Here is a 140,372-nt window from a genome sequence, read left to right on the forward strand (position 1 = left end):
CGGTAAATGTTAGGTAAAACCCTCATCGCCACATTGAGAAACAAAACATTGAAGGACGTGTATGCTTTGTTTTACTCAGGTGTTTAACGTGACCTTATTAACAAGCCCTCAGCCACTGCATTTCGTTGTATATCTACAGCGCGCATTGATTGCCACCTCATTAACGCATTGACGTCATTGCGCGTTACCAGGAGCAACTAAGATTGTCTGACGCAGCAGCTGCCACGCTCTCACGGATAAATTTAATTCCCATGGATTTAACAAGTACACGCTCCCAAAACTAATCGATCGGGTGCAGGCCAAAATTAGTTTTTTCGCCATGCACATGACCACACTGGTTCACCGTGTTACGTAGATTTTGCCGCTGGTAATACTTAATTGCATAGCGTTATACCTAAGTACGTTTTGGAAAGAAAATAAAAGAAAAATAGTTTGTCATTGTTTCTACGGTAAATCACTTCATAATTAATATAGTATATTGTTATCCAACGCTTCAAGATAACCACCGAACTTTAAGATTAAGATGACTATATTTCAGTGAATATACAGTCTAGTAGGATTAATCAAAGCTGCATAGCAAAATCGTGATGTATCAGGTCATTTCCGTTCTAAAATATCAGCCATTTGCAAAAACATGTCAAGCCTCTTATTCTCAAAGTTGAATAAACTTAAAATAAATCGGAAGCCACAACTATGCACTCTATTTTAATAAACCCCCAAAATAAACACTTACCTTAAATGCCAGCAAGTTATTTTAAGATAAGCAACTTGTACACACAGCGTTTCGAGCGTCACAACCATTCAAACTTAAGAAAGCAAACGTAACTGTGTACCAACGCTACTGCATCCCAGTCGCTTTTTGCCCAAAAAAATTGGAGTGATATGCGTGCCCCAAACATCTTGAGTGACGTTATTTGGTTTGAAAGATGGCCACTATTATAAATTTTCAAAGAAAAACAGCCTTTTGGGAGTACATATGGAAAAAATGGCGAAGAATAAAACCAAACTTTTGCGAAAGTCTTTCGCGGTAACATACATCTATGGAAAGTAGAACTGTATAGTAACTTATATCATGCTGCCATATTTTAATCTTATAACGCGCAGGCTAGTTTACGTTATACGGTTGCGATCACAATGACGTGGGCCTAGCTTCGATAGCAAACAAGCACGATTTATGATTTTACCGATTCGAATCTTACACACTGTAATTTTTTCTATATCATGCAAATTAACAATAATCAATTTACGACATGCTGAAACGAGTGCGCGAGGAAGTAAATGATTTTAAACAGAGGCAACTAAATACACCAGGTAAATCAAGACAATCCATATTATTTAGTCATGGGGTAGCAACAACAATATTTTATTTTATTTTATAATTTTTTGTTGCAATAAGGTGTTTTTTATCTAACGAACATTTCTAAACCAAGGTCTAAACCAACGGTTTTCAATCTGCGGCCGTTAACACATATTTTAATAAGCATGTGTTGGTGGCCGTGCCCGTGCTGGCATGCGTTTATGGTTGATATGCTAAACGAAGATCATAAATTTTTACGACTGATGCAAAGAGAAATCAGTGGAGAAGATGTGTAGCAATCTGAATGGTGATGTCACGTAAAGATAAAATAAGAATCGATGATACATAATTACCAAAAATATGGCAAAACTGTGGGACAGGTTGAGCGATAGTTATAGAAAGCTTTGTTTAAACGAATAAGATTGTGTGAAGGTTTCTTAAACTGTTTTTGAGCAAATGGAGAGAAAATACATTAAGCATTAAATGTCCAGACACAATAAAATTCTGTGTGTTTGTTAATAGACCAAAACCAAAAAAGATTAAATCATAAACCACAGAGAGTAGGCCTGGGGTACCAGGTTAACGAATTGGTGCCACCCTGGAACTGCATGCGCGCGGTTTCGACGATCAGCCGCTCAGCTGCGTTACGTGTCACACTGTCATATTGAAAAACAAAACAACAAACGCATTTTTCGCGCTTCGCGCGATTTCAATATATTTCAGTTCTATATTTTTGCACGAGGTCATTAGGAAACAACAACTATATGTTTAAGAATAATTGTTCTATGACGTCACGTTATGACTTAACTTTCTGACGTCATATCCCCCAAATAAGAGTACTGGCGGCCGGGAGATCAATTAAGACGGTCAATGGGGCCGTCAACAGCTAAAAAGGTTGGACACCCCTGGCCTAAACCAATGTTTCCAATATTTTTTCTACTATAGCGCCCCCTTTAACTTGACATAATTTTCTAACGCCGCCACACCACCACTTGCTTACAACATTTGGGGATGGAGCTAGGATTTCTTAAAGGTAAAATAATGGGAGCCTATGAATAAAGAATAACACCAAAGCATTTTAAGTAAGTTCAAGAAATGTATTTTATTTCACTTTTATGTGTTTAATGAGATAAAGAAATGTCATACTAATCATACAGATATTAATTGCAACCAGTTTCCTAAATTAACTAAAGTTTGTTCTGGAAATAAACCAATAAATGTAATTGCATTTTAATGTTTACTTGCACCTCCCCTAGCAATTTTAATGCAAAATAGCAGTAATGTAATGGCTTAAGACTTAAGTTAATGACTTGATTTATACGTGCGCTTAATTTACTAAACCTCCTTCATTTTATTATTATGACAAGTAGTTAACTTGAAGTTAACCTGAAAAAATATTTTTTAATCTATTAAAAAAAACATTGATTTAAGCAACATCTTGTTGTTTGAAGTAACCTACTGTATTAGGTTCTTGTCACACAGACACCACATAGTGTCATCATAAAACACTATGCATTGTGCTTTATTTTTATAAGAGTTAACTTGAAAAATAAGTTTTTAATTTATTAAAAAAACATTGGTTTAAGTTAGGCAACATCTTGTTGCTTGAAGTACTGCATTAGTATATTGTCGTTGTCGACCACACGTTGTTGATGATTTACCGACTTGCAGTCACACATGTCAGTTATTTTTTCGGGTTTGTTCAAAACATAAAAAAATGCTTATATTTTTGTCTTCGCGACCCCCAGATAAAAGGCAAACAACCAACCCGCGAGTCGCAATCCCAAGGTTGAAAACCACTGTTCTAGTTGAACCTAATGAGATAAACTATACCAGGGGTGGGCAAACTGCGGCTCTCCGGCATGTTTTTGTGGCTTTTCTAGTTGAATCGTAAAATTTCAAAAAAATTGTAAAGGTCACTGTTACGTGCTTAACCACCAAGAGTACCGTTTATAAACGTTTCTCTCTTTTTTTTTCTTTATTTAGGCCAGCATTTCGTTTATGACGTAACACTAGACATAGAGCCCGAAGAGTTAGTTAACATAAGACTGATATTAATAAATATTGTGCATGTTTTTTTGCTATTACCGTTATTATTGTTTTAAATATTACCATTTTGTTATATTACAACTCTGTTGTTTTTGCGGCTGGCCTTGCATTATTTATCGTTTTTGTATTGAAATAATTTTGAGGCTCTTTGGTGCTTGTATTTTCTGCAAATGGCTCTTCCATTGAATACATTTGCCCACCCCTGAACTATACGCTTGCGTGGTTATAATTCTTCCGGCTTGCGTATACCGTATATTGCTCTTATATTTTACGAACAATGGCCCGATTTTGCGTGGTAAAATGTATGTAGCCATCGAGCTGTTGCCTGTTGATTACCATTGCATATAATGTTCTAACATTTCCGTTTTTTTTTTTTTATGTACTCTGATACGTCGTGTTTAGTCGATGATTTAAAACAACGTGTAATTTAACAGGTAACCGAAAGGTAAAGTTCCGTACTGCGTCTAAAATCGGTCCAGTTTATGCTTTCTCACAATTAAAATAGGATGCGGCCCTCACTTGTGGAAGCAGTAACGATACATGTTAGCAAAGGCGCTGTACGTCAAAAATATAATAGATGCTTATTCCCGGCGCTTAATCTTCTTCGGGTATAGGTTAAACCAGGGGTTCCTAAACTGGGTTCCATGGACCCCTTGGGGGTCCGTGGACTAGTTTTAGGGGGTCCATAAAAGTCTAATTGAAAAATCAGCGTATATTTAAGAAGTAATCAATTTTTTAAAGAAAACAGTTTAATCAATTTCACTTTTTTTTTATGAAGTCAATTTGTATTGTGACGTCAGTTTATGACGCGCTTTTTGAAATCTCTTGCCTACCGTGGTGCACGCGAAGCAACACAAAATTTTAGGGGTCCGCGGTAAAAAAAGTTTAAGAACATCTCAAAGTGTAACAAACCGTGGCCTATTATAAAGTACCCTACCCGCCTAAGTTTCGAAAGCCGTGGGTTAATTGCCGATGATTTAAAAGAGTGAATTGCGGCAATAACATGTTAACAAAAAGTAATGTTTCGAACAGCGTAATATTCTTGTTAGGGTGCTAAATATTGCGAAAATAGTGTGTAAAAGGGCGTAACTTTTTTATCTTTCCTAAATGTTGCACTATATACGTGGCGCTGTACACGTTCGGTAAAAAAAATATCCTTGGTATATAATGTATTTTTGGCATTTTGCGTTGGTAGGAAAGCATGATAGCTATAGTTATAAAACAGCCACGGCACTGGTAGCTTGCCGTCCCCATGCGGTTAGCCACTAATAGTGTGTGAAATGGGTCGCTTAACGACTTTCTCGCATTAACATCAAACTCTTGTAAGAATACGGCCCGTATGAAAGAGGCAATTTAGCGACTGGCCTAATATTTAAAAAAACATATGTCATCCCGGTGCGAAATCGGTCTCGTTTAGAAGTTGTTGCCTGGTAATCACCACAACAGCGTATCATGTTGAATATGCTTATATCTCCTCTTATAACCGATGATTTAAAAAATGACTTGTGGCAATTTGACATGTAATTTGACAACTAAAAGGATATTGTTCGACTTAATATTGGAGCAAACAGGTAAACCTGGCATCAAACGACGTCCAAGGTAAAAATCTTAACTTGTTCAAATTGCTTTGTGTTAAACCCGTTGCGAAAATCGCGGTTTGTTGCGAGGTCTGACTAAATTTTGCGTGGTTTAAACTTAGCCTACTGTAAAAAGCATTTGAGACTTTACACGTGACCATTTAATAAATAAAATTGATATATTTGATGAGAATTGCAAAAACCTCTCGCTTTAGACGCACGTACTCATTGCTCCGTCTATATTTCTCATAAAAGTGAGTGATTTTTTCTTGTTTGGGAAAAAAATGAGTATTTAAGTATCGCGAAGCCCCTTGGTTGAGACGGAGTAACGTGCGCGACAGAGCTTGTTTTTTTTTGCGATGACGCGCTGGGCCAGCGACCGGCTTACGTATAAGAGAAACAGATATTATGTATAAAAACTACATATTTTAACAAAATAAAAGATCCAACCATGATGCTAAAAAATATTTAAGGTCCTACGAAAAAAATAAACAAATATTAGCTTTCATAGCTCCTTTAGCTGAAAAGATTGCTTTAATGCATACGAACCGTTTTTCTTTCATAATAGTGGTTTTATCACATCTCACGTAAATGGCTTTTCGGTGTACTAATAATACGTAAGCCGTTATCGTTGGTCAAAAAGCAGCTTCAGAAGGGCTAGATCTCAGTTGTAAGCACACATATGTGTGTACATATGTTTCATCTCACGTTTCTTTCCCTTTTCTCGTATTTTCTGTTTTCCGGAAAGCTAGCCAGTGCCTATCGTCCTACTTTTTTTCATTTATAAAAATACACTCTTTTGTACACATAGTGTCATTATGAAACACTATGCATTGTGCTGAGATAAGGTATAGAGAAAATATTAACTTCCAAATAATAGTTTTTAAACTTATTGTTAAGGTATGGAGTTATTGTTAAGGTATGGAGTTACTGTTAAGGTATGGATTTTTGGAACTGCGCTCATTAAATTTCCATGCCATTCGTTCATAGATCACAGCCAAACATTTTTCTAATAAATAAGGGCAAAAACAAAGTAAACCTAAAAGCCAAACTTGATATTATAATAGTAAGTTTCCTAGTGCCATTCAAACCTAAAAGTTGCCCCAGGTTTCAAAAAGCATAACAGGATCAAAAAACATGTAAAAACTTGCATGCGAGATGTTATTTACTGATATTAGAATAATTGAAAATTCTGGTCATAAAGAACTAGCATTAATCGTCTTGTACGGAACGAAAATGCGAAACAAAAGTTTACTATTAATTCGGTTTGGACTAATTAGTAATTATATAGATGTAAAACCAAATATGAAACTGTGTACTTGAATTGTGATTTTAAATATATATGAAAGTAAAGAATTCGAGAGAGAGTAAAAAATAAAAGAAACAATAAAAAGGATGGTATTTCGAAACTAACAATGTGGCATTTCGTTACCAACAGTATACAACTGATGACACACTAAGAATGCGTCTAACAGAAAACAAAGCTTTTAATTGACTTTGTCTACATTGATTTTATCATTTCTAATGATATAGGAAGCACCAAATATACACCTTAGACCAGTGGTTCCCAATCTGGCGTATTAATTAAATACACATAAACCATATTACGACCATATAACAATTAGGCAAAATGTTCGCATTTCTATACCGATTGTTTCAAAATTTGGCAGACATTTACAAATCTACGTCATAGGCTTGTTTAAGTACCTTAAGCTACGATTTACGGTTTGTTTCCTTCATAACGACTTTTCTCAAAGGAGAAAAATGTAGTGTGTGCTTATGACGTGACAAGAAATAAGTTGACTGCGTAAAGTAATTTGAACAAAACAATAGGAATTTACTTTTTTATGAAAAGTGTTCTTGTTTTTTTTTGATTTGTTCAAGTGGCGGTGGTTCTTGCTTCTTCTTCTGCTATTATTTTTCTCGCCATTTTTCTGATTAACAAATAGTATACCTCTTGCGACCCCTAGGTTGATAACTATACTGCTGCTAGCAGGAATAATAATAACTATTATACACTTTAAATATATATGCTTTCTCTACGCCAGGGGTTCCCAACCTTTTTACGGTCTCGTACCCCTTGGACGCTCTGTAATGCCACGCGTACCATAACTGTTATTGAACATTTTATTCCGATCTATTTTTAGCTTAAAACTGGCATTATTTAATGCTATTTGTAGCTTAAGCTATAAAACAGTAGATGGTATCTATCAGGATCAATTATTTGACATAACGACCACTGTCCCACAGTGTGATACGGCTTGACAATGGACATGACCTGTATTCTGAAGATCGGAAATGCACGAAATAACAGGACTAATTACGTAACAATAAGAATAGGCTTGGGGCTTTTTTTGTAAACAAAACCAGATAAACAATTATAAAATTGTGAATTCAGGTTTTTGCGTAAAAAACGAAAGCTACTCGCGTACTACCTAAAGAAACCTTCGCGTACCACTAAGTGGTAAACGTACCACAGGTTGGAAACCCCTAAGGGGCTTGTGTGTAACCATCAATACATAAATAACTACCAAAAGTTAGGTTAATACTGATAAAAAAGTGGACCACCTCACGAGGCCACGGCAGCTAAAACTGTTATTTACAGAAAATATTCTCAATTTAAAGGCACCGGGTTATGTTTTAACCTATTCTACATAACGCTTGAATTTGTATCAATTAACACCTATCCGAATTTAATATTAATCGTATAAACGCGATATAAGTTCGCTTAAGAACAGCACGATTCTTTACTTGAATTCTGACGCAACTTTTTAACATTTTTTTAAACATAACTCTTTAACATTATCTTGAAATCCTGACCGTTGGCGAGTATTTGGTCAACAACCGAAGCTGTACATAATTTTTTGGTAAACAACGAGACCCGCCAATTTTTTGTACGTTGAATAAAAAGGATCAAGGATGCCAGACAATCACGCTTAGCACAGCTATATACACTCAATAAATCTAGAGTTGATGCAAAAATTCGCCACGTTATCAACCAACCACATTATACATCTTTTGTCCTCGGGTTAAATGTAATTGAAAAAAAAGTGATAAAAATATACAACAGCTACAATGACGCAACAAGACATAAAACACTGCACAAAATGCTAAAACTTGAATTCTTCTTATTTTGACAGATTTTGATTCGGTTCTTGAACTGATGCAAGTATTTCATTTCGACATAGATAGACATTTTCTTTGCAGTAATTGCACAAAATCTTCACTGCAACAAAACAACATAATTCTTTTAAATATTCATATGCCAATAAAATCACGATACCGGAGGCAGATTAAAACACGGTTATTTTATTTTTATGTAACACACTTCTGTAACTTTGACATATAGGCCTACAAAGTGATTGCTCAGGATATTGACTTTACTGAATTTTACTTGTCCAAGCAAAACAGTTTCCTGTATGTATAGTTAGTTGCCATGCGAAGAAGACAATTTGGTTAATAAACACTTTAAGATAGCATGACACAGCTTTGCACATTACTATTGAGAGTAAGTGTTGCGTTTTTAGCGATGAATTTTTTATTTAAAAAGTATGTGGATTGGACATTTTTAATTTAACGAACTCCAGTAACAATTGGCCTGAATTAGAAAAACATCAACGTCGGAATGACACAAAGTTCGGAATAAGACCAAAAAAGGCTAATAGCTATTAGTCGGAATACGACTTTAACCGCCAATTCCAGAATTATGGCGTTAATTGCTTTATGCCCTCTTCCTATACTGTTTGAAATGTTACTTAGGCGATTTAGATCGAATTCCTATAGATTTAGGTCCTATTTCTTCATAGTATTGCAGCGTATTTAGTTTTATTATGCCGTTGGTCTTATACTATGGTATTATAGATATTCCGTGTTGCTTAATAGGTTTTATTGTGTGTTCTCAAATTAACAAATATGACCCAACACCAAAATTAGACTATTATCCGCGGGCGGCCCGCCAATGTAACGCTTCCGGCCAACCGCCATATTTGACAAACTAGACACGAATTCATTTCACATACTTTTGACTATTTTAACTATGTAAGTGCGAAAAATGTTCGAGATTCGCGCGAATGATCATTTTCTACATCCGGTTTGTTTACGTTTTGATGCTGTCGTTTAAAATAGGTCAGCGCTTCTTTACCGTTGTCGCCTGAAAGGCTGCGACGCGGACAAACGGAAAAGTATTCAAAGATATTGGGCATACACTTTTTAACATTTGATTATTTTCGGTAAAGTAATAAAAAATTGCAAGAAATTTGAAAGAAATGCCGGTATTCAAAAAAAAAAATCGCGCCCGCTTCGCTCGCCAGGTGCGCCCGGACTTAAAAAGGTTATCATATACTGAACTAGATTAACCTGTAAAGTCATCGTGCTTAAAGTTTTATTAAATTTTCCCTTAGTAGTATGGATGACGACATGTGGACTCGAATATTATATTAGCCTAAACCAGGGGTGTCCAACAAGCGGCACGCGTGCCAAATGTGGCACGCGACCTAATAAAAAATGGCACGCAAGCCCTCCCCCAAAAATACTAAAATTGTTATTCAGCCAATTGTCAAAAAAGCTCAATTTGTTATTCAGCCAATTGTCAGAAAATACTAAGTTTGTTATACAGCCAATTGCCATTGTTTGTTCACAATATAAAACAATCGCGGCAATCACGACAACCAACAATTAATTTTGATATAGTAACAGTATACTGTGTGGAGGCGAGCATTCACGAAATATTATATAGCTTGGTGTGAACAAACTAAAAAAGCGCTTTTATGATTAAAAAGAATTGGTTCGGTTACGAAACTTTGGCACGGGAAGAAGGTATAAGATAAAAATTGGCACGCCGGCATGGTTGTGTTGGACACCCCTGGCCTAAACCAAATAAACGCTTTTTTTCGCGCTTTGCGCAAACACTTTACTGCCACCTTAAATGAATTAAAGACGGCTTTAAGTGCAAAAATAAATCCGAGGCCCTCCTGATTTACAGTTGTTCTAAAATTTTAATAACACAATTCTTGGTTAACATTTTGTGCGGCCCACAGAAACCTTTCTAAGTTTGGTTTTGGCCTGTCACCAGAAAAAGGTTGCCGACCTTTGATCTAATTTTTAAAGCCTATGCCAGGCAACAGCAGTAGACAACGCTTTCCCATGCTATCTGTATAGTATCATATTATTTTACTATATGTTTTTCGATTGCATCGGTAACATTTATAGGTATCTCATTGAACTAAAGCATACATATATAACCGCTGTATTAACATATATTCGTACTTACTCAAGGTGTTTTGGAGATAATCACATTCAGTCCAACAGAGCGCATAATCTTGACAGAAATTAGACTAAAAACAAACAAATGATTTAAAATACATTTATTGGTTTGAAGTAGATCAGTGGTTCCCTACAATTTTGGTGTGGCGACCTACTTTCCAGTTTTTGAAAACCTACTCAAACCCCTATTTTGATGTCTTAGACTAGACTACAATCACATGTAGTTTGGCAAAATATTTGCATTTCAAGACAGATAAAAAATGGATAAGAATGTCCTTGTTTACGCCATAAGCAGCATGCACAAGTTACTTAAGTTATACGGTTTAAGGTTTTTAAGTCATACCCTTTTATCCGAAAGAACAAAAATTGTGTGCCTATGATGCATCAAAACAATTTAACTGCCGTTAACTCATAAAAGTACCGCTAACTTTACCAAAACAATAAAAAATAATTTAGCTTAGTATTTTTAGGTCTAAAACTAAAGTGATCTTAATGTAGATAAAAAATCTGTAAATTGCATTATTTTTGCATGTACCATATGTCTTTATGCAATGTCATTTTTCTCTGGAATGTTGGGGCAAAAAGTTGTTACAGAGAACTCAATTGTATAAAGTGTCGCAGAACGGTTCTTCGGTTATTGAATGGCCGCCGAAACTGCACTCCTTCTATTGCTTAAGTTTTGGTTTATATATTGATTTATATTTCTTATTAATTTTTTTTTCTTGTTTTTCGTTTGACAAATAGTGCACGGCGACCCCCTACTAATCTTAAACTTAGTGATACCATTTTAAGATAACATAGGTTTTAAACCCGTTTTGAACATCAGAAAAGTAAGTTTAACAGAAATATTGCATACTATCAAAATGCCTATACCTGAGCTGTACGTTTTTAATAATTTTTGTACTGAATTTTAGACAGTGCCTTTGGAAAAATAGTTTTTACACCACGGCACACCTGGCATGGTCTCGCACACCGGTTGCGGAGGTCTATCTATTCTATTGGTCTATCTATTCTAGATTTTATACGGCAAAAAATACCTCCTGAAAGCTACAACAATTGACCTAGCTACTTTATTAGGTTGGTTTGGTGTGTTCCCAATAAATATCTTCTAAACGCCTACAATAGACGTTGACAACTAAAGTTGACGTATATTATATTATATAACTAAAGAAAAGCGTATGGTTTAATAATATCTGAAATTTGATTCTTACCGCACTTATTTCTGCAAAAAGACACATAAGAGTAACGATGATAACCAACTTCATTCTTCTGGACTTGTACACGATTTCACCTTTGGAATCACAAACTTTTTAATGATTGTATCTACTGAAACCATCGCTTAAATAGGCCATATCGTCAAGGCAATGCTTTAAAACGCCCTTCTTTGGTTAACACTTAACCATATGAGAAAAAGAAGAAATCGAAGGAAGCAACGTCATCTTGTATCCCCTTCTTGAAATGAATCACGGTCTAATTGAATGGGTCTTTGACCTCATGTTTACCAGCGATTTAGGCGGAGCACATTCTTTAGGTAGGTGCACACTTAAATCCGAACTTACTAGAAGTTGTGGGGTAAATAATGCACAGTCATGCTGCAAGAACTTGTTTTTTCATTCGGATATTTTAAAGCAATGTTTCTTAACCTTTACGCCCAAATTAAGTAAACATAAGAAATTAGCTAAAATAAGTTCGAATTTAATTAATATGAGCCATGCGTTCATATTTCATCCGCGGTTTACTTAAATTTGAGCAATCTTTCTCAGAGCCAATCTGACTAAATATCCATGTGAACTACTTCAGTCGGTGACGGAAACAATTTAAAGGGCGACCAAATGGGCTGATAAAAACTTTTTTTTTTAGTATTTTTTTTACTTTTTTGTTATTTTATTTCACTAATCTTAATTTAAAGAATAATTTGTAACACATTTTTTTAAAAAAATAGAGAAATATAGTGTTGATTATATATATATATATATATATATATAAATAATTAATTGTTACGACACATCATGTGGTTCTTTCATAAAGGGTACTTTTAAATTTTAAATGATATGAAAAAATTACACCTTGATATACTCATAACAACCGACGATTCTGACATCAACAACCTTCCCATCATTATAAACAATTATTCGAATCACCCTAGACTATTTTCAAACTTCGTGAGGAGAATATTGAAAAATGTCTTTGGCGATCGATTCGATGAGTAACAGAATATTATAAACGTTTACAGTTAGAAGAAACTCCCCGCAATGTCACTGACGTATGGCGGGAGTTACTATATACGCATTTGCGTCTGTGTTTACGACATTTTAGTTAAGTAATTCGAGTATCTATTTTTGATTTGAAAATTTACCCAATCAAAAATGGGATTTAGGTTACACTTTTTAACTGTTTTTAGACGCGCATCATTCATGCCTTCCAAAGTATACCCAATAATTTTTTTTAAGTAAAAGTTTTTACAAGTTTGTAAAACTTCGACCAGTAAAAATGGTAAATGGTATTGAATTCAATTTTCCTTATCTGCTTTATACAAAAATGAAATTACAAAAAATTAACATATAGCCCAGGTAATTCCAAGTGCAGAAAGCAGAACTTTGCACCTTTTTCCATGCAGCTAAATTATAAAGATATCATATTATTCATATATATTTTAATTTTATTACAAATCTTTAGATTCCATCCAATATTTAGGCTAATATCTGTGTGAGTAGTTACTGAGCAACAATTTGGGGCTCGATGTTAGCTTGCAGAATAACATATAGGGGTTCGACAGGGTAGCAAAAGATAATAACCACAGACTTAAAAGTCATTGCAATAATGCTTCAGTGCTTCTTACATTCTCTCAAGATGACTGTATACTTGTACGATATTTAAATCGGACGGTAAATTTGCCAAAACAGAAAATAGGAAAACTTCTTGCATAGATCATAGAGCCCAAAACAACGGGGTTGTTCAGTGTTATCAGTTTTACAACTTAATGTAAGACAAAAAAACTAATTTTTACTGAACACAGTAATAACTAGGGATGTTCAAAGTAGAATATCGGATCCTTGGGTTTGAATCCAACTGAAATTTGATCCAATTTTGCCGTTTATATCGGGTAATTGGAACCAATATAATTTTTTAGTTTTACCGCAGATGGTTCGCCCAATTATACACACGCGAGTGGCAAGTTTAAATTAAGGCCTGTCGTTGTAGCGACACATTTATAGTGCTTGCTTCAAATCTAGCTATGTAGTGCGGAGTCAGCATTTTCTGGGGCGACCAATTGCTGGCGTCTCCCGATAACCTGCGACTAATAATTAAGTGTCAATCAAGCCTTAGGCGAGCAACCAACGTGTGCAGAGTTCGCTCCCTAAAAAGGTGCAGGGTTCGCGATTCTCTTCAATGCGTTAAGTTACAAAACTATTATTCCCTCGTAAAACGTGCTGGCCTTGGACAAAATGTTCCTCAAGGTCAACTTTAGCCCAATATTCAGCGAGGTTATGCACAATGTAATTGTCAAGTACTGGTTATGGCAATAGTAACGTTGTATTCTTTGGAGTGCATTAATTGGTAGCATAACAATAACAGATCATGTTAGTCGAAAAAAGTAGAACTGTCACAAAGCAATGTTTTAGGAGTTCATTGTGTAGTGTTGCACTGTAGGCCTACTCACTATATCGACAAAATATTCCGTTTTGGCAACAACCTGAACATGTATTACAATTTACACAACTGCTTCAAATGACAGTTGTTAAGAATGTTAAACGGTTGGAAACAGGGGTGGCCAACCGATCAGATACTAACAGCTGCATTTGCTTCTTGGTTAACCGCAAATAGCCACCATTACACACATGGAACGAAAATAATAGAGTATCACTCCATTTCTTACTCACTTCCAAAAAGATATCACACGAAGCGCGAAAAAAGTGCCTTAATTTCGTAAATTAGACAAAATTTTAATTTATAAGGTGACGCGAAGCGTTGGATAAAGAAATACACATTTCTCGTAATAATGTCATTCATCAATGTTATTTGGGCATATTTTTGGCGTTTATCTTGTTTCAAAATTATTGCTCAAGAAATACATTGACCTTAAGGCAAATAATCTGAGTCGGAATCGGCAATAATCCATACCTTAACCCAGGGGTCGGCAACCTTTTTTGCAATGCGGACCGGTTTAAAACTGAAATTTTTGTGGCGGACCGGCCTTAAAAAAACAAATGTTTAGTAAAGAAAATTTCAATGCGAAGTTTAAGCTTGTTTTGCGCAAAGAGATGTTCCCGTCTGGAAATTATTAAACTTAATGAAACTGGCGGGCGTTTTCCTAATTACACTTTATAGTATACCATTAAATTACATTTGTATACAGTGGTGGGATTCAAATTTTGTCAGCCGGTTCTATTACAAATGTCAAATTTTTCAGCTGGTTCTGTTATAAAAAGTCATATTATTAGGCAAATGAACTGATTATTTTTTATATATACGGCAGAACTTCGTTTTATGAAGATAAATAGAAAGCATACAATAACAAAATAAAGCAGCAGTCGCCTCATGAGTTGTAATTATGACGCAACAATTCAAATTTCAGACAAACAATCCCAAAAGGAAAATTACTAAAACTGTAAAAATTAACATCATGTGTAATTGTTACGTGCGAACTTGACCATCGCACTTGTGCTATCTCTCGATGCGTTTTAATTGTGTGTTCGTGCAGCGTAACGATTTTCGTACGTTTCCTTGGTGTCATGTCCATCGCGGACGATGGTTGGAACTCAAATAATTCACAGTTGAAACAATAACCACGTTCTGAAATCTGACGCAATTACACCTAATGTAATGACTGCATCATCCTGATCAATGGCGCATGGGCAATGACGAATTTTTTTTATATGCGAATAAAATCTGATATAACAATTAAACAATCAATAAAAATGACAAGTATGCCATATGGATATTGTTTTCTGGCCTTTGAATGTGATTTAGCTTATGCGACTAGCGAGCCGCGTGTTGGCCACCCCCGATTGGGAGATTATTTCTTTATTACAATATAACTATGTTAGCAAACTGTTTTGCGCTTTATTGTTGTGACTGTGGAGGGTAGGCCATATTTTGAAACGCGAGCCATATTTTAAAACGCGAAATCGACAAATTTTCCTCGGTTGCATTGGCCAACTCCAGATCAGGGACCTTAAAAAAACTCAGCAAAGACGTCAAAAAGCTATGTCAAAACGTGACGTATTTTTCATATTAAAAGATGGAAAACAATGGCGTGCTGCTTGAAAAATACCTTTGTAGTTTAAGTCGCCCAAATTTTCATTTTCGATGGTGCGATGAGACGCACGGCGCATTCTGGCTCGTATGATTTCAACAAAGTACGAGCTAGACATGGATTTCGCGCTTATTCATTAATATATTTTTTACTAAGTTTATCAGAAATGATGCGAGTTTAAATCCGCGCTACCTTTGTATAAAACTGAGATATGTGTACCTGGGTTGCAAACTAAACATTCTGCTTCCTATTTAAATTCTACCATTTCTGAAGCATGGATATTCAACTTGTATTTCACCAGTCAATTTACACTTTCTCTCAAAAGTAAGTTTAAGATATTAACAAACTCTAATGTTTGAAAGAGAATGTATATTATAGCAATTCGGCTAATCAACAGCAGCTTGGCCAGATAAAACTTTGTGTGTAGCTGAATTATTATACTTTAAACAACCCAAAACCAGGGAGTCCGTTTGACTTTTCCGGTTCAGGTTCGGGTTCAAGGATTTTTTCGGAATCCGGTTCAGTTTCGGTTTTGAGCATTTTAAAAGTTCCTGTTCGACCATCGTTATTTTAAAACCGATTTATAAAGTTCCGGTTCGGCTACAATAGGTTGCGTTAAATCTAAAAATGTGGGTCAATAATTGAATTGTAAGTCATTTAATCTAAGTTACGTGACGTATTAAAAAAACAGCAACTCATTATTATCGAAATATCTAAAAACTAAAAAAATTCACGTTTAATTTAATCAATGTTCATAGTTTTCTCATACAATATCGAACATGGCGTAACTCGACTGTGAAATACAAGTTGAGACCTCATGCTGCAGTGAACCGCTTTCGTTTACAGGTTCGAGTTTGGTTAAGGTTCAGGCTCTTTAAATTATTCTTTAAAATTAGGCTCGTTAAAATCGTACAAAAACGGTCCAGGTTCGGAAAAAATTGACCTAAAACCGGTTCATAAAGTTTCGGTTCGGTTCCGATTCGACTCCCAGCCCAAAACAAGTTTGTTTCCACAGTAGGTTTAATGATTGGCAAATGACGTTTACGTGCAACTCCATGTTTGTTGAAGAAAAATATATAATCTTGCTTGTTTAAGGTTGGCGAGCATTTACCTTACCAAAAATGCATTCCAAAATGAAAAAACATGCTGGGTAAAACTTTTTCACTGAGCTTAGTGATATATAACGCAATACGCGAAAACTCTTTAAAAGCGAAAACAAACTGGGTAAAAAGCCATAACCTTGGTAGTGTGTGACGTAACAATGAAGAGTATTTAGACTCGCGAGTTATTCTCTGTGAATATTTGAGCTATTTATTAAACATTACAATTTTAGTATAAGCAAATATCGTTTTTGATATTGTGAATGTATTGGCGATATGTTTTATTATACAGTGGTACTCAGTGTTGTAATGACTTAAGTCACTGTTTTCAAATGACTTGACTTGACTTAAGCCCTTTGACCAAAATGACTTGACTTGACTTAAGTCTTTTGGTCAAATGACTTGACTTGAACTTAAGTCATTTTGGAAAATAACTTAAGAGTAAATTAAGTGTTTTTCATTCAAATTTATCTCAAGTTTTGCATATTAAACACTTTAATTGCAGTGTATTGCGTATGTGTTTTTTTAGTTATAATTGTTGCTTATAATCGGACGAGTTTACCAATTTTAATAGTTTAATAATTTACTTTTATGTCAATGACATGACTTGCTCTCATAATGACTTGACTTGGGCAACCGATGACTTGGACTGGGACTTGACTGTAAGTTATTTTTCAAATGACTTGATTTGGACTTAAGTCAGTTCAAAATGACTTGTTTACAACACTGGTGGTACTATAAAATCCCGGACATATCAGCAGATTTTGCCATTTCTCCCGGATGCATATTTTAATACTAAATTCCCGGACATGTCAGGGAAAATCTTAACGTATGGCAACCCTACTGTAGGGTATATTAAGAATAATTAAAATCGAGCTTAATATAATTTAATAAAAATATACTGGACTTGTATCTTAGATCAGGGGCTCTTAAACTGGGGTACATGAAAGCCTAATTGAAATATTAGTGTATATCTAAGAAGTAAAATATTTATCGAAGAAAAATAAATAAAACAGTTTTGCATTGAATGCGATAAAACTTCATTTAACTTACTGGACCGAAATCAGCCGATTTATGAAGTGTATCTGTATTGCGACGTAAATTTATGACGTCATTTTACCTACCGTGGTTAACGCGGGACAAAAAAATTTTTTAGGGGTCCGCGGTAAAAGAGTTAACCTAAAATTCTAGAATCACTTGGGATTCTACTTTCAACATCCCTAGTAATAAAACCCAAAACAAAATCCAGACTTAACGAAATGTTTTTTGTTTTGTTTATTTTAGCGCGCCACCAGAGTTATTACCACAGCAGCAACATATGACAAGAGCGATTACTTCAGCTTCTTTTTGGGTCGCAAGTGATTGGTGTGTCCGCACTTCTTCTTACGACAGTTGGTGGCCCTCTGGTGGAGGCGTGCGTAGCACCTAAGTACGTTAACATCAGGTAAACACAGCAAACACAACCCAACCAGGATTAATTTAAACAGGGTCACCTAAGTTTGTTATCTTGCGGCCCGATGTTTTTAAATAGCGATTCTAGGCTTACTGCTGGCAAATTATACATAGCCCATGGCAGTGGTACTTAACCTTTTTTCAGCCGCGCCCCACTTTGGTAATTTTCATATGCCTTTCGCCACCCTACGAAAAGCAATTCGACATTTTCTATTTAAATATCACTAAGACATCTTGAAAAAAGGCGAAGCGCGAAAAAAATTGAGTTGAATTGGTTGAATTGGCGCTAAACTATAAATTTAGGAGGCTTTTCGCATTGGGCACACAACAAATTGCTCGTGCTTCACACATTGATTTAAACAGCACGTTATCTTGTTTCAAAAGATATGACAACACACAATACAACGGCCATATTGCAAAAATAGTATAGATTCGCGCAAAAAAGTTTGAGTCCTCCTGTTACAAGCCTGTTGTCATATAAAAAATTTAAATATTAACTTGGAGCACGCCCAACCCCCCTAGGAATTGCTTGGCCCCCCCAGTGGGGCGCGCCCACCAGGTAAGAACCTATGGCATATATACTAACTTTGAAATCTACACCTTTGTTCAGCTACGGTAGTTATGAAATCACAAGGATCATTTACGAAGTTTTTTGACCATTATAATAACAAAGCAACAAAAATTGAAGTGATATTGCTAGATTGCAGTGAAGCTGACCACCAGTTCGCGGGCCTGCAGTTGGATCACACTGCCCTACCATAATGAACAGCACATTTTCAAAATCAGTTGTTTTAAGAATTATGGTATGACTTAACCAAGGGCCTGGCCACAGCCAAGTTAACATACTGGGAGGTGAAATTTATTTTTACCTCATTTTTTTTGGCATAATTATTCGTCTGTAAAGTATCTTAACACAATTCTCATGTGCTATAGATGCTGATTTTTATAATTACATTGCCCCCCAAAAAAGTTTTGTTCAGAAAACCAAAGGTATAAAAAAATGTTTATAATTCAAGTTTAACATTTTAACCACCTTTCTGCAATTGTTGTTTATATTGATAGAAAAAATATTGAGATTTTTGGCCACGCGCCTACAATACATATTATTCTGAGAGTTTCAATAAATTGTGTAAAGAGGGGGGCACCTGAAAAAGTTTCAAGAACTCCTGTTTTGGAAGATAGTAAACTAACAATCAATTGTAACCAAGGCTGTTCTTAATGCTTATAACCGGAAATTGATCTTTGCAGGTTAGATTTTTTCCTATTAATTTTACTTAGTTGACAAGATTCTGACATACTAACAGATCGAATTTCACAGTCAAAAATGGAATACTGGTATCGAAAAGAATGTGCATTTGTGCAAGGCTAGAGTATACAGCAAGTTTATGTTGCCTGTTTACAAAATTTATAAAGGTTTATTCATTAAAACACCTAAAATTAAGATAACAAAAGTGAAACTGGCATCATTGTTGATTACATATATTTCAAAAAAGAGTTAAACTCTATAGAAAATTTGTTTAATAAGCATACTTGCGGCAAATCATCTTGTCACAATTGTACTTCTGAGCAAGAATTTTTAAACTGGGCTCAATGACACCACCACGGAGACGTAGCACCAAGTGAAGTGTAGATTCTAGAGCAAAAATAAAAACAGTTTTTATACATGAAATAGAAAAAAAAGGGTTCAATCTTATTTTTACCTTCAGAGTAATTAATGCAGGCATGAATTGCAAAGCTGTTCTGACCAAGTTTATATTAAGAGTTAATCTCAATAAGATCCATAACTATTGGTGTAACATACCTTTTTGAATGTTGTAATCACTTAAAGTTCTTCCATCCTCTAATTGCTTGCCAGCAAAAATCAAACGCTGCTGATCAGGAGGAATTCCTGCCAAAATATAAAGTCTTTACACCATATAAAATCAAAGTATTTTTTTTATGGTAACCTTTAGTTTAATCAGACCATTTTCATCTAAACACAGTAAATGTCGTGGCATGATTTATTTAGGCCCTATCTTTATTTTTCTGCACTTAATGCCAGTTAAAAAATCATTTTAACGGACAGTGTAAGTGAAGGCAATTGGCTGACATTGTTTTCTTGCAAGTACAGTCTAAATAAATTAATTTTGTTTTATTTATATACAGTTGATGGCTCAAAAAAGGCTTACACAAATCAGTTGGCATAGTCAGGATTTTTGTGCAAGTTAAGCCTAAGCTAGAAAAACAACCACCCAGTATGGCAGAAAGCTGGCAACTATGTCGACCGAAGAATCAGACAGAAAACCAAAGAAATTAGTCCAAAAAACAAAATTTTAATTTTAATTTTTTTTGGAAAGATCGATTTTCCAAACAAACGTGTGCTTGTTCTACACATATTCAATACAAAATTTTTTTTAAATGCTGAATATGTAGGAACATTTTGCACTAAAATCCGCAGAAAATACTTTTGTGCCATTCTGAAAAAAGTACGAAGCATGTTGTTTAGCAGGGAAAAGCCAATGTTTGGCATATAGATTGTTTATTAGTAGGGATGTTCAAAGTAGAATCCCAAGGTATTCTAGAATAATAGGTTTCGAACCTAGAATAACGAATCCAGAATAGCGAATCCTGGTATATTTTTATTAAATTATTTAGCCTCGATTTTGTTTGGGGATCGGATTAATCTTAATCTACCCTACAGGGCCCACAATCACAGCAATAAATCGCCCAAACAATTTGCTAACATGTGTACATTATAATTTTTTTTTAAATCTCCCATATGTTTAACATTCTTAACAACTGTCATTTGAAGCAGTTATGTAAACTGTGATATGTCAACTGTCCAGGTTGTTGCCAAAACTTCTATTTTTACAATGCAACACTGCACACATAAGTCTTAAGAAATTCGGCCCTGTTTTTGAAAGCATTGTTGGGTCTTAGTGCTTCTTTTTTGACTAGCACGATCTGTTATGCAGTCAAATAATGTACTGCAAAGAAATAAGTTACTATTGACATAACGAATTCTTGACAATTACGTTGTGCATAACTCCATAACTTCGCTGAATATTGGCCTAAATTTGACCTTAAGGAACCCTATAGCGCATTTTGTGGAGGGCCAGCACGTTTTGCAATGTAATGTTACTTTTTCAACTTAATGCATTTAGGGAAATTGCAAATTCCACACCAGACATTACACGTTGCCGCTCGCCCAATAACGCTTGATTGACACTTAATTATTAGACGAACTTTATCGCGAGACGCGGTAATTGGTCGCCCGAAAAAACGCTGACACTGCACTATGAGGCTACGTTTAAAGAAAGCACTATAAATTGGTCACCGCAGCGACAGGCTAACTTACCACACGCGTTTGTACAATTAGGCGCAACAATCGGCGATAAAACATTAAATTATATCGATTCCAATTACCCGAAATAAGAAATAAACGGCAGAATTGGATTCGATATTCTACTTTGAACATCCCTATTTATTAGTTTAAAAAGTACTAAATTTCGATAGAACTGTTATGTATTTGCAGTTTTACTTGATTTGGCAAATACTTATGGAGTTAAAAAAGCAATCATGATAGTCACCATTCCTGTTAAATAGACAGGTATGACATAGGCATGGGCATAACAAGGATGTACTAGGCCATGCTGTTCCATCTAAGGCTTAAAAAAAATTTTCACGCTTCATGTGGCTACATGGCAAGGTTGATACATTCCTTTGACGAACACATCATTTAAGTTTTGGGGCACAACCAAAAAACCGGAAGAATTTACGCCCAAAATGCTTGTCACCAGAAAGCTGGGAAGATTCTGCCATAATCTCTGGACTTGAAAGTGTTAGGGCACCCCAACCCAAATAATGTATTGATTTTAAAAATAAATGTGTTAGGATTCTAGACCAGCACCCAACATACACTTTTACAATGACAATTTTGAAGGAACAGGAACAAACCTAAAAAATTTATTGTAGAGAAAATATAAAACTAGATTTTCTAAACAAATCCATTAAATCACGGTTCCTCTCAGGGAATGTTTCAATGGGAAATTCTAGGGATTTAAGATTTGTTTTATGATCCCGGTTATTTGTGAACATAGCAAAACTTTGAATAACTTGTCGTTTTGACTGATAAAAAATAAACATTACCAAACCTATTAAAGTCGTTGCCTGAGTTGCTTTATTTGCAGTATATCGGAATATTCATTGACGTCATAATCTCTTACGCCTTGGATCTCTCAAAAAAAAAGTCAAAAAATTTTGTTGGGAAAAAATCCAAGAAAAAGAGGAACCCTAGTTAGAATGCAATAAAACAAACAATGCACATATCAGACTTTAAAACAAGAATATTTCGGGCAATCCAAACCTCCAAAATAACCGCAGAAAAAGCTTATATTTATATGGCACTGCTCTAGAATCCTACCACAACAAACATTATTTGGGTTAGGGTACGGGTCAGCATTAGGGTTGGTCAAGCAATAATAATACCGGATGCAACCTGACCAAAACACTAACGACTCCCTTAACCCAAATATTGTGCGTTGCTTTAATAATTGTTTTAATGCTGTGATAGGATTCTAGATCGGCGTAAAAAAAAATATCTATTTGACCAGTATTTAGCAGGTAACACTAATTTACGAAATGATGAATGGTCAGAACGCTCACAGTATTATTATTAAATATAATAACACTTGACCCACCTTTACCCAAACGCTAACCCCACCCTAACCCAAATATTGGGCGCTGGTCTAGAATCCTACCACAGTTCTAAAATCAACGCAAAAAATTTGAGTTAGGATGCGGGTTAGCGTTTGGGTGTGGGTGGGTCAAGTATTATTATATTCCAAATTTATTAATAATACTTGACCCACCTTAACCCAAACGCTAACCTGTACCCTAACCCAAATGGTGTTTCGTTGTGGTAGGATTCTAGACCAGCGCCAAATATTGTGCCGTGCGTTGGTTTAATAATTGTTTCAACGGGGTAACACTTAAATTAGTGAGCGTTCCGACCATTCATCATTCCATAAATTAGTATTACCCCTATTTAGCCGTAGCAGCAGATTTACTAACCTTCCTTGTCTTGAATTTTGGATTTTACATTCTCGATGCTATCAGACGACTCAACCTCCAAGGTTATGGTCTTGCCAGTCAATGTTTTCACAAAGATCTGCATGGCGCTCTGGAATAATTTTGAACGTGAAAACTTGAATTATTTTCATTTTGCAGTTTACCGCGCTGAAACGACTATTTATAGCAAATACATATTTTTTAAATAGTTTATAAATACTGAGTACAAAACAGTTTAAATTATATATGTTGAATACTAATTAAACAATTAATGAATAAATATACTAAATCTTACTGACTTTTTGCGAAACACACAGGAAAAAGAAAGAAAGCGTTTCGCGTGCACGCAGGCGTAAGTTATTTTCACACAAGTTAAAGCAGGCAAGCCCGTGTTGCTTGACGCTTTAAGCTAAAAATCATATATGGTTATGGGTCAAAGTTTTTATAAATTTAACTATACAACATAAAGGTTAAAATTGTTTACTCTATTTTTAAGCTGAATTCCTATTTAAGCGACAAGTTTTTCATACGATACGGATTCAAAAACAGCAAAAAATTGATTTTTTTTTCGGACATCTCTAACTTTACACTAGAGAAAACACCTCCTTGTACTTCAACGCGACTTTTGGGAACATAATATACTACAGTCGCTTTGCAATATATTTCGGGGTTCCTGGACCTGAAAATGCCTTCAGGTTTTATAATTTGGCTCTTTTTTTGTAAATTTTCCACCTTGAAATTAATTTTGATATTAACTCAAAGGCTTTTTATTCCGTTCGACATAATTATGCTATTGTGATACGAGGTTCTGCGCAGCATAAATTTGAGTTAACCAACCGCACAGAGTGTAATAAAAGGTTTAAAGTTTAAACAATACAACTTTTAATTAACTACTCATAATGTTACCCCCAAAGAAGAAAGAAGCGCAATTCCCAAATAAATTGGGAAAACCATTTCCCAAATAAATTGGGGCTAAAAAAGCGCAATTCCCAAATAAATTGGGACCGGTAGGTGGCCGGTAATGTTTCCTAGGCAAAATCAATCAATCATCACATAAGATTCCCAAACTTAAACAGGGACATTAGATACCAAATGTAGGCCTATGCAGCTTATGGTTGAAAATATTGTGAAAATTGTGGCACTTTGATTCTAAGGTTTTGCGATACCTTTTTTAAGTAATTTACTTTTAAGCTAACGTACGGATTAAAAACACAAATTAAAAACAAAAATAATTACACCGAGTGTATGACAACGAAGCAGCGTTTTTATATGTGGATTTTAACAGCGTTTTCCAAGCTTACTCTAGCACAGTGGTTCTCAAACTTTTTGTAAAAAATGACGCAACGGCCCCCCAGAATTTTTTTTAATTGCTCACGGTCCCTTAAAAATATACACAAATACTGTAAACACAAAATAAAACGTTGATCTTAATGGTATCAATGAGACAGGTGCACTTGCTTCTTTGCTATCAGCTCGGCAATGTTAACCTCTAATGAATCATTTTATTTGAGTGAAGCAATCACGAACAGTTTTAAACCGTGACCGTACACTGTACCGCCTACAGCAGTGTTTCCCAACCTTTTTTACACTAGTGCCCCCTTGCGCTCACTATTATTTCATATCGCCCCCCTCATCTTGCTTTACAGTAAAGTATTATATTAACGTTGTCTAACATTATATTGTCTTCACTTTCGTTTCGAAAAGTGAAAGACATTTCAAACAAGTTATGTCATTACCTGGAAAAATTCAACTTTCTGGACCAAGACTTTAAATCAGGGGTCGGCAACCTTCTCTAGTCGCGGGCACCAACCAAACTCAAAAAGGTCTCTGTGGGCCGTGAAAAATGTTGACTAAGAATTGTGTAATTAAAATGTTAGAACAACGAATCTGGCGGTCCTCGGATTTTTTTCATTCATACTACTAATGAAAAGTGTAATAAAGCTACTTTGAGGACACGCGATATCCTCAATAGATAGTGTAATTCAGTGTTTGTTTATGTTTGTAAGTCCGGGCGCACCTGGCGAGCTAAGGGAGCACGATTTTTTGTGGGTATACCGGTATTTTTTTTTCAAATTTCCTGCTAGTTTTTATTATATTGCCGAAAAAAAATCAAAAACTGTTAAAAATATAAATGTCTAATATTTTTTAATACGTTTTCCGTTTGTCCGCGACGCACTTGGCAGCCTTCCACGGCGCAACTGTAAAGAAACGCTGATCTAGTCCAAAGACAGCATCAAACGTAAGCAAATCGGACGTTGAATGATCGTTCGCGAAAGTTTTTTGCCGGTAATAAGTTAAAAAGTCAAAAAGCATTTGAAAAGGACTCGTGTCTAGTTGTCAAAAAAGCCACGGGCCGAATCAGGCCCGTTTGCCGTAGGTTGGCGACACCTGCTTTAAATACACAACCATTTGGCCGCGTATAAAATGGTGAAACGCAACAACAACCAACAGATTTACATACAAAAGTCAATTATTACGTAACAATGGTCGGGAAACTACTACAAGTTCGCAATACGTAAGTTGCCATTTAAGATTAAAAGTTACCTACAGTGCTGTTTGTTACTATTTTTATGTGAACTTTTCATAAAATTTTGCCATAAGTACTTTCATATATCGCCCCCTTATGTGCGTTCAGAGCCCCCGAAATGAGAAAAAGACCCAAAACGCTCCCTTGAAACTCCAACGCCCACGTTGGGAACCTCTGGCCTACAGTGTCAGCGCAGCAAGCTATAAAAACGTAATTTCTGACAACGCATCACTATGACGTCATATTGGACAATTCAACTCAAAGTGTGCAATAACGTGAATGAACAACTAATGAGCTTGGTTTGGAAAAGTAAGTTGCCTGAAAATTTTATTGCACTAAAAATTATCTTCTTTAGGAGCGCTGTGCTGATTTTTTGTTAGGTGCTTCGCGGTCCCAGAAAATTGTCTCGCGGACCCCAGTTTGAGAACCACTGCTCTAGCATGATATATGCTGGGATATCAAGACAATTTCTGGGTTACTCATACAGTGTGTAAATTCTACACTTAAACCATTGGTATTGGATGAGCAATAAAGTTTAAAGTGTGGCGAAAACCTTAAATTGTGTGGAAAAAAAAAACGAAACCATGCGAGTATTACTACCTCTGCATGGTAAACATGTCCGCAAGGAATTCAAATAACAATTGTTCATGGTAGGCTATATTGTCTTGATTTAAAGCAGGGGTGGGCAACATACTGCCCGCGGGCCGGGTCAGGCCCGCGTAGGGATTTTGAGCGGCCCGCAGACAGTTTCCGGTCTTCGATGATAATGTGGCCAGCGGCAACAGTCCGCGATTTCCCACTACTTGCTTACTTCGTGAAATAATAGTGACTGTTAGTTATTCTTTAGTTCTTTGTTTGGGTTAAAATTAGACAACCCTGTCATAAGATCGAAACAAGAACAAAATCAACATCGGAATAACACACAGTTCGAAATAAGACCAAAATACGACTAATATATAATAGTCGTAATACCGTCTAAATCGGAATAAGTCATAAACCCGTCGGAATAAGACCTTAATGACCAGAATCAGGCCTATAAAACATTGCACCTAACCCCAATCACTAACTCCCCTAATATTTTCAACCCTAACCCATTTTCTAACCCAAGCATAACCCCAAACAGGGCCAGAAAATCAGATGCCAAAGCAGGGGCGCGGCGCCCAAAATTCGACACCGAAACGGCCGATGCCATACCCATGGCCCCCTATCGTCCCTTACCCTCTCCCTACAGTTTCAGCCATTACTTTGGCCATTTAGGCCTTATTCCGAAGAATTTAGAACTTATTTCGACATATTTACGTCTTATTTCAGACGATTAAGTTCTTATTCTGTCGTGGGAAATACTACGTAGGCTGTATTTGGCTTTATTATGTCGTTAGTGTTAATGCTATGGTATTACTGTTTTTTCTGCTTTAGGTAGTGTTGCTTTTTAAGTCGATTGTGTGTTCCCAAATTCGATTTAGAATTTAGAATTAATATTTTTACTTGGATTTTCTTGAGAAAAAAAGTTGCAAATTTAGGGATTGGATGCCGAAGTACTTTTTCACTCAGGTCGGCAAAAAAACAACAATATGTTTCCTGTGCAATGAAAGTGTTGCCGTGTTTAAAGAGTCACAACATTATTCGCCATTATGTGACAAAACATGTAGGCTATGGCAGTACTTTTAATATATCGATCAGGAATCCGGCCCGCCAAGTACTTTTTTTCCCATATCAGGCCCGCCTACTGGAGAAGTTGCCCGCCCCTGATTTAGAGCCAAGTTGCACAGAAGTTCGTACTCAATTTTTTTACCATATCTTGCCTGAAGTGACGATTTTCCGCAGGAATAAATACGACAGACACGACAGAGAGTAACCCGAGTAATCATAATAGTGAAGATCTTATGTTTGCGGCAACTGCAAATTTTCAGCCCAAAGTTAATTAGGCTTTTAAATCGAAGCTAACTCAACCTGCTCAACCACTTTGTAAGACATTTAGCTTTAACAAAACACACAAAATATTGGCTTTTCTGATATACCAATCTAATTAGTGGTGCATATATTCATCTATAGAATTTGAAGGTGACTTTGCTACATTATGGTAACGTGACCAAGAACGTACTTTGGCAAGAACTTGTATTTCAATCTAGCAGGGTGGGGAATTCATCACATCTCGTTATAAATTCAAAATGTACAGTTTCAACAAAATAAAAGACAATTGTTGTATTCTCTTGCATACTTACGCGCGAATTCGCTGTTTGTTTTTTAAATTCGCTGTTTTTTTTTTTTGTTTTTTTTTTTTTTTTTAGTGGGGTGTTTTTTAAGATTGTCACGTTATCACGTAAATGACTTACGCGTAGGCTAGGCGTGTTTTGTGCCAGGAGAGGTCACCAGCTATTATAAGATCAACAAAATGAGTTTCCTACAAACAGATAAAATTTCCATGGATATCCGGTCAAGATATATTTCGTTGTGTTTATACGCCTATGCCTATAAACAAAATCCTTTTTTCATTTAATATAGTATTTCGTTGGACGTTGGTATTAATCAAACATTTTAGGCAAACCATCTGTGAGGTTCTGTGACCAGCACAGAAACCAAGCCAGAAGTTAGCGCGAAGTACAAAAAGCGCATTTAAATCTATTAGATGAGCAAATCTGTTATTTTAGAAAGTGTCCGTTGGGGGCACGGTGTGTGGGATAAACGATCGTTGCATAACAATTTCAAAAGCAAAGTGAAAATCGAGCGAACAAAAAAGTGCTATTTTTGGAATTGGCTGCAAAAATAGGCTGATATATTCTTTGGAGACAATATCTCGTAATAATCTATCTTTTACTATATAGTACGGCGTATCGAAAAAAAAACAGCTTATTCAACAACGCTCAAACGTGACATGATTTGGCTTTGTATACCTTGCCGTAGTGCCCAGTAAGAACATATTACTACTTACCTTGGGTACTAAGGTAAAATCCTAACGTTTAACAAGATTCTTGCGTAATTGTGGAAAGTTTGGGTCAAGGTTTCAACCAGTAAAATACTTTTCAACCAAGTAAAAAATACGACCGTAATAAAAAATGTAAAATATGCAGTTCTACTGATAAATGGCATTATCAGTTTTACTCGACCAACAAGGAGTAAAATATTAATAAATAAAATACATTCAAAACAAACGGCGACCGAAACGTATCGTAATGTCGCAGGAATTTAGGAATTTGAATAAACGCCCAAGTAGCCTATTGCTAAAGGTTTAACGGTTAATTTTGCTAAGGAGTAGACAGCAGAAGCTCAACGAATGTGAGGTTAAATGGCTCAAACTTACCTAAGGCTCAATTAACATTGAAAAATGATATAACAATAAATTCGATTGTTCTTTTTCAATTTTTCCATTTGGGTTGTACCGCCCTTTTTTCTGTGTTTTTTTTGTGTCTCTTTTTTGCTGATCTCTGTATCCCTTTCACCGTCTGTTGATTTTTCATCATTTGCCTCTTTTCTCGTTACGTAACTGATTTACATATCGCTTTTCTCTGCTGGGCTTTGTTTTTATCAGTGACGCTCGGTTGCACGATAACATGGACCTTACTTTATTTTGGTGATTGACGCTTCACGCAGCTTATCATAGTTCGTGTTTGTATTTTATTTATTTATTTACGTTACTTTTTACTATTTATTTATATAGAAAAGCTGATGATGCCATTAAACCGGCGAAATGCATATTTTAGCCGATATGGCAAATTGCACTTTCTTAGTGAGTTTTGTTCAAAGAGATGCACTTCTCAAGCCTATGCAGCTTATAGGTAGATTTGTTTTTATATTTCATTTCTAAATAATTTTAAAACAACATAAAAACTGGCAATTTTGTTCTTACAAATTTTGTTTTTGTACATTTATTTATTCAACAATAATGTTTGATGCTTTTATATTACAAATTCAAATCCTTCAAATGAACGACACGAAAAAATATATCACTGGAATAAGGAGAGTTACATTGAAATAGCAGCTACTTTGAAGCCTATTTTATATACAGAAGGTAAAATTACACATATCACCATCTACGCCTGTAAAGCACATAGGAGTCGTTAACAAATCAAATGCCACACAAAAATACGACGAAAGCATACATATTATATGTCAAACGCCCCCCAAGTTTTGCGTTGGTTTATGGCATGGGTAGATTTTGCGGAATGTTTTAACAGAAAACCCTATTAGTTGTTCAAATAAAAAAGGTGAACTGATATGTTGACATGTAGGCAGCACCAAGTAACCACAGTGGCATTAGTTCGAGAAAGGATCAACTGCAGCTTGGATTAGTTTTAGCGTTGCGTACCTAAAGCTATAGCCTATTTCTTTGAAGCCACATTTGCCTTTAGTTCGTTTGTGAGTGTTTTCGTCTACTTTTCTTCGGTCGTTCCTTCAACTACTTTTTCAAGAGTGTCGCCTTTTCCAGAATCTTTATCTGCTTGTTCAGGGGCCTTTTCTTCGGATTTATCCTGTGGGGTATGTCCGTTTGCATCATTGCCTTCTTCTTCGTCGCTATAATTAAAAGATTGTTATTAACTTGTTGGACCAAAATTGCATGGGCAGCTTAAACAACCAAATACATTATCTAGCATAGATAAAAGTGTACGTTGGTTAATATCATAAACATTTATTACTTTTCCTCTTTCAGTTCTTGTTTGTTTCCTTTACAGCAATTCGACGGAAACGAAACACTGATTTTACGCTTGTTCTTTTTTTCTGTAGCAACCTCTGGTTTTTCATCCATTGACTCTGTAGTTTCTAAAAAATACACAATAATTTGTCTAAAGTTAAAAAAAGTGTGTAGTTAGCAAAGTGGTAGAATTTGTTTTATTTTAATAACAAAATTAACCTTCTTTCTTCTCATCACCGGAGTCTTCGGCCGGTTTTTCTTCTGCTGAAGTTAACTTCTGCTTTTCGTCAGAAGTTCCTTCCTCTTTGACTTCCTTCACTTGGTCACCAGACACTTCTTCCCTAAACGAGAAAGAAACGTTAATTAAATCCATTCGATTTTTTGGGCTTCGTCGGGTAACGGCACATCCTATCACTCCTGCAAATCTGACGTTCACGAAGCTTGTAAAATCAACTCACTGCAATTCCTCCTTGGGCGGTGAAGCTCCACACGGCGACGTTGCAAGGCATCCAGGTACGCATGGCATGCAACCCCCTTCCGCTTCGCTGGGCGAAGACACGTCAGCGGACTTCTTCTGTCGGCGCGTGAGCGTGAAGAAGACAACGAGAAAGATGAGAACCAGCACGATGATGACCGCCATCACAACCCCGATAACAAGACCCGTGCTCGCTTCGACAGTCTCTATAAAGCACAAACAAAAATTCAAACTCACTATATTTTTACAACAGGAATATAGTGCTATGTATTAGTTTTCTATAAAAAGTTGATGAAATAAATCAAAAGTGGAAGAATAATTAGTTATAACATAAGAGATAGGACTTTGCGGAAATAACAGCCTTATAGCACCACCAATAATATACAAAATTTGGTGAGCATAGTTATATATGCCGATATAGTAATTTCTACTGTAAGCATTTTATAGCTGATGAAGTGTTAATTCACCGGCCAATAAGTCGAGATGAAGGTGTACAAAGTGACCTATCTAAGAGGTCCACAGACTTTGCTGGGTTTGCACGTATATGTTGGGTCCGCATCCTTATAAGCTAGGTGGTTCACGGCATTTTGGTAATGATATGATATGATAACTTTGGCAGTGGTTATGGTGCATTTGTTGATTTATGGAAAACATGTATCTGTTGAATTTGTAATGAGTAAAGTATAAAGCTCAAACGTAATGTTTGCATAACTCCTAAAAGCTTACTGAAAACAACGTTAAATTTCTTGCTCTTTTGTCCGTGGTTGTTGATCGCTGTGCATTCCACTATGGTGGGTTTGTTGTTGAACTTGTAGGAGCTGATATTGAGCACGCTGTTGAGCACACTGCTATCGACATCTCCCATGCCATCTACCTCTTCGTAAACCAGAAAATCAGTATCGTTCAATCCTTCAACCGTCCACAGGATTCCTGAAACCACAAGCCATTATTGAACAAAGGAGTCGCAGTGCATTATTACGGAACTATTTGTTGCCAACGCGTAATCAGCTTATCACAGGTGGACTTTCACCATTTGTGAGACCTTTTCACAAAATTTGAACTTACTCTAGCATAGTTAACACCAAACAAACGTCCTTACGTGGCGAAGGGTTCGCTGTGACTTGACACAAGAGCTCGATGCTTTCCAAATCGGTATCTATAGTAATTTCTTCTGTCACGTTATTAGACTCGTACTCGTCGATGATCAAAGGCGGCCCTGAAATCAGACATTTAGTTAGTTCGGGCTTCATAAAAAAACAGTAAAAAAGAAATAGAAAGTTCGGATTTAAACTTGAACAACTACAGGCAGTGGCTCAATCGATATTGGCGAGCTCAGCTCTTGAACATGTTTTCTACCCGCAAAAGCGTAACGCTTTTCACTGAGCTTCAGCCGACCGCCACCGAGAGGTTCAAGTGTGTGCTTGTTTAAAGGGCTTCTTAGCCAGTCTCTTTAAAAAGTCTACTGAACAGTTTTAAAAAGAGAATGGGGTCATTCTTGTATATGAACATTGAATTTAAGAATATGATTTTAAAGGCTCAAGTTGTTTTAAAATACCTCGTCATGCTTTTATTAAAAAGTGACCAAAAGTTTGCTTAAAACGCATGAACTATTTGAAATACTTGTCAAATAAGAGAATCTCATGTTTAAAACAGTAATAGATCTACATAATAAATTGAAATATTTGTGATATTGTTTTATGTGCGTTTCTTCGCTATTGTATCTAGGACGTAGCACACTTATTTTGACTTTCAATATTTATGTTTACCTTGAACATTAAGATGAAACGACCTGGAGTCTTCACCTTCGCTGTTGTGTCCCTTACAGCTGTAAGTTTCTGAGTCTTTTAAAGATTCGGGCACAAGTTTGAGATTTACTGCGCCAATTCCAGACTCAACCTAAAAAACAAAGTTATTAAAAAGACAAACAACTTTTGTTTTCTTATTTTCGCTATTAATATTTTACATAATGCTTTATCGCTCAGTCTGTGAAAAACAAATGTTTTATATTTAAGGTAATATTTTTCTGTAAATAGGTTATAGTGAGGCAATTTAGTCATACAAACTGTAAACACACACATACACACACCTAGCTTATTTCATACACACACCTCTTGGTCTTTTTTAAACCAAGACACGACAGGACTTGGTACTCCCGTAATTTCGCATCTCAGTTCTTGTTTTTCACCGACCACCATTGTAATTGATCCTCCGTCACGGGTTGGAAAATCAACAATCTTTGGTTCGGCTGGAAAGTAATCATGGCGTTGATTCGACTCAGAAAAGTATGCATGTTCTTAGATGCATATTTAATATAATTAGTACCCAAGTGGACATAAGATATATGTTAAAAGCTGTAGTAGATCTAATATGGAATTTAAGTTAGGTAGTGACGTGACATAAATAGCATTACAAACAAATTTTTCATGTTAAACATTTCTTTCTATCTTAATTGTGAATGCATAACCTTACGGAGGGGATTTATAATAACCTAAATTCAAGTTAATTTTGCTATTAGTTGTTGCATTAATAATTTTGCTACCCAACAAACGGAGTACGATAGCAGAAATTAGTGCAACTATCTGCCGATTGATTAGCGGTCAAGCGTAGTGCATCGTTAAAACAATCTTAGTCGCGTGAATTGCAACGAGGGCAGCCCCGTCAGGGGTCCTTTGCCGCTCTACATCGGCGTCCAAAGATTAAAAAGATATCGGCGTTGTCGACCCACTTTCTTGGACGTTATCTTTTGTGCCTTGCTCCCGTCGTGTTGTTCACGACCAATTAGGCACGTACAGTCGAACGCCATTGGGGTTAAACGCATATTGTGCCCGTTTCGGCGAGGGATTACAGCGTGCTGTTCTGCATGTGTCGTGAATACCTTAGTCTAACGGGCCTTCGATTGACTTCCATTCGCAGCTGACTACACACTTATTTAAGCAAATTATCCGGACCTAAGCTTTGAAGATCAATATTCTTCTGAGATAGACGATAATAAAAATCAATATGGATTCGCCTTCTAATCCTTCTATCCCTTGCCGTTTGAACCATTCCAAAATGTAATTGACATACTTCTTTTGGGATTTAACAAATGTTCTTAAATTAATTTTTCGTTAGAAAACGGGTGTGTACTGAAGGTGACAATAAAAACCTCAAGATTACAGAAGCGATTAGGCAATAAATTACCACAAGGTTGTTGTTTGTATTTAACAACAAACAAATTAAAGCCTTTCAATTATTTTTATTTAAATTTATCATAAGGTAGCAATAAACTTAATTCGATTTGAGACGACACACCAAGTCATGCATCATGCAACAATCATCTCGGTGACAAACTTACCCTGAATGGTCGTGGTTTGGGGTGTGGTAGTCGTGGCTGTGTGTAATTGATGAACAACTTATGTTAGCAATATATTGACAGAGGTTGTAACATGGCAAGAATTTTTAATAAACATTGAATAACATTAAATCCAGCTATCATAGCCAATATAAAATAAATTTATGTATTAGGGCTTACAATTGTTTTAACACGATGTCGTACTTTTACAACAGTAGCCCAGTGTTTCGTATAATATCAGTTCATGTTTCTAAACATATTCGTCCATAATGAAAGGTAAAGTGACATAATTTCAAGCAATTATGTTATAGGTTGTATTTCAACAATTTTTGCAGGCAAACAGTAAATTAGGTTTTATAAGGAAACAAATTCTGATTGGTAGAAATTCTAACGCTTGCTGTTGACTTTACGCCCAGCATTTTAGAATCACTAGTCTACCATATTGTAAAAACTGCTATACATTAAAAAAACATAGGTACACCAGCTCTGACAAACGTGTGAAAACGTGTGTTCATAATATTGCATAATGAACGACAAGCAGCATTCAACGAGCAATACTTTTATAAAGTAATAGATGCAATCGATATGTGTAAACCATTTCATATGGTTCTTACCTGTAACGCTAAGTACAGCTTTGGCGGTCTTAATTTTGCCGAGTGCATCTGTAACCTCGCAAGTGAAAGTTCTACCGTTGTTTCGCTCAGGATCAGGAAAGATCCTTAGAGGAAGAACAGCGTCAAACAAGGAGCTCTCTGACGGGTTTTGCGACTCGATCTTGAAACTGTCCTGCACTACTGGATCATCTGTGTTTACGATCCTACATAAAAGCAAGAAGTCGTAAGCAATCCAAACAACAGGAATTTAGTCGATCAAACAAAATTTAAACAATTAAAAAGTGAACCTAATAATACAGGTTCTTAAAAGTTTTAAAAAGATAATAAATAAGTTTACCATTGCATGGTGTAAGGCTTGCTAGCGCCAGTAGCGGTACATTCGGCCAAAGTTACAGGTTCGTTGTTGCCCTCGTCAAGGAAATTAAACACTTTGGTTGCCAAAGAAGGTGAAGCTTAAATATTAAAAAATACAAAAAATGTGAGTATATTGCAATTCTAACATTATGTATCAATTTAAAACATTGAAATGTTTCGCAAATAGAGCAATTTAATAATCAAATAAAGGCCTAGACCGCAAACATAGACCCAAGTCACGATGTAATAAATAATATTTTATGTAATTGCTTAAGCAGTTGTTGCACTTTAGAAAACATCTATAGGTTTACATGTAATCAATCCAGACTTTAGAAAGGTTTATTTAATAAAGTACACAAGGAAGGCAAAATGTAAAGAATGTAAATTATACATGAAGCACGCGAGCTTCAAGACGTGGTAATTTTACTTCAAAAACAACACGAGCAAAAGTCTTGTATTGTATTTTGTTACCAAGAACACGAAGACTGGAAGAAGTGGCTGGTGTTGAGACTGAGGAAGTGATGCTGCATTCATAGCTTCCGTCATCGGTTAGCATAAGATTGTCCAGGGTCAACGTAAAATTGGATTCATCAAATGAAGCCCTAGTGCTTTAAAAAAAACGACACTAGATTAAATGCGGTAAGTTGATTACATTAGGAATCGTCGAAAATAAAAGAAGATTGCCTGTGTCAAATGGAACACACCCAGATTATACTCACTTATAGTCTCCCTGATAAAAGGCTCCTCCGGTTCCTCCGTAAGTGACCACAGCCTCTCCGTCGTGTTTCCAACTCACAGCAAACACTTGTTCGCCCTTCGCACAAAAGCACACAGACTTAAAACTTAATATTTTAAACGTCCACTTTTGTGAATTAAAAATAGTTTTTTAGTAAGTCTAAATATAGATGGGCGATACAATCAAATTGTTGGAATATATCTTTTTACTCGTACCGGTTGTGCGGTGTAGTTACAAGGCAAAGAGGCGGAGGTGCCGAGTTCCGCCACCACATCTTCGCTGCTCACGAGCTGACAACCTGCCAAAACACAGCACTTCAGACACAAAGGAAATCGTTTTGCACAAGTCTATACGCAAAACGCTATCTAAGAAGCGACAGTTCAAGTCGCGGCCACTCACAGATTTTGCTCGCGCATTCCCACGACAACAACAATACTGCGCCGATTGCCGTAGCTAGGTCGCGCAACGGGAGGCATCGTGCACTCTGTGCCTCTTCCCATACACATGCCAGCCCCGCATATGCGACGTTGGGCTAGCCGTTATAAATATTTCATGCCTCACAAACTCGTCCGTCATCCACGGGGTCCCATAGACACGACAGTCCCGGACCACGTGATCACACACTTTAATTTACTACAAACGGTAGGGCGATGTCTTCCGAAGCAGGACGCTGACCAAAAATCAATCCTATTAGAACTAACGCGGTTCATCAAAGTCTTTTATACCACATAAGTATTTAAGTAATAAATCGCCTTAGCGGTGAGAAAACTTCTGAATGAAACTTCTGTCTTAGTCGGATTAATCCAAAGCCGGTCAATTGTATAAGTAGATTGCTCTGAAGTTTTAATTGCAAAATTAAAACGTAGTTTGTTTAAACCCTAGTATTCAAAAGTAAACAAAACAACAGCAAAAAATGTAAATTGACCAACTTTATTTACAATAAAAAATGTTACGCCACAGTTGCGTAGTTTTAATTGGTTTTTAATATGAGATTTAAAAACCCTAGATGGCGAATTAAAAACATTTTGGATACAACTGAAAATACCCACCATGCCACCTACGATTGTTTAAAATTGTTGGTAAGTAGTCTATAAAAATATTGTTTAAACATTTGGAGATATATTTAAGAAATGTGCAACATATGCGACACGTTTTTTAACAGTTTTTGCTGCGCATAGTGAATACTTCTTATCATGTAACGAAGGAAAATTAAAAACTTTTAGCGTAGTTTGATATTACACAATTCAAAAAACCTACGTGGCGCAAATTGTATTGCAATTGGAAACTTAAAGCACTTACCTGTTGAAAGAAACAAAAGCGTTGTAAAGGCGATGAGAAGCATCATGAGACTTCAACTTCTTTCTGGCTCCCGAGATGACTTTACTTTAAACACTTTTCGAACTAGATTTTTGCAGAACAACACAGTATAATACACACAGTAATTACCTACTCTGGTAAAACAATTTGAAACATTGGTTAAACCTCACGTAACATTTTGGTTGCCCTCTCGTTTTTTACTCGGGTTTTGACTTTTCCTCCAGTCTAGTTATCACCGAAACTTACTGTAACGCGCAATGTTACGTGTGCACGACCACTGGCCAGTTAAACCTTAATCGACACTGATCCTCACCATCTGCAATCCACAATATAATCTTTGAATTCCCACGCAAGGTGCTGCCTTCTTCTCCTGCTTTCCCCTTGGCCCAGTATTCAGCACACCACCACTGCCGCTGCTGCCGCCATTAAAAGAGCGAGCTGGTTATAATGGGTATTGTGCGCGACCCAATTGCCGTGACGTGATCCGACCACAAAACGCGCCCTTTTAGCCGCGCGTCACGTGACCGACTCCAACCGAAAGCGCGGCGGGCGATCCTTGTTTCGCCCCTCTTCCGTATGTTCGGCGGTCATTGAGCGCACGAGAGCCCATCGCCGTGCTTTGAACGCTTATAAAGGGTGAAGTGGGGACGCGGCGGCGAACTAACAAAGAATGGAACAAATGTTTTTTTCGGTGCTAATGAGCGCCGCGCTTTTATGAAGCCAGGTCGGCGTGTATCGTTTTTTCGGCCGGGCGCGCTAAATTAGTTCATTTGTTCATTGTGGGGAACGCCGTTGTTTGACAAACGGAATTAACCTTGTCGCTTGGCGCGCTAATCCTGACTGTAAACGAATTGCTCGACGCCACACAAAACAATTTGTATCTTTTGTTTTGCAAAGCCCTGGTTTTCCCTATACATTCTTCACTACAACACTATACATTTTTTAAGACATTGCTGCGTTCATCAACTAAATTAGTAACTGCTGCTACTTTAGTTAGTAACATATTATTTTGGTGATAATCGTGTTATTGCTATTAGGAAACAACTGCTAAATTAGAACACTATAATCAAGGACTGTTTAAGCTTGCTTTGGACATGAATGTCTATCGTCAGAATTCACGATCCCGGAGTTGTTCGAATTTACAGATTGTTTTGTCTGTGCGCTTTTTGGCACTTGACTAGTCATTTGTTCTTTACCAGGCGAAGCTAGTACGATTAATCAGGTAATCAGATTTCTGTTTACCCTCACAACATGTTTTTCTATCGACCTAGAAGGATTTGCGGTTTGATAAACAAAGCTAGGTACCACACGCAACCGAGGCCAGCAAAACAGTCCATGGCGTCTACGGTTTGTGTCGGTGCTTGAACTGCACCGGCAAAACCCACCAGGGTGGTATTTCCAAAGCCGAAGTGCCAGGTGCAGCACGAACCAAAAAGCAGACGTGTTGATTAGGGTTTTCGGCCGGATGCCTATTAGCAAGAGAGAACGGTGCAACGACGTCTACTTTCCATGTTTTCTTTCCTGCTTAGTGGCGACCGCGACATGTTCGCGACGCCCAATTAACTGACTGGAGCACGCGTAAAAGCTGACCGTTCGACCTGATAGTGGCGCCTGCAAATCTAACTTCACCGAATCAAACAACACTTACCGGATTAGCATCGTTATCTAATTAGCGTCTTACAATTTCGGCAGCACTTTTCTAATTGCGATTTTATCAATGTTTAGATTGAAAGATGTGCTTCTTGACACATATTTTCACATTATCATCGATAAAGAAAATATATTTGCCACGTGAAGATTTTCGATTATGTCTATCAAAGTTTGTATAGTTATTTTTACACAATGTTTTCTGCACCGTGCTTTACTCAGTATACCAACAAGTCTAATCAACAAATAATTGCCAGAAGCATGTTTACCTTTTGTCCACAGTAGCTATTTAATTACATTGAACTTCAAGCCACGCAACTGTGGCGTAATTGATCCGTCAATATCAACGTGAAGTGAGCTAAATAGTTAGACGGGCTCTAGCCCAATAAACTTGCCCTGGCATGTCCTCCGTTACGAAATAAAAACACAGTTTGCAGATAATTGAGGAAGAGAAATTGCTTTATCGGTCGCGGTGTACACACGTCGCCCGAGTCCGTTACCGGGGCAACCGATTCGTTCGAAAAGCGAGAGCTCTTAGCATCGAGGGGGCTTGATCTGCTCAAGTGCCGCCGGGCTGCCTACTTGCTGAAAAGCCAGCCGATGACGAAAGGCCCTTGCGCCTCGCGCATCCGACTGGTTATTAACAACACATCGACAGGTTGCGCGGCATCGAGTCGAAACCGAAGCATCGCCTTTGTTTAAAAATCATCGCAATGTGCGCCGTCGTACCTTGAGTAAACTGCCTGTCCGCCCCTTAACTTTTCCTCGCCGAGAAGTTGGTATTGCGGATAACCCCTGTTGTGTCTGTTGGGGGAGTCGGTACAGCACTTGCGTTGACATGCCCCACCTCGCACTCGTTTAAATGGAACAATTGTTTTTATTTATTTTGCAGTACAACTTTCACACACTATGTGATATGAAATAAGATTCACCAAATCTTTAATCTGTATCACGACGCTCACACTTGGAGTTGCATATCATTCCTAAGATACATGGCATACATCGGCACCGGATAATCTGCTTAAACAATATTGTCTAAGAGTATTAGAAAAATTCAGTAATAAAAAGTTAGAACCTGAAATGAGTAGTCACAAGCAGGAGAAGTCGAATTGGTCAAGCGATTCATACATCGCATATATAGCGCGTTAGTATTAGTAATATTGCGAGGCAATGCGAAGAGTTCATGACAAATTGACTGATGATTTCATGACAAATTGACCGATAAGCACGGTTAAAGTTAGTTCTGAATAGCAGTCATACAAATAAACACATTTTTTAAATAGATAAATGCAAACCTGTACAGTCATACAGTTTTGCATTTTTGGCAGGGTACTTATTATTAAGTTTGTGTCATTAATTAATTATCTGATCAGTTGCAAATCGATTTTAAGCCGGTTGTATGGAGGTCTGCAATCGCTACGATGTTCTGTTGTTGGGCACAGGCCTTACTGAATGTTTGCTGGCAGCAATCCTTGCCAAAGAGGGAAAGCGAGTTCTTTTCATCGACAGGGAACGGTTTTGTGGAGGAGCTAATGGATCGATTACGTCGCTAAGCTGTCTGTACAACCAATTTGGCTGGAAGGAACTGAAGTTTGGCGGCAGAGAGGAATGGTCGATAGATTTGGTGCCAAAAATGTTTATGTTGGGAGATGAAATGTGTGAAATGCTAAAGTTTGTCGGTGTCGACATTAATCGTCTTACCAAGTCTATCCACGGTGAATTTTATTTTCAAGATGGCACATTAACAAAGTTACCCTGTAAACTACTGGACATAGCTTACAACAAATTATTTGAGGGAGACGCGAAAGCTTTTCAGGATTTAGTTGTTTTCGCAAAGAAACGAGCGACAAGCAACAAAACAAAATGCTCAAGAGGAATAAGCGGCCTTGATTTGGCCTCCAACATCTTCGACAGATTTGCAATAGGTCAGAAAACCAAAACAGTTTTGCAACACATATTCGCTAACGATTCATGCAGTGACGAGCAAACCTGCGACGGGATGTTGAACCGCATCGCACGAAACTTCACGATCCCCAATTCACAAACGTCTGCACATCTCTATCCGTTGTTTGGCACCGGTGAGGTTATACAGGAATTACTACGACTGGCGCAAACGCTTGGTGCCCGATGCATGTTGAACAGGGCGGTGATCGACGTTCAACAAAAACGAGACGGTTACGTGTACGTCAAGGCGCCCGGATTATACGCCAAGGCGCCCTGGCTTATAGGCAGCCCCAGCTACTTGCCTGGTTCCGTAAATAGTTGTGGCGGAGTTATTAGATGTATTGCGCTGTTTAATCAACCCTTTCCACCAGCTTTACAGTCCAGCAAAGCGTCGCTCGTCACAATTCCAAGCAACAGCGGCTGCAGCGCAATCAAGATGTGTCTGCTTGGAAATCACCACAGCGTGGCGCCCAAGGGAAAATATGTTGCTTACGTGAGTGCACGGGCGACCAGCAATCAGCTGACAACGGCGGAAGTCGAAAACGTGCTACTTTCCACTTGTGGCGAGAGCCTAGCGCAGTTCGTATGGGAGGATAAACTTTACGAACCAAAGTCGAACGACAAACCTGGTTGCCGCGTGTTTGCATCTTGCACTTACGATCACACGTTCGACTGCGATCAAGTATGCAACGACGTTGCCCGTCTGTACGGCAAAATTGAGCACTCGCCATTGCGATTATAAAAACTTACACTTTACAAGTTTTTGTCTGTTGGCGTATTGACAATTTTCTTGGTCCGCACATAATCTCCTTTTTAAATAAGTGGATTGAAAACATTAATACACTTTGTGTTTGTAAACTCCATGAATTATTCAGAATTGTCGACAAAGTTGACGTATATTTATTTTCACGTGAGTGACGTAGCATTCGTACATCGCAATTACGGCTTGCGGTTCTTATTGGAAAGAACCTGATAAATAAGGTTCGGATCTCGTTTCGGCCACTGGAACTGGTGAGCAGCTTCCGTCTGACCGCCGAAACCAAAGCAATGTTGTTGCTAAAAAAACACGAAAGTATAAAACGTAGACGTCTACGATTTCACCCCTTACCAATATAAAAACATATGTTTGATAAATAGCTCTATATATTTCTGTAATATTTAACTACAATCTTCGAAAACGTTTGCACAGCAATTAAATAAAATTACAACTCTTACAAATATAAAAAAAATTGTGTTTTTAGACTTATGAAAACAATATCACATAGAAACTCATCAGATACGACTTTGTGTCTAGAGTAGTGGTTTTGAAATTTTTGAGCCAGGTCCCACTATGTTTTTAAAAACTATCAGGCCCCACCAGAACTACTACACATAATAAAAATATGTTTTAAATCACTAGAAACATACCCTGTCGCGCCAGCGCCCTTAGATATGGGCAGTTTTATTAATATCTAATTTGGTTCATATACATACTTACCCTAAACGCATAACTGTTATGATAAACTCTTTTTTGGAACCATAATATTGTGGTTGGTAAAAAATCAATCCGGCACCTGGTTAATGCGAATTCATCTTTTTTAACATAGCACATTTAGTCTAACATGCTAGAAGCAGAGTTCTGGTACTAGTAAGTATAATTTTCAAGCAAGGTATCTAACCAACCTGACTTGCTGTAATCGGTGGCAGCTTAAGAAGTGCAGATGTCTGCACATCCGCCCAGCGATGTAGAATATGATGTCTGTCCGAATAATCGGTCTTCATCAAAGACGTATCTGTTTTGCAGTCACGTTTATAGTGCCTAGGCTGCGGACCGATGGGCACCCCATTTAGCAGATGTATATCCTGAAATAAGCATGTTAGCCCAACGTCAGTACCAAAAAACACCTCATGTATGAATTTGAGTTTTTTATAAGAAAAATTCTGCAAGATTAATAACATGCTGTAAATACCACTTCGGTCATCAATAGAGAGTCTGCTCGATATATTTACTTAAAAAATGTGACCAATTGAAGACCTTTTTTTGTTATTAAATCAGAGCATTCTTCAGCTATTTCGTGTCCTTTTTTTAAATTACCATGCAAAAAAACTTGTTTTCGACAGCATTGAATTATGACACGTTCAGCACTCTAACCCTTGTTATCTTTTCAAATTAAATAAATGCTTAAAACTAACCGGGTGCTAAAAAGATGCCACCTTTGTGCACCACATGTTCATACTTTATTTACGGGGGGGGGGGGGGGGGGGGTGGGCTACAACTAGTATATCTGAATTCCTACTTTTTATATCGGGATCACGTAATATTATAGGGTGTCCGTAAGTCATTATTCATTTTCTGGTTCCACCCATGTCGGTAAATGTCGGCAGAAATATACCTACTGTACTTTTGTGACGAGGGCAGCCGAGTACGATGACCGAACAATTGGTCACGGACCACACATGAGTGGAGTTTTTAACAAAAGGCGTCCAAAAGTTTTCAACAAACTTTGATATTATAAACATATAAGGCAAAAAACAGCATGTGTCCAAAAGAAAAAACAACAACATTTTTTAGGCCACATAATTAGCCAACTCTTTAATGGGTCTCCAACTAAACACCCAATACAAGTTATTACATTTAAGTGAAGTGGGAAAATTTGGACAATTTACATTAAGACCTTGGCATAAATATGCACCATACTTAAATCACCGAACATGCAGTCTCTTTTATTTGAGACATTAAGTTTATTACGTTTACGTAAAGGTTACTCAAAATTTGGATTTACCATGACAGTTTTGAGATCTTTTTTTCGATGAAAGTACACCGTCGAAGTCGTTTCGGGTGAAAGCTTGCCAAATGACTCTTGTGCAATGCTCTTGGGATAACCTCGTTGAGTACGGTGAAAAATCTAGGTAAATTTTTTAAGTAAGACATATGGAAACAGATGGCTATCTCTTCGACTTGACATATAGAGCAATCAATACCGATCACTAGCGCTTGACGATTGGCTATGTAAAAAACCTGAAGTTTCATTTTTGTTGAACACTTCTCAACCAAAGGCTATAGGATACGTTAATTTATTTGCGCGCTAGCATAATAACCGGACATCAGAGTGATTTTAATATCGCAAGCCGCACTTTTGTTATGCGGAAAATAATATATCTAGTAAAAAGACATATATATATAATAGGACTAACTACGCAGTTAAAATGGTAAAAAATAATAACATAATTAACGGCAGAAAATATACCTCCGCCGGTTCCAATTCGAACCGCTTGTGTTTGCTGGCCAGTGATGGCCTTCCAAGTTCAAAGCATTCGTGATATGTGGTAGTTTTCGGCTCCTATCGAAAAAAATTAAACTTTTACTTGACGCAATCAAGTCAAAAGTGTATTACATGATAGTTAGTTGAGTTCAGTAAAACATAAAAATACTCTATTTATAACTTACAATTATGAGGATTTTTATTGTGTTTTATCACGTTCGTGCTACGTTTTGTTTCGTCAAACGAAATAAACACACCTTTGTATTATTTTGCTTGTTTGCTGTGTGACCGTAAAAATCTGTAAGGACAATGGGTCCTTGTAAATCAAGGTTTTGTCGTCATTAACTAGATAAACCCGGCCTTGTAAGATATACTTGTAATGAAGTTTTGACGCTATTTAAATACACTGTAACACTAATAAAACAGGCCTAACGCCGCATCATTGTAGGATTAACTCGCGGGCCGGATGTAAATTAAAAAAAAACGGACTAAAATTGTCGTTCAGTTAAAATTGCTCAATTTTATCACAATATTTACCTTGTATAGTTTACTCAACACTCTCTTAGTATAACCAGCGTCTTGTTTTGTTAAAAAGACATTTAGGATGGCTTTTCAATTCCGCATTTCTAAGAAAGTTACGTATCCTTTAAAGTTTAAAGCTGCGAGAGCGGCTTAGCGTTCGAAGACCTTGAATATCTCGGGTAACCGTTAGCAAAGTATACAATATGTTCAAAACTTGGCCTTAAATCGAATAAAATACCACATATTACTATACATTTAATTAACTAATTTGCCTTTACGATAAATAATATAGACTTTTCAAAGAAACAACCGATCTCAAATAATCCAGGCTTATCATATGTTACTTTATGATATGCAGGTCACAAACTTCAATGCATTATAAAACGAATACAGGTTTTATTACAGCTAGCAGTATACCTGGTAATGTCCGAGAACAACGCTGGTTCTTGCTACATTAGTAGTATCAACTCTTGGCCTATTTATAGCCATCTTCTCCGATGTTTTGGGTTTATTTCATTTTATTGAGATTAGGTTAGATATTTTATTAACGTGGCTCATTTAGGTTAATTTAAGGGTATTATGACATCATTAAAGAGCTTGTGTTGAACAAATACCACAATAACGTAAAAGTAATCAAATGTAAAGTGCAAAGTTTTGTGCATTAAGGAAACTAAGTTGAACCTCCCACAGGCGGGACGTGTAGTAGTTAACATTATTATAATTTGGTGGATTTTTTTAGTTTGACATATAAAAATTAAAATGTCGGGTGAAGGTGGAAATCTTCAAAATGGAACCACTGTTGGAGTTCAGGCAGGCCTGGAAAGTAGTCGAAGAAGGCGTAGAAGACGACGTTCTAGGGCCGTGTAAGTATAAGGACAAATAAAATAAGATGTTTATTTTGTAGTAACAAAGATTGTGTTGCTGTATAAAATAAGACAAAGTTGTTTTAGAAGGTAAAACTGTCAAAAAAAGTTTTGTTAGGCAATGTACCAGCCTCAAATCAATTAGACACTTTAAACCCAGTTTGCGTTTACTTGGAAAGTGTGCTATCAAAACTTGTAAAATATTGTAGTTTTATGTCCTACTGTAGGACAATATGCATTTCAACAGAAATGCACCAACATACACACATAATTACATAAATGGTATGCTGGTTTAGGAAGTGTGTGGGAACAAAAAACAACTGACTTAATAAAGCATTTTCTTGTCTCTCAAAGATAGCCATAATTATTCGTTTTAGAAAGTATGGTTACTTTTACTTGGTTGAATAGTTGCGCTATTTTAAAATTTTGGCAGTCAACGCTGAGTACTAAGGTGGTGAACAGTTACAAACAGATTGGATTACCAAATAGCTAAACTAAGTCAGTGAAGGGAATATCCAGTAGTTTTTTAGGGGAAGGAGGGGTTAATGAAAAAATAGATAAGTGACATTACTTAGTTGCGTTATAAAACAAATATGCTTAAAGAAGCATGCTGCTCTCGTGTCAAACTCGCAAGCCAATCTGCAATCTTTATTCAAGAAAAAAAAAAAAAAAAAAAATTGAGCACCAAAAAAGATTAGGCACGTACGTGGTGCTATTGCATACGTTCACATAAATATGTTAAAAAAATATTTATTAAAAGTGAGATAACTGATAACTTGATAAGTTATATTGTTTATTTATCTGAAGTTGGCTAAAATTGTAAGATGAATTAGGACGTTATATACTCTACATGTTATGTTCATATTTAAAAGACGAAAAACTTGTTAAAGTGGCAAAACTTTTATTCTGAGTGTGCCATCTGGCGCATGGCCACTAGAACATGCTACAAGTATGATAATTTGTAGATATGTAAACAAACTTAAAGAACAGTTTTTCCTAAAGAAAGTTCAACAAGTAAGTTGTAAAAAACAATAAAGTATTTATTTAAAAAAATATTTCTAAGTATTATTTGTTATTTCATCTTATGAAGATTGCGTCTCATTCATAGAATGGGCTAATCAAACGCAAAAATTGACTTGTTTTTTTTGTTGATACTAAAAATGCTGTTGCATTTATTGGATTTTAATATCCAGGTGTAGCCAAATTATGTTTGATTGCAATCTAATGAAATATTTTTAGAGACTCGCGTTCGACTGGTTCAGTAAAAAAGTCACAAGAACACTATTAAACATTTTGAGCGTTTATCGCATTCCAAGCCAGTAATGGATGTTATAATCTGTTATTTCAAACAACGCTTTATCAGGCTTGTCCAGACACTGTAATGACGTAACACATATTCGACGCGATCGACCAGGGGAAATGTAGCGATTAACCTGGCTACCCCATATACCATAGAGTGTTTATATTCAACAAAACTATTAGATTTATTTCGTTAGGTGGTCGGAAAGGTCATTACTAGTGGAGCTCACGCTAAATGTTTTTAATTTATGATTCCCAACAATAAATAACTAGCCATCCGCGCGTAACACAATAAGTTTGTTTCTAACTTTGGTACAACTATTTCTTGCATGTTTGACTAACGTTGGACAAATAGCGACAAGTGCGTGTCGCCCGTACTCGACGCGCCGACTGACGGCACCGCTAACGTAAGTATATAGTACGCCTGGATCTGATTTCACGCCCAACAAAAACTCAGCGGTCTAACAATACAACGGGCGTGCTTTTGTGCTAGACGCTGTAGCGCATCCCTGAATCAACAGCAGGGAACGTAAAAGAACGTTGGCAGATGGCAGCAGTTTAACATAACTTTATAGAACAACTATTAAAAGAGTTATATATATACCATTTATGCAGAGACAATCTTACTACATAATATGATATACCCTAGGCTAGGCCAGTCAGGTAGCCCATGGTACAACATGGCTGTTTAGTTGTACCGGTTGCTACTGGCAACGATTGGTTCGTTGGTTCGCACTGTTCGTCCATAAGCTGTAGACGTTTGCGGATTGAGAAACGCTTGAAGTGCGTATTAAACTGACAAAGAATTGATTTACTGGCGGCCTCGTTAGCGCAGTTAGCGTGAAAGTAAACTAGCCCTTGGTGACGGCGTGTTGTTTATTTGTCTATGTGTTCGAGCGCTCTTTGGCTATGTAGGCGGCGTCGGGCAGAAAAAGCAGTTTCGATTTACCGCATTGAATTTAAAATTGTGAGGCCAGGCATTGTGAAAACGCGCATAACATCCTGCCCTTTTTGTTGCAGTGACTTTCAATAATTGATGTAAACTCTGTCAGACTCTCAATTGTTTTCGCAAATAGTGTTGACTACGAAGAAATGTCTGTTCGATACGGCGCAGTGAAACTCCAGGTGCCCCCGGGCTTCAAGCAACTGCTGGAAAACTTATCCAGAGAAGTTCTGCGTGAGCAACCCAAGAACATACCGCAATTTGCGGCAGCTTACTTCAATCGCTTGTTAGAAAGAAGAGAGCGTAAGTTTGTTTTGTGTTATTCTTTGTCTTCCTTAGTTAACAAAATATTTAGCCATATGTAGTTTACTATTTCAGTGAAGCATTGACTGTGTAATTTGTAAACGAAACATATGCCATAGCATGGCGCCTTTTGGGCTAAAACGAGATTTCCTTTGAACGAAAAAGCGTACCAAAAAGTAAGTTTTCACACATTACTTCAATTGACATAACTATTCTGGACATGCGACTTTTTTATTTACCAATAGTCACATTTATGAATATTGACATTGTCACCACTCAGTACACCCATTTGCGATTATATATCATTTTGAACAGCACTGGTCTACCAGGTTGGAAAGTAAGGCAGCGCAGGGGATAAATCCCCCGCGCAGTTTCCACAGAAAAACTTATATTTCCCGTGTTTCTTATAATTTTATCGAAAATTATATTTTTCCCGTGTTTCTATAATTAATTTTATCTCAATTTCAAATCCTGGCACAACTAAACAATTATCTCTATCCTACCAAGTATCAAGTTTAGTAAGTTTGTTTACCTTGGTTCTTTCTTTTATAATTTAGCTCTGTGATGCTAAATATAGTGTTTTGTTTCAAAAGTTTTTTTGAAAGTATCTTATCTTGGCCAAAACAAGAACCTTCTTAGTTATCGACTTGTACTGTTAACAGTGTTCATATTTACAAGTGGCATCTGCTTTATGCTTCACATTTAAGAATATTGACAATCAGGCCAAGTGCCCAGTCCGTTTTCGCAAAAGCGGTTTACCAGGCTGCCTGAACAACCCATATTATCGATAAAATTTCGGCTACAGTAATTTTTGTCACCATCGGGTGTAAAAAGAGTTAGTTATAAAAACAATTCGAGTTTAAATAATATCGCTTTCGTAAAAAGTAAATGCGTCATTTTTGTGATTTGCAGAAGGTTACGCCGACGGTTTTCCGGTGTCGGAACGAATTGTTGAATCGGATCATGCTGTTCCTGTGGCGGAGGAAGCTGCCAAAGTTGCAGTTGCAGTCGAAGAAGAAGCAGCGCCGGCACCACCGGCTCCTCAAGCAGCAGAAGAAGAAGAAGAGGAAATGCCGGATCTTGGTAAGTCTTTTGCGCATAGTAGCACATTTTTATCCTTGAAGTATTTTTGCGTACATTAGCCCAAAGAACGAAATGTCATGATTCTCCGTCTGCTCGATCGTCAGATTATAATTTACTGTTTAAATAAATGTAAGAATCGCTTCAAACTTGTTTAATCTCTATGACCGTTTGACAAACCGTCGTAATATTGCCAACCAAACAGAATAGTCAACATACTTTTCAAATATATATATACACTGCTTTCGAAATAAATCGACTATTTTGAATTGCCAGAGGATCCTGATGTGGCAAAGGCCGCAACCCTAATACAAGCAAGCTTCCGCGGCTTCAAGGTCCGACAATCGGTCACGCCAGATAAAGCCCCGGTAAGCGTTCTTAAAAATCCCGGCATTGTTTTTTGCGTGCTGAAATGTGTAACTAACCCGACTGCCGTTGCGTTCGTCTAACCTGCGTGCCTGAGACCGTGCCTTAAATTCCGCCTGTAGACCAACAAGGACATCACGGGCTTGCAGAAGATACAGAACGAAAGCGGGGCAGGCGGCACGTCGGACAAGCTGCTGGCCCAGGCCTCCCTCGTAAACGCTTTGATCGAGGAAAGCAGTTTGAACGAAGACCCGCTTGGGGAGCAAGCCTCGGGGAGCCAGTCGACCGCCGTCCCACTGCCGGATGAAGCTGTGGAGCAGTCATTTGATGCTGTACAAGAATCTGCACCTGTCGAGCAGTGGCGGGATAGCGCAGTAACGGCGGAAGAAACGGACACCGCGCCGACTGCCACTGTCATTGAAACTCCGTTAAATGAAGAAACGGTAGGCAAAATTCTGTATAAGCGTTTTCTATAGCAAAGCGACTTCCCGGGCTCGTTTTACGTCACGAAAAAAATCAGTCCTGTTACCTAAACATATTTTCGATAATAAAAACAAAAGCACTGGAGTTTTCTGTGAAAATAAAAATATGACTTCACAAAGGTTACACTAACTGTAACCTTTTAAATAAAAAATAGTTTCAACTAAGAACGTTACCTAATCAAGATATTTTGATAGCTGTTCTTGATTGTCGCACGTAAAATGATTTATTATTGTAATATGTTTGTTTTGCGGTCAATTATACGCGCAACTTTAACAATAGCAGAATACACCTATCTTTCATAAAGCATTAAAGCTAAAACCGTTTTGCGCCTAGTCACCTGACGTCGCTAAAATTAGCCTATTTTTGAGTTAAAATAGTGACCAATGGATACTTATATTCGCCAGTTTATTTGGCATTTTTAAATTAACCTTAAATTTACTAGTGTTTATTAACGTTTTTTGCAGCGACCTAAACATAAGTATCCCAGCGAACGTTTGGCGATTTAATTATTGGGTTCGTAATTTCCCTAAATTTTTGAATAAATCTTACTCAGGCTACCCAACAAAATTTTGGGTCGCGACCCTTAGGATGAGTAAACAATGGTTTCATCCCAGCATTTAGGAATATTCTTTTGACTTGCTGCTTGCCTTGAACAATTTCCCCAACCAGTCGACGTAGAAACTTACCTAAAGCGAAACCATTTTGGATAATTTAGCGTGGGTTTGACTAATTAATTAACATATTTTGGCAGTTGCTACATTATTGAAAAAACTAGTGTTAATTGGCTGTATGAAACAACCTGAACTCGGCGTTTATATTGTTTGTAACGTTAATTACCATTGAAAAATTATGTTATATATCTATTAATACTGGCTTGACAATAATTTGAAATGCTTTTTGAAACAGATCGATGCCAGTGAACGCACTCAATCCCCAGAAGTTGTTCCCATGGAAGGGGTCAAGGTATGAACTAATTGATTTAAACTTTTAAAAGTAATTTGACCACTATATTTTAGGTCACCCGCATTCAGTAATGATCTGGTAAGATAAATATTTTTAAGTTTCAGATTTTTGCTATTTGGTTTGCTTTTAGACTGTGTGGGTTGACAAAGTGTGTTGGTTGGTATTTAAATTGATTGTGGGGTTTTAATTCTTTCACAGCACGACTCAGATAAGACCAATGATCCGGTGTCAGTGCTGGCCTCAGAGGTGGTTTCGCGAGCTCAGACTTCAGTGAACTATGGATCGAGTTCAAGTTTTGGGAGCTCGTCTTCCTCAGATTCAGTTGATTCAACAGGTGGAACTCAAGCTGTTGAAAAAAGTCAAGCACAGGTTGCGCCAGTTTGCGACAGTCTTGGCCTGAATATCATAAATATTAACCTAATTGAACCTTCAGCGACAAACTTAGAACTCAACACTGAGCAAAAGCAAACAAATGCTGAAAACAGACAGTTCGAAGAGGTCGAAATAACAAACAGTGAAACGGTAGACGCAGTTAATGAGACTGTCCCAGTTGAGGAGGTTGCTCCAGTTGAGGAGGTTGCTCCAGTTGAGGAGGTAGCTCCAGTTGAGGAGGTAGCTCCAGTTGAGGAGACTGTCCCAGTTGAGGAGGTTGCTTCAGCTGAGAAGACTGTCCAAGTTGAGAAGGTAGCTCCAGTTGAGGAGACTGTCCCAGTTGAGGAGGTTGCTCCAGTTGAGGAAGTTGCTCAAGTTGAGGAGGCTGCTCCAGTTGAGGAAGTCGCTCAAGTTGAGGAGGTTGCTCCAGTTGTGGAAACGGTTTCAGTTGAGGAAGCTGCTGCAGTTGAGAAGGCTGCTCAAGTTGAGGAGGCTGCTCAAGTTAGGGAGACTGTCCCAGTTGAGGAGTCTGCTCCAGTTGAGAAGGATGCTCCAGTTGAGGAGGTTGCTCCTGTTGAGGAGGTTTCTCCAGTTGAGGAAACACTTCCAGTTGAGGAAGCTGCTCCAGTTGAGGAGGTTGCTCTAGTTGAGGAAACAGTCCCAGTTGAGGAAGCTGCTCCAGTTGAGGAAGTCGCTTCAGTTGAGAAGGTTGCTCAAGTTGAGAAGACTGTCCAAGTTGAGGAGGTTGCTCAAGTTGAGGAAGTTGATCAAGTTGATGAGGCTGCTCCAGTTAAGGAAGTCGCTCCAGTTGAGGAGACTGTCCAAGTTGAGGAGGTTGCCCCAGTTGAGGAGGTTGTTCCAGTTGAGGAGGCTGCTCCAGTTGAGGAAGTTGCTCCAGTTGAGGAGGCTGTCCAAGTTGAGGAGGTTGGTCCACTTAAGGAGGTTGCTTCAGTTGAGGAGGTTGCTCCAGGTGAGGAAGTTGCTCAAGTTGAGGAGACTGTCCCAGTTGATGAGGTTACTCAAGTTGAGGAGACTGTCCCAGTTGAGGAGGCTGCTCCAGTTGAGGAGGTTGCTCCAGTTGAGGAGGCTGCTCCAGTCGAGGAAGTTGCTCAAGTTGAGGAGACTGTCCAAGTTGAGGAAACTGCTCTAGTTGAGGTATAATCAGATAGCATTTTGTTTTTGTACAAGTTTTGTGTACAAACCTTCGATTTCTAGATTAAACTGTGCAAAATTTATTTGTTTTGCATCTGAATTGCAACATTTGTTTTTACAGTCACCATCAGATAAATCACAAGAACCATTAAGCCAGGAAGATGCAAACCAAGGTATTTAAGTTATATATATATTTAATTATTGTGTAAAGTGCTGATGTCTTGACCCTATTTTTCATAATTATATCTTAAACTTCCCCTAATCCGTTGGGGCAGTATGTCTTTTCTTTTATGCAAAAATACAAGTCAGTTATACCCCTGGAGATAATTCAAGTGAGTAAAAATAATGTCAAGACCAGTAGGTTTATATTTTTATTTTATTTATAATAAATTGAAGTAACAATCAATTTCAATTTTAAGTTAATAGGTCTTTCATTTTTCATACAAAACAGCCTGACAAATGTTGTTGAAATGTGACATTTCTACCATGACTACTCACTTTTTTACTGCAAAACAGGTTTATTTATGGCTATTCAATTGCAACGCAATGCAAAAAAAGGAGAAAAAAATTTTTTTAGGGGAGGACAATTAATTTTTTTCAAAAATTTTAGCCCAAATCTGAATTTTCAAATTGACGCAGCACGGTCAATACTGAACTAAATGTGCTCAGATTTGGTTTGTCGGGTTTTTAGACGCAATCTAACAATTCCAGGGGGTCCCCACTAAAATTTGACAAAAAAGTGTTTTTTTGAAAAAACAACCATAATAAACACTCAATAGCAAGGTATAGTCACTTCAGGTAAAAAAAATTTGCTGATGTTAGGGTAAAAAACACAATGCCATCACATATAAATAAATTTATTTTAATCTCTTTGGGGTAAAAAAAAACATTCTTAGCTTATGGCAATCGTCTTTATTCTGTGTTGTGTCATAACATTGATCTATTAAACAAAAAATACCTTACTTTGCTGTTTATAAGTTTTTTTTACCCCATAATTTAATTTTGTAACCTTTGATTTATAAAGTAAACTAAATAGACCTAGCAAATATGCACCCACACCAAAGCTATATATTGAGGCGGTATGTAGACCATGAGCCAAAAAAACACTAAGGCAGTCAACTAACAGGCATGTACTTGAGGTAAAATAACCAAACTTATTAGTCTTATTTAGCAAATTCAAAGCTATGCACAAAAAGAAATGAAATACCAGGTCACATTAGTGCCAGAGAAACGTGAAACATTTAAAGAAATTATTCGGTCATGAATTGGGACTCAACATTTTATTTTGATACCAATACTAAATATTTTGAATACCGATACTAAATATTTTGAACAAAATGTACTGCTATCCAATACAATACCACATGAAGGTATTACTATGCTCAAATAAGCAAAATAGATTAAATTGAAACTTATAGGGTTTTTTCAGGTTAATTGATCAAAATTTGCCCTAAAATGAAGAGTAATTACCTTGAGATGTTAAACTTCTATAAATTTACCTTTGTAGAAAAACTATTTTTAGAATATATAATAAGTGTCCTAGAACCTAAACAATGCAGATTAGAGATGACTTGGGCAAGTATTTTAGACTTGTCTCATAACATAGGGTAAAGTGTTGAAGATGTTTTGTGATGTTGAGGATGAAATAAAGGCAACTTAACAATTTTCTTTAAAAAAAAAGTAAAATACATAAAAAGGATGAGAAAGCAGATAATTCCAGGTTGTCGTGGGACTGGCCCACAAGTCTTAAAACTCATTTTTTGATGTAATTTACTGCTTCTGGGGACTAGAAACTGTGGAAACGCACAGTTTTAATTTACCAAGTAGAAATTAGTTGCTAAAAAGTTCTTTCCAGTTGCCAAAAACTGGAGCAAATAAGGGGTAGCATAATGTAATCATAAAAATGTTTTTTACTCAAATACTCTTTACAATAAAGGTTTTCATAAAAATAAAGGTATTTTATAAAAAAAAAACATGTTCTTGTGGCTTTGAAAGGGTATCTTTGGTCTATGTACTTCAAATAAAGTCAAACCTGCTCCTATAAATTATTATAAATCCTAATATACACTTTTTTTGCCCCTTCATCAGGGTAAAAAAAACAGATTTTGTAAAATATGATTTTTTTTAGATCCTTTATGTTATTTGAAAGGTAGACCAAAATCGGCTTACTTTAAGACTAATTTTAACAGTGTCAACTATATTGTTTTTTATGGTTACAGAAAAAGTGGAGCCTACTGAGGAAACAAAAGATGAACCTTCTGTGCCTGAAGAGGTTTGCAAAATTATACTTAAAATAATTTACATACTACTATTTATTCATCCTCTATTAAATTAGGCATCAGAGATTGCGAAGGATGAGAAGGCTGGTGAAGAAACCTCAATTACCCAACCTGCTGCAACGGAAGAGGAAATCTCTCAAGAACAACCAGCAAATAGCCAACCCGAGCAAGTAGAAGCTGTGGCACCTGAAGTAAATGGTTTAGAAGCTGACACCCCTACAGATGCACCGGCAGCGGCTGATAATGCCCCTGAACCAGCAGTGGAAATTACCGAAGAAGCTATTGGAGAGACCAGCCCTGAAGTGGTTGCTGTTGAAGAAAGCACCAATGAGGTTGCTGCTGAAAAGACCAACCAGGGGGAAGTTGCTACTGAAGAGAGCAACACCCAAGAACCATCTGCAACTGAAAGTGCACCAGCAACCAACGAAGATGTTGCACAGCCCACTCATTCAGCTACTGAAGATAAGGAGGAAGTAGCCCCTGAGGTTACAGATGGAAGTGAAGTCTTACAGGTCGAACATGAAGAAAATAAACCAGAGCAGACCGAGGAACTTGATACAGAAGCTAAGGCTGCGGCGAGCACCGAAAAGCCAGAATCTTCTGAAGCAAATGTGACTGAAAACACCGAGCCCATAGTAGAGGATAGTACGGGCGAAACCAAAGCCCCCGAGGCATCCAGTGAGGTGAAAGCGGACGACCCTCCAGAATCAAACGAGAATAAACCAGCCACTGAGTAACTCAACATACCCAATACCTGTTTTTCTTTTTAAAAAACAATAAAATATATTTTTTCATGTGTCTTATTTTTGTTTTTTTGTAAAATAACCTACCATATAAATATGCAACTTGTGTGGTTTATTAGCAGCCTTATATAACGACTATCAATTCACAATTAGTTTGAATTGTAAGCATAATTGCACAAAACAAATGTTTAATCACAAAAGAAACTTATAGAAAAGTTAAGTAATAATTTTCATTTTTGTAAAATAACATATTATAAATATTAAAATCAATTAAAAAACAGCAAAAGATTCAAATGTCTGACAAAAATTAATGTTAGAATCCATTTTTATCCACAATAGATTTATAAACTTTGGAAGACTGTCTTGGTACTCTCTTCCTTTCAGGGTCGTTAAAATCAACGTAGTGCAAACCAAATCTTTCTGTATAACCAGTTTTCCATTCAAAGTTGTCCATAAGACTCCAAACAAAGTATCCCCTAAGGTCTACTTTGTCCAGTAGTGTAGCTGGAAATATAACATAAACTTGTGGAAAACAATTCTAATAAAAGTTGGTTGGACTGAGTTGTAGTATAGGTGGTAGTACTTATCCCACTTACTTTATGTTGTAGGCTACATAATTGCACACATATATACAGCAAGTGTTAAAGGCATACCAATATTTAATATTATTTGGACGTTCTTCATTGAAGATGCCTTATGGTAAAATAAATTTGTCTTAAAATCCAATAAAATGATTGACTTTGATTTTGACAGAAAATCTAACGAGTATTTGCTTTAATTTAAAGCCATTTACTTGTAAAGGCATGAACACTAACTTGGTATGTAACTATTTATAAAATCACCAATAGTGCCAAAGTTAACTTCTGTTCGTAAACATTTATTGTTTTTTATGCTATGTTGAACACTTTAAACAAAGTTTTGATGCAGACACAAGCCATCAAGCTCTAATCAATTGACAGGCATGTGAAGTTCTTTTAAATTATAATTTGTATTCATGCTATGAAGTTGATAAATTGCCCAATATTTGTTGTATGTCAAGTGGTAAGAAAACAATGTCAAAATATATTTTTAAAATTCCGATAATGGATTTAAGCAAACAACTGTGTTGAGCAAAGGTCATTTTTGCATGAACAAGAGAACTGCTGTCAGATCATGTGGGTCTTTGCACCAATTAAAGCTTCACCAAATATTTAAAAAAATAATATATATAATTGTAAACCTTTGGCATTTTTTACATAGAATATTATTTTGTATTTTAATCTCTTGATATAATTGTCCACTAGGCCTGAATTGAATATAAAATCATGGGATATTTCACTATTGACTAGATAGACAAAATAGCATATTTGTTTGTTGTAAAAGGTAATTTTTAAATTAAAAACAATAATACATCAAGAATTCAGGATAACTTTTTCAGCCAAATTTCCAATATTATAGGAAGAATATATCGTACAGTTGGGTGGAAGTTTTGTCGGGCTGAACACAAGTGGTGTATTAATCCGACTCAGTGGTGAGAAACTTAGTAAAATTTCTTACTATAGATATTTAAAATACCAAAGCAGCTCATACTGAATTTTTTTCATCCACAAAATTTTGTACCTGCTTGTGAAATATCAGCAAATCATTCACCTTCATAGTTAAAACCTGCCTATGTATGCAAACTGGCACAGCAATTTATTCATGCTAAACTTTTACGAGAAAAACAGCAATGGCATCTCGCTTTGCTAACATGTGGGTTACCTTAGTTTTACATTTACCAATCTTAAATATATGAATCCATTTTGTTTATTAAAGGTCCTTGTATGTTCTCACTATATCAGAAAAAACAATCATAATGATTGGTAAACATTTTGTTCTGTGTACGATAAAACTGCCCTGGTATGTTTTTTAGGAATTTCTGCTAAAAGTTTTACCAATGTGAATATGGACTGTGTAATTATTAAGTTGAGTGAAAAACATATCAGGTAAAACCAAGATTATAAAAGGTGATTTAGTCTATTGATTCAGTTAAAAGTTGTACTATAATTACCTTTAAGTGCTTCGTTTATGTAGGATTTAAGATATCTACACCTTTGAGTGTCTTCCAAGACTTCACAACCTGATGATAAATTTGGCTTGTGCTTGGTTGAACAACCGTTTTCAGTAATGTAAATGGGTTGCTCGCCATAAGTTTCTTTAATATGTTTTAACAACCGACGAAGACCACATGGGAAAATAAACAACCATTCTGAACCTATAAATTATATAATAATTAATAAATTTTACACTTGTTTTACAAACCATCTACACAATTTCATAAAAAAAACATTTGGTTATCTGTAAAATAAAATTTGGTTATCTGTAAAATAAAATTTGGTTATCTGTAAAAAAAGGAGTTATACAATTGCATACTTCAGTGATTCTTAAACCTTGTTTGTAGCGACACCTTTAGGAAATTTGCTGGACTTGAGACATACCCAGATAGTTGTTATTTATTTCAGAAACAAACATCGGAAAACAAGTAAAACGAATCTGTATGTTCTAGCACAGTACAAACCAATAATTTTAAGCAAAAAACTCTTATTGAATATTTGATTACCAATTGCAAAAGTGTGAGATAATGTCTAAGCTTGTATAGCGTGTTGCTAAGAGGTGTTTTTGTCATATTTTTAGATGACTGTAAAATCTAAATCCTGTTTGACAGTCATTGTACTCGCGAGTTGTTTATTTTGCCCGATCAACTTCACTTGTGGATTTGTGATTTGACAGTGACATTAGTCCCTAGATCTCTTCTATCCCCATACCTGACTTCTCTAGCAATTATTTGTCTTGAACCAAAGTGATTCAGAATTTAAAAAAATATATATGAAATTAAAATTTCGATCCACTGTTTCAGTTATGTTGCATCCCACAGTTCAAGACACTCTAGCATATATAAATATTTGCTGACTGCCAGTACAATTTATGCATCTATTGATAATTAATTTATTTACCAGCCCGCTCCCATTCAGGGTTGGGGAAAACACGAAGATCCAAATCAGGATGCAATTGCATGTCCTTTGTGCTCTCTGTAATTGTCTCACACAATCGCGTTGTGTAGTGATTAAGTCCAAAAAAATCATGGGTTCCTTTGAAATAAAAAAAGCATTTTACACTAAATTTATGTCCATCATCAGCTTTTATAGTTTATTTAAATAGTTGTCTTGCCTTTAATTAATGCCTTTTCTTCTTCAGTAAATTTTGGAAGTCGTGACATTTTAAGACCCTCCAGGTTGCTTTTATTTTGTACAGCTTGTATCATAAATGGGGGGTAGTCACCATCAACATATATAGGGTGGGCAAACCACCCAAGGGTGCACTACAAAATATAACAGCCAATTTAGCTTTACATATCACTGGTACTGGTGCAATGCTTCAGATTACAAAATTAAATCTCATATTTTTTTTATTTTAATCAAGTTACCTCAAGGTACTGTGTGGCTGCAAGTTTGTCTTCTGTTTTTTTGGCATCTTTGGCTTCTGCCCAATCACTGTTAAGGGTAATAGAAATGATGCCGTTTTGCTTTGACCGGTAGATGGTATCATATTTACGCCAAGCCTTTGCATGTGATAATATTAATGTTCTGGACACTTTGTAACAAGCAGATGTTGGATCTTAAAATGTTTATATTGTGATTGGGTTAGGTACTACATGAGAAGGTAATCCATGTATATAGGTTACATACCTACAATTCCAGGGGCATGATGCCCATAAGCATATCCTAAAGTAGCAAAGATGTGGGGCTCATTTATTGTTATCCACATCTTCACACGATCCCCAAATGTGTTGAAACAGAAGTCTGCATACTCTTCAAACTTGCAAACAATGTCTTCATTTTGAAACCCACCATTGTCTTGTAAACTGAAAAAAATATTACATGAACTGATCACTGAACAATATTTAGTCATAGACAAATAACTTGAAGCAATATTGATATTTATTTTTCATTCATTGCCTTTTAAAATATTTTTAAAATCATTGATCCCCAAATTTCGCAGCATTGTTAGCAGACAGTTTTAAAATTGATATGGTATAAGTGTTAGGGAGACTTGGTTGTTAAATCATTTTTTCAAATTAACATTTAATACTTTAATAACTTGGTGAACATCACATCCTATATATTTATTGCTTAGTTTAAAAGCCTACTTAAAAATAGCAAGGTCTGTCCAAAGAAATCTTCCATGAAAAAACATTACAATTAGTTTTGCATGTATTGTACAGTATATGCCGAACTTGAACCCACTAATTCCTGGTACACGGATGTAGGTAAGACCTTAATGTGGCTCTTTAGCAGTGTTTCCCAACCTTTTGTACTAGTCCACTTTGGCTTCATAATATTTCATACCCCCCATCTTGCTTTACAGTACAGTATTATATATGGGCCTGTAGTGCCCAAATAGATAGTTGGCTTTAATCGCTGTCTAACATTATACTGTCTGCACCTTTGTTTCTACGGGCCGTCGGTCATGTTTCGAGTTGTCTAACATATATTCACTACAGGAATTTATGTGAGCATGTGTAGAAATCGAACTAAATTAATGACATAGGTGCATAACTTAAAAACATAAGGAATATAGGTTTAATCAAATTTTACGGAGAATTTTATATAAAATTTAAACACACAGAAGTAACTTTTATGCACTTCTTTCCTAAAATTGACAGGAAATAAAACCAATTATATATATGTTATGCCTATATTTCAGTTATACAATGACTGGTTAAATTTTTTTAATTGACTACTGTTTAAGAAAAAAATGTACCAGACAATCCCATAAGCCTCACTTACCATTGCGGTAAATCCCAGTGAAACAATGTCACACATGGTTTGATGTTTTTAGCCAACAAACCATCAATTAGCTTATTGTAGTAGGCAATGCCAGACGGATTTGGGGATAAACTGTCAGCAGTTGGAAGTAGTCGAGACCAAGACAACGAGAAGCGATAGGAATTCACATTCATGTCCTTTATAAAATTGTTTAAAGAGAGATATTGATATAACAACAACAATACTTTGGAATAATTTGTCAAACAAAATTGAACCTTCATTATCTTTATGTCATCTTCATATTTGTGGTAAGAATCACATGCAACATCTCCAGTTTGACCATCTTCAATGATTCCTTTTTTATGAGAGTGAGTATCCCATGTACTTGGGCCTTTTCCATCCTCATTCCAAGCTCCTGTGACATTATTAACCTTTGCTTCCAGTAACTTTGCATTACACTATTATCACACCTTTAACTAATGTACCCACATAAAAAGTAAATTCATACCTTCAATTTGATATGAGGCAGTTGCAGTACCCCATAGAAAATCTTTTCTAAAATTGCCACTAATAATTTCATCAGAATCCATTATAAATTTAGGTATTACCAAAGAGAGATTATATCCGTAATCAACTACCAAAATATGTCTACAAAATCAAAGAGTGTAATAAAATGTTACCAGTGTTAATTATTAGCTACTCAATGGGTAAACAAATGTCAGAAGCGTTTCCAGAATTGAAGTTACGCCTTAAGCTTGAAAACATTTGTGTGTTAAAAATATAATGCTGATAGTTTTTCATTAAAAAAAAACGTTCTCATACATAAAAGTGTAACAATAATTGTTAACAATTACGTTTATAGCTGCAGTGAACTTCCAAACAACCAAGTATTTGCTTTGTTCAGTAGTGAAGTGCAAAACAAATTTACATGCACTCAACAAAACTATTTTTACAAAATGATGACTTTTTTTAAGCATACTGTGTAAGCATGTCGTTGATGGTACATTTTATACAAACTAAATACATCAAGTAAAACAAGTGGCCTTGCAATAAATAACAATATCCAATTATAAACATTTATAATTAGGCAAAAGCAACTGTTGATATAGTTAGGGATGGAACATCAATTTATATCAAGAACTTTTATAGTCTTTGGTTAAATATGCTTGAGTTAGGACTACAGCTATATGTTATATACTGACTGACAGTTTTAAAAATAAACTGTATACACAAACATTATACATAGCAAACATATTTATATTTCTTTGTCATTAACTGATAAAAAAAAGTGTATATTTTTATGTTACACCTAATTTTTTTCTGAACAGTCAAATATGATAAACAGATATATTGTTACTGTTTTATTCAGTTACTAACAAAATACACTTTTAACTAAAGTATTATTTTAAACATTTTAGTGAATTATAGTTCACTGTTTTATAAAATAATTTATTAGGTTAATAACTCAACTTAAGTGTCAAGAAAGTCTGTACTACAGTAATACACTTATGGTGAATTAGCACATATAAATTGATAAATATTAAAACAACTGGTAACACTTTTCTACAGTAATTGTTGACAATAAAATAAAAAATAAAGAAACATAGCTAAAAATAGCTTGCATTACACTCAATAGGCAAAGATGCTAAAAAATATTCGATTTTTCCCAAATAATTTAACATCAAAGAGTATCTCCAATAAAAAGAATAGCGTCAATTAAGTTTCCATCACAGTGCCTTAGACCTCTTATTGCCTTGTTTCGATTCACATTTAATTGTCGTACTATAGTGTCAATATCGACTTGATTTAGTCCAGTTTCATCTTCACTTTCTTTCCCTACGGCCTATAATAACAAAATAATATTGATAAATTTTGCATAACACTTTGGGCATAGTCAATTAAATAAATGTTTGTATTTTTCTTAAGTAAAGCTATTCAGTATTGTCAAGTTTTGAAATGACAACATAAACACACAAGACATTTAGGCATATAACTTGGTTTAATTTTGATTGACAAAATATTTTTTGCTAGTAAATAATAAATAATCATTGCTGTAAAGCTAGCAAAACAGCAATCTAACATGAATAGAAATTAGGACAAATGCTATAACAACAATGGTAAACAAAGTGCTACTTAAAATACTAAGAAAATACAAATGTCTATTAATAATACCATATAACTTGTCAAGTTCTTGTTAAAAATGAAGTCAATTACATTATCTTCATTCACCACTTTTCCTTTGGTTATTAGTTTTAATTTGTCCATTGGAATGTGAAGTTTCTTGCAAATCAGTTCAAATGCAAGTTTTGGGTCGTCAGAACAATTAGGAATGACCAAAGTAAATTTATTTTGTTTGAATTTTATAAAAATTTTACGTAAGTTATTAGAATTTAAAGTTTCTCTGTTTTTCCATGATTTATTGAGATCGGTATCACCTATTGAAAGTGGGAAATTCGTTGTATTGCATAATGCTCTATGCACCGGCCAATCTTGTATTTGACACTTTTTAGAACTGAAATGTATAAAAAAATGACAAAATAATTTTAGCTATTTTTTAAATTTAAAATGACAAAACAATTACTATGAATACCTACCAGTATAACACACTTTTGCAGCGAACACATCTTTTCATAGTATGGTCCTTTACATTGCAAACAACACAAGACATCTAATAATTTAGTAGCGTTTACTAGAAAGAAAAAATGTTACAAAAACTACAAAACAAAAAGTATTAAGTCAAATAAACACAATGCCAACAATTTAAAATGTAAGTAAGTGTTAAAGCATATTAAATTCAGTAGTTTTACAAAATATTTTGTGAAACAAGAAAATCTAAAAAAATTAGAGAAACATAAGCTGTTTATTTAAAAACAAATGATAATCACCCTGTCATTTTTTAATAACCTGAATTGCTCGTATTATGATGTTAATTTTAAATAGCCAATACATACACCTAATGGAACTCTGTAAATTTCAAAAAAGTAAAAAAATGTTTTCTATGTGTAGGCCTTTAAAATGAAAGAGGCGTCTCATGAGCATAGAACCTGAATAAGAGGACCAAGCCACTTAATTCTAACGTCCATATGGTGTTTTAAGAAGGGTCTCTGGTTCAACCATGTTAAATGTTTACTAAGTTTAAAAGCAACTGTTTTAGTAAAATAAGACCAAATATAGCATATTAATGTAAACTATTATTCTGGATGTTTGTTTTCACTGATAATGTAAAATATGGTTTTGCCTTTATAAATGATTGCACTTGCAACAAAAAAATCAAAATGTTGTAATAAAAGTGATTTTCTTACATAATGTATTTAACAAAATTTCAAATTCCAATTTGGTTATACGAGTGTATTTTCTATAGCTGCTGCTGCTGCTGCTGCTGCCAAATGCTTTTTTGAATTTAGCAAACAATTACATCAAAACTGAAATTTGTTATTTCCACATTTCTACATAAAAAAAAAACGGAAAAATGAATGATAAAACTTCTAAAATCAATGATAAAAAACCTAAACTTCAATGATAAAAAACTTAAATTAATAATAAAAAACCTAAACTTCTGCTGTTAATGAAAGCTATATAATTTTTTTAAATGCAAGCTATATAAAAAAAATTTAAGCAATACTACAAAAAATGTTTGCTTCTGGTATTAAAGATCAACCCTAATTTGGTTCCAGAAACTGACTTCTTAGAAAGGCGATTAAATTAAAGCTTGACTAAAGTGGGCAGCAACAAACAAAGTTTAGAAGCACTATTGTAATAAGGAAAACTACAGACAGTCAAGAAGATTAAGATTAGGGCAAATGTTTTTGTTATATGCCAAACAAATAGCAGACATGAAATAAAAAAATATATATATAATTATAATATGTAACCTTGGATGTACTTTTTTATCATAAAGTGTTAATTGTCAAGTTCAAGACACTTAAAAGGGCAAGAAATAACACTGGTTACATTTTATGAAAAAACACCAAATTTACATAAAATAGTGGATTTAAAGTGCTTCTTAAACTATGATACACATTTCAAAAAAGCACTGCATTTTTTTATCTTTTCGGTAACTGTATGCATTGTAACAATGCATTAAAAATTACACCACAACTGTTAACCTTCATGGTATAGCCACGGAGCTTGGAATGTGGGGTTAAAGAGTTATTTAAAAAAAAAGTAAAATGGATTTTTTTAAACTTTTAGGTTATCTATCTTGCCATTGTATAATTGTTTCGAAAATGGTCCAATGGCAGAAAGTGTACTGCTAATTATAAAACCAAAAAAGATTGCAGTGACTAAGAGATAAATACATTTACAAGTAATGTTGAAGTACAGCTGAATCTATTACTTGTATTTAAACAGCTGTTAGTTAGAGATATATGGATTTATTAAATGAATATGTTTATGTAGAAGGAATTTATTTATCTTGCGCCCATATTAAACTTGTGTATCACTCAAAAAGAGATTTTCAAAGAAAAATTCACCAAGTGCACATTCTGCTCACGTTTTTTTACCACCAAGCTTGATAAATATTGCATGTATGATGAAAGAATTGTTAGAGCGCAGTATGTTGTGGATCTTTACTGGAAGTAGGTTGGTACTGCTAATTAGCATACATAAAAAAATCAATATATTAACAAAAATAATTGGCGTTATATCTACTATGTTATACTTTGATTTATGCAGTTTTGTATTTGTTTATTTTGAAGAAGTATAATCTACATTTTATTGGTTGTAGCAGAACTACCTAAAAGCTGGAGATAATTCAACGTTTTAAATTGTACAATATTGTTCCTATGTTGAATATGGTAGTAACCAACCGCAATACAAATTTATTTAATAGATTCAACAAAAAGACCACTTTGGGGGTTCCCCCTTAAATGCCACAACCGAAGAAAAAGCAAATATTTCTAAGAATATTTGGTGTTAAGAAATTGCCACATTAAGTTCTCCATTCTTGTCCATTTATCAGTGTTGAAATTAGTGCATTTCTAAGCAAAAAGGTCTACGACAATTAGTGCATCCAAAGGATAAAAAAATCCGACTTTTAGACTTTAAGGTCTCGGATAATGAACTAATTTGGCTTAACAATGTGCTTCAAAAGATTAAGTTTAATAATACCTACCTAAACCCAAACGCTAACCAGCAGCACCCCAACCCAAATAATGTGCATTGAATTAATAATTACATAAAGGCTTTAGGCTCCAATACCTCAATTTGTGACGTAACAATCCTATGGTACCATAGACGAGAAACTATCTTATGCCCACCCGAGTTTGGGCTTTTTCACCAGCATTCAAATAATTATTACATTAACGCACAATATTTGGGTTCGGGTTCGGGTTAGCGTTTGGGTTAGGGTGGGTCAAGTGTTATTAATGCTATCTCATACTTTTTGTAATCTTTTGTGAATGTTCAGCGAATATTTTCAATTTATCTACGCCGGGAGTTTACCTAAAGGTCCAAATTAGTGCATTGCCAGGACCTCAAGGTCTAAAAGTCTAGACTTTTCTGCCATTGGATGCACTAATTGTCGTAGACCTTTTTGCTTAGAAATGATTTCTAACGGATCGGGTGAATATCTCGTGCATAAGTAAAGTTATTTTTTTACCAATAACAGGTTATGTTCAGGCAAAGAGATTATAATCTCTTTGGTTCAAGGCTTAATGATAATTAGTTAAATTTTATCCCGAGTCTTACAATTTAAAGTCACACTAGGCTATGATACCAAATACTAATGTTTTCAAGTAATAAAAATGAGGCGCTTACTCCGGTCTCAAGTATTTCAAGGATCGATAGATGATAGAATCAATCGCATGAATCGCTAGTAGAATATGTATAGCAGCAACGGCCAACGCGCATGCCCGATTGTCTGCATATAATTATAGCGTGTTGGCTTGGTAAAGTGTTAAATATGTCCTTCGAATTCATTTTCCTTCCTGGGACGGTATGACTAACTCAGGCGGCAACTAATCAGCTTATCCTTAACTCAGTGGCTTTTGAGCTTTTTCTTCTACAGCGATGCTGATACAACTCAGACTCCACTATAGATCTAACTGTTCGAACGCTATACTCGTGAGACGTGATGTTCTGCGCTGTGAACTGTATTCATTAAAAGCATAGTTATGCTGATTTTTTAATGTAAATTAAAATCCGCAGTCTTACAATATTCACTTCGAAATGCCGTGACAGTTTGTTCAGTCTCGATTTAATGAAGTCAGTCAGAACAGTGGTCAGTGACACCCCGCTAGAATATCCAGATAGGCTATAGCCTATACCTCAACCGCCAATGAAGGAAGACTAGCATCAGGTATTTTAGAGTTGTGGGCGGAATCAGGGGGCTAGGTGCCATGCACCCCCCAAAAATGTTTTAAGCTAGGCATACTACATACATGCAAAGTTTTTGCACTCCGCGAGAAATGAATTAGGCTACAATAATGCTTCTAGTAAATGTCTTAATTAACCCATTTTAAGAAAATCGTTTGATCAAAGGCGTTGGGCTTCTTGAGCACCCTCAAAAATTAAAGTTTTGGCAACTTAAACGAAATTAAAGCGACTTTCAGTTTGCGTGAATCGTTAACATAATTTTTTGGTATTCAAAGTATTAGCTGTTCACTCAAAAACAAAATAAACGAAACTGCGTGTTTTAGGGTAACTTATTTATGACGTCGCGTTTAGTTGTAACTTTATGGCGTCACGCTATGACGTAAATTTGTAACATCTTTCGTGGTCCCCTTAACAACCATCCTATACCGTACCTGTTCGGAGTAATGTTTTACTACAAGCAAGTAACCATAGAGAAGCACTCCCTATTTGTCCATCAGGAGTCAAAACATTTGGGGGAAGTTCTTTGGAATATATATAAAACAGCGGCCAAATTCCCCTTTAACATCTGTTGAGTCGTTAAGATATTCACAGTTAGAACGTAAACTAAGTAACGCTTATAATGATTTTTGACGTTTGCTGGTCTTTCTGTTTGCAAATTTATTACAGTAACGGTAATTGCCATAAGTAAAGTAAATATTCGGACAAGTTTATTGTATATTCCGTTTCGTCACCGAGCGTCCATAGAGTTACTCAATAAACACATTTTTCACTATCCGGGATATTGAGTACAGCTATACCTTTTTTGTCGCGGTCCAATTTACTGTTTTCAGAGCTATTGAAGGCTTACTACGAAAACAGGGGAAAATACAGCATATTTGTTTGTGTTTGGAGCATGCAAACTTTTTAAATTAATCTTAAATACACATGTTGTCCTCGAGCGAACTTGTGCACAAATATATAGCTAAAAGCCAGTCTAATCGCGCGGAAAAAATGCGCGCTAAAAAATACACGTTACTATGTTTTAGATTGGTGAAACGGCCTCTTGGATGCTCTGTGATGGACTAATGAGCCAAAATAACAACTTTTAGCCATACCAACTTTTAAAATCCAATGAAATATAATAGGCTATCACGCGGCGCACAACTTCGTGATAAAACTAAACTATTAAAAAACAGCTCGCGGCCCAACTAAAAATGGCAAAAGGTTTGGCCGCGGCCGACAGTTTGCCGACCACTGGTATAAAGGAAAGCCGAGTCGTAATTGCCATGTTTATTGTTTATGATTGCAAACAATCGCCATGGACGTTTCACCAAACCGAAATAGTATTTTTTTAACTAAGTATGTCAACCCATACTTGCTTTCTAAAATATCACATATCGGGCATGTTTAACTAATTAGGCAATGTTACGTTAACATGTTAGGATTGGTATCTACTAGATCAGTGGCACAGTTCTTTATATGGAATATTGCGCCGTTTTGATTTCATTTCTGAAAAAATTTCACCGTCGCTCCTTGAACAAATATCATCAATCCGACCCTGGAAAAATTGCTTTCACGAAAAACATAAACTTTTATCTTGAAGGTGTTATGAACTTTGGCATTTTTTGCGGTCTGCCGTTAAATCGTTATTCAAGGCACTTCTTAAACACGCGGCTAACAGTCAAAATGTAAGTCCCTCGCAAAAAAATATTTTGAAACGAACTAAACTATAGGTGATTTTTATGCATATATTTTTTCTATCTTTTTGGTAGCTGATAACACTCGACTAAAATTTTATGTTTGATTGGCTGAGTTTTATAAACCTGTTTGTATTTTTTAAAATAAAAGTGTATTCCTCTTATTTTGATACTATGCCCTCAGTTTAAAGCAACTATAATCACAAACAGCAGTTAATTATTTTAAACAATAATGCTGCGTGAAATTACAATAGTAGAAATATATTTTCATGTTGCAAATAATGGTCAAATATAGGCTACAAAACGCTCATTTGCATAGCTTAATGATATGTGAAACCATTGGCAGCAGATGCCCGCTTAACGATATAATCGCTTCGCTGACACGTAAACGCTAAATGTATTTTAATTCTTTTTGAAGAAATGTCTGATCCTGTAACTTATTTTTTAATTTAAGTTTTACTTCAGTTTTCTCTATTGCAAAGTACAAACTAGCGAGGTAAAACATTGCTTACGAAATATAACCTCCATAAATTGATTCATGCTATAGCAGTGGTTCTTAACCTTTTTTCAGCCGCGCCTCTTTAATTTTCTCATGCCTTGCGCCCCCCTATAAAAATATTTCGACATTTTGCAATTAAATATCACTAAGAAAACAGGAAAATAGTGAAGGGTGTTGTTGGTCGCGCGAAGCGCGAAAATTTTTGAGTTTTATTTGGTCGAATTGGCTAAACTGCAACCGAAGAGGAGTTTCGCATTGGGCACACAACAAATCGCGCGAGCTCGACACATTGATTTTATCGAGCTGATTTTGACGAACGTGTTGCGAGGGCATTTACTCCACAGTTGTAAGAGTTGTATGATGTCGAGCGCAAAAATGTCAAGCGCAAATATTAAACATTGCGTTATCGTGTTTCAAAAGATGTAACGACACACAATACAACGGCAATATTGCAAAAACAATATAGTTTCGCGCAAAAAAAGTTCGCCTCCCCCTGTTGTTATAGCCTGTTATCATCGGTATAAAATATGGATGAAAAATAGTCCGAAAGGTCGATAGCTTTTATCGTTTATCTATAAGTTAATTTAATAGGGCAGTGATACCGTGGATTTTCTAAAAAGGAAATAGAAGATTCGCGTGCAGCGCGAAAAAAAATTGCAGTTTTAATGTTTAAGTTGGCAAAAACAGAGTTTGTAGGAATTATGCCTAACCCAAACGAAACCATTAAAATCACTACAAAAAGTTAAAATATTGAAGTCGAGCTCGCGCCCCCCTTAGAATTGCTTGGCGCCCAATAGCCTAATTATAATTAATATGTTGGGTTTTTTTTTCACGCAAAGCTTTATAAATCAAACATTGAATGATTAAAACTGCAAATGCCCTACTAACCTAGTCGACGCCTCGTTGTTCGTCTGTTATGCGATAACGGTTCTCAAACTTTTGGGGCTTGCGGCACAAAAAAACATAATCGCGGCACGCTTCCTAAAAAACAGTAAAAAAATAACACCAATACACTGCAACACAATAGGTAAAATATTAAAAACTTACTGTGAATGTATTGGACATATATTTTACACAGTACGGTTAAATCCCGGAGATATATGCAGACTTTGTCATTTTCCTGATTTTCAACACTAAAGTTCCCTGACACGTCAGGGAAAATCCTGACGTATCGCAACCTTAAAGGATTAAAAGGAAAATTGGATCACAACTAGTAGCATTTATATTGTTTTAAACTTCACTCACCTAAAATATGTTCTGGTTTTACACACGGTTCTTGTTTTTGACGTCTGCTGTTTACTCTTTCCATTGGATTTACAGTAAGTGTCATAATGAATCTCATACCCAAAAAATATAACATTCTGATGATGATACAAAGTACGTATCAAAACGTCTGTATCAAGAAGATGTCGATTTACTCGACCTTTTATTACTACATTTATAGTACAAACATTACAGCTGGACAAAATCAAATATTACCAAATATTATAGTTTGTTATTCCAAATAAAATGCTGCAATATGTCTGTAATTTGCCAAACTCAGTTTAATATGTTCGCATTTAGTAGTATTTTGTTGTTGGGCGCAGTATACGGCGCAGCAAACACAAGAAGTTTATAAAACTCACTCCTTTCTAAATCTTCTGATTAGTTACTATTTTTTTCCAACTTGTTCTGCTCTCCAATAAAAAATAACTACAATTTCAAGTTTTAAAATCGAAGTTCATAAAACATTGCATTTTAAGTAGACTAAATATTCATCTAAACGTTGGTTGTGGTTGTACTGCTGGAAACTTTAATCTGCCGTACATGATTTTAATGCGCTACGTTCAACCAACTGCCTCGGGTGATATTCTAATCGCGTCTAATTAATTTGTAACAATTTGGCTATAAACTTTGTTCATATAACAATTGGTTATTATTTTTTTAGCGCGCTATTTGAACACAGTATTGCAAAAAAAGATGTGCGTATTTCACACTAAACTGAACTGTTAACTTGCCAAGTTGCAACTATATACTGTTTGTTAAATAACGGTTTCAATGCGCGCCATAAACTACCACTGAGCGTACAAAATTCAACATAACAAAAAATAATGATATTACCGTATTATTTTGTTTATATTCGTATCTTAGCCTGTCCCAACATTGCCAGTTAATGTTTTATCGGTTGTTATAACTTAGTGGCTCTTTTGGGAGCCTTTGGCAAGTTTTGCAATTTTAGAATTTGACAAATTTATATTATTAGATTTTACTATATGACGCCGTTGTGGCCATGACACTAATATACACTTTTATAGGTTTTCAGACATTTTCCACTGCTTTTTCAAAAAAGTAAGTTTTTTCATGCCTAAAATCACTAATCCCGAATAAAGCAATCCCGTTGTTCAGGTTTCATATTAATATTAAAACGTCTATTAGCAAACCAAGACAGTGCCTATAATAAACTTGTGGCGCCAAAAGGCATGTGAATTCGTGATCATGTGGAGGTGTATGCGCCGTCTTTCGTTCGTGCGTGTGTACGCTTAGTCTATAGGTTTGTATATCTAAGACCGGATCTCAAAATCTATAGCTTCCTTAATATATCAGAGCAGGGATGGCGAACCTTTTTTTGTAGAAGTGCAGTTAATGTTGGCCTAATCATCACCCCCAAGACAGTTTTGCACGACCTAGAGATAGGGCAGCCCTAATTTAAACAATAGCCAATAATGCAGGGGTCGGGAACCTTTTTAGCTAAGGGAATCATATAAGCCGAATATTCGTGGTTGTATTTCTAGAGAGCCATATAATACTTTTTTAACATCTAGTTATAGTTAGGCAAAAAATAGTAAATTGGGCATTAGTTCGGTAGCCTACTTGTATTGCAACGAATCAAGATATAACAATGCAATAGAAAGAGGCGACATCGGGCTCACATAACAAGACCTAAAAAGCAAATCAATCTATGCCTACCATAGTGTTAAAGACCAACAACTTCATGGCTGGAGTCCAAATAACAACTGCCAAAAGAACAACGCGAACGGCCACAAATGAGAAAGTAAACAAATAAAAACCAAAATAAAGAACTCGAACAAACTTCAGGAAAAGAATAAATTCTTCCGTTTAAATGGTATTATCATCACTATACCTGTTTTATATTATACGCCCGATCCTTAAGTTAAATATTTAGTTAGAGTTTTACCATATATACGCGTCAACGATCAGTGATCGACAAATACACCCCTGTTGTCAATGGTTTCGAATTTCGTAAAGACACACATTTTCATTCAATCTAAAAAGTATACAATACTGCTGTTAAATGGTATTAACACGAAAAAGAAAACCGCGTATGGGAAGACGGCAAAAAATAAAGTTAAAGGTGATCAGAGCAAAACTTTTAGTATATGTAAAAGATACTGCCCTGAAAAATTCTAACGAATTTGATTTGTATGAAACATTGGCAGACAAAACCACAAAGGAAGGTTTACACAGTCATAAACGACATAGAATGGTAAGCTCAACAAGCAGTTTTACCTTCAAATATTGCGCTGTTATTTCACGCAATTGATTTAGGTTGGGAAGTGTGCTGCTTAACATTTTTTGGTAACAGCTTTTCCTCAACTTCGATATTCTTTTGCTTAATTTGATCTTCTATTTTTACCATAGATTGCTTCTCTTTGTTGAACTTCCAGTCGGAAATGTATAGTGTTATGACACATACAGCCAAGATCCCGATGTGGATGTATAACTTAGTGGAAACGCATAGTGCGGTACTCCACCCAGTGGTTGTGGTAATGCCAAGATTCGTCACGAGATTTTTAAAGCTGAACGCAATGCCTAATCGGTTTTTGAAGTACACCGCAGTTAAACCTACAAAACAAAATTTGATGTGTCTTAATCCCATAAGGTGCAAATAAAATTATTTACTTTATTGTGTACAGTTTAAAAAACATTTGTAAATCCAAAAGCACAGTCTGCTTTTTCTATCGTTTCCCTTTTCACTATTACATATATTTAGTAAATGAAACATTTTTCAAGCGAAATATATCAGCTTTCGTCTAGCAACTGAACTTTTCATTAAAAACTTATCGTTGTCTTCTAAAACAGTCCTACGGAGTCGGTCGAAAACATCCCTAGTCCGACTCCCGAGTCCCAAGTCCGACTTTGGCCAAATTAGCTCATTATGTCGAGTCCGCACTCCAAGTCCTACTCTACAGGCTGTATTCCACAAATTTACGTAAATAGAATGGATATACAGCAATGCGCTTATAGCAATATCATATAACTCACCCAATCAGTATCACAATAAGTGGTTTAAAAAACTACTCAACTATATCCTAATCTACCTTTATGATTTACAGTTATTAGTTTCTAATTCGGTTCTGCGCTATTTCACGTCGGACTCGGTACTCGGGTAGCCTTACACAGTCTTACTCGAGTCCGGAGTTCGACTTAAGCGAAATTCAGAGACTCCGTCGAGTCCCGAATGTCGAGTTCAACTACGACTCCGCAGCCATGTTCTAAAGCAGCGGTTCCCAAACTGGGGTCTGCGGAGCAAATGGGGTCCGTACAGCAGTTTCAGAGGGTCCGCAAGGAGAATTAGTCTTTTAAGTTTTTCATTATCTGTCATCTTTATTGTCTTTAGTTATGCTTTATTATTCGATCATATAACGTGTTTTATGATGTCTATTGTGACATCATAAAGCATCTAATATGCTGCACTACCTGCTATCAGCGAATCGTTCGCATTAGTTAGAACAGGGTGGTCCAAACCCAGTTGCAATTTCAGCCAAATATATCTGGTTAATTAAACCTTTTTGCGCGAAATGATAACGTCTTTGTAATTTAGCAATTGGGGAATATGCAACATCTCTTTACGCGAACATTCTATGCTTATAAAATGCAGTCTTCTAATTAAAATTTTTGTCATACGCAAATTTTTCGCGCTTCGTGCACACCAGTTTTCTCGGTCTCATAACATTCCATTTTATTTGCGCACATGTTCGACGACAGAAGCAAGTTTCTGGAGCGTATCTGTCTTTCGATGCTACTTTGTGACGTTATCTTTAAACATTTCATGCCTCGACCAAACGAAAAACGTTGATCCGCTCCTGGTACGCATTTAGCCTACTTTATGTGGCCCGCAAAGAATATGCAAGAAATATTGTGGCCCGCGATGCAGTCAACCGTGGACCACCCTGAGTTAGAAGGTTGTTACATTAGAAAGAATCGTGACTGCACTAGTGCATTAAAAGAAAAATGGGTCAACTGACCCTTGAAATTTTATAGGGCCGCGAAATATCAAAATAATTGCAAGGGGTCCGCCAGGCAAAATTTTTAGAAAAGTTTGGGAACCGCTGTTCTAAAGTCAGGGCGACCAAGTTCGATAACGACAGAAAAGCTCACACACACACATGTATATATATATATACATATATATATATAACGTATATATCTTTAGATCGATTCAATTATTGTTTTAACTAATTTATAGAACTTTAAAGTTATACCTGCACTAGTTGTTTTGGTAAAAATAATCTTTTGAAATTTTATATATATAAACAAGCAAACCTTCGCTAAGACACAAGATAGAGCTTTCGTTGATTCCATACATAACGGCCAGTAAATAGACAACCCATATGGTGTTATGACTGGGTTGCCAAAGCAAGGATACAAGGTAAGTTGCCATATGAAGGCCACCCATTAAAGTAGCAAAGCTACGGGTTCCGATCCGAGGTTGAATGTAGCCGAATAAGGCGCACGACACACCACAACTAATGCCCATAACCGTCATAACTATTCCAACCTATACAAAAAATAACAATTACTGCATGCCTGAAGTATGGTCAATCTATAAGACAAGGCAAGAAGGTAACACCTCATTCACAAATCTTGTTTAACTTGTCCTTTCCTTTTCCTTAATTGGTATCAAACGGAGTTTGTCTTTTCGCAAAGTTTTTAGCCTGTGTTGCATTATCATTAAAATATCTTAATATTTGTGCAGCGCATCTTGCCCAACTAGGGTGGTAGACGGATGGTGACATTTTTATACCAAACAAATAGCGCAGTTAGGTTATAGTTTGCAATTTCACGCTATGGGAATATTTCGTCGTAAATGGAAAATTACGATTAAAAACTTAGAGCCAGGCTTGATAAACTGAAAACATAACCCTAACACTTAGGTCATTTAGGTAACGGATTGGACGGCCGTAATTTTATTTTGCAATTTTACTTATAGCGCTACTGTAGTAAATAATATTTATGTAGCATATGTGCTAATGTGATTCATAAAGAAAAGCTAAGACCCTTTACCCTTTACCTGCTCAACACCAACCGTACACGACACATAAGCGCGCGTGTATTCTGCGATGTTGTAACCGTAAACAAGGCCGTAATAGAAGTAGGTCGTAATCATCAACAGATTTAATGGAGAAAGAGCGTGAGTAGCGATGTCAAAAAAATAATGCTTAATATTTAAACGAAGCGAGAACGTTTCGTCGTCGTTTGCTTCGGCTGCTAAAGAAAATAAAAAAATAAGGATCTTTATTTTAAATTGTTCTAATTTTTAAGCAAAAAAGTTTTAAATCAGGGGTCGGCAACCTACGGTCCGAAAAACTAAGTAGGCTATATCTGAATGCATTTTAATGCACTGCATAAAAATTTAGTACGTCTTCACAAGAATTTAGTACGGCTCAATTTAAATGGCGTTTTCCCTGAGTATTGTATTTCGCCCTTCCTTGTGATGATGTCATGAAATATTTCAGAACTACACACTTAAACAACAAAGTTGAAACTTATTACGGCCGCCGAGACCTCTAAGTTTGGCTTTCGACTTTAGAAAAAGGATGCCGACCCCTGTCTAATTGTTAAGCAAGATTGTTAGGCTGTTACGAATATCCATTTTGGGGCACATTGAATCTTGACAATTTTGATTACCAGCGATTCTTTAGTTTAGTTTTATTAAGGTAGAATTTACCTTTTTCCTTTTTTTTCTCTTCGTGCTTCGAAGGCGGGGAAGGTAGCCAAATGCCTTGCACAGCCACCCCACTAATAACCATGACAAGAAATAATGCTATCAACAAATATGTCCCAGTAAGGCTGGCTTGATATTTGCTAAGTTCTGCTGCACTTCCATTGAAAACATAATCTGCCTGGATATATGCGTTTTAATTCATTAAGATAATACAAAAAGTAACTTTTGAAAATTGATTAGCCGACGGATATGTTGGTTGACGGGGTTAACATTTATATAGATGAAAATAATGTCGCTGAAAACCTACAAATTACAAAAATAATATTAAAAAATTGAAAGCAAATGATTGTTTTCAGTTTCCAAGTTTTCTAAAAAAACATAGAAATAGATCATAGGGTAAATGAAGTTCTACCTGGCAATCGTTTGCTCCACAGATATTTAGATCGGGTTCTTTCTTATTCGTTATATTTGGAAGTGGCGTCAACTCTTCTGTAGAGTTAAGGTAAGTAAAATTTGCAATTCCTTCATCCTTGTCATTAAAAATCAAAAACACTGCTGAGGAGAAAGTGTTTCCGATGACCTTGTTACGAAAACATCCTATTTGGTAACGCCCTTTTTCTTATTTTGTTACTGACCAACATAAAAAATCCACCTGTCCAAAATACGTAGTGGCGTAGAAATATCCGAACGCACGTTGAGTGTAGGAAGCTAAGAGTTGTTTATTTGAAAGGTTAGGCGATTCTTGTACAACTTTTAACCAATACTGTTGAGCAAGGTAGGAAACAAAAACAGATACTGCTGCAAATGAAGCGCTTTCCAGGATGCCATGAACAACCGAGCAAACAATGAGAACTGCCCATGCTAAAATAATATTTATCGTTTATACAATCAATCCACGAAAACATGGTCGTGAAAAAAAACACGTAAATTTTGCAGGTTAATATTACTTCAGGTAATTTTTATCCTAGTAACCCTTGTGATTTGTTTGTTTGATTCTCTATCGTAGCTTCCAGAATATCTGATTTATTTTGAGCAATTTTTCTAGTTGTGTCATCTACATAATTCAGGTTGTTTTTTAGATTATAAGTATGCTTATCACTTTGTTGTATGTTTACAGATAAAAATGAGTTAAACACAAACATTTTAAGTTGGTAGGCGTTTCTAAAAGGAAAAGGTAAACCGTCTTACTTGGATAAAAGTTGCCGGCTATGTATACCGCACATCCGATTTCCCCAAAGATCAGCGCCAGTTTTGGTCCTAGATAATCAACTAGGAATGGAATAAAACAAATGCAGGACACAGCTGAAGTAACGAAAATAATAAGCACACTTGTTGTGCCAAGGCCCTCCTCAATATTTATACTGCTTTGCAAGTTCAGAACACCTGTCAATAGTTATATAGACAAATATATCAAAGTAAACAAACAGGTAAATGGTTATAAGTGTTCCGTATAGAAGCGACAATCAACCAGACTAAAACAAACGAACTATAAGGCAAATGTCAAGCAGGGCTGCCACTCTTAGTGGTTTTCCACTAGATCTAGTGGTTTTTTAAATAATCTAGTGCAGGGTGGTCTAAACCCAGGCCCGCGGGCCACATGTGGCCCGCGACATCATTTTTCGTGGCCCGCGAGCACTGTTGAATTGTTGTAATACGGAATTATTGTTATGAATTATTTGTAATATCTTTGAGGGTTTAAAGAAATATGAGTGATCAACGAACAGTAAGCATACTGCAACTGTTTGGGTAGATTACATTTTACCATTGAATAAACCAATTTCCTATCGATCATCAAATTTGGATCCAGGGGGTGGCAAGAACACCTAATTTTTGGTATGTGTTAGACCGGTTAGAATAAAAAGCCGCACCGGTTAAAAAAAGTCGTATATGGAACTTTCTAAAATGGATGCTTTGCAAACTTATAAGTTATATTTGCGTTTTGTTTTTCGTCTTTTTGATATGAACATTACATAAATGTATGACCCTATATAAATTACAATTAAATGAAATAAAATAAATAAACGATAAAATATATCACGCTGCTGGAAAGTATTGTTTAAGCGGTTTTCATTGTGACTTTAGGCTAACGCTCTGACCCTTTCTAAGAAGCAATTTTACCCAAATTTATCTGGTTAATACATTTTTGCGCGAAACCATAACGTCTTTGTAATTTAGCGATAGTGTTGTATGCAACATCGCTCTTAAAACTTATACGAAGATACGTACGGTTTCCGCAAACATTTCAAGCTTATGAAAAGCAGTTTTAAATTAAAAGTTTTGTCAAATACGCAATTTTTTCGCGCTTCGCGCGCACGATTTTTCCCAGTCTCAACAACACTCCATTTCATTTGCGCACAGGTCCGACTATAGTAGCAAGTTTCTGGAGCTTAAAAGTCTTTGACGATGCTTGGTGACGTCATTTTGTAACATTTCATGCTCCGATCAAACAAAAATCGTTGATCCGCTCCTGTAACCTTATGTTTGTGGCCCGCAAAGAATATGTATGAAAAATTGTGGCCCGCGATGCTGTCAACCTTGGACCACCCTGATCTAGTGGTTTAGTGGTTTTCTTGGAGAATCTAGTGGTTTTTATAACCTTGAAATGGAGTAATAAACCTTAAGTTATTTCCCGGCTTCCATTGTTAAAAATGGTAAAGTGAATGAAAAATCCCATTTTTTAAATGAAATGTAAAAGCCTGATTATGTTTGGTGATCGTCGATGGCTCGATGCATGTTAATAACAAGTTTCTATACTGATTACTGTTATTGTCGGGCAGCAGACTATATTTAGAAGTTTGTACAGCTGTAGTGCTGCACTGTAGGGTGTTGGCCTATCACCGCTTGCCAACCAAAGGTGCTAAAGGGAGAAGAGGGGAGTGAGAGGAAGGAGCAGGTCTAGGTATAGGGTATATAGGTAAAGCTGATAAATTAGCCGGCAAAATAAAAATTCCTTTTTCAAAAGGTCGACCTCTTGGGAGGAATTTTTGGCAATCTCTGGCTAGGACCCCCAGGGTCAGTTATACTCATTTATAGTGAATAGAACTGCCCCCAGGGCCCAAACCCAATCTTTGCGATTGGCCCTTTTATTGTACTTTACAGTACAATTGATATCATAGTCGTAGTGTGACGTAACTCCGCCACGAAAAAAACAAGTTTTTATCGCCTGTTTTACCGTGAATTAGTTGAATAATGACAATTTAAAGCCAGACTGAAACCTGACAAGACTGATAGATATACAGCAACATGCCAAGCTTGCTATATAAAGTTAAAACAACCAAAAACAAGTGGCGTTTAACGTACAAAGACAGTGTTAAGCATAAAAGAATAATACTGCCAAACTCAAAACCACTGTTGCTACATTTTTTTAAGTAGGTGCCTTAGTATTCAACAAAAAACGGTAATAAAAGCAGAGCTTTTGTTGGGTATATTTAGCAAATAGTAACTTTAATAACGCAATTATGGCACACAGACTTAAAAAATAGTCTCAAACATGCCGGCGTGCCAATTTTTATCTTATAACTTCTTCCCGTGCCAAAGTTTCGTAACCGAACCAGTTCTTTTTAATCATAAAAGCGCTTATTTTACCAAAAATAAGAACGTTTATTTAAACTTGAAAAAAACTGTCTAGTAGAAATCCGCATCACTACATCAAAGTGTCTTTCGGTGAGCTGACTTTTGTTTCTTCACACCAAGCTATATAATATTATGTAAATGTTAGCCTCCACACAGTAATGTTACTATATCAAAAGTAATTGTTGGTTGTCGTGATTGCCGCGATTGTTTTATATTGTGAACAAACAATGGTATATTATGAAAAACAATGGTATATTGTGAACAAACAAATTTGCTGTATAACAAACTTAGTATTTTCTGACAATTGGCTGAATAACAAATTGAGCTTTTTTGGCAATTGGCTAAATAACAATTTTAGTATTTTTTGGGGAGAGCTTGCGTGCCATTTTTTTATTAGGTTGCGTGCCACATTTGGCACGCGTGCCGCTTGTTGGACACCCCTGGTTTAGGACAATTGACTTGACGGGGGTCAAACAAATAACCAAAAATAAACGTTAAAAGTTAATTAGGTTAAATTGGAATCAGTCCTAGATTTTGGATAGTTAATTATCTAATTTTGTTGTTTGATGGCAATGCCTTGAAATAGCCTTTTAATGACAAGACTTCGAATCAGGCATGTCTCGTGTAGCTGGTGAACTGAAATTTGCCTATTGGGTAAAAAACACTTATTTTTGTTTAGCTAACTTTGGATTTCGTATAATCATTTCTAAAGAATTATATCTACCTTAAAGAACACTAATCTTTAAAGTCCTTCTCGATCGCCGTTGAATATAATCAAAATCGTTGCATTTATCATAGCTTCGTAAATACAACGTATTTGTGAAATATACTATAAAACATAAATAAATTTGCACCTAGGTACACGTTTATTTTTAACATACAGTATTTATATAAGATTTCAGTAACAAAATCGCAATCGAATTCTACCAGCGATAGTACGTTGTTTTGTACGCTACTTATAAGATGCAATAATTGATTATATATAAAGGTTATTGGTAGAGCGATTATTTTTACTTGGAAAAATAAGTCGACATGTTGTCATTTTTGAATTATCGTTAACGTTAAAATTCATCCAATTTTTTGCAAAGGTATTTTACGGCTTGAACCAGCCAAAATGGGTGAATAGGGGTGAACTGTCAGAAATGGATGATAGCTTGCGAACAGGGCGGATTTTCTGTGTTTTTTTGTGCTTTCGTAGCTTGGGGTGGCCAACACGCGGCTCGCGAGCCGCATGCGGCTCTTCACCCAGTTATGTGAGGCTCTTACGTTCCTGTTGCACTTATGATTTTTTAGAATGTTTCGTTTTTATGGATTATTGCCGGTTCCAACTCAGACTGTTTGCCTTAAGGCTATTGTATTTTGGTAACACTTTTTATACGCAAAAACTATACCCAAATAGTATTGATAAATAACACTATATCGAGAAATGTGTATTTTGTTATCCAATGCGTTGCGTCTGCTTTTAAATCAAAATTATTTGTCTATTTAACGAAACAAATGCACTTTTTTCCCGTTTCGTGCGATCGCTTTGTGGGAGTGAATAAGAAACGGAGTTGTAGGCTATTCTTTACGTTTCATGTGTGTAAAGTGTGGCTCTTTGTGGTTAATCAAGTAACAAATGCGGCTCTTGGTATATGCCACCCCTGATATATGAGATAGTTTTCTCATATCATGAGACAAGGGTGAATGAAAACTGGAGATAGACGCTAGGGGTGAACAAAACTAAAAAAGTTTAAGTAGCACTGCTTTAGACCCAAAAAATATTATTTTTATAATAAAATATTTATATAATATGTATCGGAAATAAATCTATTTCCAAAAAAGTCCATAAGGTGGACTCTTTTTAAACGTTTTAATTTATTCTTCATATGATAGAACATAATTAAACTTACTTCCATATGCAGCCATGATTATTAAAAACGTCAGAGTAAGCACCAACATATCTTTTACCACACTCCATTTTGAATCCGGTCGATTCTCTGTAAAAGTTTTATTTATATAGCAGGGATTTTTGTCGCGCTAATAAGCAGAGCGGTGTCCAAGTAACGTATTAAGTAACTATAATTGCAACTTTTACTTAATTACCTGAATCCATCGTTGCTTTAAAACGGTCAATGCTGTGCCCAAGACTAAATTCGATATATATCAGTGAAAAAACAGTAAACCACCAACTACATTTCCTATTAATTGTATCTATTCTGGTGTGAAAAATACATGACGTTACGAGAATGCCACAAAATCTAATTAAAACTCCGATGTCTTAACCAACGGCCTGTAACTACCAAGCAAGTTTTTAGACTGGTTCAAGCCACATAACGCGATGCATCACTAGACGCGTGATTAAGTAATCAAACTTAACCCGGTTAGTTGGTTTAATGCAAACATAGGGGTGACCTTAAACTGTGTAAGCTGCATGACGCCTGATAAATTGCCTGGGGCAAAAAATCAGACTTTGTGTATAAAGTCCCAAACAACCCTGGCGGTATTGTAATCGACTTCGTTATTTTGTGTTGGAAAACAATTTGTTGGTTTCGACTTATGGCCTGTTTAAAGTGCGACCCACTGAAGTACACTGGACGGCTCGCGAAAGTAAGAAAAAAGCTGAGAATTAACTGACCGCTAGTTTTGAAAAAAAAATACACATACTTATAATTCACACTGGTGCGCAAAGAATTTAATTAATGATTTGGCGAACCTTATAGGACAGCATATCAATTTGGAAAAGGGCAAAATGACGTTTCCTGTTCCTTGTCTACTTACGCAGTTTTACGGTCTTTTTGGTGAGGCCCGGCTCATCGAAGACTATTGCGGAATTTCTCGGTTCACCCTTACCGTGGCGGAGCGCTAAATTGTGGTCTTTTGAAGAAATTAAATTAAAAATAAATCCAAAGCAAGTAATATAGATCATACGCCTAACTCAGCAAGGTCATTTTGTAGCTATAAGCATGATTTTAAGCGATGTTATATAATTACTCTCAATCGGAGACTAATTTAGCATTTCTATGTATAATTATATATTAAAGAAAACAAGGGCAAAGGGTTTTAAAAAATTGAGGTTAATTGGCCCAAAGATTTATTGCTCTGCAGAAATCCAGTAAAAAGTTCTTGTAATGCATTGAAATTAAGCGTTTATCCTGTTAAATTCTTGGTTGGACTTGAAGAGGTGTTACTTACGTTACAACGGTCATGTTTTACACCCGATTTTATTCGTTTTTAACGCTTGTAACGCTCAAGTTAGGATAATTCGACGCTTTGTAGCGTCTGTGTTAGAACACGTGTTAGCAATTATACGCTTGAAGCGAACTGTGTTACAACTGGATAAAGGTGAACACCGAATTCGCAGACTAATCATACATAACGAAACGTTGCCAAGCGATGCGGACTACAGCTTTTTCATCGTACAGTTTTGGTTGTTATAAATGCGGGTGTAATGTTTATCTTTGCCCAGTCAATAGCAGGTTAACGACTTTTATTGTTGCTAAAGCATTGTTAATTCAACATAAGTAAAATTACGTTGGGAATAGCTTCATTTCTCCGTTTAGTAAATGTATTTTATTATACATAATGCTGTTGAGATAATATAGTGATAATATATATTATTATAATAATATAGGTCCCTGCTAGGGCAGTTAATTGGCAATATCGAATCATTTTGACCAGGTGTTACCAGAATGCAAAATCACTATTAATTGCGCCTATGTAGTTATGAATATGATTTTGTTTAACTTCAATATTTTTTTAATTTCTTTCTTTAACAAAATAGAGTAGACCATTGATTCTCAAAGGGAGCCACTTGACAAATATTGCCGTTCACCGGGCTTTCGTACAATAATTTTAATGGTTCCATGCTACGCTTATAGTTTTAATTTTATGCTGTGATATGCTTTACCTCATGATTCCACATGTGTGGTTGAGTAGCTAAAAAAATTTGTTCATGTTTTTGCGATTTGCAAGTTTTTATCTACTAATTAGTAATTAGTCGTCATCATCTAAATTAAAATTTAGTCAGTTATAACCAAATCAACGCATTTTATCCGCGCTTTGCGATACTGAGAATCGACCTAACTATATTTATGTTGTTTCGCTAATTTGTACTCGACAAATACCAAATTTCGTTTGGTATATATAACATCTGAGGGGCGGGCACAAGGAAAAGGGACAATTACAAAAGAGGCGAATTAGAGAAAAACGTAATAACCCTTTCTTTAAAGTGAACAGTATCGATTTTAAGCGGCATCCTCACCCAAGTACTAATCTGTTTTAATTTATCATTGCTTCATTTATTGACCTTGACATTGAAGAAACCAATTTGCAGGGCGTGATATAGACATTGGTGTGGGCTTGGCTATAACTGCGAATGCCTTTTCCTAAAACTTGATAAAAAGACTAATTGCTTTGTAAGTGTTGTTAGATTCAAAACCGAATGTTTTGTCTGATCTGATGTTCCAATTACTGTAATTGCATACAATCTCGTACTGCTGGGCGCCAACAAATATTTCCTAGAATCCATTAACATTGGAGTGTTTGCTCGTTGCTTTATTTCGCAGAAAGTAGCTAAGTTGTTGAAGCACCAGACATGCGCTTTGGAAAAAAAGAAAAAGGGGGACACTTTCAACATTATTTATAATTGTCATTCATACCTTCTGGATTCCGTACTGAAACGTGTCTGTTAATAAATATGGTGTACAGTGACTTTCCGAACAACAGGTATTATTCTTTCGTAAGAAAAACATTTTTACAAATTTATACCTTATTTGTCTAAATATTATGCACAAAATCCCATAAACTGTTCTGCGCCACACAATACTGACTTTTCTGTCAAAGCTTATATTGTTCCATTCTTCAAAAACCCGATCTCTCATCTTCAACCCAAGAGGTTCGGCAATGACATATTAAAGTGTTTAGTTAAATGAAGCTAAACTAATACTGGGCGCATAAAAGGCACGTCCCATTGCAAGTCCTATTTGATCTTAGTCTACAAACATTTTTAGACAGAAATATATTGTCTTTAGTCTGAGCGGTTTTATCCTAATATTCTATTTAGGTTTAAGCAATATATTATGTTCAGGTATATCCTCATCACGAAAAATAGACATCTTTGGTCATACAACTGCCACCTTGTGTTCAGTAAAACATTGATTGACGTACTTTTGGCCCAAGATTATTGGGCATAAAGAAATAAATAATATAAAACCAATTGGCACCACAAGTTGTTAGATTTATATCCGAATGTTTTGTCTGATGAACTTTGTACAATCTCATACTGCTGGGCGCCAACAAATATTTCCTGGAATCCATTAACTTTGGCTTGTTGCTTTATTTTGCAGAAAGTAGCCAAGTGTTATTTAGCAGAAAGTAGCCAATTCAGCAGACATGCAATTTGGAACAAAACGCGTACTTTTAGAAAAACGTCGCTGGGTAACGAGGATATAGGACAATAAAAATGTGTGAAAATGCATGTTAATAAATTGATGATTTGTGATTGAAATGTTGACCCTTATGCAATTTAAATATAACCCATTGTTTTTTTACTGAAAACTTGATTTGTTATTAACACTTATAATTAAAATATTAGCCATTTTCCTGTAAGACAACCTTAAAGATATGAACGATAGACAAGCGTGCTTTTACCAAGATTGTAAAGCCAGACTGCGAAGTCGACTAAAATCAATCGACTCACGAGTCCAACTCCGGCCGAACTTGCCGATTATTTCCAGACCCGACTCCCGGCTCCGACTCTACGCTTATCATTTCAAAAATTTTTTTATATTTTCATAGCCCCGTAGTCCGTGTGTTTACCCAGCACTTTAAATAACCCAACCACAACACTGATCGGCTGCTAAAATGGTTTACCAAACCCACGCGGGCCGCACAAAAAGTTTATGATGTCCTGTTCTGCAGGCCTGGTATATTGCGTTTTAAAAGTTCAACTTTACATAAATCGGTAAATAATTTTATTTGCATATTGCACATACTATTTAAACAGAAATTTGTAAAAAAAAACTGAGAGAAAACAGTTAGAGTTGAACACGCTGATCAGTGTACATAAATACATAGTAGAAAGCCACTTGCGAAACTTAGGCAGAACTTGCTGTCCTGAATTCTAAGTCGTGCAAAGGTTCTATTTCGACCGTTGTACGTATCGAGAGATTCCGGCGATGTGTTCTATCGGCGCCTATGTATGTTATTGCGCTGAACACCAACAGAGCAAAAAGAATGTATATTTTTTGGTCGACACACAAGTAAGTGCTCCAGCCTGTTCCGGCAACGATGCCAAGATTGGTGGCAAAGTTTTTTATGCTGAACGCAATCGCCAGGCGGCCCTCGAAGTAGGTAGCAAACATACCTGTTGAAACAATTGGCATGTGTATAACAAATTAATGACCGTTTACGTGTTCATTTTTATTTTAGTGATTAGTGCTGTTCATTTTTAAGTTTAGTGATTGGCTCCAAATGTCCACGATTTAAAAATAACGTCCACGATTTAAAAAAAAATAATGTCCACGATTTGAAAAAAAAAAATTTAAAAATAACAACAGATTTTGTTAAATGTGAAGTAGTATTGGGTGGTTAACGTGTATCACTGTATCGTGCCTTGTGGTAAAAAAATTACGTTTTACATTTACCTCGGATATAATGTAAAATTTAAAATACGATAACAAACATCGCATATAATTGTAAGGTTGGCCTCTCAATTTATGGTACACCACAACTGCTAACATTTGGTATACATAGTATTAAAAAACAATGGTTTGCTTGCGATAGGCATTTAAAGTAATTAATCAGTATATCTTCACAACATTTACTGTATATTTAGAACTAAACAAAACAATATTTAGCCATTGGGATACCAAGGGCAGCTGATGAATTTAGCTCACGCAAAATCGACAAACCTTGTGTGGTGTTTGTCATCATCCCGTCGCAAATACCGAGGCAGGCGGCGCACACGAAAATAAGCCACGTTGTGGCGACGGTTGGCGCCCAAAAGCAGCACAGGAAGAAAACCAGACTGTGTGCCAAGAACATGAGTCCGATGAAGACGTTCCGACCAAGAAGTGGAATAAGCTTGGTTGAGATGGCCGAGGTCACCATACTAGACGATCCGTACACCACCGCGGCAAAACCGACCTTGATAAATTTCGGGCGATTAATGAAAAACATGTCGCAACACCTGTAGCTCTAAACCAGCCTTTCTTAACCTGGGATTAAATTTACCCAAATGGGTTAATTTCCTCGTTTTACGGGGTAAAAGAGCTTTCAATCAAAATATACACATCAGTTGAGGAGACAGAAAAATATTGCATTCATAGCCTACTTTCCTAATTCAGATTAACTGGTAATTCGAAGCTGTCCAAGCCTATTGATTCTTTGTCGTCTAGTGTCGGTAACGTTATGCTTCGCGAATTGATACTTTTTTAGCTTATTGGCAACATCCTTATCTCTTAGTTACTTCATTGTTAAGTCATGTTTGAATTTATCAGCTTTGTCGGCAGTCACGACATAGATTTCGTTTCTGCGAGCAGACAGTGTGTTTTAAGTTTAATTTTTGAGCTGTTTAGGCCTAGAAAGTTCACTGATAGCGGGCTTTAACTGCTTTATTAATTAGTAGTCTCGTTGCCAAAAAGCAAGGGCAGCCGTCGCATTGAAACTGATGTAATTTGTTACTAAATGAGTACCATTTTATATATTGGGGTAAATCTGATATTCATCTTTGTTAAAAGGATAAATCATATTAAAGGGGCTAAGAACCCCTGCTCAAAACGTATAATAAATTATAATCCTGTATATAGGCAACACTCTTGGTTACTTACAAATTCGACTCCGAGGGTGCAGGATACGTATGCCCGAGTAAATTCTCCAACAGAAAATGCAATAAAGACTCCAGAATAGAAAACAAAAGGGAAAATTAATAGGTGCAGTGGTGACATCACGTGGCGAAAAGTTTGCTTCAGTTCAATCTTGACAGCGCTGGACAATATCTTCAATTTCGTCTTGAGTGTGGCTTCTAAATTAATAAGCTTAGTTGGCACCGCGGTGTTTGGGTATATTTGACGTTTAATAAAAATAACTACTTTATTTAAAAAAAAAAGGGAAATACTTCCTGGATTTATTAGTTAGATATTGTGATGTACACAAACACACACAAAATAAAAAGCTAGGTAAACACTATTGTCGGTAGTAAGGGGCGATAAACCGTAGTTTGTCCTTTAAATTGCTGCCTGAAAAGTATCATCATTTCGATTTAAGTCTGATATAAGAGAGCATTTTATAATATAACAAATATTAACGGCAAATAAAGATTGCGTTCCACCATGGTTTGTATAACTGAACCAACACTGTAATTTTATTAGAGAATCTAAAAGCCATTACAGAATCCAAGCAGCAAAAACAATGATTGTGTTGCATGATTTGTAAGGCAATTGAAAAGGCCACAGGCCAATACAATTTCGAGTTAAAAGGGTAATGAAGCATGCACATTGCACAGCACCGAAATTGCGTCCAACCAACAAGCACCATTTCAACGCTTCTCTTACCATCGACCGGGATGACGTCAGGCGGGGGGTTGTTGTTGCAAGACGATTGATGGGCAGGTTGTGGTCTGACGTCGGGTAGGCAGAAAGCGAACATCGCAGTAAAGCTTATCTGCATGGTGAGAAAAATGGATAGCAGGAGATAGACGGCCATGTTGTCCGGGTGGTAGTTCTCCAAATCTTCCGCGGTAGAGTTGTAAATAAAGTCGGCCTATTCAGCAACAGGATTTTTGTTGGGAAAGGCTTTAAAAAATGTAAAGATATGAACTCATCAAATTTAAGGTGGCATCACAAAAAAGAAATCCTATAGATTTTGACATTATCGTTTTTTGTTCGTTTTTGTCAGGGTTTGACTCACCGTCAGAAGCTGCGTGTTTTTTAATGTAATTGGGTCACCTGTCTTAAGCGAATGAGAAACCAAAATCAAACGCAAAACAACGTTTTTCGGTTTTTGTTTGGTCGACCTTAATCGCAGGATATTTTTTCTCTTTCGCCTTTCGTTATTCGTTCGGGTTGGCTGATTAGCAAGTGTGTGTTCGACAAACAACCATCAATCAAGCGGTCTCCGCTTTTTTCTCGCTGAAAACGTCGAGTTAGGCGGTGCTCATGTTTCTCGCTGTTTGCTGTCCGCGTTATGTGTTGGTGTAAGACAGGGGTCCCAACCTACGGCCAGGTGCAAACAATTTAATGATCTTTCTACGTCCGGTTTGTTTACGCTTGGTTGCTGTCTTTTTAACTGGATTAGTTTTTTTCGCGCTTTGCTCTAACACTTTCCAGCCTCCTTTAATGTAATTAAACACGTTTTTAAGTGTAAAATAGATCCTAGCCCCGCCTGATTTACAGTTGTTCTAATATTTCCAAAACACAAATATCTTCGTTTAGTATTGCAGGTGGCCAAAGACGTGCTTGTAATTTAGCGTTGTCCCTTTGGACGACGCACATGTTCGCTTTGCGTCAAAAGGTTCGCTTTTGCTGGACGTCAATGGATGGTTTCTAATTAGTTTTTCAATATTGATGACATCATTACAATCGCTGTTTTATGACGTCATATCCATCATAATTTTATGACTTCATTAACGTCAGGCGGAAAACGGGGAATTTCAAGTTGAAAATTCGGGACCCCCTTTCTTTGATTTCTGGATACGCCCCTGGGTTTAACTATATAACCTAAACCTTTTGTGACATCAAAATACATCGATGAAATAGGACAGTTTTTACTTTGTAAAATATTTTCTTGCGTGTTTTTTTGCGCGAACATCTTTCTGTTGTTAATGAGTAGTTGCCAAATTTAGAAAAATCTTTTTATTTCAGCCAAATGGCGCCAGAAAGCTATATCCATGTTCTACGGTGTTAATTCATAAAAAATACAGTTTCTGTTAAATATTTAATAAACCATATATGCCATTATATCTATCAATATGCGAATCTCTTTTATGTGCCTAATGTATCCCGTATCCTTTAATTTATTTTTTTACGAATTTAAACCAAATACAGCAAAGGTATTTTTTTCGCGATAATTCTGGATTACAGCTGCTTTGCGCACAAGTACGTTTGAGAACAGGAGGTATTTTTTTAAAAAAACTTGTTTTGTGACTTAACGTTATTGCGTAACTGGAGTCATCCCTGAAAATGTGCACAGCTCCTCTCTAGACAAAAATTCTGAATCCATCTTTATATGAAAAAAGTTCGCATTATTCAGCAAGAAAATTGGACGTTTCAAAGTAAATTATATAAGGAATATTTCCAAATTAAAAAAAAAATAGCAAAATAGCACATTGCCTTATTTTTGTTAAAATTTACTTGTTAAACTGCATGTATGATATATCTGGGCTTTTCTTAAAATTCCTTGTGTTATGTCTATAGTCTTTGACACAGAGCTATGCAGCGGAACACTATATGACTGCTTACATTTTGTTAAGATGCTAACAAAGCTTGGAACCACCGGTCTAGATGGTACATTGACAGTTGACACCACACATGCATGACTTAAAATAACCATGAAATACATCGCGCAAAGCACGATCAATAAAATTATGCGTATCAAGTCATGATGCGTTAATCCAAACGTAAATAGGTTTTAATTGAAAGAAGGGGGAAACGTTAATGTGGAGAAGACTACTTTACAATTTTCAATTGCCACATTTCCTAGACCTTATTCTGTAGAATCACGCAAGGCTCAAGAGATAAACCAAACTGGAGGTTGTAGTTAAGCGTAGAATAAATATCAAAGCCCATACAGAAGTTGTTTGCATTTTGTGAACATTTATATTTAAGAAAGCAAAACTTAAAGCATACGGAGCAACTGGCGTATTTATTCTGTAAATACGCCGCCGTAACATGACGCCCGTCATCCAAATAACCGCATTCATTCGGACAAGTGTAGGGCGTATCTTTTGGAAGCATACCTGGCATTCGTTGGCGCCACACATTTTCCACGCATCGTCGCTCTCTGTGGGAATCGATAACGTGTTGGAGATATTGCCGCTGATATTGCTATAAGCTGTTCCCAAGAAGTCTCCTTGCTGGCTTCGGTCAGTCATGGAGCGAAACACGATACTAACCAAGCCATTTCCAAGCACCTACACATCGACAGTCAACAGTGCGATAAATTTATGGGAAGCGCCTAACAACTACTTGAAATTGTTCGAAATTAGGAGGCGTCTTAAACTACAGGGATTGCAGTACAAAGACAATTATATCTTCGACAAAACATTAGCTTGAAAAGCCGTTTATGGATTTAAAAAAAAAACTGTCGCGAAAGGTGCTCAACTAACCTGCGAACAATATACGAAAACGTAGAAGATGCAGAAAAAGCGGTAGACGCAGGACTCCTTGAGGCCCCTTTTCATAGTGGCCTTTTCCACTTGCTGTCCGCAACATGCTTTGCTATACCTCTCACCCAAAGTGGTGACGTAGACAGAACTACCAGCCCAGGGTGCACTTTCCACCACGCCATGGCAGATTGCCGCCGGTATGATGGTGAACCAACCTTAAGTTGTAAACGTCAAAGCGTTTGCTTACTTGCATCAAATCCCCGGGCTCGCGTAAAATACGCAGCCACGTATAATTAATTATTCTACAATCGCATATTAGAATGAAAAAAAAAGCGTATTTAAGTTCTCGCCATTATCTAATGTTAAGAAGATTTTGCAATTTCTAAACTAAATGTTCATCGATTAAATTTTCTATTGAGCACGTTTATGAGGAAAACACATGTTAAAGTGTAATATTTTGGGCGGATGGTATTAGACGCTAAAGATAAGTGTTAAGCAATACTCAAGCCTAGAGTTATTTATCACTAAATATTCAGCATATAAGAAAGGCGGTGAATCCCGGACATGCTTTGGTAGGCTACCTAAAATTGAGATTTGCTTGCATTTCCTGACATTCTTTGTGCTCAATAGCGCATATCGCCGCGTCACAGTCATTCTTGTTTAGCTAAAAACAAGTAATACAATTTAACCTTAAAGTAATGGAACAGTTAAGTTTGGAATGTATGTTGATACCACGAACAATGACATTGTGCAGCGAGACCATGCCGTGGTGTTCGGCGACGTTCCCAGAGGCGTAACGTCTGCGTTTTTATCATGACTACATTCGGATATTCTATAGAATTACCACAAAAATGTACATCAAAGCGGGAATGCTTACCGTATGCAATAATCGAGGTGTAACATTAAGGATTTTCACTAATATTTTAACTTTTTTTAAACCGATGTTATGTTTGTCAAATTTCGAAATAGAATTCTTTATACCAAGTCGGAAAAGGAATGATTATCCATGCCCTTGTAAACCACGAAATTTCATTGTAAAATTATTGTTCATTATTATCTCCTAGGTTCGCATTGTATAAATTAAATTTGGCTGCTGTTCCAACAAAAAATGAATTTTCTGAATGCTATATAAAACCCTCAAAGTCTTCCGATCCGCTATCATAATGGAGTACAATTTTCCGGGCTTTAACCAGTTTAGGATATTTTAGGACAGGGGTCGGCAACCTTTTTCTAGTCGCGGGCCAAAACCAACTTGAAAAGGTCTCTGCGGGCCGCACAAAATAATAACTAAGAATTGTGTTTTTGAAATGTTAGAACAACTGTGAATCAGGCATGCCTTGGATATTTTTTGCCCTTGAAAACGTGTTCAATTACATTTACCGAGGCAGTAAAGTGTTGACGCAAAGCGAATGAAAAGTGTAATAACACTACTTTGAGGGAACACGATAACATGTAAAGTCAATCTAGCTGAGTGTTTGTTAACTGTTTTCAAGTCAAGGCGCACCTGGCGAGCGAAGCGAGCGCGATTTTTTTTGGTATACCGGTATTAATTTTAAACCTATCCAATATTTTTTAATACTTTTTCCCATTTTGCGCTACGCGCTTGGCAGTCTTCCACGGCGCAACGGTAAAAAATCGCTGATCTAGTTGAAAAGGCAGCATCATAACGTAAACAAACCGGACGAAAAATAAAATTCGCGCAAAGCACGAAAATTTTTCGCAATTACGTAGTTAAAATAGTCAAAAGGTATGTGAAATAGACTCGTGTCTAATTTGTCAAAGAGGCGGCGGGCCGGATCAATTACATCGGCGGGCCGGATCCGGCCCGCGGGCCGTAGGTTGCCGACCCCTGTTTTAGGAAGACCATAAACCAATGAAAATGAATGTAAAACGTCAATTTTTTGGCGCCTCCATTGCATTAAATATGAAACGCTCCTATTGCTCTTAGTTGCCTTGATTAATTGCCTAAGTGGTAAATTATTAATTAGCATATATTTCGTAGGTGTACCGCCGATCTTTTTAAGCTCGTTTAGCGTGCCACAAGTGACAAAAGGATACATAGCACTGAAATTTATAAAGATATCTTTAACCTGCATATCTAAAAACTCGATTATGTTAAATAGGTGAGGAACTCACGTGGATAAAAGTTAGCAATGGTGTATGTCATAGCTCCGATTTCTCCGGCTACAATGGCCGCCTTTGCGCCCTTGAAGTCGATCAGAAACGGAATAAAAAATATAGTCGAAAAAGCCGAGGTAGCGAAGATTGTGAAAAGTCCGGTGTTGCCTAGGCCACCCTCGATGTTGATGCTTGTTTGCAGAAACAAGAGACCTGTAACGACAAATTCCTACGAATGAAGTGCGATCGCATTTTTTACCATTCGACATTTGAAAAACTTCTGTTCGAACTACGATTAGATTTATTCTAAAAGTTTATAGCAGGCGATTAAAGGCGACGCATAAATTTAATTATTTACTGCTTTAAAAACAATTAATTGCACCACAAAACAAATCAGTCATCCGTAAATTATAACTTCGTAGTACGAATTAAAGCAAACAAACTAAAAGGCAAGAATCGTATATAGTAGGGAGGATGCAATAGAAAAGGCATAATAATAAAGTTTGACGCCGCGAGGCTTCATGACACACTGTCGCTGTCGTACAGTAACAGTCTTGCTCCAAACATGGGTTTCAACAAAGTGAACCTCTGGCTCCTTGGGGACATGGGACAGCCTTCGGAGGGGCACAAGTGTTAACTGTTTTAATTATTAGCAATTAGTTAAAATCAAATTTGTGGTTTTCATTGTGACTCCAGAGACCTCTTGTGACGTTCCGTAACGCATTTTTCTGAAACGTGAGCGGGACGGGGGTAAAAATTGTTGAGAGCCCATGTAAGTGGACCACAACCCATGAGGTTGAGAACCCCACTGCACTGAACTAACGCTGCTGAGCGTCATCCGACGCAATGCATACTCGTCGCAATTCACCGTATAATTTTATTTTAAGACGTTAGCAATCAACGTAAACTAAGCTTATAGATGCTACGCCTAATTTTATAGTTCATATCCTGGAGAATTATAACTTTGTACGTTTCGATGTAATTACCTGTGTTATTTGGCCATAAAAATGGCGTCATTCAATTGAATCGGACGTCCTTTCTTTTTGCCTAAAATCTGCCATCGGTAAAGAAATACTAAGCACCAGCCATGCATAACCTGGCGGACTACGTTGACAGCGTTTTATTGCTTTTTATCCTTTTGTTGGTTTATGTTAATCTTGTTGCTAATTGGACCTTATTGACTTTATAAACTCAGTTGAAGAAAAGCTTGTCAATTCCACAAATAAAACCTTGTCTTTTAAAACTACCAACTGACTTGTATAATTGCAGAATAATAGCCTCTCTAAACGAATCGAAGGTATGATAGAGATATGACCTAAATTACATAGCCTATACCAGGCAAAGTCTATGAATTTAAGTTTGATTACTCAAGAAAATGTTTTTTACCACATTGTAACACAAGGTGATATTACACACAGGATTATAAAATTAAATTGGCCATGAGAAATCGAACTGTTTAAAGATTAGTGGGTAACTCGATTTCACAACGCTGTTGCCGTTAGATACCAAATTAATAGCAATCGGCCTAATCAATAAGTTAAATCATGCAAGAAAATAAATGAGAACTAACCTCCGTAGGCTGCATAATTCATCATAAATGCAACGGAGCAAGTGTAAAGAGCTTTTTTCAGTTGACTCTTCGTCATATTAAAGTTTATGTCGCCACCACATAACAGTGCCATTTCTAAGTGTTGGTCACGGGCTATAAAACACAAGTCGAAATGTCACTGCTGCGTGCGACTGTATGGCGTCTTTATCGCGAAAACTGAAGCGGACACGATTTTGTTTGGTAAACAAGCTTTGAAGTTCTAAGCGATTGACCTTCAGTAGTTTATACCGAAGCCTGCGATGCGATAGACGACAAACTCAAGTGATAACGACAAGCCGTCGATTCAGGTGTCAACGTAACCTTATAACACTTTCTGCAACTTCATACTGCTTTTCAACCTTGCAGTCGCACATCTGCCATGTGAATTTGCTTGTGAAACGAAAAGCTGGCGCTATTAGTTAAACTTGAAATATTTGAATGAGTGCTTAAAAATGAAATGGCAATTCCTACAAATTCCTTGGAACCCTTGTATTAGCGCTTAGGCGACTTGCCGATAAAATGCCATCAACCAATAGAAATATAAGATTGATTATTACCAAACACTTAATTGCCTTATAGATCCGTTCTTTCAGCAAACGCTTCCTGTGCTATCGGATCACAGACGTCATTTCAAAGTTTCAAATAAAAACACGCAGCAATTCTGGGCGAAATAGGCCCATATAGTTTCCTGCGGTGACGGAGAGCAAACCGCAGTTATAAAAGTTGATTTTATAGTACTTACAAAAATACTGCGGCTGTGCCCACCACACCTACAAACGTCATAAAACAAGGGGTAAATTATACCAACATCATTTTATAGACAAATTGTGGTCTTACGTACGAACATCAATTAATTTAGATCACGGCATTTTTCTCAACAATTCACTGAATAAGTCATGTATGTCCACGTAAAATAGTTGAACAGCGGTTTGCGGCAAATGACATTTATAGTGGAATTCAACTCTTGGGGAGATTTGCTGATAAGCCAAACGGCAGAGGATTTTAACGACCAGTCAAATTTTAAGTGGCCATTCATTCGTCATGTCCATCCTGCCGATAGCAAAACAACCACTTCCGTATACACCACAGGCACGCAAGCATTTTAGTTAAGTGCCCGAAACCAAAAGCCATTTTGTATTCCCCAGGACATTAAAAAAATATTCTGGTGCAAAAACTCTTTTGAGTGGAGCTATTAGTGTATACACAATTATAATGAGTAGGTATAATAATTAAAACGCCAAAATTACAAGCTGAATATCGATTTAATTTATTTATTTTGTGCGAACCTGCAACGATAAAAAAACAAAGAAAAATTGAATATCTATGACGCTTATATTAAAATTGCATTTTGATCAGCCTTCGTAATACACATTCGACTAAGTTTAAAAAACGATGTTTACAACTTAATAGATGATTTTTTTTATTAGAACGTGTTATTACGGTCCTCAATCAAATTTTCTATTCGGATAGAGTTTGTTCCATTTTGCTAATCGTACAAGCATAATATATAATGAAATGTAGCGAGTTTGAGCGCCGTATGCACATTTTTTGGACGAGATCGATGTTCCTACATAAAATAATTTGGTATCCCCTTGTTAATACTATATAATAACTAAAAATGTGTTTTAAGGATATTTTGTAGAGCAGGCAACTAAATACGTTAGACAGGTAAATAAATACGTTATAACTACTCCATGCCCTCCATACGATCTATATGTTTTGCTGAGATCTATATGTTTTGCTGAAACTGGAATATTTTTCGATTTTAAATAAGGTATTGCAATATAAACCGAATCTTTTCAGCTTAAAGAGGCTTTGACGGCCCCACCTCAGCCTAGCTCTCTAAAAAAATGAATTTTTTTCTCGATCAAATGTGCTAATCTTTTATCTATCGAAGCTATAGTCTTGTCGTTTTCTGTGTCGATCGCATTAAATCTTCTACTAAGGTAAAAGTTTGACCAACACATTTTTTTTTCTTTTAAGGCACGAGAAAAAATATCTGTGGTTATACGCTGGTTTATACGCTGGTTTACGAATTGTTACATAAGCTAACGTTTATCATTATACTTTTGAAACTGCTTTGTGCACATAAACGTAAGTATAAACCGGCTTTTTAGGGGTGAGTTTTGATAAATTGTGTTAGGTGTGGGGGCAAGAAACGCGGAGTTTCTCTTGAACAAACCTACACTTCAAAAATAAATCCTCTCGATGGCCTATTGTTGCTACAATAGCCAACGCAATCATTAGTACTGAAATTATCTGCTTAAGTGAAGTTAAAAACTCTTCAGAAAAAAAATACATTCTAAATATTCGTGTAGACCCGCACAATTCAAAATGGGGCCGCAACAAAAAAAAACAATTAGCTAAAACCCAGGCTAATCACCGAAGCGCGACAAAAAAATGCGCTAATTTGGTTTAAAATAGGCGTTCTTAGGCAAGGATTTTAAAAATGACGTCATTAATTGATGTCACACTCACACACTACAAATACACTTCAGAATCTGCTACTTTCGGTCCAAAAATGTGAAAGTGCAAAGAAGTCTAAATATACATTTAGTTAAAAAAACGTTTTATTTTTAATTGAACTCTTTTTTATGATTAAATGATTACTTTTCAAATATACACTAATACAGGGGTCGGCAACCTTTTTTGCACTGCGGACCGGTTTAAAACTAAAATTTTGTCGCGGACCGGCCTTAAAAAATAACAAATGTTCTGGAAAGGTGATTTTTTAACACTTTTGTAATGCGAACTTTATGCATGTTCCGCAAAGAGATGCTCCCATCTAGAAATTATTGACTTTACTGAAAACCGCGGGCGGCATCCGGCCAACCAAACAATTTAGTTTAACCCAGCTCGCGGCTCATTTCAATAAAACTTCAGGGCCTTTACGTTTTTTCTTAAATTACACTCGTACCGGTATACCATTATTACCAATTCCTATATTCTTACCAGCTTGTCAAAATAAGGATATTTAAAGCATTCTTTCAAAAGAAGTTACACTTTTGTATAACATTACCATATAATAATGTATGATCCCATTTTTAACCAGGCCCTACACGACACTTTTAATAGTTAGCCAACGTAACATAAAACGACAAAAAATAAATGGCAATAATTTGGAAAAGTACGAACCACAGACCGACACCTGAAGTCATTGGTTCGCCATCCCTGGGATAGACATACGTACAAGGCTTGCCAGAATGGCTTTTTTGACAAAATAAATAATTTTTTTTAACGAGGTTGATGTCAGAAAAATCTTTAGGCTTTGTAGTTTTTTGTCATTTTTGTCGAGACTAAAACTAGTATAGAGGCTATAATAATTAATATACACGTTTTTGCGAAACCTTTCAACCAAAATATCAAAATAATGAATTATTTCATTATCGGACATAGTTAATAAATATTGTTTGCCTAAAATTCTATTATACTTTAAGGTGAGCACGCTTAAAATTAAAACACATGATATTTTAGCCCATTTTTCGATATATTTAAAGTACTTACTAGAAGTTAGATTTCTATGCCTTTTTGGATGGCTATGTTACTCATAGGGCCAAAGCACACTAGTTGTTTTGGACCTCACAAGAGCTTGATACTTATTGTGATTTTTGATCATACTAATCAACCATGGAGCACTGGGCTATATTAACACGAAGGTAAATGTGTTTTAAATATAAAAATACATTTCATTATTTCTGACTTTTTACAAAGGTTTTTACGTGCAGTTCGTGTTTAAACAAAATTTTAAACTGACAACCCTGCTGCGGACCGGTAACCAACTCCTTGCTGACCGGTACCGGTCCGCGGACCGGCGTTTGCCGACCACTGCACTAATATTTCCATTAGGAAGGCCTCAATAAACGAAATTTGCATATTTCTCCAAATAACAAAATTTACTGTCTGATTTTTTGCTCGGACAAAAAAACAGTAAAATTAACGAAAAAGGGCCAAAATGAAGCTTTGGGGACCTTGACCCGGTGACCTATTTCCCTTTTTGTGACTAAACTTTTACAAACTCACAGTGTTGTGGCCAATCCACTCTACGCGACTCTTTAAACCCAGGGTTTTTCAAACTCGGGTGCATGGACCCCTTGGGGGTCCATGAAAGCCCAATTGAAATATTAGTGTATATTTAAGAAGTATTATATTTTTAAAGGAAAAAAATGAAACGGTTTTGCACTGAATGCATTAAGACTTCATTTCACTTTGACATTTTTGGGCCGAAATCAGCAGATTTATGAAGTCTATTTGTATTGTGACGTAAATTTTGACGACATTTTTGCCTACCGTGGTCCACTCCAAGCAACAAAAAATGTAGGGTCTGCGGTAAAAAAAGTTTAAGAACCCTTGATTTAACCAATCATTTTAAAATGCACCTCGCGGGACCGAAGTTTGCCTAGCCTTCGATTGGTCTTTCATATACTATTACGCCTAGAGTTGCTTCAACTAAATTATTTGCATAACGAAAATATGCGCATTGTTGTTTTCACTAAACACTACAACAATGATCATGTATGATCATTAATGACTCGATACACAAGCAAGTCCCACTGATAGAAGAAATTCACCGAAAAAATACGTCATGGGCCGTGTGTAAGCTATGTTGGATGACCAAATAAACTTTCTGGTTGGTTTACTGGGAAGCAAGAACAAAAGTCCTACAAACTGTAAGAGTCCCGGCTAAGACCGACGCATGGTAAGCCTATGTCTACAGCAGCGTTTCTCAACCGGTGCGCCATGGAAGGGTGCCAAGTGCGCCACGAGCAAAAGGAAAAAATACAGTGTGGGTCCTATTATATGAAACATATTTTTTACTTTTCTATTAAGCTTAGCTCATTGATTCCACAAGCCTTTCGAGTAGAAAACGCAATAAGACCTACAAAGCAACAATATCTAAATCAGATAATTAGTCTATCAATAGGCTACCATAGTAGGCCTATTAAGACCACTGACATAATAACGCCATATTACGCGCTCGCGAGGTGCGCCCACAAGTAAAAAAGGTTGAGAAACACTGGTCTACAGTAACAGCGGGTATTCCAATTTTTAAGGTTTTAGGCAGTTACTCGAAAAATTAGATTATTTTAATATGATGAAGCTGAACAGCTCATGCGCTGCATGTAAATCGCCTACAAAGCTGTTGTATATACCACCTTCCAGTCCCGCCCCGCTGCAAGCACTTCATTTTCTAAAACCTCAAAAATTTTGCAAACTTCGCTAAACTGCAATGTTTAAAAAATCACCTTGTGTTCGGCACGAGTTCCACTTTTGAACTAAGAAGCTTCCATGCACTGCCTTTGCTTATAACTGGCCGCGAAAACAGTTGCTTGTTTAAAGCATACAGCGGATCATTAATTACAGGCACGATGAGCAGCACCTATGCGTGCGTGTTACCAATTAAGGTAGTTCACTGGCTATCATTTCGTCGAAGTGAAGTTACAGGCACGTTTGGCGTTTTTTTTCAAAAGTATAATCGCGACTGTGATTAAATTTACTAAACGGCTAGAACGCAGGTTAACCGGACATAAAATCCGAAAAGCTAGTGCCCGTACACTTAACATTGTTCGGTATACCATTTATACAGGAATTCACCAAAGCGTAACCTCAACGACTGAATCCCGTTATGTATCCGCGGCTATCCCTGCACACAAAATTCTGGATATGAGCGAAACTACGTTTACTACGGTCGACTTCCACAAACAAACACGCCTACAGCTGGCAGTTTGTTTTATCACACAAAGGGAAATTCCACTCGAAAATGTACTGGCAGTGCAGCAGAAATCGGCACCGCGGACGAATTCGACGTAAAAGCACACTTGTTCGAGCCGACGAGGTCGGTCGGGCAGAGAAGAAGTTAAAAATCACGGAAGTGGCGACACGGATTCGCTCTACAGCCAAGAGGCCGTGAAACAGTTGTTTGTGGTAAGCGAAACCCGAACTGTTCGCCCTTAAAGTCGGTCGCACGATTTGTCGTACGAAACCTGAAAAATGTTAACACCGGCGGAGGGTATTCCCTTTGCTGCAAGTGTGTTTGCCTTAAAAGGCGCTGGACAATCAAGTCGCGTGCAACCTGCGCGCGGATGGGCGTTCGCTGCAGCCGCAACCGCAACCTCAACAAGATGAAACATGAAACCAAACCCTAAAAAGACATGATAAAAAAACAGCGGGGCAAATTATAGAGACGAGTTTACACGGCGGCGAAACTCGTGAATCAGTAGTAACAGGTGTTTTTAGTTGTCACCGAAGCTAATAAAAAAGTTGTGTCAACAAAGAGCTTTCACTTCTTGGGAGGTGGGCGGTAAACTCCCACCACGACAGCGTGGTCTCTCTCGTACGGTTCCAAGGTCATTTGTTCCTTCGGTTTCATCTTTTCAGATTGCATTTTCTTGACCTCGGATGCGAACACGGCTTCTGGTTTCGCAGTGGAATCTATGCAGGAAGCCTAAGAATAAAAACATATTTTTATTTATTTTATTTTATATATTTTATAAGTTATGGCCGCCTAGTTTACGAAAACGAATAGCAGTTGTCTGCTGTGTAATATGCGGCTGCAATTTACATAACAAAGATAATTTATTTGTCCAAATTAGAAAAGCATAACTATATATTTCGCCCCAAAGTTTAGCTTTTACCAGTAGATTTATTCTCATCGGTGTTTTTCTAGGCACGCAAACTATTACACATGAAGCATATAGTGTTCTGAACATTTCACGGTTTGCCCCTCTTCAAAAGACTGTTGCCCAATGCCAATGCCTAACATTGAAAAGTCTGTTTACCAACATAACGCTTGCTATGGAATCGACTTGTTAGATGGGTAAGCAAAAACAAGCAAGACATTTTTTTTTAAAGCAATCGAAACTTCTCGAGGGGCACGTGTAATCACGGAACATATCGGTGAAAACTTCTCTTAAATTTGTAGTTGATGACGTGGCTTGGGCTTTTTGCCTCCTCCGCAGCATAGGTTGCCACTCGACAAAACAAGTTACCAAAAAAGCAACGGGCATGCAGTGAAGTCGATGATGTGCTAACGGGCCTATGTAAGTGATGTAAAAACTTTATTTAGATCTTCTTTAAAACTGGAGCGGTTACGTGTCTGCGCAACGCTGGCGTTCTTTATAATAAATCACAATCGCTCGAGCTTTGGGCGTGACCGGAAAAGCAAATAATAATCGAGCTCAGAAGAGCAGCGCTGGCTGTTGATAGCGGGCTGCGACCTCTCGTTCACCTCACCTTTATCGAAATAACAAAGTTGCCACCGTTTTTGAGGAAGTTGTGCGCGTTGATAGCGACGATTCGGACCTGGTCGGGTTGTGCGACATCGGCGAAAATAGTGTCCACCATACCTGTGTGTCGAGAGTTCATTTAAGCAAAAAAACAATACCGCCTAGTTGCTGGCTGCAGGTGACTATTTATAACCCTTGTCATAACAAACCGCAAACCAATTCGTAGCCAGAAACAGACAGGAAAGAGCCCAAAACAATTGGTTTCTGCACGCATTTGCAAGTCGCAGTGACGCATTTAAACCAAGTAAAAGGGAAGATTCAATCCAATTTTGGTTTGTATTTAACCACTATCAAATTGTTTAAGTTTTTGTTTCAAAATGCCTTTCTAACAGCAACAAAAATTATGGGGCATGATACTAAAACCAAGACAAGTTAAAAATGTTAAAGTCCGGTTACAAGTTATTGGGCCCCGAATCCGATTTGGTTTCCAATAATAATGTTATCGCCAAAACTAGACAAAGTACCAATACTACAATCTGACAAGTACCAATATTACAATCTAGTATTAGGTATTGGATCGCATAATTTTAAACACCCCTACTACTATGTTCTGGACCTGACAATGATACTTCCTTGTTAAATATTTTACTATAATATTTAACATACCAAATTAGATACCAACACTCATTTTCAGGCCAAGCAGCTACTTACCAACTAGCATTCTATACTTGTGTGGATGTCTGGCGTCTTCGATGATAGGAATAATGTTGGTTCGCTTTTTAGCCACATTGAGCAGATCACGGCCAGATCGGTGGGAAAATTCAACAGCATAAACGAGGCCATCCTGTTAATAAACACTACTCATTAAAAGTTTTAAAACAAGTCAAATGTTGCTCTTTCGATGGCCGGTTCGCATATATATTGTGTTCTCATAATAGTTTATGCACACCTGGAAATTAATATGCACATCTTATACGTTCTACAACATTTGCATTTAAATTTTGTGGATGGTAAAATTGGTTAATAGTGGTCTTTTCCAAGACACTGGGTTCAGGGCTGGGGCATTTTTTATTGCACTTTTCTGAAATATATTTTGTTTACCCTTTAGTTGCAACTTGAGGAAAATCTATGCTCTTTTTTGAATCCATGTGAGATATTAAAAATATGATAACTTGTAATGCTTTTTAATAAAATACAATAAAAAATATTTATGGCTGTTTTGTCACTAATAGGATCTGGCCTAGAGTCAGTTAATTCTCCCTATTAAAATGGCAGTACTGGATTTTTGTCATAAGGTAGGTAATAAAAAAAATCAGACAATAAGCAATGTATTTGTTGTTTTTTTACTGATAATATGACACCTGTGTAACAGCAATTTTCGTGATTAAAAATATTTGAAAAGATAAAACCTTAATGTAATAAATCAGTTACATACCGGTCCAACAATGTCAGATACATGTGATACTGTAGTTCCAGAAGCAGCTCCAAGATACAATACTTTGGATCCTGGTTTCATGTGTACAGACTCAATGCCACCAAGAATCGCTGCGGCAAGCTTTGATCGGAAAGGATTCCATGCACGGTATTCAATTTTGTTTCCATCAACCTTCAAAACAATTATCAATTAATGAATTTACTAATAAAAAAATATTTTTGATAATTAAAACGCAAAACTTTCCATGTTTTTTTTAGGGCAATGTTAATCTGTCTTGGGGATTAGTTAGGGATTAGTTATAAGTCAGGAGATTATTTTTTGACCTAAAATGAGAAATTTTGACATACAATAACAATGCATTGTTGTATGAAGTACTGCATTTATGACAGGGCGTCAACAGTCATTTGTTTTTAAGTTTTACTGACAACCAGTGGAACACAAATGTAAAACTCTTTAAAATGTTTAGTAGATAATATTGGCTTTTAAACAGACATTTATATTTTATACAAGCAAGTAAAAATATGCCAAAGAAAAACAGGACATATTTTAAAACAATGGACAAAAATAACAATGACCTAGCATATCATCGGAATAGGAAATGGGATAACTGCAAATAAACAGCTAAAAATCCACCAGTAATGCTGAATTTACATTTGTCCACCTCAGAGATACACAACTATCTGAAGCACAAACGAAGTTTGAACTGAGTCTAATGCAATATATACCAGGCCTGCATGGTTAATTCTGCAAGCTTGTGTATATTATATAATTTGCTCTAATGGAATATAAAACACCTAAAATGTTTTGGGCTGTAATTCAAAACAATATTTGATAAAATATTGAACTAAGTGACAGCTCACTATAGTTTTTGTTAATTTTGTAAACCTTTTGGTTCATTTCATGAATGTTTTTGACTTGAGAAATAATTTTGACAAAATTTTTGACTTTTTATGCAAAGTCAAAAATGATCACCTTCGTTATAATTTGTTACAGCAAACCAATGAAAATACAAGCACCCACTTCAACTTCAACTTTCTTCTCTCCATAAACTGTATCACCGGGAACAAGGTTTTTCGTCACCAGAGCATCCTCCTTTCCTCTTGCAATAAAAACTCCGGAGTGACGATGAGGTTCAACGACTGTGGTTCTTCCACCCCTAAAGCCTCCTCGACCACGGCCTAAATTTTTTATAACATGTTTTCACAAGCGATTTTTTAAGTTTTTGCCAATTGAATTTTTATACCTAATATATGACAATACTTAAAAAAAAACATTCAGTATTTACCTAATTAATTATATTAAGTCTTGTTTAGAATATTAACTTTGCATAATGCTTTTATAAATACAAACCCAAGACAAATTAGTTCTAATATAGAAATTTGTAGGGTTTTTTTAGAGAAGGCTGTATACTATTTTTCAGTAAAATAACTGCAAAAATATAGTTTTTTTTTACTGATATCTGCCTCTAGCACGGAGTATGAACAAAAAAGGTGCCTTTTGATGACATTTTATTATATTTAGAGTTATTAGAAACGAAAGTATTTAAAATAGCAATACTTTTTGGTCTGGTAACTTTTACAAAATTTACAAGTTAGGTGAATTCCTAGAATTATCATGACATCACAGAAAAGATATACCATGTAATGATGAACGGTTTTAAAACAATCCAAGGGAATTTTGGGCGCTTTTACAGAACTTGATAATTTGGACACCTGCGCACATGGTAAAAAAAAGCTACAAACCTCCACCACGGCCTCCAAATCCACGACCTCCACCACCGCGACCTCCACCACCGCGACCTCCTCTCACCCCTCCTCTACCTCCTCCTCCTCCTCGGCCACCACCTTAAGAAATGCAAAGTTAACAGGTTATAGATTCTGTTGCGCATTGTTCATAAAAAAAAAACTTTTTTTTTAGATCTTTTTTAAATTTTGTAAGCGATTTATGTGCATTTTTATTCGATTTTGACTTTAAAAAATTTGACACATTTTAACCTAACATGTAAATTTTGACTTTTTATAATCGCCCTAATTATCACAAAACTAAAACCGTGATTGCTGCAATGTTACATCGACAACATTGCACCCGGCATTGAAAACATGTCGGTGCTTATCGCCGCCAACGCCTAATCACCGCTCGTTATCGTTGTTTCATTTAGCAGTCGCCTGTCACCGACTCAAGTAATCTTAAAGTCTCAAACAAGCCTGATAACGAAAATATATTTTATTGTTGAAACGAACATTCTTAACTATGTACAAAACAAGCGTGTAAGCTACAGCAAATGTCTTCACCGCAGATCGCTCTATTGAATGTTGTTATTCGCTTCAATCTTGAAAAGGAGCGCTTGACCGTCGCCTTTTGAAAAAAATTAAAACGTCGACGAACTTTAGGTTTCCGCTAAACTGATGATAAATGGCCATCTTAACCTTAGTAAGCCATGTTTGTGTTTTTCTTGCACAGTTTTAGCTGAATAATTTACTAATTATACAGAGTTTAAAAAGGGCAATTTTGAAGCCATGCTTCATACCATCGGCGAAATTAAACTACAAATATCACCAAATTTGTTGATAAGCATCTTTATTTTTGCTGACAACAAAGTGCAACAGTTGGTGATTGATACGTCAAAGACGCTGTTCTGACACCGCAATTCCATAGCGCTTCGCGCACAATCGAAATAACTTGACCATTGGATGTGAATAAGACAATCGGACTTGAATACGAGGTGTTGAAATTTTTCTAACGTCTAATAGACAACTTTAAACAACTGTAAGCTCCTAATAATCACCGTTTTAGTGTCTAGAATACACAACACGTAAAAATTTTCGGGCCCGTACCCGCTAGGGGTGTTCATAACACACCCCAGATCCCCTCTAGGGTTACTGATCATGTGACACAGTGGCGTATTCAGTGAGGCTGGTGGTTGTGACCCCCCTTTTTGTGAGTGATATTATCGTGTTTTTGTCAAGGTTTAGTAAACTGTCCGAAGTGGCAATGTTTTTTTTATGTAATTGGGTCACTCGTCTTAAGCTAATGGGTAACCAAAATCTAACGCAAAACTCTGTACGACGCACGTGTTCACATTTGCTGGACGTTAGTTGTTTCTGATTAGACTGTTTTATGACGTCATTAAAATCACAATTTAATGACGTCACACCCGTCACTGTTTTATGACATCACTATTCATTAACGTCAGAGGGGAAGTTTCATTAACGTCAGAGAGTTGGTTTTATACGTAACTGACGAAGTAGCTGCAAACTTTGTGAAATGCATTTAGCCAGGGAAAATGAGTTTACTTCAGTTTTGCTTATGGCTTTTAATTTTAGAATAAAGTTTATAAGTATTTTTGCAGCAACTTTGTTACATACACATATTTTTGCTAATTATTTTAATATAGACGGGGAATAATTTTGCAGTAACTTTATTACAGCCACCAATTTTAAGCTGGCTCTCTCACCACAGTTTACATTCTGTCTCTGGCAGGTGCACACTAGATGATTTTTTCAAAGAAATTTGTGTATTACACATCTTAATTGGTATACTGCACACTTAAATATCGAACAAAGGCCAAGTTGCCGCGAATTAATGATCCCGAATCCCGGGAAATTTTTTTTATAATCCCGGGTATTCGGCGACATAGCAAAACTTGAAAAAAAATTGTTGTTTTTTGAGTAATATAAAGAAAAAAATAGTACCAACCATGTTAAAGTCGTTGCCTGAGTTGCTTTATTCGCGCTTAATAGCGCAAAAACTTAATTAAATTTATTCTACCAACAAAAATGCATGCGCTTTTTTTTAAATAAAAACAAATAAAGGTCCTGACTTGAATACGAGAAGGTCTTGTAAGATTGCAGAAGCAGTACTACAGAACATAAATGGGCACTTCTTCAGTTATGAACGTATAAATTAATAAAAAAACGGTCTTCAAATACCGCATACCACAACGCAAATTATTTGGGTTAGGGTGCGAGTTAGCGTTTGGGTGAGGGTTGGTCAAGCGTTATTATTAATAATAAACATAATAATACTTGGGCGCTCTTTTACTTATGTACGTGAAAAGTTATGCAAAAAACAAAACAAAATAATACGGCATACCACAACGCATATTGTTTGGGTTAGGGTGCAGGTTAGCGATTGGGTGAGGGTGGGTCAAGTAATATTATGTTTTTTTATGTTTATTATTAATAATAACTTGACCCACCCTCAACCAAACGCTAAGCAGTACCCTAACCCAAACAATATGCGTTGTGGTATGCGGCATTTGAAGAAAGTTTTTTTTTTATTAATTTTCACGTACATAAGTAAAACAGCGCCAATACTTGACCAACCCTCACCCATGCAGTATTTTTGTTTTGTTTTTTGAATAACTTTCCAGTACATAAGTGAAAGAACGCCAATAAATGAGCTTAATTAAATGTTTGGAGCTAAAAGAAAAAAATTCAAACGTCATAATGACGTAAGTTTATGTATAATTTTTTCGTTGGGATCCCAGGAAGTTTCATTTTTCAATTCCGTTTCCGGGGAGTGAAAAAATCTGGGAAAAAGAGGAACCCTAGTGCACGTTTATCAACATTGTAGAACTTTACATGGAATGCAGACTGGCCCCCACCTTACATCCAAAATATATAATATTTACAGTAATAAACAGAATAGTTCTGATGGTTTGTTTCTCAGGTTTCACTTAAAGGACAACAAACTCACAAAATAAGGCATCGTAATTTCAATTGATCAACTGCACTTTGATATTTACTACAAAAACTCTTTTTTAGAGAAGATTTTATTCTTATGTTTGTTAGATGAGATAGTGAAGTATTTTACTGTCAACTATTAGTACTATGTTAACATCAAAATAATTACTTACCACCGCGAAAGCCTCCTCTTCCACCACCACCTCCGAAACCTAAAAATTAAACAATTAATTAAGAAAATAAGTTTAAAAAAATTATTATAAATGACATATTACCTGGTCTTCCCATATTTCACTGATGACTCTCTTGTCAACTTATAGAAACAGAGTCACACTGAAAGATAGAAAATGCGCAACAAAAATGAAAAAAGTGTATACCTTAGTTCTATATCTTTCGATATCAATTTGCAAGCTGGCCTAGAACAAAGACTACGCATGATCAGAAATGCCACAATAAAAAAATATAAACAATTTCAAACAAATTATAATGTATTGCGTGTGCATAGTAATGTATAAAAAATATAAGACGCCAACCAGATCGACATTAACTCCCATTGTGACATCCCACGTGTTTTTTTACCTTGCAGCAATTGGAAAATATTTTAGTATCGGACCTCCATTTTGTGTCTATATAGTTAAGATTTTCTGCTGACTAAAATTTCCTGTCACTTAAATACAAACAAACCATAAAATAGACGATATTAGGTAAACAATGAATTAAATTTGCTATTTTTATTTTAGCTTGCATGAAAATGCTCATATTTAGTTTAGACAATGATGTTTTGTTTCCATATTGATGAGGCAATTAAAGTAGAGTTAAACTAATAGGTGGGTTAACCTGATGAGTGCAACAGATTATTGTAAATTTTCCACATTCCACACCTTTGATTATCGTTGCAGATGTGGTTCAAACAAGTTTCATTGTATGGTAGCGACATTTCAAACTCGTGTACTCATGCTATGCTTACTATAAATACCGCAACATTGTAAAAAACATTGCATTATTCAAGTTTTGTTATTTTAAATTCATATTTTATGACAAATATATGGTAAGAGAATCAAACAGCACCCAAACTTAAACTCCACTGTTTTTATTTTTTATTTTTAGACATCATTTTAGTTGAAGTTAAGGGCTAGTTTTTGCCCTGAACACATTTACATAATTGGTAAACATACAAGTCGATTATGAATGTACGCGTGTCACGTGGGTTTTCAGCACCACAGCGAAAGATGGCGGAAGGCAGAAAAGTTAACGTTCACCCTGTTGTCCTTTTTTCCATAATTGACAGCTTTGAACGTCGAAAAGAAGATGCTAAAAGAGTTATTGGAACCCTTTTAGGTAATTATTAGGCGCTCGTCTAGAATCCTACCACAACGAACATTATTTGGGTTAGGGTGCCGGTTAGCGTTTGGGTTTGGGTGAGTCCAGTAATAGTGTTAAACAATATTACTTGACCTACCCACACCCAAACACTAACCGACACCCTAACCCACATATTATGCATTGCTTAATATTTATTTCAACGTTGTGCCTAATGGCGCTGGTCTAGAATCCTACCACATTTATTTTAACACGAAGGAAACGAGTTGTCAAAGTTAAAATTGCAAGGAAAGCATAAATTTGTAAAAATATGTATAATAATAATACTTACCCATCCAAACGCTAACTCTCATACCCCTAACCCAAATATTGTTAGCAATTGAAACCCCTGGACGAAAATGTGGTAGGATTCTAGACCAGTGCCAAAAATTGTATTACGAAGCTTATAAAAAGAGCAAAATTTCGAACTCAAAAGATTCTTGACTCGCCATTATTGGCCTTTGAGCTTTATTCTAGACCAGAGCTGGTCCATAAATTCAAAATATAAAGTTCGGTAAACGGCTATAGAATTAGTTTAAAACTAAGTACTTTTTTCTGCATATTATTTGGGTTAGGGTGTTTGTATTCTTGCAGTACATTATTTGACTGCATAACAGATCATGTTAGTCAAAAAAGAAGCACTAAGACTCAACAATGCTTTAAAAAACAGCACCGAATTGCTTATAAGACTTGTGTGCAGTGTTTCATTTTTGGCAACAACCTGGACATTTGACGTATTGCAGTGTACAGAACTGCTTCAAATGACAGTTGTTAAGAATGTTAAACACATGGGAGATTTTTTTATTATAATATATACATGTAAGCAAATTGTTTGGGCGATTTGTTGCTGTGATTGTGGGCCCTATGGGGTAGATTAAGATTAACCCCTTTCCCAAACAAAATCAAGATTAAATAATTTAATAAAAATATACTAGGATTCGCAATTCTGGATTCGTTATTCTAGATTCGAAATCTATTATTCTAGAATACCTTGGGATTGTACTTTGAACATCCCTACTCGGGACACCACAGCCCTGTTTGTTGTTATCTTCGGAGGTGTAGTTAAAAAGAGGTTAATTTTTAATTTATTTCAAAATTAAGGCACAGTTGATGCAACTTCTGTGACCATAACCAACACATTTTGTGTTCCTCACACTGAATCCGAAGATGAAGTGGCTTTTGATATGGAATTTGCACGAAATATGTTTGAACTTCACAAAAAAGTTAATCCCACCGAAAGTATTGTTGGCTGGTAAGTTTGGGTTTGTAAGCAGAAATTATGCTACAGTTTACAAAGATCATTATAAAACATTTTTCTAACTTAATTAATTTTTGTAAGTGAATTTGTAAATGATATACTGATAAGGTGAACCAATTTCGTATATTGGCAACATTAATAAACTGGGGGTAGATTTGGTTTGCTTATTGCGCTGCTGTTTTTTTTAAATTAACTGTTAATAAACAGCCCAACAAAACAGCTTTTAATTTGATTATCTGGATTTAAGATTTGAATGATTACACTTAAAAATAATGTTGCCTATGTTTTGAACATTTAAATAGCAGTTTTGCAAAGTCTTGTATCTCAATCGAACAGGATGGTGACGATCTACTAGGGATGTTCAAAGTAGAATATCGAATCCTTGGATTCGAATCTAATTGTACAAACGCGTGTGGTAAGTTGGCCTGTCACTGCGGCGGTTGCTTTAAATGTAACCAGGTAGTGCAGTGTCAGCGTTTTTTGGGCGACCAATTACTTCGCGTCTCGCGATAACGTTCGTCTAATAATTAGGTGTCAATCAAGCATTATTGGGCGAGCGACTAACGTGTAATTTCAGGTGGGGAGTTCCCAATTTCCCTAAATGCGTTAAGTTGCAAACGAAACCAGGGTTTTTTAAGGTTTGGTTTGGGTGACCGCTAAGTAGTTTTAAGAGACCGCAAGTGTTTCATTTAAATACCAGAAAGTTGCAAGTCCAAAATTTGGGAAACCGCTGGAGAAATTTAAACGCCTTAAAAAAAACACTGAACGTAACATTACGTTGTAAGAGGTGCTGGATGTCGACCAAATGCGCTATAGGGTTACTTAAGGTCAACTTGAGGCCAACTTTAGGCCAATATTCAGCGAGGTTATACAGTAATGCACAGGGTAATTGTCAAGTATTTGTTATGTCAATAGTTATTCTTTGCAGTAGGTTATTTGACTGCATAACAGATCATTTTAGTCAAAAAAAGAAGCACAAAAACCCAACAATGCTTTAAAAACAGGACCAAATTGCTAAAGAGTTCAGTATTCGGTGTTGCATTGTACTCACTATTGCCAAACATATAAGTTTTGGCAACAACCTGGACAGTGGACATATTACAGTTTACACAACTGCTTCAAATGACAGTTGTTAAGAATGTTAAACATATGGGAGATTTTTTTATTATAATGTACACATGTTAGCAAAAAATCCCTTCCCCAAACAAGGTTAAATAATTTAATAAAATTATACTAGGATTCGATATTCTGGATTCGTTATTCTAGATTCAAAACCTATTATTCTAGAATACCTAGGTATTCTACTTTGAACATCCCTACGATCTACTCAACCTTTTTGTCCAAGTTGCAATTCATTATCAAGTTACATTACAAATCTGTGCATAGTGTACCCAACTTATCTCTTTTTGTTAACTTGCAGTAGCTGATTGTAGGTTTTTCTGTCGGGTAAAATAACACTTCATATTTAAAGTGACCAAACTGTAATGAAAATCTTATATTTTATAACCATTGAGGTTTTATCTGTTTTTGTTTCTGTTTTTAAATAGTTCCAATTTCAGGTATGCAACTGGCCAGGACATTACAGAGCATTCTGTTTTGATACACGAATATTACAGCAGGGAGTGTAAAAGTCCTGTGCACTTAACTGTTGATACTGAGCTACGTGGAGGGGAAATAAACTATAAGGCTTATGTGAGGTAATACATTCTTGATCAGTTGACACTTAAAATGTCGTTTATAACATACACTTTAGTTTGACATATTTTGTAAACCAAACCCTAACTTTTTTTTTTTTTTTTAAACCAGATTTCCAAAGGCAAATTTTCAAATTAAAAATATATTTATGTTATAAAATATTTTGTTTAAAATATAGAAAAAAACTTCCTGCAGTTAAAATATTTAGCCTGTACAAAGCTATAATTTTTTTTTTGAAAAGTCTTTCAATGTCTATTATTTTTTTTTCTTATAAGTGTGGCAACCCTGTTACAGTGGCGTATCCAGGGGGGAGGGGGGAGTGTTGGGGGTTCGGACCCCCCCCCTTTTCGCAAGTGACAATATTGTTTTTTTTTTTGTTTTTTTTGCAGCATCCTTGGATGCTGAGGGGGGGAGTTTATTTGGGGACGCGAAAATTTGTGAACAAGTACATGATGGTAGAACAAATAACAAAGGGGGAAAGAATGTGGGGATATTATGTAAATTCTTCTGATGGCATACTTGGGTTTCTTTCTTGGCATCGGGTTAAAATGTGGGTTATTAAAATCCGCAACGGCAAATGGCGTTGCGCTCAAATAGTTCACCGCAATCCATACATCTTTCAAAAAAGCTGTAGCATTTTTGACAGTGGTATGTTTTTTCACCTTCTTGGTGTTTGGTGGGTCGGCAGCAATACATACAATTCAATGTAGGGTCCTCTGTGGAAGGGGTCGTTGGGGTTGAAGCTTGGGTTGACAATGAGGAGGTGCTCGTCAGTTGGTCTTCTTTTACTTGTTTGCTCGGGAAGGTGAGGCCCTTGCACCAGATTGTACCCGGGATCGGATTCTCTTTGAGGTCTTTTGTTTATATTTCTTGTGTGACTCTCCCGTCAGGGAGTCCTGCATGGCGATCTGTGTTTCTTTTGGTTTCTTTTATAAACCCATGCTTGCTTTGGATAACTTCGATGAGCTTGGCAATGTTGAAGCGTGGAGGCACGTGAGCGAGTTCCACGCTGGTGAATTCGGCTTCGTATCTTCTGGCGAACTCAACTTCGGGGATTTTCTTCAGTTTGCACACTAGCTCTTGAGCCTGAGCTCCAGTATGGCATGTGAAGTCGACGTAACCGTTTTTTCTTTCAACAATTTCCTCGAGGTTACTTGTCTCGAATGCAATAAATTCGAGCACTGCGTAAATGTAATTCGAGCACTGCGTAAATGTACTCTTGAAAAAATTTCTTGTCTTGCAGCCATTTTGACGGGAGGTTCTTCAGTGCTTTCGACGGCGAAAAGTGTTTTTTAATGTAATTGGGTCACGCTTCTTAAGGTAATGGGAAACCAAAATCAAACGCAAAACGCTGTTTTTCGTTTCTTGTTGAACGCAGGATATATTTTCCCTCGCATTTCGTTATTCGTTCAGGTTGGCTGATTAGCAAGTGTGTGTTTGACAATTAACAACAATAAATCAAGCGGTCTCCGCCTTTTTCTTGCTTATAACGTCGAGTTAGGCGGTGCTGATGTTTCTCGCGCTTAGCGCGAATGACTTTTATACGTCCGTTTTGTTTACATTTTAATGCTGTCCTTTGAACAGCGCTGCTTTACCGTTGTGCTGTGGAGGGCTGCCAAGTGCGAAAAAAAAATACATGGATCTACTAAAATCAATCACATATCAGTGTTGGACTTAAGCACTCGCCCACTCGCCAATGCGAGTACAAATTGCTCTTGGCGAGTGCTGATTGACACCCACTCGCCCGACTGGCGAGTGGCTTCGGCGAAAAATGTAATTAGTTGGTGCAAGACAACTTGTGTTAAGCGCCACTACTAAAATTATTTTCTTAAACACTAAGGTGCAAATACATTCAACACTACACAAATAATAAGGTTAATCGAAGTCACGTTCAAAGTTCGTTTACCGGCGAACAATCAATAACGTAATTGCTGCAGTGGTAAACAGTTATGTGGTTTATTGTTCAACTTCAACGTCGTTGACGCCTTTGGAAAAGTTTATTGGACGTGCAGTTTTGGGTAACAATAAGTTCAAAGCAAATTTATTTTAATAATATTTGTAAGCAATGTTTTTTTAAATATTTTGAGGGACTAAAACGGACCACTGAACACTACGATATTTGAAATATCGCTTACTTGTGTAACTACAGCTGAGCATTAGTAATTAGTCTACGTAAGTATGTTGAAAAACTGTATGTAAATATTTTATACCGTATTTAAAATAGATACGAATCGAAACCATTGCGGACGCCCTTGGAAAATAGAAACGACCCACTATAGGGCATCGCGCCACACAGAACCTCTGATGCATATGGTTGTTAACTCAGCGAATAAATGGTTTAGTTGTAAATTTACAATTATTTTGTCATTATTTTATCTGTTCAAACAGTAACTATAGTGTTAGGCGAAATGTGGCGTTTTGTTTGTGGCGCGAAGCAACCTGGATGAAACGTATTTGAAGCACAGAAAAAACAGAATACAAAAAAAAGAGAGCGCAAGGAATTGACAGTGTTATTTTTTCACTAAAGAATACTTCGGCTGAAAAACATTGTTTTAAGCGTAAACTGCTTTATAGGTCATTCATTTGTTTGTTCATCCATGCATAAAAATAAACGACCAAACTTTTATAAAAAAACAAATGTGCGCTAACGGTTTTCAGTATAGTGCTGCATTTTCAGCCGTGCAAATTTTACAGATAACTTTATTACAGCGGCGCAATTTAAAGATGCAAAATTGTCTCTCCCGCGCAAAATCTAAAGTTTACAATCTGGTGTTTACGTATAGAAAAATACAGGTTAACGATAACCCAAGAAATGACCGCGCTAGGACGGAAATTTGCAGACAGCGTGCCAAAAATTTGGCGAGTGTTATTTCGTCCTGGCGAGTGCTGATTGATAGCCGCTCGCCAAACTGGCGAGTGTAATTTTTTGCTTAGGAACAACCCTGCATATATTTCATGGTCTTGTTTTCGATTTACTCCTGAAGTTAACGATTGCACATATCATTTATGACGTCATTAACGTCCGACGAAAAAGCGGGGAATTCCCCAAGTTGAAAATTCGGGACCCCCCCTTTTAAATTTCTGGATACGCCCCTGCCCTGTTATATCATTAATATTTGTTTATTTAATGCTCATTGCATCTGGAATTAATTATCATTAGTCAGTTTTTGTTTTGTATATTTTCATCAGCACATCAATCGGTGTTCCTGGAAAAACGCAAGGGATGATGTTTACTCCAGTGCGCATTGTTGTTGATTTCTATAATACTGAAAGGGTTGGAGTAGACAGAGTGCAAAATGTTAGTATTTGATGTTTTAAGTTTTTTTTATGTTAAACCAAAGAGTTTGCCAAACCAACAAAGCATTAATTTCTGTTTTCTAGTGTTTACAAAAGATTCCCAACCGAAACAGTTTAATCACTCTTCCAAATGAGTTTGAAAATGTGATTGAATCAACCAGTCAGTTATCCGCCATACTGGAATCAGTATCAAAATATGTGAATAACGTTTTGGTAAGTTAATTTTAAAATTTTGATAAAGATGATGACTGATGATCTATAACCAGGGTTATTATCTGCTAACACCAAAAATTAGGCAAACTGCTCTGTGGTGACATACTAGTTTAACATCAAAAATTATTTAATGCTAAATATTATATTATATTGGGCATATTTATACTTGGGAATTTGGGATAAGAATTAGTAGACTAGTTATTAACTTTACTAAGCAATACACTGTTTTTAATGTTGAATTGAAATTATTAGCAAATCTTTTTTGTACTTACTGCCTAATATGCGCCTTAATCATCATCTAAATTAAATTTACTGTTAATCATCATCTAAATTAAATTTACTGTAATAACACCTGTATGTCTAAATTTACTAGTAGGCTTTATGTGAACATACAGTGTTAATGGCCCTAGGCAAATATTTCTGACATGGGACGGCATGACAAACAGCAAATTTATAGTGTCAACTTAAATAATTTTTTTTTAAATTGTGTTTATCAGGAAGGAAAAATACCCATGGATAGCAAAGTTGGTCGATTTTTAATGGATTTAGTGTCCACTGTACCACACATGGAAGAAGATGAGTTTGATGCTATGTTAAATAATAGCATTAATGTAAGTATGCACTAAATTTAAAAAGCAAATCATTTAAGTTTTGTCTAATCCTAGAACTTTTTTGCTGCAGGATGTTTTAATGGTGCAATATCTCACCAACGTTGTGAAAAGTCAAGTTGCTCTTAATGAAAAGCTAATCAATACTTCAACAATACCAACATGACTTACTGCTGTGTGTATTTAAAAGCAATGAAAAGAATTTTGTTTGTGTGTAAAGAATTTTAAGAAAGCGTATCAAACCTGGTTGGTTTCATAAAATGTGAAAAAATGACAGTGATAATATTCAATTGCATAAAAAGGCATGAACAAAAAAATGAGTACTAAACATCACAGTAACATTGCCTTAAAATTGTATGCATGATTATTCTGATTTGAAACAAAATTGTTAAGTCACTACACTTATACTACATACAAAAATAAATCTTTATGGAAACATGTTACCGCCATATAATACATAAATTTTGGATTCAACAACTCAAATATGCCAAATACAAGAGCAACAAATAACTGGCTCATAGCATACACCGCTTCTCTTTTTCCAGTCCAGCACAGACCTTGGTTTAACATGATTTATAATCCAAAATGGAAAAGCCAAGATGAAATACCCTAAATAAATAAGATGTGAAACAGTTTTTATATGAAAGGTCTTTCAGCTTAAAATAAGTTATTTTTGTTTCAATTTACCTGTAGTTATCAGTGCCAAGTAGGAGCTTGTCAGACACCAGTAATACAGTTCAACTGTTGATGTAGCCTAAAAACAAACATTTCTAACCTGTCAGCTCTATGTTTATATTTGCTAGTTTTTACATTACTTACACAAGCCTCCGACTGAAAGGTGAACAAGGCGGTAATTGCTCCGAGTATAAGAGAACTTACGCCAAAGACATGGAATACAATTTTGACTAACTTTGGCACTGGATCCATAATGGAAAATAATAATGCAAATCCTGATAAAAGTTAAAGATATTGTTAAAACAAAACTTTATTGATATTTGTGTAATTAAAAAAAAAAGATGTTGGCATCAAAATAAAACACTTATTATTAGTCTCGTGATTCTGTTTTAAACAATTTTTTTGAGGGAACAAAGCCAAATTAAGGGACCAATCCAATTATGTTTGTCCAATTACAATGGAACTATTCTGCCAATCTTTACCCACTGATTTTGGTAAACCTGTTTGTTTAAAAAAAACTGGGCGCTGGTCTAGAATCCTACCACAACGCACATTGTTTGGGTTAGGGTGCAGGTTAGCGTTTTGGGTTAGGGTGGGTCAAGTGTTATTATTAAATAAAGAATATAATAATACTTGACCCACCCACACCCAAACACTAACCGGCACCCTAACTCAAATATTGTGCGTTGATTTTATAATTGTGGTAGGATTCTAGACCAGCGCCAAAAACTGTTGTACAACAGTGTAGCTTCTTGTATTTAAGCTAAGTGATGTGATTTATCTACAACATGTGTCTTGTCTTTTGTAATATGCCGGTGTTTTAGTGGTTGTTATGTTTGCTTATGGTTATTTTTATTCAATACATATCTGTTTTTCACTTACCAACTGAAAAGAATAAAAATATTAGACTTGCAACCAGCAGGCTTAAAAGTGGTTGATCACATGCTCGGGAAGTTTTTGGCAGATTTAAAACAATTAGTTCTGGAATCAGTAATGCAGCTGACAGAAGAACGACAATAATCCGGCTATAAACACAAGTGATTAACGATTTTAACATGTTAAACAATAAAATGCAATTTATACTTACAACTTAATGCGGTTGTTTTGGGGTAACCATCTGGTCAAATGATAAATGCAATGAGAGTAAAAATAATACCACATCGTCAGATACAAGTGGTTTTTATATTAAATGGTAAAACAGTCTGCGTTTTTTCTTACAAAATGTAAATATAAAATTATCATCTATATAGCTTTTTTAAACTGAGCACAAACGCAAAATGCTGAACCTTGTAACTGGAATGATGTCTGTATCTGTAGTCAATCTTTTATAAGCCTTCTTACAAGTTCAATAAGAAACGGCGCTGGTCTAGAATCCTACCACAACGCACATTATTTGGGTTGAGGGTGAGAGTTAGCATTAGGGTTTGGGTGGTTCAAGTATTATTATTATTCTTACATATTTATGCCCCCCTTGCAATTTCAGTTGTGACAACTCGTTTTGTTTCTGTAAAAAAGCGGTAGGTTTCTACTTCAGCCCAAATCGTTTGCCGAGGCTACGATTAACCAGCACTTTGACAAAAACGCCATGTTTTTTAAGATTACATTAACGCGAAAAAAACTATTTACCAAAACTGAACAAAAATCAATAAAATATTTACAAATTATTTACATGTTGCATAGTGACGCTCTAGCGAACTTATGCGGATAAATTGTGCGGTAAACCGTACACTAACGTCGCCACATATTAAAATGATAAATATATTTTAACAAGGATTAGCATACAAATTTAAAATAGACCGATATTTTAAAGTATCGTTTCTTATTAAATGCTCTATTTTTTCTTTGCCTGTTTTTCCACTGTGTAATATATTATCAGGCAAAAAAAAAAAAAAGTCTACAGGGAGTCGAACCGAACCCAAACCTATAAAAAACGGTTCACTCCAGCTCCAGCATGATGTCACAACTTGTTTTTTACAGAATCAAGTTATTCCATTTTCGAAATTAAAAAAAAATGAATATCCAATAAATAAAACGTTGGTTTTCTATTTTACAGATACTTTATTTCAATAACGAGATTGTTAACTTATACCAAATGTAAACGCATTTTTTGCGTTTTGACCGATGAGACTAGATGGCATCTTGCTGCTGTGTTTTGCGCAGAAGTTTCAAGTTTTAAGCTATGGAGTTCGCATACAGAACAACAAATGTTTTAAGATTCCTTGTTTATTAAGCAATTTTTTGACGTATCTCTATTTTTTGTTATGATTATTTTATAAAGCAACTAATTATTAGTTTTTTTAAAGGCGTACAACGGAAAATAGTTTGAAGAGCCCTGGCCTAATTAACTCTAAATTAGTTATGTGCAATCAAAACGATGGATTTTGTTGTTGTTGTAGCAGAATAAAAAATATAATGTTTGGTGCTGATAAAAAAAGAAATAAAAATTGTACAGAATGATCATAAATTCAAATTACAAGATTACGCGGTCGAGTTTTACATGCCCTGATGGGACATCAGAACCGCTGATTTAGAAGACTACACTCGTGAGGCACCTGAAAATATTCGCGTATTTTCCGGTATAATTTAGAATCAATTTTGACGATCATTTACGAGATGTATGGCTGAACAAAACCATGTCTGCAGAGTCGGTTGAAAATAACCCGAGTCCAACTGCCGCTAAAAAATAAGCCCGAGTCACCAGGCCGACTTCGGTTAAATGTGTGATTTCGCTTTACGAAGGTTACTCGAGTCGAGAGTCCGACTTCAGCAAAACATACCGACTCCACCGAGTCCCAAGTCTGAGCTAGACTCCGCAGCCCTGGCAGAAACCACGTAAAAAGTTCGCACAAAGGGCATGAAGGCACTTTTATCTTAATGCTTGCCTGCGATACAATAGCTACAATGCAAATGATATGCTGATGAGAAATGGACAAAAAAATTATATATATATATATATATCGATTATGTGCAAAACTAACATTTTAGAGCAGGGGTTGACAACCTTTTTCTAGTCGCGGGCCCAAACCAAACTTAAAAAGGTCTCTGCGGGCCGCACAAAATGATAACTAAGAATTGTGTTATTAAAATGTTAGAACAATTGTAAATCAGACAGGCCTTGGATATTTTTTGCATTTAAAAACGTGTTTAACTACATTTACAGAGGCAGCAGAGTGTTGACGCAAAGCGAATGAAAAGTGTAATAAAACTACTTTGAGGGAAAGCGATAACAGTTAAAGTAGCCCAGTGTCTGTTAAATGTTTCAAGTCAAGGCGCTCGTGGCGAGCGAAGTGAGCGCGATTTTTTTTTGGTATAGGCCTACCGGTATTTTATTTAATTTTTGGCAAGTTTTTATTACATTGCCGAAAATAGAAAAATGTTAAAAAATATATATCCAATATTTTTTAATACTTTTTCCCATTTTGCGATACTTACTTGGCAGGCTTCCACCGCGCAACGGTAAAGAATCGCTGATCTAGTTGAAAAGGCAGCATCAAAATGTAACAAACCGGACGTGTAATGAACATTCGCGGGGGGACGTGTTAATGAACAACATTTTTCGCAATTACGTAGTTAAAATAGTCAAAACGTATGTGAAATAGACTCGTGTCTAATTTGCCAAAGAGGCGGCGGGCCGGATGAATTACATCGACGGGCCGTAAGGTGCCGACCCCTGTTTTAGAGACTCATGGCGGACTAAAAGGATTCTCTTGAATCGGTACTAAAAACAGAAAGTAAAATAAGATTCCGCAAAATAGTTCTGCATTCGTAGTAGCAATAGGCAAACAAATAGACCGCCAGCACCAAGTAATTTTAATAACAATTTATCAACAATATATTTTTTTTATAATTTGTGGTTGCTAAACAGTCGTGTTACTCAGAGTGACGTGTGAGTACACACCCTGGGATAACTTGCGTTGAACTTTGAGGCTGCGAGTTTATGGTCTAGTCTAGTCAATATTGCTAATTACAAGCTGCTAAACACATCAACACTTTGAATTGTCTTATTGGAGAAGGCAACTTTTGGCAATATTATGTAAACACACACACAACAGTAAAACTAGCTCATAATTTCAAAGAAAGCTCAACAAAGAGAGACTAATAGGATAATATTTTTTCTAAAAAAAAGAGTGGTTATTACATTACCGTACCTTTATTTATTTTGTTGCTAACAGAATGTCGTTAACATAGCAGATTTACGACTAACATAAAATGCAAATACGAGAGAAATTCTACATGATCAATGTAAACTGTAAAAAATAATTTTAACCAAAAAATTCACTTGAAATAGTTATTTTTGTCAAAACGAAAAGTAAATGTGCGATTGAAGTGTGTCTTATTCAACAGTTGTAGAAGTTCAGGGGTATTTCAAAAATCTGATAAAACATTTTGGTGTGACGTTTTGGAGAAAGGCATTTTGGAAATAGTAAGGCACAAGTAAAAAAAAATCAATACAGGGGTTTTCAGCTAGATGTCCAACGAAATTGGTACCAACCAAACCTAAAATACATCTATAAAAGCAATTTTCATAATAAAAAATTTCTGTAAATTTGATTGGAATGTGTTGAATATAGCAAAAAAACCCTGGACTTAAATTCAAGTTATTTTTCACAGTATAAAAAATAAAATATAATTGACAAAAAGAACATCTTCTGTCTACAGCATAGATATCGCAACTTCACAACACAAATAAATACAATACAAATCTAAAAAGCAACTGGAGCACAAATTGAGAAATGAATTACCACTGACACTGCATATTAAAATGTTATAAAGTCTAATTGTGTATCAAAAATGTGACTGGTATCAATAGTTGCAATTTATAGTGCATTAATAAACATAAAATTTGTCTACTACAAAACTGGAATATGCAATCTAGCAAACATATTGATACAACTAACTAAGAAATCAAAGGTAAATCTGGTCAAAAGTGTGGCTAGCAAGTTTAGCACCAATACAAGGAGTAACAAGTGTCTTTTGCAAGTCATTAGTTGCTCGATGCCTTACCCCATTCTGAACAGTGGGATAAGCAGCAGTACCTTTTTTACAAGCGGAAGTTTTGTTTTTAAATTGTTGTTTTTTCCATGATCTTAAACGATATCTAAAATCAAAACAATGTTTCATTACATTAAATGAAAGCACGTTATTAACCCTTAATAAAACTTTCTTTAACTTTAATTATTTCTCAGTGGTATTGGTATTTTAATGAGAAAGGAAATCATTTTTTTAACTAAAATTTAACATGTAAAATCTATCTACTGGATGGAAACACATTCTACTTAATTAATCCTATTTGTACATTTAGTTAATTGAACGTAAACAAATTTTGATTTTTTAAAAAAATATTACAAATCAATTTTTTTGATCCACTGTGAAATTAAATTGGTTCAAAAACATTTTGTATTAAGGTTTGTATCAGGGCTGCGGAATTGGACTCTGGACTCTACGGAGTCGATTTGTTTCGCTGGAGTCGGACTTGGGACCTTATTAAGAATAGAGTCCGACGTGCGCATGCACATTACCAAATTTCACAACTGTAAAAGTACAACAAACTGTAAATTGTAAAAAGTGGAATATTGTCCAACCATAGTGTGGGTGGAAGAGGATTGCTTAATATCCACATTATTTTAGTTAAGTAAATGGATGAAATGCTGGCTGTAGAGTCAGAGCCAGCCTTGGGACTCGATAAAATCGCACATTTAGAGGGAGTCAGACTCAGGTTATTTTAAACAGACTCCGCATTTCTGGTTTGTATGAATCACGGTAGATAGATTCCATGACACAAAATATGAATCAACATTGAACAAACATGCTAGTTATTGAAGCAAAATGTTGTCTTACCTCGCAAAAGATACAATCTGCAATAAGAAAACAAAATTGATGCTCCAAAATACTATTCCTCCAAGTTTGACCACAAGAGGTGAAAGGTCTGAATACCACACTGAAACTGCCAAATGTCCTCCAACACATATTCGAACAATAATAAATAAAGAAACAAACACAAGGTCTATCAGAAAACCAGCAGGCTTGTCATTGTATTGGTCATGTTCTTTGAGAAACCACCTTATCTGTAGACAGAAAAATATTGAAGATCAACAATACTTATTAATCATAAAAACTATTTAGGATTAATGGAACTAAATTTTAAACAAATAACTACTGTTAATGTTAAATAGAATTAATTTAATAAATAGGTGACTCACATTAAGAAATACTGAAGTTACTTCACTTCCAAATATAGTGGCTACAATTTCTGTTCCAGACACTTCCAAATAGAGACAAATTGACATTTGGGTGATACTAACAATATGATGTAAAAGCATTATTGGCCCTTCAGTTCTGTAGTACAAGCACCTATTAGGAGTGAGAGGTTAGTTTTTCATGTTAATATAATTTAACACGAAAATGCACATATCCCTATGGATTGGTTGGACAAACACTTTAACCATTTGATAGAACAGCCAGGTACTTGCAATCAACAATTAAAAAAAACAAAAAAAACATTTAGCCATATTTGTTGCTAGCTGCCAACATTGTCATACCATTTGTCAATAAACAGTGCCACCTGATTTCGAACTACAATACATATACCATCACTTTCAAACTACCATAGCACCAACTATCAAAACTTACCATGTAAAATCATAGCAAAAATATCCTAAAGATGTAGTTATGATCCATAGTTGTTCATTAGTGTTCTGAAATCCTATAAACACATTAAATCAGACCAGGGCAGGGATGAGAAATAAAGTAAGGTTATGGCTACAGATATAAAACACTTAAGTTGCACTAGTTTAAAAGTCACTAACATCTCTATAAATTTGTTTAATGGCCAGGTGTTTTATACAAATTTGGACTTAACCTATATAAGTTTGGTAAAGATTTTCTGTTATCAATGTCCGCATACTGCTTTTTGACAACACAGTCTTACAAAATATTTGACCATTGAATATAGACTTTCTAAAATAATGATGCCAGATAGTCATAGCCTCTTCAGGTTCAGGATTTGTGTACCTGTTAATATATAATTATATCCTTCATCCCCAATTGATACATTATATATAAATGTCATGCAAAAACAAATGTGCACAAGGCATAAGAGAAATCTTAACCTTTTTTAACACAGGCATAAGAGACATCTTAATATTTAACTATATATATATAACTATATATATATATATATGTATATATATATATACCTAATGATTTGTATGGACTGATTCCACTGAAAAATGTAACATAACAAGCCAAAGCTGCTATAACCACAGCATGAAATAAAGTTATAATTCTGCAGCTGTACTCTGCACTTCTGTGTCTAAAAATAAACAACAAAACATACTTTTATAAATAATTTTTGCATTTTAAACCAACTACATAAAAGCTCAGAACATTTAGCTACTATATTTGTATAGCAAAGTAGTAAGTAATTTATATGTAATTTTTAATATGAAGGATTAATAAACAATGGTAAACTCAAATGTTAATAAATTGGTAAATAAAAAGTCTGTATTACTATATTTAAAAAGCAATGTAAAATAATGATTGTACCTCAGCAATTTATTTAGAGTGCGATAAAGAACAAACCAAAGCAATATCCATCCCAAGACCCGTTGGTATACAGATCCTAGCAGCACAGTGACCATTGCAATGTTCTACCTATCAAAATTCTACCAATATTAAAATATAAGAAAAAATAATAAGCATACAATTACATGCTAATAAAAATCAGATAGACACTATTGCCTATGCTTAATATAACAGTGTTGCAATGACGTAGGTCAGCGTGGTCCAACTGCAGGCCCGAGTCCAGCTTTTTTGGCCCGCGAACTGATAGTCAGCTTTGCTTCAATCTAGCAATATCACTCCAATTTTTTTTTTTTTTTTTTTTTGGTGTTGAAATTATTTCATAACTACCCTAACAAAGGTATACATTCCATAAAGTTAGTATATACGCCATAGACTATGTATAATTTGCCAGCAATACGCCTAAGAATGGCAATTTAAAAACATTGGCCCGCAAGATAAAATAAACCTTGTTTTTGGCCCGCGATGAAAAGAAGTTGGACCACACTGACGTAGGTCAATAGCTTGACTCAATGACTTGACTGAAGTCGTTCAGGTAAAATTACTTGACTGAACCTAAGTCATATAAACAAACAATTTATATGTTTAGTTAGACTTCTGTTTTTTTAGCTCAATTTGAAATTTTTGACATATATGAATTTTTGAATGAATATTAATTATTAATCTATCCCTGAATAACTAGCGGTCAGGTCATGGCTTATTTTAAAGAGTAGACTCGTAGGTATCACAATATGTGAGTCACTTCGAGCAGGTTTAAAATTTAAGGCCGAAAATGACTGAACAAAAAAATATGAATATTTTATTATTTGTTTGTTTGATAAAATTCTGGTTGATGGCTAAGTTAGGTTGCTTTAAGGGATGTGCAAAAATTGCTGGTCGATATCTTGTTTACTTCCGGAAATATTACACGATGAAAGTTCGAGCTGCATATATGCTTGGTGGTTTGGTATTGTGTTTCGGTTCCGATCATTTTTTTTATTATATGAAGAATTATATAGCTGGCAGCTGCTCTAAGACATGACATCGAAGCACTACACCAGGGTAGAGAATGGCGCTGGTCTAGAATCCTACCACAAAATTGAAATAATTATTAAGCAATGCCTAATATGTGGGTTAGGGTGTCGGTTAGTGTTTGGGTGTGGGTAGGTCAAGTAATATTGTTTAACACTATTACTGGAGTCACCCAAACCCAAACGCTAACCGGCACCCTAACCCAAATAATGTTCGTTGTGGTAGGATTCTAGACGAGCGCCTAGAGAATATATGCATTTCGCTGCGTCCCAGCCTAGCATCAAGGCTCTCTTAACCAGGAGGCGAAACTAACGATAACGACACCTGGGCGAAGTTGGCGCGCTGGATTGGTTTTGGGCAATATCTCCAAAAGTTGTGACGATACAAAGTTGAAATTTCTACACAATCCTTATATTGCTTACATCTTTCCAGCAATCACACTTTTAACGAAAAAATATTAATATTCATTTTTATGAACATTTTGAAGAGTATGTCTTGTAGTTTATTTCGTGAAAAAATTAGCGAGAAAGTTTGAAAATTAGGTGTTAATATAGCTGAATATTAATATTCATAAAAATGAATACTAATATTTTTTTAATATTTTTTTCTAAAAGTGTGATTGCTGGATTGCTGAAGCTATTATAAGGCGTGTGTGAAAATTTCAGATCTCTAACGTGAATATTAGATGGTATTTGGGGCATTTGAAATCGAAAGGCCATATGTCGAATTTGAGCAGTTATGAAATTTTTGATCGCATATTTAAGCAAGGCCCGATTGATATTGACTACAAGCGATGGCTCATTTTGAAGAGTATGTCTTGTAGTTTATTTCGTGAAAAAATTAGCGAGAAAGTTTGAAAATTAGGTGTTGATATAGCTGAATATTAATATTCATAAAAATGAATATTAATATTTTTCGTTAAAAGTGTGATTGCTGGAAAGATGTAAGCAATATAAGGATTGTGTAGAAATTTCAACTTTGTATCGTCACAACTTTTGGAGATATTGCCCAAAACCAATCCAGCGCGCCAACATCGCCCAGGTGATAACGACTGTATCATTGGTCAACTCCAAACACTTTTTAAGGCACCAAGAAAAAATGCAAATACCGCTTGGTGCCGCGCGCGAACAATAAAAACTCCCAAAACATTCTAAAACAATATTTAAAGAGCCTGTTCTCATATAATCGTGAATAGTTGTATGCAATACTAATATTACTGGCTATGAAAGTAGCATTACCTAAAAAAATCTTGGTGTTTTGTTGCCGACCGGTAGAACACAAATCAGTTATTTTCGGGTGTATGAAAAACTTTTGAAAATAGAATTCGCGCTTTTATTTTAAAAATTGTAGTGTAGGTTAAACGTGGAAATGCTACTTAAAAAGAACTGCAAAAACTTGACACGAACGAGTATCACCTATTTTTGATCGAAATAGGATATGGGACAAATGCAAAGCCACTAACGTAAAAAAAGATACAGCAAATACTGTATATGCCTACATTTTTTCAAATGAGAGACAGAACAGTCTGTGAAGAAGTTTGATCGGAACCTAATGCGATAAACCAGGCCTGCGTCCTGCGATTTCGCCGACTCGCAGAGACCATGCCCCACCCTTCTTATGTTTCGTGGAGCGGGGTTACGTCGAAACAAAACGTCACCAAGTACGTCAGCGAGTTCGTCAAAACACAAGCATTTTTTTATATAAAAAAAGACGATAAACGGTCGTGCGCAGCGCGAATAAAAGCCTTTTATCGGTAAATGCCGGTCTATAGCTAGATTGCCGGAATATAGTTCGATTTTAGGTGCCGGAATATATAGGCTAGTTAGAATTTAGTAAGCATTTGCCTGGCAATTTAATTTTATTTAATTTATATGGTTATTGGATCATGTAATTGAACCCGGAACCCTGTCAGACAATGCCAAACAATCAAATAATCGAAATCTGTCGCAGCGTGAGTCAGCAACCGCGTTACAACATTTTACGTTCAGACCAAACAAAAGGGAACAAAAGACGTCATTCGAATGTGCAGTGGTTGGCAAATGCAGGCGACCGCTGGAGCATGGGTGTTTATACCTTTATCCAAAAACATTTTATGTCTGCTTAAAGAATGCTGTAGAATTAGCCACGATTGCTGTTACTAGAAAGTTAAAAGTAAATAATAAAAAGATTGTTTCGGCGACATTTTGTTGGCGCATAGTGTTTTCATCGTTTAATTACGTATCTCGAATTACCTCGCTAATGTATTCGTTAACTTAGGTAACAAGTAAAACTCATAGTTAAAAACATGAGTAAAAACAGGATCAGACGTTTTGTTTAAAGGAAAATATATTTCGCCAAAGTGGCATCATCAGTTCCTGTAAGAGTACAAATAAATAAAATCAGAGCGCAGCCATCAACAAACCAATAAAAGTAAACAATAAAATATTAAAACATTATAATAGACTAAAAACGCAATGAAAAGCACTACAGCCTCGCAGGCTGGATAAATGAGTAGGCGACGCAAATAAGTGGAGGAAGGGGAAAAAATACATATGAGCAGTGCGAGATGCTAGACGGTAAAATGCGGCTCGAATGGGTAGCGATAAGATAGCGGTTTATCTTATTCGCGGTAGAACCATTTTTTGGATGTTAATGGTTGCGTTGACTACCTTTAGACACTTCGCTTCACATATGTCCAACTTATTAAAAGGTGGGTTTTCTAAAAATGTTATGCTCAAACACTCTGCAATGGTAGGCCTCTGCCTCAGCATGGACATGTGTTTGTCAGCGTAGTGGCGCAGAAGTGCTGCTTTGTCGTTATTTTCTTTGTACTTGAAAGTTTTCCAAACTGCTCTATGGCCTCTCCACCTTGTTGCAAATGAATTTTTTGTTTGCCCGACGTATCGTTCGCCACATTGCCGACAGGACGCCATGTAAATACCGTGGTCGGTGCAGCAAAGTGCTTGTTTCAGTGCTATGTTCCCATTGCGGGTGGGAACTGTGAAAACCTTCGAGACCATGCTCTCTGCCTGTTTATAATGACCGCATAAACCAGTGGTTCCCAAACTGTGGTACGCGTACCACTGGTGGTACGCGAGAGTCTTGCAGGTGGTACGCGACTAACTTCAGCATACGTATAAATTTGCGAAAACTTTCAGATTGGGTAATTTTAATGTCATTTTAGTTACATTTGGTTTCGCACGTTTATGACGTAACACTTCTCTTGTACAAGATAATAAAACGCTAATTGTTAGCTGGTTTAATATGTATGTAATAATAATGAACCGATAGCAGCAGTGTAGTATTGTCGTATGTATAGTGATATTTCAATCATTTTAAACTACTGTAATTTCTTCGTAAATAGAGGAATAGTAAGAGAACTAAATTTTGTTAAAAAATTAGGAACATGTCTAAACGAAAGTACAGTCAGGCTTACATAAAGTACGGGTTTGTAGCTATTGATAACAAAGGAGAAGTTCTTCCGCAATGTGTATTTGTACGAAATATGTTATCATCATGCTTGAACCGAGCGATCGAACGATTACATTTCGTCAAAACATCTGCCCTTAATACTCGGTCGTTTAAACGTTTTTGTGAGAATCTCAGTTCCAATTACACCTGTGTTTTTACACAGAGGTGCGCTGGCTCTCACATCCATCGCATTAAAACAATTTGCTGCGTTTTGTATAATTTATGGCTTTTATATCTTCCTGGAATGACATTTGTTAAACTTTAATGCAGCTACATGCTCATTTTCTTATCTATATGCTAAAATAGTTTATAGTTTAGGATATTCTAGTCAGATGTAGGCCTAACTTAGGTGGTACATGAACACTGTACAAAAGCTCAAAATGGTACGCGAGAAAAAAAGTTTGGGAATCACTGGCATAAACAGCAGTGGCCGCACGGGATTGACTTTCTAGTGGAAGGGATGGTACTTGCCGGTTGACTAATTGCGCGGTAGTTGGTAAGTACGCTTCCAAGTGTCGGAGGTCTTTTGTAGACAAGCATCGCTTGTGGCTGCAGCCTTCTTTCGTCTAAGGTAGTTTTAAGCAGCTTTGGAAAGGCTGTGGGCCAAACTACAAGGTCCTTTCTGTTTTTCTTTGTCTGCCTTTGGCGCACTTTAGCTTCAAACTGTGCTGCAGTTTTTAACGTGACTTTAACCATCCTTGGAGAAAACTGCGACCGCAGACATTTCTTGCCGAGATTTTGAAGGCTCAGTGAGTAGTCTTCGTCCATCTCGTTTAGTCGTCTAAGGCGTGTCGCCTCTCCAGTTATGATTGATTTAAAAACGGAAATGGGGTGGTTGGAAGTTCCGTGTAAGAACTGCCGATGTTTTGCAGTTTCTTTTTTGAAATCCTTTAGTTGCCGAAGGGTGATTCTGCACATGGGACATGAAGTACGTCAAGAAACTCGACCTGTCCACGTACGTCGGTTGTACAGAAGGAACGAAATAGGAGACGGAGGTAAAGGTGTAGATTGCTCTTGTAAGCTGCAGCTACAGCTTTCTTGACGGTTGCTCTTGGTAAGTTTGGGTACAGCCCCACCACATCTGCTGCTGTAACATATATTCGTTTTCCGATTTTACGTGTCTTTTGAATGCAGTTACCTTTCCATTTTTTCACTTTTCTACGTATTGTCTACTGTCTGCACAGCATTCGTCTATTCCCGTTTTACAATATTTGACTGCAATAGGATGCAAAATATACTCAAGTAAGGCAGTGACGCGGGAAGTGGTGATGTTTCCTGCCGCTTGAACGAGACGAATAGGAATGTCGCGTATCGTAGTTGATGCTAGCTGTTCTTCCGTCAACTTGTGTGTTTTAAATAAGGGGTACGCATAGGCCGGCTCGTCATTGGAAAAATATTTCGCAGACGGCCCGGATACGTTGTGGTATATACCCCCGGTGATTTTAACCCCAACGGAACAGAGAAGTAGATCGTCCGAAATGGCGTCTTGTGCATGCAACATCTTCACTGCATCTTCGCACGTCTTTCGTAGCGCTGCACATCTGGCTTGAAAAGTTCTTTGGTTGAGGTTTGAACTTTGGAAATCATGAAGTGCATTTTCCACAATAAAGTTATAATCTTCATAGTCAACCACAATGGTTTTGCCATCTTTGTCAGCCCGACAGATTACTAGCGTCCGACTGGAGGTAAGGCGCTTGAGGTACTCTAGGCTATTTCGGAGGGGGAATGATAGGTTGTTTCTGCCTCTGTATTCTTTACGCACGGTCGCAGCTACGTTTCGCAGTTTAGCTTCAGCCAGTTCCACGTAAATAACTGTTTCCAAATCTAATTGGTCTCTGTGGGGTCTGGAAAACTTGGGAATTTTCAATTTGTAAGGTGGTATAAAAATATTGGTAGAATCTTCCTTATCTTTGAATACGTTGGCCCATTCAATACGTCGAATGTGCGATTGGAAGTTAATCCATTCTTTGTCCCTTATTGCATTACTCCAGTTCGGAGTTGGTGCAAAGTTTAACCCTTTTGCTAACAATAATTTAGCGTTAATATCAAGCATTTGACCTGATTTGTTAATAATCATCATATTAGCATTTTGTCTCTCTTCCCGCGCCTTAATTCCAGCTTTGCGTGCACGATACCTTTGTCTGCTTCGTCTGTTTCGATTTTTTCTTCCATTGACTGCAGCGCCAATGAGGTTCCTTTGGCGTCTTTGCTTTTCCCATACCCAACGGAACTTGTTGTCAAGCTTGTGGCAAACTTGGGTAACAAAGTTTGCGAGGCGCACTAAATAGATTTTGGCTGCATGAGCAGAACAATTATTATTGGTATTGCGTACCGTAATTGTAATATAGGTAAAGCTGTTTTACTAAAATTAGCTTTCATTTGTGGCTTTTGGTAAATTTTCTTTACATATATTTTCTATTTAGTAGTTAAACCAATAATCTCAGAAAGGATGGGAACGGAATTACGAAAGCGAAACAAGGTTTTGTTGAACGAGAACAGCGAGGCAGATTACGGAAGCGACATAGTCGAACTGAAGAGGGAGCTTAGATATGTCATTATATACCTTACTCGAACGAAAACTAGTTTTGTTAAATACGGTACAGCCAACATAAAAAAGTTAATACAAGAATGACACCAATTAAGCGCTTATAGTCATTAAATATTATCGCCCGAAATATTTGGCTATTCTGTGAAAAAATAAGCTTATACTCGTTTGAGTATTGTTTCCTTTGTCAAAACTATGAAGTGCTTGTTAACCGCATGTAAGCATAAAATTCAACGACAAATAATAAAAAATGTTCCGAAATACATTCGTTTTATGCAGTACAAGCTTTGTGACCAAAACGTCGACAGTTGGCGAATGTAATGCACAAAAGTCAAAGCAATCTGGTCTAGTAAGAACATAAAAGCAGATGCAGTGTCAATGTTTACAAGATGGCCAGTCAACACGACGGTCATTAATACGTTACCTATTGTACCCGCGAAACGCGAACTTTATCCCACATGCATATGCTATTGCATTTCCCATTGCTGTGACCTGACGAAAGAATCTGAAAACTATGGCCCCACTTTGTGTTATAAGCCTTGGAGCGGTTAACACCAGATAGTATTTCCAGGGGTTTTCCACACGCTACATTCCTCATTAACTTCCGCATGAAGACTCTCGCAGAATGGCGTGGGCATGTCCTTGGCTATGTTATTCCGAATGGAGAGTCTTGTTTCTTTTCCACATTTTAAGCATTTCTGTGCACAATTTAAATAAAAGTAGCGTTCAAATAATGGTTTGTGGATCAACAGCTTGGAGTTTTTGGTGGACTATCTTTGGTTGTTGGAACGATGATCGGGTCCGGTATCTTCCTTTCCCCAGCTGGCATCCTCATAAATGCGGGCTCGGTTGGAGCCAGTCTGTGCATTTGGGCCGGATGCGGTCTTCTGACTACCCTCGGTGAGTAGAACGATCCCTTCGAATTTTTTGGTTGTCGAAATATATGCTTGTAAGTGAGTTTTGAAATAAAAGCGTGGTGTGGTTTTCTACTTATCACTGATTGTAAGTTGGGGCCTTGTTGCTGAAAGGTCGATAGAAGAAACAAAAAGTTATACTGTTTCTTAAAACGCTTACATGCAGTGATGTATTGCAGAACAAACGCGGAAGTGGTGTTTTACGTTCTCTTTACGAATGTGCATTTATTGTAACAAGCTATTCGGTAGCTTTTCATACGATAATTTTTGGCAGACCTGGAAAAATAAAAACACTCCCGAATAAACGTAAAATGAGTAAAATCTTTAAATTATTATAAAAGTATGCTGGGAGTAATGTTTTCTAAAATCGTTTCTGCAAATATAAACATGATCTAAAGCAGGGGTCGGGAACCTATGGCAGGTGAGCCATATATGGCTCTTGTTATAACGCCATATGGCTCTTTTCATAAAATAATCTTGCTTGCAGATAAATCTAAACTATCATTTCTTAGCATGATTTGAATAAAACTCCACGCGGCAACGGCCGTTTCCGAATATTTTTTTTCTTCTTTTTTTAACACTCATAATAGTAAGTTTTCTCGGCGATTCGCGCGAATTTCTGTTATCCCGTTTGATGGAATCTTTTTATATCCAAAAGGCCTTGCTCTTCCAACGGGGCTCCATAATGAAAGTTGTGTAAACTTAGCTAATAGATTTTTTTCGTGGTAAGTATGTGCTGTCTTTTAAATGGGAACAAAATAAAAGACCCTTTTCAAATTGCTATTTTTTCCAACCTATAACTAGATTTAAAAGTTTTATATGGCTATTATGGAAATACAACCAGGAATGTTTGGCTTTTATGGCTCCCTTAGCTAAAAAGGTTCCCGACCCCTGATCTAAAGTATTATGACCCCATGACGTCACTAATATCAACTTTTCCACATATATCATGTAAGATGTAGGGAAAACCTTATCCCTTTGAATTACATAAAATCAATTCAACCACTGTGTTAATCTGTCAAAAGGTTCCTTGAGCGGCATCGAGCTTGGTCTAATGATCCGCAAATCGGGTGGAGATTACCAATACCTCCGAGCGGCGTTCGGCGATATGGTGGCCTTCTGTTGGCCTGGACCGCAATTGTCGTCACTAAGCCAGCTGGATTTGCTACAATCGCGGTGGGATTCGCCGAATATGTGACCTATCCCTTCTACCCTGGATGCACGCCACCCACTATCATACAGAAGTGCGCTGCCGCTTTATGCATACGTAAGCACGATTCGTCCGGCCAGATGATAGGATTTCTTGATGATAGGATTATTTGTATGACTTTTACATAAAGCATTCGGTGAATGTGTTGCTTAAATTATGCGCCCCCATCCAAAAAAATATGTTTTCTTCAAGAACTTGAAATATTTCGTACATTCTGTAGAAATGAATCTGGCTAGCTTTGGAGTTTTACATCCAAAAGCCCGTGAATTTTCCAACACACCAATTTTGTTTTTTAATTGTGTAGTCCTTAATTATGTTATCAACTGCTTCAGCGTGAAACTGAGCAACGCCGTGCAGATCATTTTCACGATTGCAAAGCTGGCAATTATCGCTGCCATAGTGATCAGCGGCATGGTTATGTTGGGGCAGGGAAAGACTGAAAACTTCGAGGACCCTTTTGAAGGAACAGTATCTTCGTTTTCGGGGATAGCTTTGGCATTCTACAGCGGACTTTGGTCGTATGACGGATGGTAAGAAACCATCATTTGCTGATCTATACCATAAATAAAGTGATGTTAATTAACTTCCAAAGTAAATCGAATTAAGTCCAATCCGATTGTGATTTAGTGTTCCTATTTTTATGCGTATATTTTGTTATTGTTCTATAGGAAACAGTTGAATGTTGTCACCGAAGAGCTGGAAAACCCTGTCAGGTATGTTATGTAGTTTCCGATAATATATTATATTATCTGCACCGAATTTTTATTAAAGCTATAGATATATTACATTCCCACTTGTATTACCACAATTTAAAAGCTACGTGTTTCAATCATATTTTGAAAAAGGATGAATTTAAACGGATGTGTATATCTATCCAGATGTGCAATGGCTGGCTGATTTAGTTGCTCTTTTTGTGGTCATAGAAACTTTCCCATCATCATTTGTTTAGGTATTCCCATGGTGACAGTTATCTACATCCTGGTGAATATCTCCTACTTCACAGTAATGACACCCAACGAGATCATGTCCTCTGCAGCTGTTGCACTGGTCAGGATTTGTTTTTTAGAAAATATCTTTCAACAGTAACCTTTGACTTTTTGCCAGTCAATTAACATGTTTAATAACTTTGTTTGAATTAAATTTTGCATGCTTGTAGATTTAACAGCCTAGTAAATTTTAATGTTGTTTAAATGCATTCCTTCAATGTTTTGTTATCCATTGTAAATAACAATATTTGCATAGAGTGAAACTTATATCTTATCTGGTAAATCTTTGTTTTTGTTAAAACATTACTATAAACTATTAGTTTTTGATGGTTACGAAAAGCTCGAAAGGTTGACTTAAATATAAGAAATAGCCTAATTTTACAGCATGCTAACAAAAAATGTTTATGCTATTTTTTATGCTCACAAAGGTATATTTGTGCATCAAATAGACATATGGAGACAGGGTATTTGGACCTGCAAGCTTCGTCGTCCCCATTGCAGTTGCTTGTTCCACGTTTGGAGCAGCCAACGGGGCCGCTTTTACTGCTGGCAGGTAACTATACTGCGATCAAAACTACTTAGGAAGTCAGCTGCCCCAGATTGATCAATTAGTCTCAAGTGCAGGGACTGCATGTGACAATGAACCCCTTAAACGTTTTTTATTAAAAATCTGGCCTCATCTCTGCTCAAGTGTACAACCAAAACCACACAAGTGTTGTTCCCACACGTGTTTTGCGTAACCGGCTGCCGTGTACCCAACAACTTTAATCTTAAGCCATTTGCTTCTAAATTTGATTGACAGCTTGTTGATATTATACGTCATCATCACTCAAGCATGAAGTTCTGGCAACCGGTCGTTATTATAGACCGGTTTTGATTCTGAATCAAAGTGCCGGTCCGCGAGGAGTTCGTTACCGGTGCGTAGCAGGGTTGCCAAATTATAATTTTGATTTCAACCCAAACCGTACGTACTGGTCTTTTTGTGTCGGTTTGTGCACGGACGGGGCTTCAGCCTTGATTGTCCGCCTGTCTGGTTTGACAGTCAACCTCATCAAAGCACATGCACTTAACACCCGGCTCTTTGAGTAGCTAAGTGAGGACATGAATGCAGAGCACAAATCCCCTTTATTGAACATAGAAGTAAGGTGTCTCTCACGAGGAAATCAATAAACAGAGTGTTAGAATTTCGTGAACCACTTGAAAGATTTCTATTGGAGAAACATTCAGATCTTGCAACAAATTTATTGATAAATAATGGGTTCAAAAACTTGCCTTCTTGAGTGACATATTTAATCAGCTTACCGAACTAAATATTTCACCTCAGGGGTAAATGACAAGCGTATTTAAGTTGGCAGACAGCGTGGCTGCATTTAACGACCAACTTAATTTATGGGAGAAACGCGTTAACAAAGGGGCATTTGACACGTTTCAAACTTTAGCAGAGACTTTGAAAGCAAACGAACCTAAGCAAGCGTTCTCGGTCACTTGGGTGGTATATAACTATAGAGTCCAAGCGCTAAAATCCCTAAGCCTACAAATAGATGGATCCGTAATCAATTTATTTTCGAAACCGATGAATCGACCTTAACTGTGCAACAAGAGGACCAAGTGCTGTACATTGCAAAATATGGTTGTCTAAAATGTATTTTAATACAACTACTTTAGCATTGTTTCGATGATGGTCTTGCCAGACAACTCTAACCTTTCCATAAAAGTCGTAAATACTTTTCTGCCATTTCCGACATCTTACTTATGCGAGCCTGTGGCTTTTCTGTGATGGCAGCAACGAAGACGCTAACCACGAAACAGACTGGACGTGAGGGGCGTATTGCGGTTTTCATTATGTATAATAATTCCTAGGTGGGAGTATCTCGTTGCGGCAAAACAAGCTCAAATTTCTCATTGGAAAAATGTTGTAATAAATTTATTTTACTGAACATTTGTTTTTTGTAGGCCGGTCCGAGATAAAATCTTAGTTTTTAACCAGTCCGCAGTGCAAAGAAGGTTGCCGTCCCCTGGTTTAGGTAACAACAAAAGTATCTTCTGTGACGCACTCAAAAGGGTCCCGGATTACGCAATAGCAACTTCGAAAAGGGCTAAACTTCCAAAAATGTTGAATATTCCGTTTATAAACAAATCACTGGCAAATGCCGACACAATAATTTGGATAAAATTACGGCGAACCAACCGAATAAAAACATGGTGTATTTTGTTTAAATGTATTTTTTTGGAATGTCTCTAATATCTCATACATAAAGCGTCTTTTTGTGCACAATGTTTGAATTTGGAGGTAAACGAAACAAAATTGTAAAATTACCTACGGATGTTTGCAACAGTGTTTGAAACTAAACATGGTTTTACCCGAAAAACAAACAACTGTTATAGCCGTTTTTGTCCAATTCAAAAATAGTTAGTAGCTGGTAAAATGTGTTTGTAATATTGTCAATACTCAATATCACTCTTCTTCATTTCAAGCGTGACTATCGTATACACAAAAAAATTATTTACAGACTCTCGTTCGCCGCCGGAAGGAACGGACACACTCTGCAGATATTATCCTACATTAGCGTTACTTGCCGTACTCCCTCACCTGCTATTATCTTCAACGTAAAAAAACTATCGTTGTAACGTTGCCTGTAATGGAAGCGCCCAGGTTCTTGGCTTCCTTACATGCTATCTCTGATCATGAGATATAAACCCGAGTGTGTCTAAACTTTAAAGTCATTATAAAAAATGCAAATCTCTGACCAAATACTTTATTGAGGGGACGTAGCCGTATAGCCTCATGGCGGCGCAGTTTAATTAAATATTACTTAAACACCACTATCTGGCGCACTGACGTTGAACAGTCGACAGCGAACGAGTTAGTCATAAGAACGAAAATGTTATACGGTCGGGACAACAATAATAAAGGTCACCACGATACGCAACCATCAGTCAAATTCTAAAACTAGCATTTGCGGAACGAGGGGAATTATTTATAGACTGTATAGTCAAACACTTATTCTATTCGTTAAGTTTGGTTACAAGCTGCAAATGGGAATAATATGTTATCCGTTATTATAAAAGAGTCACTTTAAGTCAATGACGAACAATCGTGGCTAGTCGTTACAATTGTTTTTAACATTTTAGTCAATCATCGCGCTGATAATGATCATTCCGGATGCGGCTAATTTCTTTACTCTAGTCAACTACTTTACTTTCGCATCGTGGATCTTTTACGGTCTCAGCTTAAAATGGGAACGACCTTCCAAGGTAAGTTAGTTGTTACTAATCCGGGCGGTTAATCATTATTGTATATATGACTTTTTATAATTTTTTAATTCTTTCAGCAAGATGAAAACACCAAAGTTCTTTTAATAGTATTATCCAACGCGGTATGAGTGTATGAAATATATCAGGCTCTGAGGTCGCACCATTAATGCATTTTGCGGTCAAAGCGCAAGGTGTGGGTTATTAACTCCTGTTTTTTAACATTTACAAAACCTTTGGCGAATTCCTCTCCAACACCCCTGAAGTAAGAAAAAAGGCATACATATACAATAACAAAAAAAAACACAAAACCAGAATTACTATATAGTCCAGATGAAACCCAGAGATGTAAATAAGATAAGAATAAAACGGAATTTTTCCGCTTAGCGTAATTTGGAATCGGCCTTATGGTTTATTCATGTTGTCTAACCCAGTGCTCCAACTTTTTTAGTTTTGTCCACCCCTAGAATCTATCTCCAGATTTCATTCACCCTTGTCTCATGATATGATAAAACTAACTATCTCGTCTGTATCGATTAAAAAATGAAAAACTTAGAATTGATCTTGTTTTTGGAAATTCTCACCTGTTCACTGAACAGGTTGAACACCCGGAATATCTCCCCTGCTCGCAAACTATCGTTCATTGCTGACGGTTCACCCATATTCACCCCTTTTGGTTGGTTCACCCCTGCATAAATCTTATCCACCCTGGGGTGAAGCATTCACCGGATTAAGAAACACTGGTCTAACCGATCGACAAACAGGTTATTTTAAAAATTTCATTTGATAAGCGCATGGCTAGAATTCTCTTATTATATACGTATTGTACTAGTACGGATAGTGAAAACTAGCATTGGGATCAAACATTGTCCTACATCCCGTAGTTTGGACCACATTGGTCCATATTATAAGACACAAAATAGTTTTACTGATTTGTGACGTGTAATTGATTTTGTGACGTGAAAATATTTAAGTAGATAAATATTCCAATAAACGTTATGTTGTAATGCTACCACGATTTGGAAAATGGTCTATAAAATTTAAAACAATTTTATAAGCAAGCTTGAAGAATGCGAGAAATGCTTACATTTTACATTATAATGACGTCCTATCATCCACAATCGAACAAAATATGGTAAAAATAGAGCATTTAATTTTGGAAGCTTCGGCGAAAGTGGCGATATAGCAGTCGAACGTTAACTGCAGTGAAATGTGTGTTTCCAAAAGGTATATTCACGAATTGTGTATACATATTTGCAGGTAATGCCCCAAGCTGTCACTAAAGACCTTAAAATAAAAATATGTTTTGCCGCTGCAGATTTTCATCCCGATTCCAGCGATATGCTTCCTAATCTCGCTGTACTTGATCGTGGCGCCCTTCTTACAAAACCCGTCGCTCACCTACCTCTACGCGGCTATCTTCATACTAGCCGGCCTCATCTTCTATTTTCCCTTCGTACACTTCAAACTGAATGCTCCGTTTATTGGTAATATCGGCTTTGTGATTTTGGAATTTTAAAGACGATTTTTTTGTTCCATGTGCTTTGTCGGAAAGATTGCAGGTTAATTAAACTCCATGCATGAGTTTACACAGGAGTTATCAAACTGTGCGACCTCTGGGTCAGTTTCGGCGCGTCCGTGTAATTCCCGACGGCCGACGGCAATGTCCTAAATGATCTCCAACCAACAGTTACTAATACTTAATTAAAGGAAATGTTTGAGGGAATTCCAAGCAAGATTGTAACCAACTATTTTATAAAGCTCAACAAATACTTTTTTTTAATCTATTTTATATTTCTACATTCTCGATTTTAAATAACCAAAGCCAATAAGTTCAAGACAAAATATATATCCTGCCCGCGATCTTAATCCAACCTTTACACAATGAGTTTATACTCCTGGCCTAGAACAAGAAATAGTTTTCGCTAAAAACGAAATTGAAACATCTTGATATCGCATTTACTACAGAAATCACATAAAAACAGATTACTGCTATTTTCTATAGACCCATTGACGACTTTCTTGCAAGAACTGTTGGAGGTGGTTCCCCCACCATCGGTGGAAGACCTGGAACCCACCAACAAAAACAAACCCGAAAAAACTTACTCCGTGAAGTTTTAATAGTGTGAAATACGACACATATTCAAAACCCCTTCTTGCTTTTTCCCGCTATTATGACTGCAGCTTTTTCCGTTTTTATTTTTTACGATCAAAGATAATATTGCATACTTTTTTGTTAAATTAACGACGATGCAGTTAACTTTCTTCAATGCACAAAGCACTGAACGCTGTTCATACCTTTTTATTAATAAGAAAGCTTTAAATTCGAAAAAATAACCAGGAAGTCGAATTGGAAAATCGGTTTTGAGCTCATTTTTCCCGAACCGTTTTCGAAAGATTTTAAGGAGCTGTAATTGTGTACCGAATATTTTGAGAGCACCTGAACCTTAACCGAACCTCTCAAAAAAGCTTTTTAGGTAGGCCACAGACAAATTTTAAAAAGCTAGATTTATTGAAAAATTTAGTTTCATTTGTTTCACTATACCTAATTTTACAGGAATAATGGTTTGGAATGTAAATGAAACGTAAATTTATTATTCAGAAGCAAGTACCTCACTAATGCACGGTTAAATAAATAATAATCTGTTTTGATATATGCTCTGCTATTTTTTGTTCTAAACCTTTTTTATAGTTTTTTTTTTCATAAAAAATTTTTGGGCCACAAAATTTATGTGCAACGAAAATGGGCCACGAAAGAAAAAAGTTTGAGAACCACTGGTTTAATCAAAAAAAATATAAGTGACCAACGAACAACAAGCATGTTTGATTGTTTGAATTGTTTGGTTATGATTACATGTTTGCCTAATTTTTGGAATGTTGTAGCCCGGATTGAAAGTCGCAGTACGTCCTATGTGGAATTTGTTTTAAATGGCTGATTTGCGAACT

At 36.2% G+C, this 140,372-nt stretch overlaps 13 protein-coding genes and 1 long non-coding RNA gene across 17 annotated transcripts; 4 read left to right on the forward strand and 10 right to left on the reverse strand.

Moving 5' to 3' along the window:
• Positions 1 to 6,129: 6,129 nt before the first annotated feature.
• LOC146167952 (uncharacterized) lies at positions 6,130 to 11,541 on the reverse strand. Its single transcript, XR_014496203.1, has 3 exons — positions 11,397 to 11,541; positions 10,193 to 10,256; positions 6,130 to 8,149 (listed from the first exon to the last, which is right to left on the reverse strand). It is a non-coding gene; the product is annotated as an uncharacterized LOC146167952 (long non-coding RNA).
• Positions 11,542 to 17,799: 6,258 nt separating this feature from the next.
• On the reverse strand, positions 17,800 to 23,429 carry LOC146167953 (ubiquitin-ribosomal protein eL40 fusion protein). Its single transcript, XM_083380717.1, has 5 exons — positions 23,343 to 23,429; positions 23,047 to 23,155; positions 19,796 to 19,882; positions 19,525 to 19,627; positions 17,800 to 17,967 (listed from the first exon to the last, which is right to left on the reverse strand). The coding sequence occupies exons 2-5, from the start codon at positions 23,147 to 23,149 to the stop codon at positions 17,874 to 17,876; spliced, it is 387 nt and encodes a 128-aa protein (XP_083236843.1). The 5' UTR covers positions 23,150 to 23,155; positions 23,343 to 23,429; the 3' UTR covers positions 17,800 to 17,873.
• A 6,001-nt stretch (positions 23,430 to 29,430) lies between these two features.
• On the reverse strand, positions 29,431 to 37,151 carry LOC146167954 (hemicentin-1-like). Of its 2 annotated transcripts, XM_083389163.1 has the most exons (15): positions 37,007 to 37,151; positions 35,923 to 36,005; positions 35,691 to 35,785; positions 35,443 to 35,579; positions 34,955 to 35,069; positions 34,618 to 34,820; positions 34,007 to 34,042; positions 32,781 to 32,917; positions 32,439 to 32,568; positions 31,772 to 31,888; positions 31,399 to 31,602; positions 30,656 to 30,878; positions 30,417 to 30,538; positions 30,202 to 30,325; positions 29,431 to 30,079 (listed from the first exon to the last, which is right to left on the reverse strand). In XM_083389163.1, the coding sequence occupies exons 1-15, from the start codon at positions 37,050 to 37,052 to the stop codon at positions 29,938 to 29,940; spliced, it is 1,914 nt and encodes a 637-aa protein (XP_083245289.1). In that variant the 5' UTR covers positions 37,053 to 37,151; the 3' UTR covers positions 29,431 to 29,937. The 2 variants fall into 2 exon arrangements, with proteins under 2 accessions (XP_083245289.1, XP_083245290.1); XM_083389164.1 differs by lacking the exon at positions 34,007 to 34,042.
• Positions 37,152 to 40,070: 2,919 nt separating this feature from the next.
• On the forward strand, positions 40,071 to 41,357 carry LOC146167955 (rab GDP dissociation inhibitor alpha-like). The gene has a single exon (XM_083386181.1). It carries the CDS (start codon positions 40,071 to 40,073, stop codon positions 41,355 to 41,357), a length of 1,287 nt encoding a protein of 428 aa, XP_083242307.1.
• Positions 41,358 to 41,554: 197 nt separating this feature from the next.
• Positions 41,555 to 44,868, reverse strand: LOC146167956 (uncharacterized). Its single transcript, XM_083386182.1, has 5 exons — positions 44,797 to 44,868; positions 43,843 to 43,935; positions 43,378 to 43,500; positions 42,287 to 42,457; positions 41,555 to 41,671 (listed from the first exon to the last, which is right to left on the reverse strand). Exons 1-5 carry the CDS (start codon positions 44,866 to 44,868, stop codon positions 41,555 to 41,557), a joined length of 576 nt encoding a protein of 191 aa, XP_083242308.1.
• Positions 44,869 to 47,566: 2,698 nt separating this feature from the next.
• On the forward strand, positions 47,567 to 55,290 carry LOC146167957 (uncharacterized). Its single transcript, XM_083389262.1, has 8 exons — positions 47,567 to 47,787; positions 48,700 to 48,870; positions 49,144 to 49,235; positions 49,356 to 49,676; positions 50,623 to 50,679; positions 52,325 to 52,376; positions 54,423 to 54,475; positions 54,539 to 55,290. Exons 1-8 carry the CDS (start codon positions 47,634 to 47,636, stop codon positions 55,217 to 55,219), a joined length of 1,581 nt encoding a protein of 526 aa, XP_083245388.1. The 5' UTR covers positions 47,567 to 47,633; the 3' UTR covers positions 55,220 to 55,290.
• Positions 55,291 to 55,327: 37 nt separating this feature from the next.
• On the reverse strand, positions 55,328 to 61,360 carry LOC146167958 (cytosolic beta-glucosidase-like). Its single transcript, XM_083383349.1, has 9 exons — positions 60,518 to 61,360; positions 60,285 to 60,424; positions 60,031 to 60,206; positions 58,930 to 59,105; positions 58,668 to 58,858; positions 58,412 to 58,562; positions 58,198 to 58,332; positions 57,255 to 57,458; positions 55,328 to 55,729 (listed from the first exon to the last, which is right to left on the reverse strand). Exons 1-9 carry the CDS (start codon positions 60,597 to 60,599, stop codon positions 55,539 to 55,541), a joined length of 1,446 nt encoding a protein of 481 aa, XP_083239475.1. The 5' UTR covers positions 60,600 to 61,360; the 3' UTR covers positions 55,328 to 55,538.
• Positions 61,356 to 62,725, reverse strand: LOC146167959 (uncharacterized). 2 transcript variants are annotated; one of them, XM_083383352.1, is made up of 3 exons: positions 62,604 to 62,725; positions 62,224 to 62,521; positions 61,356 to 61,852 (listed from the first exon to the last, which is right to left on the reverse strand). In XM_083383352.1, the coding sequence occupies exons 1-3, from the start codon at positions 62,675 to 62,677 to the stop codon at positions 61,691 to 61,693; spliced, it is 534 nt and encodes a 177-aa protein (XP_083239478.1). In that variant the 5' UTR covers positions 62,678 to 62,725; the 3' UTR covers positions 61,356 to 61,690. The 2 variants fall into 2 exon arrangements, with proteins under 2 accessions (XP_083239478.1, XP_083239476.1); XM_083383350.1 differs by having other exon boundaries at positions 62,182 to 62,521.
• A 9,303-nt stretch (positions 62,726 to 72,028) lies between these two features.
• On the reverse strand, positions 72,029 to 94,447 carry LOC146167960 (protein unc-93 homolog A-like). The gene is made up of 12 exons (XM_083386183.1): positions 94,012 to 94,447; positions 92,460 to 92,654; positions 90,324 to 90,538; positions 89,955 to 90,128; positions 87,553 to 87,760; positions 86,830 to 87,023; positions 85,912 to 86,146; positions 85,111 to 85,364; positions 75,449 to 75,623; positions 74,792 to 74,988; positions 74,044 to 74,278; positions 72,029 to 72,342 (listed from the first exon to the last, which is right to left on the reverse strand). Exons 1-12 carry the CDS (start codon positions 94,121 to 94,123, stop codon positions 72,029 to 72,031), a joined length of 2,508 nt encoding a protein of 835 aa, XP_083242309.1. The 5' UTR covers positions 94,124 to 94,447.
• Positions 94,448 to 99,371: 4,924 nt separating this feature from the next.
• LOC146167961 (rRNA 2'-O-methyltransferase fibrillarin-like) lies at positions 99,372 to 107,744 on the reverse strand. The gene is made up of 8 exons (XM_083381460.1): positions 107,648 to 107,744; positions 107,546 to 107,584; positions 104,430 to 104,531; positions 103,708 to 103,865; positions 102,688 to 102,858; positions 101,964 to 102,096; positions 101,260 to 101,372; positions 99,372 to 100,471 (listed from the first exon to the last, which is right to left on the reverse strand). The coding sequence occupies exons 1-8, from the start codon at positions 107,658 to 107,660 to the stop codon at positions 100,307 to 100,309; spliced, it is 894 nt and encodes a 297-aa protein (XP_083237586.1). The 5' UTR covers positions 107,661 to 107,744; the 3' UTR covers positions 99,372 to 100,306.
• Positions 107,745 to 108,541: 797 nt separating this feature from the next.
• Positions 108,542 to 116,761, forward strand: LOC146167962 (eukaryotic translation initiation factor 3 subunit F-like). 2 transcript variants are annotated; one of them, XM_083380829.1, is made up of 7 exons: positions 108,542 to 108,710; positions 109,833 to 109,983; positions 111,549 to 111,686; positions 114,874 to 114,973; positions 115,066 to 115,194; positions 115,692 to 115,805; positions 115,876 to 116,761. In XM_083380829.1, the coding sequence occupies exons 1-7, from the start codon at positions 108,557 to 108,559 to the stop codon at positions 115,966 to 115,968; spliced, it is 879 nt and encodes a 292-aa protein (XP_083236955.1). In that variant the 5' UTR covers positions 108,542 to 108,556; the 3' UTR covers positions 115,969 to 116,761. The 2 variants fall into 2 exon arrangements, with proteins under 2 accessions (XP_083236955.1, XP_083236885.1); XM_083380759.1 differs by having other exon boundaries at positions 108,555 to 108,710; positions 114,874 to 114,982.
• On the reverse strand, positions 115,972 to 118,025 carry LOC146167963 (uncharacterized). The gene is made up of 5 exons (XM_083380934.1): positions 117,565 to 118,025; positions 117,360 to 117,502; positions 116,622 to 116,752; positions 116,490 to 116,556; positions 115,972 to 116,411 (listed from the first exon to the last, which is right to left on the reverse strand). The coding sequence occupies exons 1-5, from the start codon at positions 117,636 to 117,638 to the stop codon at positions 116,281 to 116,283; spliced, it is 546 nt and encodes a 181-aa protein (XP_083237060.1). The 5' UTR covers positions 117,639 to 118,025; the 3' UTR covers positions 115,972 to 116,280.
• A 2,370-nt stretch (positions 118,026 to 120,395) lies between these two features.
• Positions 120,396 to 124,143, reverse strand: LOC146167964 (TLC domain-containing protein 5-like). The gene is made up of 6 exons (XM_083389132.1): positions 124,023 to 124,143; positions 123,674 to 123,789; positions 123,108 to 123,180; positions 122,678 to 122,828; positions 122,316 to 122,542; positions 120,396 to 121,575 (listed from the first exon to the last, which is right to left on the reverse strand). The coding sequence occupies exons 1-6, from the start codon at positions 124,115 to 124,117 to the stop codon at positions 121,383 to 121,385; spliced, it is 855 nt and encodes a 284-aa protein (XP_083245258.1). The 5' UTR covers positions 124,118 to 124,143; the 3' UTR covers positions 120,396 to 121,382.
• A 6,825-nt stretch (positions 124,144 to 130,968) lies between these two features.
• Positions 130,969 to 139,547, forward strand: LOC146167965 (b(0,+)-type amino acid transporter 1-like). Its single transcript, XM_083386184.1, is given in 12 exon segments — positions 130,969 to 131,070; positions 131,817 to 131,964; positions 133,004 to 133,096; positions 133,099 to 133,245; positions 133,493 to 133,718; positions 133,857 to 133,901; positions 134,112 to 134,235; positions 134,624 to 134,727; positions 136,685 to 136,781; positions 137,307 to 137,429; positions 138,745 to 138,913; positions 139,432 to 139,547. Coding segments are annotated over 12 exon segments (1,494 nt in total).
• Positions 139,548 to 140,372: the final 825 nt, after the last annotated feature.

Source organism: Ascidiella aspersa, chromosome 1, assembly GCF_963924565.1.
Source record: "Ascidiella aspersa chromosome 1, kaAscAspe10.2, whole genome shotgun sequence".
Classification (NCBI taxonomy): domain Eukaryota; kingdom Metazoa; phylum Chordata; class Ascidiacea; order Phlebobranchia; family Ascidiidae; genus Ascidiella; species Ascidiella aspersa.

Excerpts from the sequence above, each read along its gene's own strand:
- LOC146167953 (XM_083380717.1), bottom strand. The coding sequence starts at position 23,149 with ATGCAGATCTTTGTGAAAACATTGACTGGCAAGACCATAACCTTGGAG. Across the intron at positions 19,628-19,795 it reads TGATTACAACATTCAAAAAG|AATCTACACTTCACTTGGTG; the intron begins GTATGTTACACC and ends TTTTTGCTCTAG. Across the intron at positions 17,968-19,524 it reads GACAAGATGATTTGCCGCAA|GTGCTACGCACGCCTCCACC; the intron begins GTATGCTTATTA and ends TAACGTACTTAG.
- LOC146167954 (XM_083389163.1), bottom strand. The coding sequence starts at position 37,052 with ATGATGCTTCTCATCGCCTTTACAACGCTTTTGTTTCTTTCAACAG. Across the intron at positions 32,569-32,780 it reads GGTTTAAAAAAGACCAAGAG|GTTGAGTCTGGAATTGGCGC; the intron begins GTGTGTGTATGA and ends TTTGTTTTTTAG. Across the intron at positions 30,080-30,201 it reads CAAGAACTGAAAGAGGAAAA|CGACGAAGAAGAAGGCAATG; the intron begins GTAATAAATGTT and ends TTTTAATTATAG.
- LOC146167955 (XM_083386181.1), top strand. The coding sequence starts at position 40,071 with ATGGAGGTCTGCAATCGCTACGATGTTCTGTTGTTGGGCACAGGCCTT.
- LOC146167956 (XM_083386182.1), bottom strand. The coding sequence starts at position 44,868 with ATGGCTATAAATAGGCCAAGAGTTGATACTACTAATGTAGCAAGAACC. Across the intron at positions 43,501-43,842 it reads TCGAATTGGAACCGGCGGAG|ATTTTTCACCGTACTCAACG; the intron begins GTATATTTTCTG and ends AAATTTACCTAG. Across the intron at positions 41,672-42,286 it reads TTAAGCTGCCACCGATTACA|CAACAACATTGCTTTGGTTT; the intron begins GCAAGTCAGGTT and ends GTGTTTTTTTAG.
- LOC146167957 (XM_083389262.1), top strand. The coding sequence starts at position 47,634 with ATGTCTGTTCGATACGGCGCAGTGAAACTCCAGGTGCCCCCGGGCTTC. Across the intron at positions 47,788-48,699 it reads CTTGTTAGAAAGAAGAGAGC|AAGGTTACGCCGACGGTTTT; the intron begins GTAAGTTTGTTT and ends TGTGATTTGCAG. Across the intron at positions 50,680-52,324 it reads TTCCCATGGAAGGGGTCAAG|TCACCATCAGATAAATCACA; the intron begins GTATGAACTAAT and ends TTGTTTTTACAG.
- LOC146167958 (XM_083383349.1), bottom strand. The coding sequence starts at position 60,599 with ATGGATTCTGATGAAATTATTAGTGGCAATTTTAGAAAAGATTTTCTA. Across the intron at positions 59,106-60,030 it reads CACTGGGATTTACCGCAATG|TTTACAAGACAATGGTGGGT; the intron begins GTAAGTGAGGCT and ends TATTTTTTTCAG. Across the intron at positions 57,459-58,197 it reads CCCTGAATGGGAGCGGGCTG|GTTCAGAATGGTTGTTTATT; the intron begins GTAAATAAATTA and ends TATAATTTATAG.
- LOC146167959 (XM_083383350.1), bottom strand. The coding sequence starts at position 62,677 with ATGTCTTGTGTTGTTTGCAATGTAAAGGACCATACTATGAAAAGATGT. Across the intron at positions 62,522-62,603 it reads TGCAAAAGTGTGTTATACTG|TTCTAAAAAGTGTCAAATAC; the intron begins GTAGGTATTCAT and ends TATACATTTCAG. Across the intron at positions 61,853-62,181 it reads AGAACTTGACAAGTTATATG|GCCGTAGGGAAAGAAAGTGA; the intron begins GTATTATTAATA and ends TTGTTATTATAG.
- LOC146167960 (XM_083386183.1), bottom strand. The coding sequence starts at position 94,123 with ATGGCACTGTTATGTGGTGGCGACATAAACTTTAATATGACGAAGAGT. Across the intron at positions 87,024-87,552 it reads TGACGTCATCCCGGTCGATG|AAGCCACACTCAAGACGAAA; the intron begins GTAAGAGAAGCG and ends TTATTAATTTAG. Across the intron at positions 74,989-75,448 it reads AGAGAAAAAAAAGGAAAAAG|CAGCCGAAGCAAACGACGAC; the intron begins GTAAATTCTACC and ends TATTTTCTTTAG.
- LOC146167961 (XM_083381460.1), bottom strand. Across the intron at positions 102,097-102,687 it reads TATCTGACATTGTTGGACCG|GATGGCCTCGTTTATGCTGT; the intron begins GTATGTAACTGA and ends GTTTATTAACAG. Across the intron at positions 101,373-101,963 it reads CAAGTATAGAATGCTAGTTG|GTATGGTGGACACTATTTTC; the intron begins GTAAGTAGCTGC and ends CTCGACACACAG.
- LOC146167962 (XM_083380759.1), top strand. The coding sequence starts at position 108,557 with ATGAATGTACGCGTGTCACGTGGGTTTTCAGCACCACAGCGAAAGATG. Across the intron at positions 108,711-109,832 it reads AGTTATTGGAACCCTTTTAG|GCACAGTTGATGCAACTTCT; the intron begins GTAATTATTAGG and ends TTCAAAATTAAG. Across the intron at positions 111,687-114,873 it reads AACTATAAGGCTTATGTGAG|CACATCAATCGGTGTTCCTG; the intron begins GTAATACATTCT and ends TATTTTCATCAG.
- LOC146167963 (XM_083380934.1), bottom strand. The coding sequence starts at position 117,638 with ATGTGGTATTATTTTTACTCTCATTGCATTTATCATTTGACCAGATGG. Across the intron at positions 117,503-117,564 it reads CAAAACAACCGCATTAAGTT|CCGGATTATTGTCGTTCTTC; the intron begins GTAAGTATAAAT and ends TTGTGTTTATAG. Across the intron at positions 116,412-116,489 it reads CTTGGCACTGATAACTACAG|GGTATTTCATCTTGGCTTTT; the intron begins GTAAATTGAAAC and ends TTATTTATTTAG.
- LOC146167964 (XM_083389132.1), bottom strand. The coding sequence starts at position 124,117 with ATGGTCACTGTGCTGCTAGGATCTGTATACCAACGGGTCTTGGGATGG. Across the intron at positions 122,543-122,677 it reads TAACTTCAGTATTTCTTAAT|ATAAGGTGGTTTCTCAAAGA; the intron begins GTGAGTCACCTA and ends TTCTGTCTACAG. Across the intron at positions 121,576-122,315 it reads CAGATTGTATCTTTTGCGAG|ATATCGTTTAAGATCATGGA; the intron begins GTAAGACAACAT and ends TTTTGATTTTAG.